This window comes from Aulonocara sp. 'chitande type north' Nkhata Bay, linkage group LG16 (assembly GCF_057382095.1).
Source record: "Aulonocara sp. 'chitande type north' Nkhata Bay isolate Kocher_YH1m ecotype deep benthic linkage group LG16, A_spYH_male_GT1.1, whole genome shotgun sequence".
NCBI classification, from domain to species: domain Eukaryota; kingdom Metazoa; phylum Chordata; class Actinopteri; order Cichliformes; family Cichlidae; genus Aulonocara; species Aulonocara sp. 'chitande type north' Nkhata Bay.
The window spans coordinates 11,841,567-11,985,745 of NC_141359.1; the positions used below are offsets into that span (position 1 = coordinate 11,841,567).

Sequence of the window (144,179 nt, forward strand, 5' to 3'; positions counted from 1 at the left end):
GGTAGCGGGCCACGAGAGTTAAGGCTCGAGTGTGAAATTTATGGTTTTTTCAGGGTTTTTATAATTAAAAAAAAAATCTTTTTTATCGTTAACTCGTTTCCCTGGGTCTTTTCCTGTGTATTATGAATACATTTTCTTTTTTTGATACCGGTACTGGTTTTATTTTGTTGTATTTATCTGCATCTGTGCTGCAAAAAAGGTTGGGGACCGCTGGTTTAGAGAATTTAGAGCAGTTTCAGTGTTCTGGTCCGAGCCACTTAAGTTCAAAGTGGGCTGCTTGTGGACGATGATGTAAAATGACTTTCACGTCTCTGCTCTAGCTCAAACCATGGCAACTAACATACTTTAAAAAAAGAATTCACAAGAAGAGAAACCTGTGTGTTTTGAAATTTAGAAGACAAGTTCTTTTTTTATTTTGTTTTTTGTTAATTTTTTCGTGTGAGCATCTCTCTGAGCTCTTACTCAAATATTTTTATGGTTCTGCCAGACTCAGTGAAAGTGTTTTTGTAGCCTCTGGTATTTTTTTATTAAAACAGTTTACCTTGGCAGGAGTTATATATGTTCAGATTAACCAACAAAAGTCTGTTAAACTGAGGAGGGTATACAGTAGTTTGAACTCCAGATCTGCTGGCTCCAATCCTCTAATGGGATCTCAGTTTCCAAATCTTCTTTCCATGTATTTGGCTTATGATGGGAAATGTCTGGTTGAGTACAAACTGTAAAAATCTGATATGATGCTCCTTTTAAACCAATCCCTTGAGAAGATTATTTTGGTAAGTATTTGTCTGTCCATTCATTCTCTTCCATATATCCTTATCAGGGTCGCAGGGGGAGCCTGTCCCAGCTACCACTGGGTGGGATCCTGGCGGAAACCTGGACAGGTTGTCAATCTGACGCAGGGTGGTGTTTTGACTATAAATATTTTTATTTGAGGTTCTGCCAGCCTTTCAGCACTCTTTCCCATTCTTAATGTTGTATTTAGTGGTGAGTCAGACTAAGTTTCGTCCCAGATCCAAAATTTGGAGACAAAGCGATTACGTACGATTATGTACGATGAACATGACACGTGAAACAAGCACAAATGTAGAACATAATGTCCCATTTGGAGGGAAAAGATGAAATAGACAGGTCTTTTTCAAAAAGATATGGCTGTGAATAAGTGCGGTATGCATGATGCAAAGTTTCGTTCAGACAACTGAGGAAGCTTCGCCCCAGAAAGGCAGCAGGCCCAGACAAGGTGTGTCCGAGGATGCTAAAGGCGTGTGCTGCTGAACTTGGGGAGCCGCTACAACGAGTCTTCAACCTCAGTCTGCGACTGGGGAGAGTGCCCGCCCTATGGAAGACATCCTGCATCGTCCCGGTCCCCAAAAAGAACCGGCCCAATGAGCTGAATGACTTCCGACCGGTGGCACTGACGTCACATCTTATGAAGACTCTAGAGCGGCTCTTCCTCAACCTCCTCCGACCACAGGTACAACATGCCCAGGACCCACTACAGTTTGCATACAAGGCGGGTGTCGGAGTGGAGGATGCCATCCTGTACCTCCTACACAGAGCCCACTCACACCTGGATGGGGGAAAAGGCACGGTCAGGATCCTGTTTCTTGACTTTTCCAGTGCCTTTAATACCATCCGGCCCTGTATGCTTCAGGAAAAACTGAACAGGATGCAGGTGGACCCCTGCCTGGTGGCTTGGATCTCCGACTACCTCACCGACAGACCACAGTACGTCAGGCTGAAGGACATCACGTCTGACACAGTGGTCAGCAGCACAGGAGCACCACAGGGAACTGTGCTGTCCCCTCTTCTCTTCACCCTGTACACCTCTGATTTCTGCTACAACTCTGAATTATGCCATATTCAGAAGTTTGCAGATGACACGGCCATCATGGGGTGTATCTGGGATGATCAGGAAGAGGAGTACAGAAGTCTGGTGAGGAACTTTGTCGCATGGAGTCACACAAACCACCTGCAACTCAACACCTCAAAGACTAAGGAACTGGTTGTGGACTTCGGGAGGTCTAGAGCAGGTCCACTGCCGGTTCAGATAGAGGGGGAGGAGGTGGAGGTGGTCAACAAGTACAAGTACCTCGGGCTGTGGGTGGACAATAAACTGGACTGGTCATGCAACACAGAGCACCTGTATAAAAAAGCCCAAAGCCGACTGTACTTCCTCAGGAGGCTGAGGTCTTTTAACATCTGCAGGAAGCTCCTGAGGATGTTTTACCAGTCGGTGGTTGCTGGAGTACTTTTCTATGCTGTGGTGTGCTGGGGGAGCAGCACAGCAAAGAAGGACTCATCCAGGCTGGAGAAACTAATCAGGAAGGCTAGCTCTGTGGTCGGCATGAAGCTGGACACTCTGGTGACAGTGGCAGAGAAAAGGACACTAAAGAAACTGATGGACATTATGGACAATGCCAGGCATCCTCTGCACACGGCCATAAACAATCAGAAGAGTCTGTTCAGTGACAGGTTGCTTCTCCCAAAGACAAGAACTAACAGACTTAAAAACTCCTTTGTCCCACACGCCATCAAACTGTTTAACTCCTCTCTGGAGGGGAGAGGGAGGGGAAACAGGAGGACAAAGGAGGGGGGAACAACTAAGCTGTAGTGCCTCTTCACCTCACTGTGCAATACCTTTGTGCAATACTTTTGTAAATAGTCAACAGTGCAATAGACTCAATACTTGAAATGTGAAATTCACTTGTATTTTTATTTTTTATTCCTATTTATTCTATTTATCCCCTTCGTATATTTTATTTATTGTCATGGTCTGGGTCTGATGACCCAGAGCTCATGTATTTCTTGTATATGTTTTTCCATATGTTATGGTGGTTTTCTCTCCCTTTTTGTCCTTTCTCCCTGGGTGCTCCCGGATGTTTTGGGGTCGCTGAGGGGACTGCGACCCGGAAGTGTTCCCGCACTGGGGACTGCCGCACCTGCCGCCCATTAGCCCTCACCAGCTGCAGCTGATGGCTTCATGAGGGGCGCCTTATTTAAGAAGGTGGCGGAGCCCCAGTCGGTGCGGGATTATACTAAGTCGAACCTGTTAAGTACCTCTGTAGATTAGTGTGTTGTGATCGGCTTCGCTACTAAAGGCTGCCTGCTGAGCTGTGTGTGTTTTTGTGTCACCAGGAGTCGGGAGTCAGGAACGTCGTCACGAGGGGAAATCACAGAGTGGAATCGGGTTTTTGGAGTTGTCACCTTTTCACTGCTATGGACACGTGCACTGTGTGGGATTCTTGGAGGAATCGCCACAGGAGTCACAGTGCTTGAATTGTATATAGTTGTCGTTTCTGTCCACTCGCCATAAATAAATCCACTGTCCTTCACTTGAGTCTCGCGTTTGGGCCCTACTTTCTCTACAACTCCACGGTCTGCCGTCGCAGCCCGTGACAGAATAATCCCGCCATTATGGGCCCAGCAGACTCAAGGACCGTCTCACAGGAGGGATCGCTCGCCCAGCTCTGGAATTACTGTCGGAGCATTATCCAGGCGGCAGATCCACATAAGAGACACATACAGGTCGTATTTTTTGATACTTTCCTGTCTTCAACCACCTTTTCTGTGAGCTTTTTGGACATTAAGAGATTAATTTCGATTATAACCGTACTGAGGGCAAGTTCCAGCTTTGAGCTTTTTGGTTTGGGCTGTCCGGGTGAGGCGGATGTGGCGACCTCCCTGGGAGCCCTTGCTGCCTGTTTCTTTTTTCATAGGCAAGTAGCTTCCCCACCGTCGCTTGCAGCTCACTTGTTGGACCCTCCATTGCGGGGGAAACGGTTCCCACGCTCTCTGCACCTCACCACATCTCCACTTACCCCCGTGGCATCTGTTGAGTCAGCAGACGAAGGACCGACAGCTCGAAACCACGCAGCTGCTGTCCTGCCCGGTCGGCTGGTGGAACCTCAGTCGGACATGCCGGCCCCGGCATCGTTTGGAAAGCGACGTTCACACCGCCGGCGCGCCTCACCACCGCCAGGTTCCCTGACTTCTCCTCAGCCGATTGGGTCGGAGGTCGATACACCGGCTGGACCCACTCCACCAGCGTCCCATCAGTCTGCTATGAGCGCAGCTCTCTCGGCTTCACTGTCCACATCACCTACTTTACCATCATCTCCACCGCCTGCGGATGCCGTATTACCATCTACGCCACCGGCTCGACCATCCATAGCTGCAATGCAGCCGGAGGGGCTCGGCGAGCGAGAGGAGCCCTCGCCGCCTGCAGAGGAGCCTGCAGAGGAGCTCGGCGAGTGGGAGGAGCTCGCGCTGCCCGAGCCGGAGCTCAGCGAGCGGGAGGAGCTCGCGCTGCCGGAGCTCGGCGAGCCTGCACCGCCGCTGAAGGAGGGACCTGCGCCGCCAGCTGTGGAGCTCAGCGAGCTAATGCTGGAGGAGCTCGGCATGCCGAAGGAGCACAGTGAGCCGGGGGAGCCCAGCGAGCTAATGCCGGAGGAGCACTGTGAGCCGGAGCAGCTCAGCGAGCCACCCACTGAGAAGCCCGCACCGCTGCTGGCGGACCTCAACGAGCCGGAGGGACCGGCGTTGCCAGCAGAGGAGCTCAGCAAGCCTGGTGAGCCCGCGCTGCCACCGGAGGAGCTCGGAGGTCCGGAGGGATCCGCTGAGCCAGAGCTGGAGGTCGGCGTGCCGGAGGGGCCGCCACGTCCTGCAGCCCGGCCGCCACGTCCTGCAGCCCGGCCGGTACATCGGGAATCGTGGGTTGTGCTGAGGCGGGAGCAGCAACGCCGCCGCCACCGGACCCGTGGCCGCCCGCCGGAGCTGCAACGCCGCCGCCACCGGACCCGTGGCCGCCCGCCGGAGCTGCAACGCCGTCGCCACTGGACCCGTGGCCGCCCGCCGGAGCTGCAACACCGCCACTGGACCCATGGCCGCCCGCTGGAGATGCAGCACCACCGGCTCCGTGGCAGGCCACCTGACGTGCTCTGTTGCTGCCACTGGACCCGAGGTAGGCCGCCTGAACTATTTTTCCACCACTGCCTGACCCACAGCGGGCTTCGCCTGTTTTGCTGTCCACTGGGTCAGCCGCCAGAACTGTTGCTGCCACTAGGGAAGTGGTTGGACTATTGAACTTGGTTTTTTCTTTTTTGTTGGCTGGTTTTGACGGAGAGGTTTTGGGGCCCTCCGTCCTGGACCCCCGCCGCCCGCCCTGGGTTGGTTGTGCTGTGGCTTTTGTTTTTGGTTTTTTTTGGGGTTTTTTTGGGTCGTCGGGTGCCGACCCTTAGAGGGGGGGGTACTGTCATGGTCTGGGTCTGATGACCCAGAGCTCATGTATTTCTTGTATATGTTTTTCCATATGTTATGGTGGTTTTCTCTCCCTTTTTGTCCTTTCTCCCTGGGTGCTCCCGGATGTTTTGGGGTCGCTGAGGGGACTGCAACCCGGAAGTGTTCCCGCACTGGGGACTGCCGCACCTGCCGCCCATTAGTCCTCACCAGCTGCAGCTGATGGTTTCATGAGGGGCGCCTTATTTAAGAAGGTGGCGGAGCCCCAGTCGGTGCGGGATTATACTAAGTCGAACCTGTTAAGTACCTCCGTAGATTAGTGTGTTGTGATCGGCTTCGCTACTAAAGGCTGCCTGCTGAGCTGTGTGTGTTTTTGTGTCACCAGGAGTCGGGAGTCAGGAACGTCGTCACGAGGGGAAATCACAGAGTGGAATCGGGTTTTTGGAGTTGTCACCTTTTCACTGCTATGGACACGTGCACTGTGTGGGATTCTTGGAGGAATCGCCACAGGAGTCACAGTGCTTGAATTGTATATAGTTGTCGTTTCTGTCCACTCGCCATAAATAAATCCACTGTCCTTCACTTGAGTCTCGCGTTTGGGCCCTACTTTCTCTACAACTCCACGGTCTGCCGTCGCAGCCCGTGACATTTATATTGTCTCTGTATTTATATATATGTGTGTGTGTGTGTGTGTATATATATATAATATTCTGTAACTCTGTAACTTCTGTCGGTGCTGTGCTTTTTTGGAAATCGAATTTCCCAGAGGAACCCACCCGAGGGATTAATAAAGTTCTATCTTATCTTATCTTATCTTAGATTGCCCCACTCATTACGCAGAAAATAGGGTACATACAGACATCTATACATAAGATAAGAGATAACTCTTTATTGTCATTGCACAGTCATACATGGTACAGTAGTACAATGAAATTGGAAAACTGTCCTACGTCGGCACTACATATAACACAACACGACACGATATGACACATCACAACGCAACACAAACAACACAACACAGTATATTAACTTAGTATAAAAAAAGAAGAATAAGTGTATGTGTATTGCACACTAATTATTATTGCACCTTGTTATAAATATAAATATTATTATTGTTATTGTTTTAAACATTGTTACCTCCCCCCTAAAAAAGTCCAGGTAGGTAGCCAGTCAGGTCAGCTATTTACATTGATCAGGGCTATTGCCCTGTTGTAAAAGCTGTCCTTGAGTCTATTTGTTCGGGACCTCAGCAGCCTGAACCTCCTGCCAGACGGCAGCAGCTTAAACACCCGGTGTCCTGGGTGTGTGCAGTCCCGTAGGATGCTGCGTGCCCTCTTGAGACAGCGAGTGCTGTACAGGTCCTTCAGGGAGGGAAGAGGATGTCCAATGATTTTTTGGGCCATATTGATGACCCTCTGGAGTGCCTTTCTGTGTGCAGCTGGAGAACCACACACCGATGCAATATGTCAGCACACTTTCAATGGAGCAGCGGTAGAAGACGGTCAGCAGCTTCCTCTTCAGGTCCATTTTTCTGAGGATTCTCAGAAAGTGGAGACGCTGTTGGGCCTTCTTTAAGACCGCAGAGGTGTTAGAGCTCCATTGGAGGTCTGTGTCTATGTGCACACCCAGAAACTTGAAACTGGAGACCCTTTCCACGCACTCCCCGTTGATGCTGACAGGCTGCAGCTCGGACTTCCTCCTTCTGAAGTCAACTACCAGTTCTTTTGTCTTGGTGGTATTGAGGTCCAGGTTGTTATCTACACACCAATCTGACAGCCTCTGAACTTCAGCTCTGTATGCAGTCTCATCTCCCCCAGAGATGAGCCCCACCACGGTGGTATCATCTGCAAACTTGATGACTTTGTTGTCTGGGTGGGAACTAACACAGTCATGTGTGTACAGAGTGTACAGTAGGGGACTCAGTACACAGCCTTGTGGAGAGCCGGTGTTGAGGCTGAGGGCTGAGGAAAGATGAGGCCCCACTCTAACTCTCTGTACACGGTCTGAGAGGAAGTCTCTGATCCAGCGGCAGGTGGTAGAAGGAAGTCCGATTTCCAGCAGTTTAACTATTAGTCTGTCCGGGAGTATCGTATTGAAAGCAGAGCTAAAGTCAACAAAGAGCAGCCTGGCGTAACGGCCCTGCACTTCCAGGTGAGAGATGGTGGTGTGGAGCGTTGTAGCGATGGCATCTTCAGTTGATCTCTTAGCTCTGTATGCGAACTGGAGCGGGTCGAGTGTGGGTGGCAAGCAGGACATGATGTGACGTCGGACCAGTTTCTCAAAGCACTTCATTATAACATGTGTTAGAGCAACTGGTCGGTAGTCGTTGAGGCTGCTAATGTTAGTACGCTTTGGCAGTGGGACAATTGTGGCTGACTTTAGGCACGGCGGGATGCAGGACTGGGACAGTGAAGTGTTGAAGATCTTAGTGAAGACCCCAGCCAGCTGGTTTGCACACTCTTTTAGGACCTTTGTGGTTACCCCATCTGGTCCGGCGGCCTTCCTGGGGTTCACTGCCCTCAGTGTGCGCCTCACCTCATATTCCTGCACTATGAGGCTTGGGCTGCTGCTGCTGTCCGATGTTTTTGCTGCTGCTGCCTCTGGTCCCTTCACCTCAAAGCGTGCGAAGAAGTGGTTCAGCTCCTCCGCAAGCTCAGTCAATGTGGTATTGCAAGGTTTGTAGTTGGTTAAGTGCTGAACTCCCTACCATACCTGTCGTGAGTTGTTGGTGCTGAAGTGGTCTTCGATCCTTCTCTTGTACGCTGCCTTGGCCTCTCTGATGCCTCTTTTCAACTCAGATCTGGCTGCACTGTACTGCATACTATCACCGGATCTAAAAGTGGCGTCACGTTGCTTCAGCAGGACCTGGACCTCTTTAGTCATCCAGGGTTTCTGGTTGGAATACACCCGGAGACGTTTGTCCACAGTGACACTGTTGACACAGAAGTTAATATAGGAGAGCACTGATGTTGTGTGCTCTTCAAGGTCCTGATGTTCGAACACGCTCCAGCTGATGTGATGCACCTTCTGGCCAGGTTTTCACAGTTTTTGTGACTGGGGGGGCTCTTCTCCTAATGGGAGTGTATGCAGGGATCAGCAGCATGGACATGTGGTCTGACAAACCTAGATGTGGTAGAGGGGTTGCTCTGTAGCCTTTTTGGATGTTGCTGTAGGCTTTATCCAATGTGTTTTTCCCCCTCGTTGCACATTTAATATGCTGTTCAAATCTGGGGAATACTGACCTTAAATCAGCATGGTTGAAGTCCCCAGCTATAATGTGCACTGCGTTTGGATGGGAGTTCTGCTGGTTGCTTATTGTCTTGTGCAGCTCCTCCATGGCCGAGTTAGCATTAGCATCGGGTGGTACATACACGGCCGTTACCATGACAACAGTAAACTCGCGAGGTATGTAGATGGGTCTGCACTTCACAGTCAAATCCACACAATTCACATCCATACACTGTGATCATTATAATTAGGTGCTGAATTATATTATAATGAAGTCAAGGCAAGTGGATCTATTCAGAAGAAGCGATGTTCCAGCAGTGCAGATGACGGGTATTTGGTAAAATGAAACATCCTTGCTTTGCAGCCTTCATTTTGTTAGGAAGTCATTTAAATATGTGACACGGTTGCATTGTCTGGTCATTGTTATGTTACAGCCTGTTGCTTTATTTTATGATCTGAGATGCCATCAGACACAAATAGTGAAGACCAAAAAGTTTAATCACACAGATGATCAACTTAAATTACTAACAAAACCTGTTAATGCTAAGGAAGGATTATTTGTAGACTTTTGCTCAGGCCTGGTTTGTAAATTGGCAGTGTGCCCTAGCTCTTCTTGTAGGTCCAGGAGTCGCTAGTATCTGCTTGATTATAACTCCTCATCAAGCCTCCTCTGTCATCAATCTTCTTTCTTTTACAAGGGTTTTAGGAATTGAGGCTTAAAGGACACAGGAGACGAGGTGGCACCACAGAGAGAAATAAGGAAAACTATGATGTGAAGATACTGCTTTATTAGCGACCACACAATCCCAAAGACCTACATCGCACAAAAAGTGGCTTCCTACATGCCTTTAATTGTGGGAGTCACACTGAACACACTGCAGCATTGTAAATAGCCGCAGCTGCTTGGTTAACAGAAGAAGGACAGCAAAGAGCAGCGCTCTAAGGCTGCTACCGTACACAAGCAGCAGGACTTTGCTTACACTCAGCAAATATGAAAAGATTTCCTGGACAGATAGCTTAGCCTCAGCGGGAATACTGTTTACTGTTAACTAGAGGGATCAAGTCACTGCTAAAGTTTGAGAATTGTTTTATGTAAAACCAGAGCTTGACTTTTTTGTGGTAAGATTGGGGTAACCACGGTTACAGCTGTTACAGGTCCTTCAATGAGAAATATTTCTGACTTTGTTTTGTTAGATCTCTAACTGATCTAATTTATCTTCTCCAACGAAGCTGAAATTTCTGAAGCTGTTTTCTAATTTTGACTTTTTTCGGTTCAGTCGCCCTCTGAAGATAGATGGGAGACCCATAATTAAGAGAAAATTCAATATTTTGTGCTATTAACTCATGCGGATCCCCCTAGGCTGTCCCTGCTACTAATAAAAACTGACATTGGAAAAAAAACGAAAAAGTTAGTTCTACTTCCTGTGAAATGGTAAAAATGGCCTGCATTTGTATAGTGCTTTACTCAGTCCCTAAGGACCCCAAAGCGCTTTACACTACATTCACACATTGGCAATGGCAAGCTACGTTGTAGCCACAGCTGACCTGGGGCGCACTGACAGAGGCGAGGCTGTCGGACACTGGCGCCACCGGGCCCTCTGACCACCACCAGTAGGCAAACATGGGGTTAGTATCTTGCCCAAGGATATTTGGCATGCAGCCTGGGATCGAACCACCGACCTTCTGATTAGTGGCTGACCTGCTCTGCCACCTGAGCTACAGCCAATGAAATGATTTTTTTGATCAATTACTCAGCTGTTGATTATGAATATGGCTATTCATATATTTCTGTTGCTCGTACAGCCACCAAATAACTGAGTTCCTTCCCCAACAGGAAGCTTTTTTCTGCTGGTCTTGTTCTTGCGGTCACCACCCACAGTTAGACCCACAATAGGCTGGTATGGATGCACATCACTGCAGAAGGCCCTCCCCTCTCACTTGGTCATGTATTGGTAAAGTCAGTTATTTCAAATTTGAACCATAAAAACAAAACCAAAAGTTTTTGTTTTTTTTAATGTTTGAATGACATTAAAGTTTTTCTCTCACCAAGCTGTCGATCCATCCAAGATATATAAAAAACAAACAAGAGAGATGAAAGAAAAATGGCTGATTTATGGCTGATGCATCATACATTATTAATAACCCGCAAATATACTAGTTTTAGTTTAAAAAAAGAAGTGAAGCATGGAGGTTTGCAGAGTATTCCCTTTCCTGGGTTTTTATAGTAATCATGTTCCAGCATCACATGTAAACATGGTTTTTATTTTTTTTTACCTTAGCCCCATTTCTTTCCTGACCCAGTTTATTCTGTGAATGTAAATGTGGAGCGTCTTTGGCTGTTGGTATGTGATGCTGTATCATATCGCAGCGAGCTGTGTCGGGGAGATGTGCTGTGAGGGTTTTTGGATTCAGAGTACAGGCAGCAAATGTTCAGAGGCACCAGGCTGTAGACCAGAACCAGGCCTCAGGACACCTGCTGCTTAAAGAAATAATCTTTATTAACTATTTCTGTGGTATTTATATGAAATACTTTTGTATTACTTCCTGTCAATGGCCACTGAGCCCGGGTGGGTCAAGCATAGGTAACAGATAGATGGATGGACTTGTTCCCACTTTATCTCACCCACTGAAGTCTTAAAGAAAAAAATGACTCTCTGACATTATCTCCAATTATTCTCTTTACTTTGAATTAAAAACAAGAGCAAACAAACAAAATAGATCCATACAGTTGACATATTAAAGAAATGTGATTGTTACCGTCAAACATCGAATTCCAAAACTGACACTAGTTTATAAAACATAAAAACGTCTCAAAATCAGAGTTACATCTGGATCCAGGTTTGTCTGCATAAGTTTGTCGATGGTCTTTACATCACTGCAACAGTAACAGAATTACACAGACAGCAGCTACTTTAGTGACTCCAGATTTGAAAAAAGTCAAAACCAGGAGTGCTACCACAATGTGTAACACAACAGGCAAACAATATGGTCAAACCACAGAGTCCTTTACACACCATGGCTGCACTTACAAAAAATACAAAGACAGTTGATTCTGAAAACTTTGGCATTTTAGGAAAATTCTCTTTATATATATCCTGGCTTTTATTTTTGATACTTTTGTCCAAAATTCCTAAAACTTTATGAGGATTTTTGCAAAGTGAATGATCACAACATAGTCCAACAGCAGCCTGATCAATCTGACCAAATAAGTACGCAGAGAAAACTTTAATAACTATTATCACAAAATTAAATCCATTTTTTTTATTTGGCCTGATAAAATAAATGACTGTTATATTCCACCTAGCCATCAACTCTGTGTATAGAGAGAGATGGACGATACGTGTTGCATGTATAAAACAATGAAATACAACAGAATACAAAATTATTCCTTCACATGAAATTAAAATGGAACAAAGAGAAAAGTTACTTAGTCAGTGGCTCTAGCCTTACTACACCTCTGCTTCGTTTCTTGTGCCTAAATCATCAACCAAACCTGCTAAACATAACCTAGTTAGAGATACTGTAGGAGGGACATAATTTTGTAAAATACTACCAAGTCTTTCCAAATTAAAATTACATTAAATCTTGTTAAAACAGGTTTTCACCAAAACAAAAGAAAAGAAAAGAAAATATTGAAATTATTACCCAACCTTTCTTTTTTAAACCATAATTAACATCTGAGTACCTACAGTTGATTTTGCACTCTAACCTTAGCAAATAAAAAGAAAACATAATTTCACAATGATTGGGATAGAATCCACAAAACAATTTAAATTAAGACCTGGGTTTAAAACAAACTGAATTTAGTCAGGAATTCATTGTTTCTGTATTATTGTTGGCTTAATTAGCCACTTAGCTATTCTCTCCCACGGGGCCCAAAACTGACAGTTCCAGAGCTCATACTTCTCTTATTTCATTACTGTTGTTTACAAGCAGCCTCGCTGCTCTGATCCTAAATCTTTTATCGGTTCTCTTACATCTGCTGTTGGAAAAACAGGTGAGGCAAACAGTAACTAACCCGGCTACATCCTTTAGTAGAAAAATCATTTCCCTCTTTCAAACAGCAGACCTGACAGTCACTCTGTGTGATATGTAGAGCAACAGCTATCACATCTTTAACCTTTTTTTCTTTCTCTGAGCTCCCTTTAACTTTCTTGGTGGATGTGAAGAATTCTACATCAGTATGATATTGCCAGTTCTTCAGAATGGAATGACTTAGAGAAGAAAATTTAAATGAACCAACCAACAAACAAAACGTATTAGCTTGTAAAATTACAAGCCAATACCATTTTGTAACTTTCTATTACAGTCCACTTACAAAAGCCAAGCTAATATTTGGAGGAACTATTAATATTAAACTTTAATAAGTTCAGATACATTCAGCTTTTACTCCCACCTCTGCTTCGGGTTGCCTTTGCTTTCCAGCACTCTTGTTAACCCTGTTCTGCAGCATCTCCTGTTATTTGATTGGTCTCAACAATTTGTCTACAAGGAAAAAAGTTGTTGCTTATGAATGCTGATAACATCAATGTCTCATACAGGTCCCACAACGCTGAGCATGTTTAGCCTAATAACAAATTTATTGTTTCACTGTGGCTTTGTACCACAGAAAAACATCATCCAACACCATATTTCATTTTATTACAACGAAGTGAATTGTACATCTGTGCAGGGGCTTCTAAAAAAATTCAATATCCTCTGTCTTTATAGAGATTTAGTAATCTTTAAAATTAAATTTCAACCACTGAGTATAATGATGCTGTTTTCATATGAGCAGGTATTGATGGTTTTCTAACACTTTAAAAATCACTGGCTGTTTAGTCACAATGCAGAGCAGAACCAGAGAAGCTGTCTGATGCAGAAGATCTGCTCCACAAAGGGGTTAAAATAATGCTTTTCATATGAGGCATAGATAGGTGTCCACAAAACACCTGACATGTTAAACTGCAACTGATTCATTACTTTGATGATGACTTCTCAACTCCAAGGACTTAATTTTTGTTAAACAGCTGTTTTTTCAACATCCTCTCAGTGTATAAAACCACTGAAACAGCAATGTGTTAAAAAAGGTGCATTCTTTTTGCTCTCATTATTCATTGAATCTTTGCCATGACGATGCCATCTGTTTCATCTAGTCTAATTTAAATTGTTGAGTAGGTGTGTGTTTTAACTGCATAACATATGCAACACCATTTATTTAGTCAATGGAGCTTGCAAAGAAAAGCGTCTGGACTTCTTTAAGTTGCTTGAAGACGTTTCACTTCACATCCGAGAAGCTTCTTCAGTTCTAAGGTCAAATGGTGGAGAGTCCCAGATTTAAACCTAGTGGGAGTATCCCCCGCAGAGGGACAAAAGGACCCCCTGATGATCCTCTAATCGCCTGAGCCAAGGTGTGAAACTGGGTGTGGGTCCTAATCAGTCAGGGTTTTGGGTGAGCTCATAGTGAAACCTGGCCCCACCTTATCATGTGAATTCCATTTATTTACTTTCCTTTTGTCCTTTCCTTACACTTGGTTAGTGACTTTTGGTGGGATGTTGGGTGCAGTATTAAAAGACAGTGACTTACTTAAAGGTACCCTGCAAAGATTTTGGCTCATGGTAAAGTAATACATAACTATGTAATACGACACTGATGGTCGTGCTATCAGTGGGAGTTCCCATATTCTAGGTTTTTAACCAGTAGGTGAAATTATTTAGCTCTCACAGTGACTGCTGCTGAGGCTCATTGGGACCTGCACTAACTGAAAAGTTGGGTTCTGCTAATACTGTGTCATTCTGGCCTCTTTGAAACAAGCTCATAAACAGAGTGGGTTTGGTAAGAACTGCTGAACATAACTGGTGTTTGTTTTAAACACAACTCCACAGGGCACCTTAAACTGATTCCTTACTCCTTACATAGTGATGCTTGGTCAGAAACTTCTTCTACTCTAATTCTAATAGTGGGTGCACCATCTTATCTTCATTTTCAGTTGGATTTAAATGGACTAAACACCACAGGATTACTTTTACCTTCAGGCTCATTATTGCCTGATCCATACATTGATGGACTCCGGGTAAACCGTACCAGGTGGCACTTTGCAAAAGCAACATTAAAGGGATATCCAGGGTGTCAAAATCGGAATCCATGTGGTCCAGACCAAACATCACTATGTGATGAGTTAAGGGTGAGACAAGGTTGGTGTGTGCATTCATAGTGCAGACAGTGATTTTTTACAATTTTAGACCAAGCCCATGCAAGTGTCAGGCACTGAGACTGAGTCTGAAACGCCGCTCCAAATATTTCCTGGCAATAAATCCATGGTGCAAGCTCACCTTCATGCACTGTTCCAGCTACTTTCCTCCTTTCACATCCTTCTCCTCATATTAGCAAAAACAGTAAAAAACAAAAAACAAAACACACTAGATAGTATATAAGCATTTTTTTTTTTTTGGAAATGTCATCATAAAAATGCCAGTGTGCACGGATAGTTTGGCTTGAACATAATATAAACTATGACCTTTACAGTGGATACAACTGCACTTAAATACACTTTTTCCTGCCAATCAAATGTCTCCTACTCTGCTGTACTCATCCTGCACCATGTCAGCTTCAGTAATCATCCTCTCATTTGCATATAAAATCTATTTAACCTCAACAGTCATATACATTTATTCACAAATGTGCACAAAATACAAATATAGATTCATTTATGGATTCTCTCTAATTACTGAATGTCTGCCTCAGACATGTTCTTCCTTTTGTTGTTTTCAACATAAAATACAGAAGCAGCAGAAGTTTTTTTTTCGTCCCCTTTTGACAGCTTCATCTGACCTCTGCAAGTGTCTGGAGTTCTGGTGTATTTAGGCTCGTCCTGGTTCTTCCTCCTCCCAACACTATCATCTGATAAGGTGGCAGGAAATCCAGTCTAATCCCCACTGATCCACCCAAAGGTATGATAGAAGGTAGACACCACATGACTGATGCCAGGGAGCTGGCAAAATGAAGGGGCAGCTGAGGTTAGAGCAGCTGAGCATCCATGGAAAATGTAGTTATGTGAACAATGTCTGACTTTTTCACCCTTGTTGTCCAAAGTGTTGTAACAAAATAGAACTGTTTTGTTGGGATGTGCCCAACTGTGTTTCACATCATCCACACGGACGGTACCGTCTTTTCATCTCTCTGATTTGGCTCTCAGACTGGAAGATAACGTTCAAAGATTGTTTGGTGAAAAAAAATTAATTGATATGTTTGTCAAGAGTAATTTTGTCTTTTGCGGCAGTGTACAAAAGATTCTGAAAGAGCAGCGAGCCTGAAGATGGGGATGATGATCTGTGATGCACATGCTTGTTTACAACATTTTTGAGGAGCAATCACAGAACTTGTTCACCTGATCTGTTGATGAAGCTGTGTGAATCTGAGGAAACTGTTGTGGAAATGTTGAGCATTTAAAGGCTTCTTCTGCTTTTTCAGTGACCTCTGTATTTCTGAACCCCTGACTTTGAGGCACATTGTCTTTGGCACTTAAAATCTCAGACCCTACACTGTAACCACAGAGGGGGGAAACTGAAATTGCTTGCACTGGATTGGCCTTTAACCAGGATTTTGTTTCAGTTTCTTACACACAGCTCTCGTCTTTGTCTCCCTGGCTTTTGTTCTGCCTGGATTTTTTCATCTCCTGCCCAGGAGAAGAGAACTCTTTTGCTCCACTGCTACAATGCGCCACTCCATTTCCTAACTTCCCGATGTCTCCCAAAGGTAGCTGGGTGGAGCTGTAAGCCAGTGGGGGGATGGTGTTCACCAGTATAAGCTGAAGAGGTTTCTTCTCTGGCTGGTACTGGCAGCGAACGTATCGCAGAAACGCGGCGCGGTACGTCTTATTGAATAACGTGTAGACCAGTGGGTTGACTGCAGAGGACAAGTAGCCTACCCAGACGAAAACATTCAGCAGACCTCCCATGACTCCCGGGTCACAAACGTCAGGTTCACACACCACCACCAGCACATTGGTGATGAAAAACGGGCACCACATAACCACAAAGAGAAAAAACACCACCCCAAGGACCTTTGAAGCCTTCTGCTCGTTGCTGATCGACTGCATGGTGCGGCGCCCAAAGAGAGAGCCAGATATGCTCCCGCGGGCACCACCCAGCCCGCCGGTGCTCCCTCTGCCTGTGGCGTCACGGCTTATCGATCGCCTGAGGAGTTTCTCGGAGGACAAAGATGTTTGTGGAAAGAAGCTCAAGGTGAAGGTAGTGCTCCATTTGGGCCGTGGGACCAGCTGGTCCAAGCAGAGGGTGGCTTCGTTCTGCAGGGCGTTGATGGTCAGGAAATAGGTGACGACCATGATGGTGAGGGGGATAAAGAAGGCCACGAAGGAGCCGACCAGCACGAAATTGTTATCTGTCAGCAGACAGCTGCCATCTTTGAAGACCTTGGAGTGGTCTCTGAGACCCAGCACAGGAATCGGCATTGAGATCCCTACAGAGAAAGACAACAGCAGAGACATGAGGAGAACATTACAATTAGATAACAACCTCTATGATTCATGTAGATATTAGTGTTTGTGTCTGTACCAGAGGAGATTAGGGTCGGCTGGTGAGAGGAAACCTGGCTTTGTGCAGCAGTGGATGGATTTTCACATGAGTTTAAGTTTTATAGTCATAAATCAAAACTATTATCGGAGCACACTGATTTGCAGGCTTTATCTGTGTAAACAAGCAAAACTTTTTTGGCATAGAGACGCTGAAAAAAGTTCACGTCCCACAGCCCACGGTTTCTATCACTCATTAACAATAAAACAAAGATCCAAGTTACTTAACCTCCTAAGACCCGAACTCTTTCATGGCATGCATTTTAATTTTTTCTTTGCTATTTGGGTTGATTGGGACCTGATGAATGTAAAAACAAAGAATTACCAGATTTTTTGTTTTATTACCTAATTTTTATTTCTGAGACAAATGAGATCCACATATGAGGACATTGGTTTTAAATCTTGATAGAACAGTGGCAGTATAATGTCCTGGTAAGTGGATACAGGCCCTTGTAGAGAAAAATTAAGTATTTTCATCCAGACATCCAAAAATGTGATGTCCACATATGTGGACGCCAGGTCCTAGGAGGTTAAAGCTCAGCTTTTTTTTCCTTAAGAAAATGACATCCAACTTCACGTCATAGAACTACACCTGTGGTGGCTCCTTGTCTCACTCCAGGACCCTGCCCCACAGTTTGAAACCACTGATTTAGCAGAAGTACTGTATACACACAAACAGTGTGTACATATATTTCACATATATTAAATCAAAGGTTTATGTAGTCAAATAATTGTTTGTTAAGTAAAATATAGACTGAATGTATACCAATCAAACACACTTATTTGACCAGATTCCATTAACTTTAACATTTCACGTTGCAATTATGTAACAAAATTACATGGATTACATTTAAATGTAATCAAATTACTTTAAGTCAGATCTTTGAGCTTAAATATTTCTTTTGAGTGGAGCTCACCAGTCTGCTCTATTTCACCGCACGGACACAACAGTTGGACCGTATCTGTTCCCAAATAAAGGCGTCAAATTTTCCATTAAGTTTGCAGCTAAAACAATTTTTTCCATTTTTCTGTCTGTCACAGTGTGGGAGGAAAGTGCAGGTTTGCCTCCACCTTACTCCTGTGGGCTGAATCTGAGGTTTGACAGTGTTTCCTTCTCCCTCTGTGGCTGACAGTAGCAGTTCACCTTGCATACTTGCCCATTTTATTACCCGATATACATCGGCTTTAAAACGTTTAACGGTGAACTTCCTTTATTGTTTTGGGTTATTTGTTCTTTTTAATTGTCTGCAGGGGCTTTGGCAGTCACACGTTGTGATAAATGTAATAAGAAAATGTCTAAAAAAGGTTTTGGATGATACTAGCAGGAACTGGGTAGAAGGAGATATACTGAGCAATCTCCCACACGCCATGTTCTCATTACCGGCTCATAACAAATAGAAGGAAAGTGACAGAAAGAGACAGAGATAGAGCGGGGAGAGGAGGAGGGCGAGATGGTTGGAGATGGACGGGCGCAGCGAAGGTAGACTGAAATTGTTGCTGCACATTAGGAGCAGGAGGGTCAAAGATGGATAATTCTCATTAAGTTTGGCTGGTTTGACAGAAAACTGGTTTCGGTGCTTCACTGTGAAGCTTTGCAGCCCTCATAAAAGAGATATTTACTCCCATCCCAGTCGGCCTTCGTCTTGCTTTATTCTCAAGAGAAAGATGGTGCAGAAATGATCAGCCAGTTAATCAGTTTATTGACAACAGTCATGAATGTATAATTTTGAAACGTGAAACAGAAACACCATGACAACAGTGTTTCTGGAACATAGAGGAACATACAGCTGCCTGCTTCAGGGAGCGTGGGTGGGTGGACTGTCATCCTTCTACTTTAAAAGTATCGATGGTATTGTATTTAAAGCTGCAAATGCTGTAGTACAGTTTCAGAAGGTGCTCTGCATTACAAAACACAACAATGACAACAGCAAAATCAGTAAGATACATCATCTGGGAATTGTATTAAAGCAGTTGTAGTAACTTTGAGCTGTTGCTGGCTCTGTTGGTCCTCTAGAAAGCACAAAGGACTGTAAAAGATTTGGTGACAGTCCAAAGAGCTGTACATATTTCATGAGTGTTTATGTTTTATTTGTGTAAAATCTGAAATGAAAAAAAAAATCTGTTTTTACAGCTGCTTCAGATACTAAAGTTTGTTTGTTTTTTGACTGAACAGCTTTGAAGATCTTTGAAGAGTGTGCAGTCTAATAGGCAGCTTTAGAGGTTGTGATAACCTGAGCGTGATTATGATGATAATACAACAGGACGTTGTGCCTTTTTGCAGCCTTTTTGTCTCTTTCCACCTGGACTTTACTATGATGCTTTTGATTCCTTGTTTTGAACTTTTGAACTTGTTACAATGTAATGTTGAAATTCTTGCAACGTCACTAAAACAACACTAAAACACTAAAAACAAAAGCTGACCAGTTATTTGGAAATATACTGTGGTGTAGTATTATCATCAGTGACAACGATGAGGCCGCCTACAGGGAGGAGGTGGATCGTCTGGCTGAGTGGTGTGACAGAAACAACCTGCTGCTTAACACCGAGAAGACCAAGGAGCTCATCGTGGACTACAGGAGGAATGCTGACCCACATCCACCCATCCACATTAAGGGGACGGCTGTGGAGCGTGTGAGCAGATTCAAGTTCCTGGGAGTCCACATCTCCGAGGATCTCACCTGGACGACCAACTGCTCCAAGCTGGTCAAGAAGGCTCACCAGCGCCTCTTCTTCTTGAGGACTCTGAGGAAGAACCACCTGTCCTCAGACATCCTGGAGAACTTCTATCGTTGCCATAGTGAGAGAGCATCCTGACCAACTGTATAACAGTCTGGTATGGGAACTGCTCTGCCTCGGACCGGAAGGCGTTGCAGAGGGTCGTGAAAACTGCCCAGCGCATCGCCGGAGCACCACTTCCTGCCATAAAAGACATCTACAGGAAGCGGTGTCTGAAAAGGGCTGGGAAAATCATCAGAGACCCCAGTCACCCATCACATGGACTCTTCACCCTCCTGCCCTCTGGGAGGCGCCACAGGAGCCTCCGGACTAAGACCACCAGGTACCGGAACAGCTTCTTCCCCACAGCTGTCAGACTCCTGAACTCTGCCTCCTGACATCTGACCCACGTTAAACTCATGGACTGAACATACACACACCCACAATGGACAACTGTACCCTCAAACACACAATAATAACATGGACTGAACCACCACTCACAACCACTAGAACTTTATATAGCCTCTGTAGAAATTATCCACACCCTCACTTATCTTAACTGCACTACTGTATAGCTCTGTAATAATCATTCTGTACATATGATAATTTTTAACCCTACAACTGTTTACAACTTGCACAGTTCCCATTTCTGTATAACAGTATATCTCAGATTCTGTAAAGTTATTTATTTCATATTCTGTATAGTTTTTCATATTTATATCCTGTTCATAGCCTGTACATACCTATAGTTATAGAATATTCACAACATACTTCATACCGTGTACATTATAACATACCATAATAGACCCATTTCTGTAATATATTTACATATCTATATTATTGCTAATATATATTGTAATATACCTATATCACTAAAGCACTTCTGGATGGATGCAAACTGCATTTCGTTGCCCTGTACCTGTGCATGTGCAATGACAATAAAGTTGAATTCTATTCTATTCTATTCTATATAATCAAATAAAGTTACTCATGTTCAGGTATTAACAAATTAATACCCATTATCCATTGCCTACTCCCATAAAAGTTTGGTTAATGAAAGTAAAGTAAGTAAGTAAATCTTGCTTCCATTATCTCACTTTTACTTCTCTACAAACATCTTAAAGTACGTTTAAAAAGAATGAAGACTATCTATATAAAATATGATATTGTTCTCTTAAAAGGAGTTTTGGACTCTCGTCATGTCTTATTGTGGTTGATTTTGATCTCTTTGCCATTTAATCTCTTCATATAATTTTTATGTAGTTTAGGTTGAGTTTGTCAGAGTCTTTAACTTTTGGTCATTTCTGGCATGTCTTATTGCTTGATTAACCTTCTAATGAGAAACATTAAAGATGGATTTTACCCAGACACTTTGGGCCCAAGACTCTTACGTAGCAGGCCTGTCCCTCCGTGACAAATGCAAACTCAGACGCGCTCACAATGTTTGATTGAGAGCTGAAGAGTGCTTTTAGACTCGAGGCTCACAGACAAGCATGATATGGCATCTGCTGTGCCGTTATTAAACTCCATGGTGATAACATTCGGGCTAAATGTCGATGTGCTATCAAGCTCCTCATTACAAAATTACGTTTTGTAGGTGAGTAGAGGCTGTCTGCTGTGGATATGTGGCTTTGTATGTTTTTAAAAAGCAGGTGATTAGGCACAGACGTATTTTTCATCATTACTGTGGAGCGGTTAGGCAGCTGACGGACTGAAGGTGTCAAAGAAAAAGAAACACTCAAAAACAGAGCTGGATTCAAAGAGAAAGGAAATATCATTAGTAACTTTAAATTGCTGTCTGCTTCATATCCAGCTGATCAAACGTTATTTGTCGAGGTGACGGTGATACAAGTCCCTGGATTAATTTTGTTCTTCAGATAAGTCCCTCAAGCATCCATCACACAGAATCACAGAAATCAAAAGCTAGTTGTTGTTTTTTGTGTTTTTTGGCCTCCTTCTCTTGTCCCTGATGGCAAACTCAACACTGAGGACATGAAACAAATCGGTCAGGAAATAATATATCAGAGGTGGAAAAGAAGATGAAAGACGATCAAGTGGGAGAAAACAGAGGGGAGGGAGACACAAAGGAGATGAAGAAGAAGAGAGAGATGATGGAGAATGCTTCAGTCTGGAAGTATAAATCAAGACATTTAGGAGAATCAGTGCAGCCTGAAATCTGATTGGAAAATGCTTCAAACAGCTGGTTTGTGCTTAGAACTCTGAAAGCAAAAAAACGATGACTATAAGCTTTTTATTGTACTGCATTCATCTGATAAAAGCAGTGATTTCTTTTAGTTCTCTGTACCTGCTTTAACTGCGAGGTGTGGAGGTGGAATGAGCTGTTAGATTAAGGAACAGGGGACTATTTTTCCTGCCAAGAAACAACTTTGCTTAGATGTGCATTAGAATTTATATGGGCCTACATAACTGATAAAAAGATTTTATAAGAAATTTGTCACTGGGGATTAGGAAACTGAGATCTGTAGAAATAGAAAGACACAAAGAAGCTTACAGGAAACTTACTTGGGGCACTTTCTTACGTGTTGTTATATTGTATAATATCTGTTTGGTGCAAATACACACAAAAAAGGAAAAATCATCAATTTACCAACGAAGAAGAGGGATTTAGGAAGCAGCGTGAACAGACTGCAAATACAGAAAAGACAAAATAGCACAAAATTAAAAAAAAAAAAAAATCAGTTTTTTCATTGCTTGAATTATTCCCATTAATAGCTGCTTACATAATATGAACATCATTATATTATATATGAAATTGCAGGGCAGCAGAAAGGAGATGGAGGAAAACTAAAAATAATATCAACCATCAAATATTTTGCGAGCAACTTAAAGTGTACAATAATACATTAAGGAAGTCAAGAAATTCATACTTCGCCAAAATAATCAGTATTAACAAAAATAATCCCAAGGTCCTCTTTTCCACCATAGATCACTTATTTAACCCTGATTTTAACAGCTCCCAAAGAACCCCCACAGACTCGCTCTGTGAGCAGTTTGCAGACCACTTCAGGGGAAAGATCAGCGCCATCAGATCTGATATTTTATCTAATCGTGATATGATTTTAAATACATCTGAGGGCTCGATTGTACCTGAGGAGACACTGGACAGCTTTGTCCTGGTTAATGCTGAGAACTTTCAGAAGGTTTTCTCCACAGTGAGACCCACCACATGTCTTTTAGATCCAATTCCTTCTTCACTCTTTAAAACACTTTATGGATTTTTTGAGGCTGAGCTTTTATGCATGATGAATTGCTCTCTTCAGTTGGGTGTCTTCCCTGCTGCCTTTAAAACGGCGGTGGTGAGGCCCCTTCTGAAGAAGAGCAATTTGGATTGTAATGATTTTAATAACTACAGACCTGTATCCAACTTACCATTTTTAAGTAAAGTCTTAGAAAAACTTGTTTTTACTCAGATTACTGATTTTCTCAATGATAGACAGATCCTGGAGATATTCCAGTCTGGATTTAGGGTGAACCACAGCACAGAGACGGCTCTCCTAAAGGTTTTAAATGATCTTAGATGTAACTGGGACTCCCAAAAGCTCTCAGTCCTGGTGCTACTGGATCTAAGCGCAGCCTTTGATACAGTAGACCACGCTATTCTTTTAAACAGACTGAAACACATGGTGGGCCTCTCTGGTGCTGTACACAGCTGGTTCACTTCCTATCTCTCTGACAGAACTTTTATGGTGAGTATGGATACATGCTCCTCTAAGATCCATAAAATGACATGTGGTGTGCCTCAAGGGTCGGTTCTAGGCCCTGTACTTTTTAATTTGTATATGCTCCCTCTCGGCGGTGTCATCAGGAGGCATGGAGTGAACTTCCACAGTTACGCTGATGACACGCAGCTGTACATCTCCGTGTCTCCTGATGACACCAGACAAATGGATGCCCTCTTTAACTGTATCTTGGATATAAGATCTTGGATGGCAGAAAACTTTTTACAACTTAACCAGGACAAAACTGAAGTTTTAATTGTCGGTCCTGAGGCTCAGAGAGAGAAACTCTTGTCTAAATTAGAGGCATTTTCACTATGTCCTTCGCTACAAGTGAAAAACCTGGGTGTTATTTTTGACTCTGAGCTTGGTTTTATCCCACATATTAAACATGTAACTAAAATTGGATTTTATCATCTAAAAAATATAGCCAGAGTCCGCCCTATTCTCTCTCGGGCCAACACGGAGATGCTGATGCATGCTTTTATTACCAGTCGCATTGATTACTGTAATGCCCTGCTCTCTGGTCTTCCTAAGAAGAATATTTCAACTTTACAACTCTTGCAAAACTCGGCAGCTCGTGTGCTGACCAAGACCAGAGGGCGGGCCCACATTACACCGGTTTTAGAATCGCTGCACTGGCTCCCCATGTGTTTCAGGATCTTTTATTGGTTTTTAAATGTCTTAATGGTCTTGGGCCTTCTTATCTCTCAGATCTGCTTTTACCATACGAACCCTCGCGGACCCTGAGGTCCTCTGGTACTGGCCTTTTGATTGTCCCTAAAGTCAGGACACATACTCACGGAGAGGCAGCGTTTCAGTGGTATGGTCCTCGTCTGTGGAACAGCCTGCCGGAGGAGCTCAGGGCCGCAGAGAACGTACATGTTTTTAAGAACAGGCTCAAGACCCACCTTTTTAATTTAGCTTTTACTTAGCGTTTATTTATTTTATGCTTATTTATTCTATCCTGTTATTCTATTATTAATTTAGGATTTACCTAATATTTGTTTGATTTTATTCTTATTCATTTTTTAATCTTCTTATTCTATTTATATTTATATTGTATCCTGTTCTTATTTATTTTATCATTTTACCCTATATATATTGTATTGCGTCATATCTCCAGTGTTTCCTCGGAGGGCACTCTCTGCACCGGGGCTGTTATTGACCGTGGCTGCTGGGTCTCTGGGGTCCTCTCAGCCTGGCTGGGGGGCTCCTTTGCCTCCCTCCTGCTGTGTGCCCAGCCTGGAGGCTGCGGTCTGTGACCGGCTCCCGGTGCAGACGGCTCCCTGTTATAGTGTTTCCTCACTTGGCTCATGCGAGCCCAGCCCAATTTTTACTCTTTAAGTGTGCGCGTGTGTGTATGTGTGTGTGGGTGGGGGGATATATGTGTATTGAGAGTGTGGGGAGTGAGTTGGAGGGTGGGGTGGGCTGCTTTTAACTATGTAAAGCACTTTGTGCTACATTTTCTCTGTATGAAAAGTGCTTTATAAATAAAGATTGATTGATTGATTGATTGATATGAATTAACAGATGCAGCCGCTTAAAATGGCTCATCCCTGACAGGACAATGATGGATGCCTGATGTAGTCCTGACCGATTACCGACTGATAGATGAGCGTAATATCAATTTAAAAACCACCACTAAATAACAGGAAGGAAAACCTTAATATTTATGGAAGTCACATAGTAGTAGACTGCATTTATTGTAAACAACAATTTAGGCTCAATAAAAAATGAAGTTCTACCAGTCTCAGAAATAAACTCCACATCTGGTTTGGGATCTATGAGGAGGCTTGTGTGCAAGAATATTATTTTTCTGTATTTAATTTACTTTTAAATTGTATCTATGAATGAGGAACTGTTTACTGGAAATAGTTTTGGTGATTTGCAGAGTAAAATGGTAAATGGCCTGTATTTGTATAGCACTTTTCTAATCCCTAAGGACCCCGAAGCGCTTTACACAACCAGTCATCCACCCATTCACACACTGGTGATGGCAAGCTACATTGTAGCCACAGCCACCCTGGGGCGCACTGACAGAGGCGAGTAAATGTCTGAATGGTCAAACTAACTGTAAAGTTTTATCCATTTGATTTAAGGGTTTTTTAAAAAAAATATTTTAATGGGTGTAGAGGTTCACAATGAAAGCTATTGCAGAATGTGAAATTCATTTCAGTTTTATTTATATAGCATCAAATCAAAACTGTGGCCTCAATGCTTTATGTTATTAGGCAAAGACACCGTACAATAATACAGAGAAAATCATCTATAGCTGACAATCCAAGTCAAAGGTTTTTTGAAGAATGCGGCATTTCTTGGTTACACTCTGCAGTTGAGTGAAAGGGGTGTGTTTATAGTGGAAAGCAGATACGCCCCAAGGAATGAAGGGGAGAATCCCTGTTGGCTGACTGTTGGCTAACCTCTGGTTAAAGCCGGCAACTTTGAATGGCAGTATCTATTGTTGATGAGACGTCAAAAGGACCACAGATGAAACTACAGGAATACTACAATCAGAACTGAAAGAGCTGAAGAAATGTAGCAGATTTACAACCATTTAATAACTTGCATGCGTTTTATCTCTATTATTTGATACCAGATGTTCCACAAACTTGTGTTGTAGGATAATATATTTTGAATTATGATAGCATATTTATCTTCACTCAATGCTTGGGTAAATTTACAAGGATAAGCTCTAACTCCAGTCAACATGCAGCTGTTTTTGAAACACCTGCTTGTTCATCTAAGTAGGGAATCATAAGATAAGATAAGACTTTATTGATCCTACGATGTAGAAATTTTTGCATTGAAAAACAAATTAAGTGCAGTGCATACAATCCTGCAGATGCAGGTCAGGAGCTGCAGTCTATGTTCATATCATGAGAATGTAGAGAATGTGATCTGAGTGAACTCGGTGAATTTTCTACTGTTTTTGTGTGTTTACAAAGCAGTCCATAGAGCTGCAGTTCTACAGATGGAAAAAACTTTTGTTAGTTTTCTGTCTGGAGCTGAAAGAAAGGCTACTGTAGCACACATTCAGCCTCGAGGCAAATGGGCTACTAAGGAAGATATTGGGTTTCTCTTCTCTTGTGAAAATGATCAACCTTCAGAGAGCTGAATTCAAAGACACTCACACAACCTTTTTACTGCTGGTTTCTTTGATCTGTGAGTCTTGATTTGTTTGCCATAGAGGTTTGCAGATGTGTCGTCCGTTTGAGCTGTTTGTGTCTGTTTTTGGCTAAAGTGCTGCTATGAGATGATTCAAATGGAGAAAATCCAGTGCTCTGCTCTATCAGAGCCACTGAGGATATAGTGATGAATATGAAATCAGTGATTCATCACTGGTGATAGTCAAAGCCATGAGTAGTATCAGTAGTCATTACCACATGAGTACTCATGGGCCAGACCTCACCCATCTTTATACTTGATATTAATTTTGGTCTGAAATACACAGTTAAAATAGATTTTGATCACACTATCCACAATAGAGTCAAAAGTACTTTAATGTGTAGTTTTACTGTAGGCATCTCATGAACATACACTCACACATTCAAATCAAAAGCACATGACATTTCTTTCCTTTGTTATTTTGGACTTCTTACGAAATTTTCTTCAGTTTGAGAAATTTCAAGAAAGTTGTGATCCTGAAGTTAACCCAGAACCAACTAGTTCAATAAATGCTGTTTCTGGGCAAAAGAAGAAGATCAGGTTCTCAATTATATATAAGAGGAGTAGATAAAGTACAGTGGGGTAAAAAAGTATTTAGCCAGCCACCGATTGTGCAAGTTCCCCCACTTAAAATGATGACAGAGGTCAGTAATTTGCACCAGAGGTACACTTCAACTGTGAGAGACAGAATGTGAAAAAAAAATCCATGAATCCACATGGTAGGATTTGTAAAGAATTTATTCGTAAATCAGGGTGGAAAATAAGTATTTGGTCAATAACAAAAAAACAACTCAGTACTTTGTAACATAACCTTTGTTGGCAATAACAGAGGTCAAACGTTTACTATAGGTCTTTACCAGGTTTGCACACACAGTAGCTGGTATTTTGGCCCATTCCTCCATGCAGATCTTCTCGAGAGCAGTGATGTTTTGGGGCTGTCGCCGAGCAACACGGACTTTCAACTCCCGCCACAGATTTTCTATGGGGTTGAGGTCTGGAGACTGGCTAGGCCACTCCAGGACTTTCAAATGCTTCTTACAGAGCCACTCCTTTGTTGCCCGGGCGGTGTGTTTTGGATCATTGTCATGTTGGAAGACCCAGCCTCGTTTCATCTTCAAAGTTCTCACTGATGGAAGGAGGTTTTGGCTCAAAATCTCACGATACATGGCCCCATTCATTCTGTCCTTAACACGGATCAGTCGTCCTGTCCCCTTGGCAGAAAAACAGCCCCATAGCATGATGTTTCCACCCCCATGCTTCACAGTAGGTATGGTGTTCTTGGGATGCAACTCAGTATTCTTCTTCCTCCAAACACGACGAGTTGAGTTTATACCAAAAAGTTCTACTTTGGTTTCATCTGACCACATGACATTCTCCCAATCCTCTGCTGTATCATCCATGTGCTCTCTGGCAAACTTCAGACGGGCCTGGACATGCACTGGCTTCAGCAGCGGAACACGTCTGGCACTGCGGGATTTGATTCCCTGCCGTTGTAGTGTGTTACTGATGGTGACCTTTGTTACTTTGGTCCCAGCTCTCTGCAGGTCATTCACCAGGTCCCCCCGTGTGGTTCTGGGATCTTTGCTCACCGTTCTCATGATCATTTTGACCCCACGGGATGAGATCTTGCGTGGAGCCCCAGATCGAGGGAGATTATCAGTGGTCTTGTATGTCTTCCATTTTCTGATGATTGCTCCCACAGTTGATTTTTTCACACCAAACTGCTTGCCTATTGTAGATTCACTCTTCCCAGTCTGGTGCAGGTCTACAATACTTTTCCTGGTGTCCTTCGAAAGCTCTTTGGTCTTGGCCATGGCGGAGTTTGGAGTCTGACTGTTTGAGGCTGTGGACAGGTGTCTTTTATACAGATGATGAGTTCAAACAGGTGCCATTCATACAGGTAACGAGTGGGGGACAGAAAAGCTTCTTACAGAAGACGTTACAGGTCTGTGAGAGCCAGAGATTTTCCTTGTTTGAGGTGATCAAATACTTATTTTCCACCCTGATTTACGAATAAATTCTTTACAAATCCTACCAGGTGAATTCATGGATTTTTTTTTTTTCACATTCTGTCTCTCACAGTTGAAGTGTACCTCTGGTGCAAATTACTGACCTCTGTCATCATTTTAAGTGGGGGAACTTGCACAATCGGTGGCTGACTAAATACTTTTTTGCCCCACTGTAGATTGTAAACCTATACAAATATAGATATTATCTTGAGACTGAAAAATAATGCAACCACAACCACATGAGGGTTTTTTTCTTCCTGCCAGCCGTCAGCTCTGTGTTGTAGCCAGCAGACTCTGTTAGTTAGATGAGGGTTTGTTCACATCACAGCAGCAGCTCTAGATGGATTAGAGTCTTATTTCCTGCTGTAAATATGTTGACATTCAGTACTGGAAGACACCAGGATGACAAGTGGCTACAAAATTGGCAAACATGTCGTGGTGACAAAGACTCTGGTCTTTGCTGTTGGCTTTAATTAGTCAATTTTTCACAAAGAGCTGGCAGCATCCAAGTCATGTTATTCTTCTGTTAAATCCATTTTAATTCTGACCTTTGAATGGGCCTGTTTTCTATCTTCATGCACGGGACTGTGCCATTCATGTCTCCAGACGTGAATGTTTATTTTGGATCTTTCTGCAGCGCCCTGGATCATAATCTCTTTTTAATGAAATTAATTTTACTATTGGTACAGTAAGCTGCAATATGACAAAGACAACAGTAAACTGCACTTAAAGGAAAAGTTGAAGGGTATGGAGGAAGTATACTGAGGCTTTTCCCTTTCAAACTGAGAATGAGATAAATGTCACTTATTTGAGCTTAGTGTAAGTCTAAGTTCTTGGGTAATGTTTTCATGAATGTTACAAAAACGAAAATTTGAAAATTCTATTGTTTTCTATTTAACAGATGAAAGGTTTTCAGGTTCTCCACAGTTCAGTGATTGCTTTGTCCCAGTTCTTTTGCAGCAGGTTTTGGAATTTGACAAAATTAACATGAGTAAAGCTCACTGATTAAACAAAGATGCATATGTCCTGTTTTGGTGAAATTATGCAAACTGTAGGCTCAGTTTTTTGTTCTTAGATAAAAAGAGAAGGACCCGGTGTGGTCTTCTGCTGTTGTGCATTGAGAGATGCTCTTCCAAACAACAAGTGGTTATTTGAATTACTTTTGCCTTCCTGTCAGCCCAAATTCTCCTCTGAGCTCTGGTAACAATAGGGCGTTTGTGCCAAGACAACTGCCTCTCACAGGATATTTTCTTTATTAGGCCAGTCTGTGTAAACCCTATGGATAATTGTGCAGGAAACTTTCAGTAGCTCAACAGTTTCTGAAACAATTTATGACATTCTTAAGTAACTCTGAATTCCACAATCAGAGTCACCTAAATCCCCTCCGTTCCCCTATTCTGATGCTCTGCCTGATCTTAACCATCTATATGCAATTAGTTTGTGCCAAGTTGCTGAGCACTTGGACACTAGCAACTGTTTATAAGTGATGTAAATGTTTTGCATTTAACTGTATGTTGTTTACTTGAAATGCAGTCTCTTCCGCTCACTCTGAAGCTTTCTGCCTCGTGATCATTTATTCACATAATATCAGGTAAGAGCCCCAGCAGGAGGTAAAGCAGCAAAAACAAAAGAAGACTTCAGTACTGAGTGACGCAGATGTCTTCTCTCTGACTTCACTGAGCGGAAAAGGGAAAACAAGCCTCTCAGGAAATGGTCTGTAATAAATGTGGTTTGTGTCAAAATATGTTTCCACCCCAGTGAATCAATATTTGTGGTGTTCATGCTTAACAGGCAATGCTAGAAATTCATGAGTCTTTAAAGTTGTTTGTCCCACACAAGCAGATGGAGTCTCACTTTTACGAATGTCTCACACATCAACTGCTGTTACAAGGAGATACATCTGGCCTGTTTCCAACATCCCTGTCTCACTTCTCATTTCTGTTTTGTCACCAAACACTTTTTTCTATACATTTCTCCTCTTTGATATAATCTCCACTTTCATTATAATAGCCATGTTACAGACTGTGGCACCTAAATTGTTTGTTATTGCACAAATCTTTTTGTAATTGCATTTTGTTAACTTTTGACTGTTTTTGTTTTATACCTTGTAAAGCACTTTGTGATCTTTTATCTAGAAATGTGCTATATAAATAAAATTTTACTTTTTACTTACTTACAAACAATGTGCTGATTGTTATGCAGTAGCTCATCTGCATAAGGTAACCTGCTTATACATCATATCAATACTCTTTCTATCCAGTTTTCAGGTGCATTTTGAGTTCAAACCCTGATGCTGAGATTCTGAAAGTATTTTCATTTCAAATTCTAATAATCTTTCAGGCTTGGTTAAATACAGTGTTTTGACAAAGTACAATGAAATCAGACTGAGTGAATATATTATGCTCGTGAACCATGTAAGTGACACATAAAGGGAAGCTTCCCCTTCTCCCTGGCAAGCTTAGCAGCTGACCTACATAGCGCATATTGCTTGGGTAGCCATTCACAGACAGAAAATGAAATGTTAGACAAACATAAATTAGAACACTAGGCACTTTGTTCTAAAAGGTTCTGATTCCACTTCAAGATACTCTCTGGTATAAATAGATAACTATGCACTCATAAAATAGAGCTTGAATAATTTTACCTTATATAAGGAATTTCCCAAGCAAAATATATGTAGCGCTGTACAAATGTTTTAAACCACCCCTGATTTAGGCCATGACTGAGTGTCCCACTGTGTGTTTTTCTAACCAGGTGATGCTTTTATTGGATTGGCAGTGCGTTTAGGATTATTGTCATGGTGAAAAATGAAGCCGATTCCAATCAGACACTTTGCAGACAGTATTGCATGGTGGATCTGGCAGTACTTCTCTGCACTTGTAATTCTATCAATTTTAACAAGATGTCCAACACCACTGGCTGAAAGTCAGTCCCAAATTATGACAGAGCTTCGAGGTGTTTTACAGATGGCTGTAGATGCTCAGTGTTGTACCTCTCTCCTCCCAGTGTTGGGAAGGTTACTTTTAAAATGTATTCCATTACAGATTACAGAATACATGCCCCAAAATGTATTCTGTAACGTATTCCGTTACGTTACTCGATGAGAGTAACGTAACGGAATACTTTGGATTACTTAATATGTTATCATGCTTTTTACAACAACGTGAATGTACTATTGCTGTGATTTATTACTATTACTGAAGGTCCGCGACTCCGAACTGTAGTAAAGGGACCTCTGACTAATACGGCGGGGTCCCTATCGGCTCGTAGCCGAAAACTAGCTTTACTTTGTTGTGTGGGTCAACTTTACTTGCGAGAGACAGAGAGAGGCGTTGAAAGACTGCTCCAACGGAACTTATTGTTTCAGAGGAAAACACGAACACAGCCTACAGTCGAGTCTTAATAGCTTACTTACAACTGGGCTCGTCAGGCACTCTTCTTGGCTGCAGTGGTTATTATTATATTTACATGCTTCCAGCTCCCGTTTTTCCTCGATGACAACTCGTACTTTTCCACTCGCCTTTTTCTCCCTTTTCGCGCTCACAGACACATAACGGGTATGGCAGTCCATTCTCCCTGCAGCACGGACTATACTGCACATGATGCTACATTCTTTAGAGCTATGCTTGTAGCATTCTGCCTGTTAGCTTAGCACAACAACAACAACAAAAAGCCGCTCTCTCACCCAGGAAACACGCAGAGAGAGAGCGTCACCCAGTAACCATGGCAACCGTAACGCTGCCACCTGGAACAACAGAACGTAGCTGTCAAACAAAACCCAAACAGTCCTGACCCGCGACAAAATGAAACAGGAAAGTACCGCAGTGTAATCCATTTATTTCAACAAAGTAACTGTATTCCAAATACCACCTTTTTAAACGGTAACTGTAACGGAATACAGTTACTCATATTTTGTATTTTAAATACGTAACGGCGGTACATGTATTCCGTTACTCCCCAACACTGTCTCCTCCTCTCTCCTCTGTACATAATACTGATGCATTTATTATTAAGGTTTTTTACATCAAGGAGGAACGATTATGTGGTGATTCAGTTTTAACATTAACTGTTCATGCCCAATTCAATGGCTGCTCTCAGGATTAAGTCAGCACAGCGACTTCACCACATGCAGAGGTCTGCGTCAAAATAACACATCTAAAAAATTTAAAAATTCAGGTCCTCATTTTTATAACAATGGCAACATTTATCTACAAGTTCTTATGATGTTTTCAGAGAACACTTGAAGGATGTTTATAATTTTTAGTTTATCATTTGCCGCATTCTAAAATCCTTTTCAGGGTGCTTTTGAGGCCTGTGTGTGTGTGGTTTGTGAGTGCAGCGTAACGCATCTGTAAAGAAATACATGAACATTTCAGTTATGTAACTCTAGAGATGTTCTCACTATCTCACACACTCGCACATCATCAGCATGCATTCATGCATGTCAGTGTGAGCATCTACACCCTCCTATCCTCCTCTGTGCAGGAATCTGTAAGTCCTGATGCTAGGTCCAATCAGATCAGACTATAACCTCAGCTCACTGCAGTAGCTTGAGCAGGTGTGAGTTAACAACAACCACAACACTCTGACAAGGAAGCCACCGGGCTCCGCTCTCCTCCTTTCTCAGACAAACTCAATCCCTAGGAGGCGCCGAGGCGGGGTAGTGTGCCACTGAGGCGTGTTCGGGGTGCTCCAATGTGCCTGAAGGCAGGACTGGCTGCCTGCCCCACTGACATCGCATTATTCAACTCATCGTGATGTTGACTCTGTGGATCCTCCGCTTAGTTGGTAGGTTTTAGCCCTGAGGTTTTTGCATGCATAGTGTATTACACACATAAAAGTTCTAAGCACTAACAGGAGGCTTTCAAATATACTGCAGGGAACAGTTTCTATTTATCAAATAATACTTAAATGCTGTGATCTCTTTCCTCACATTTCCTCACATATGTTGGATTGCTGGCTGCACTTGTGTAATTAAACCGACTTGTTTAAACAATTTATAGAAATATTTTTAGTGCATTTCACATTTTGTCTTGCATACTGCCTGCTAGTCACGTGTCTGTGGCTTTTAGAGCAAACTTAATGCAAAGGCCGATTGTTTCCCTGCATCTCGACATTTTCACATACTGACCGATTCATCAGCAAGCAGCTTCGTTTTAGTTAACAAACTGAAAAGTTCATTGAAGATCAGGGAGTTGAGTTCTTAACCCAGTGTCAGTGCAGTTTAAAATGTTAATTAGAAAAACCATGTTGAAGAAAGAGTCAGTGCAATGTCAATGCAATGTAGTAATGTTTTGAAAGAAAGACGAGAGTAACGAAGGAAGAAAATAAAACGAAAATGTCAGGTAGACTTGGGTCGGTCTCTTAAAAGGAACCAAGAACATCGAAACTGAGCGCTATTAAAGAGCACACTGCTGGTTTTATCCATTATATGCAGCGGTGCACTTTACCAGCACGTCACCACTCAGCAATTTAAAAAAATACCTTTAGCTTTTAGACTGATGTCGAACCTTCCAGTCAGCCAAATTTTTCAATATTTTTCCCCTTTGTTTTACATTTTACAGTGTGGAAGAATAATGAAGACCAAAATAAGAAAAAAAAGAAATAACTCCAACACATCTGGAAAGTTTTTAACAACTTTGAAAGTTTAAAGTGCAGTTGCAAAGACCATCAAACACTGTGATGAAACTCTCACATGAGGATGGCCCCAAGAAAGAGCAAGAGTTCCCTCTGCTGCAGGGGATTAATGCTTCCCAGAGTCCCAGGAGCAGATTATATTAACTATTTAGAGACATTAACCTGTTAACATCCACGTTCTATGGACTTTCCAGGAACGTGTTCTAGCTCCTGTAATGATTCTTGATTAGCATGTGCTGAAAATGCAGCTTTGGCATAATTCCTCTTAGAGTGCTGTAGGTAACCTGATGGGTGTCCATTAATACTCTCAATTGCTTTGTCAACAAGGAGCGAAGGAGAGAGCCCTCCAACCACAGGGCAAACAAAGAGACGTAGAGCCACAAACTCTCCCATCTACACCCTTCAGGCTTGCTTTTGGACTGTTGGACTGTTGAGATAAACTTTGAATATACTATATTTATTGGAGATAATGTATTGGAATTTCAGGAGCAGGACCACGCCTCCAAACACGCTCCTTCGGGTTGTCATCTAAATAGGTTCCCCCACCCTCCCTCCCTCCTTGTTCTCTATTCTTTAACTTCTTCACTTCTATTTAGTACACGGGGATCTGCCAGGCCCAGGAACCATCACCAGTCCCCTTCGATGCCTTCCCCAAACCGCAGCTCAATTCATGTCAAAGCATTCACTTTTACCTACTAAAACGCTGTCAAACCTAAAATGAGGACGTGGGCCCAGCTAGTGAAATTACACTCTGGTGCTACCAACACAATGGGTAGTTATTCCTGTTATACTTTGAGGTCTGCTGCCTGGGGTGCATGGCATATTGTAAGTCTTGTTTTGAGTCTGTGCATTCACAAAAAACAGGAAGGCACTCAAACGTTGGCGTGGACTCTTGCGCTCATGGTCTGATGATGAACTTTATGTTAGTTGGACCGAAGCAGACCTTAGCATGTGGACAAAAGTATAATTAAAGCTTTAGCCAGTGCACCTGGGGGGCACCAACACGGGAAAAGGAGAAAAGTCCACACAAAAAGACCCCGGGTGACCAGTAAATTTAACCCATGCAACAGTGCTAACCACCATCATGCTCACTGGTGGATGTTAAGATATTAAGTAAGAGGTAAACTGTTTTAGCCAGGAAATACAACTAATGGAAATAACCAGCGGCCTGAAGAGATGTGAGGTGATAGTTTAAATGAGGATGTTTGGAAAGACAAGTTTGTTCTCCAGCTAAAACTAATCACGGGCAGAACTGTTCCTGCATGCGTGAAATAACCGAGAGTAATGAAGAAAAGTTCTCAGCCGAACGTTAACCAGTGCAGGTTGCATCACCAAAACAAACTTTAATGTCTGTGAGTCATGTAGCCCCTCAAGGCTGGAGGACAGAAAACATGTCTCCTGTCAGAAACCAAGCACAAGAGACGCTTTCGGGAAACAGTGTGGAAATGAAACTGAGCAGGACAGGTGAAATGATCAAAATCAGAAAAAAGCTCCTGGGCACAGATGTGAAAAAGCCCTCCCACTCTCCCCTCATAGACACGAGACACTGAGATGTGTTGTGAATCTCTTTGTGGCTGATTTGTCACTCATTCTTTCATTTTGATTGATCTCTCTGGTCATTTTGCACATATTTGTTTTCATTCTTTTCCCCTTTTCCTGGTCGTGTCGAGTCTCTCAGTCATATCTTTTTGTGGTTACTTTACATCTGTGTGTATTATCCTTTTAGCTTTCAGTTTAACCTCTTTCTCGTTAGTAGTGGCTCTTTCTTTGAACCCCTTTCTGATTTTTCAGGGTGATTTTAAAGTCATTCTCTATGCGTTTCTGTTGAGTTCACACCTCAGTTTTTTGGTTACATTTGTTTTTAGTTGTTTGTGTGTCTGTGGTCTTTTTTGCATCTTGTGTTCACACTGTATCTGTTTTGTAAATTGTATCTGTTTTGTAAATATATCTGTCCATTTTAAGTAGATTTAGTCCTTTATTTAGGTTTTTTCTGCTGTAATGTTTCACTTAAATTGTCATTTTATGGTATTTTTCTGCATGCATGTTCATACAGTGATGTCGCACACACACAGTCACACAACAAAGAATGTGAATATGTGGACAAAGTCTTCATTAGTGGACAATCAGGTGTGCCTCCTTAGCAACATTTGTACACTGCTTCTTTGTTTTACTTTTTTTTTTTTTAAATAGCAGAATTTCTTTTTAGCAATTAGGCTTTTTTTCTTCTTCTTTGGTTGGTTTTGTGTTTTTGCATTATTTGGCATTTGTTATTACTGAGTTACATTGTGCTACTAAATTACACTGACAATGTGTAGGCTTAAGAAAAATGAATAATATACACAAAATAACTACTGGAGAGATGCAGCACAGGAAGAAGAGTGGGCCATCCACTAATTAACCGGTCAACATCTACTTAGCTTTTCCTTTTCAAACCGAGCTACTGAGCTTCAGTCAGCTGATTTTAATTAATGTGCAGCGAGGTGAAAACTGGTGGTGCATCTACAATTTCTGAGTAGTGGAGATATGAACATTTATTTTATTTTTATTGCAATAAAACACACACATGCGCTCAGTCAATCAGCTCACACTAATGGCTGATTGTAAGCAGAGTCATGTGTGGTATCAGATTAGAAAAGGACATCAGTGGTATTGCACATCACTACCATTAAATGTATAACAGCACACTTATAGCAGTCAAACTTAACTCCACCTGAAACTGGATCTTATGGAAATTACGTACCTGCGTCAGTTTATTTGGACTATACAGTAAATGATGAGTGAATCTTAGCTTTCGTGCTGTGGAGCTGGGCTAGGATGGAAGGCTAAATTATTAGTCAGCTACTGTGGCATGAGTCAGTCATTAGCAGCCACGGTGCAGAAGGACAGAGTTAATGAAGTGGAGCCAACAGGATGCAAACACGGAACTCAGGGTCATTCGGGAGTTCGGAGGCATTAGGGGAGGCTGACAGCTCTAAATAAATCAGTGTCTTTGCTTTTGGTCAATAAAGTTTGGAGACAATATAATGACTGGACAAAATGTTATTTGGTTTAATGGACAAAGCATTTGGAGGGAAGTTATCTCTTGTTTCAGTTTTCCAATAAATAAATGTTTTTTTATGGTTGTTTTTGCTTCTTTAATTCTTTTCTCCACCCCACCTCCTTCATCAAATGTGAAGGCTGCTATTGAATTCATTCATTCACAATCATTTCTTTGAACTGTTTAATTTGACTCATTATGATGGTCCTGTCATAGCAACAGACTTTGTCAATTTATTATAATTTCAGCGCTGAATTGTGTATTTCTCAACAACACACTGTAACAATATTAAATTGTTGTAATCCACCTTTTCCCGTCTTACAGCTCTTATTGCCTCCTCAGCCATCAAAGGAAGGACGTTCACTCCTTTGAACTCCTTTCTCATTTTTTCTTTATCTGTAAATGTTGTGAGGCCTTTAAGACCTTTAGATTTGCTATTATACAAACAACTGTGGCTAGTTTCTTCCACCGAAATAAATCACTTCTTGAATTTGATTGCAACTACTTGACCAACAATGAATCAAACTGCAAGGAAGGTTCTTTTATAGATGAGCATAAAGGTGTACAGATTCCCTTTAGATCGCTTCGCTAGCCTTGAAACAAATATCTGGACACCTAAGCCTTATTTGAAAATGTACAAATGTCAAATCAAATGTATTTGAATAAAAGGCAGCAAAAAGTTACAAAAAGGAAGTTTGTCAGATTTTAAATCACACTCAACAGTAGCTTTTAGGATCACAGTTACAGTTTTGTTTTATCCTTTAGCTAGCAGGAGTGCTTTTATCACCTGGGCCTGGAAGCATCAGTACCCTTCAGTTCATCCACACTACAGCATCAAGAAACTGACGTCTTTCATCATAGAATCCCATAGGATGCTTTTATGATGCTTTGGCTTGCATGCACTTTTCTTTTAACGTCTCTCCACTGATTTGTCTTCGTGTTTAGGTTTAGGTCATGACACAATCATCGGCTTGTGCCTGTTGAGTTAGTGCTTATCATTTACTTTGTATATCTTCACCTTTTTTTCCCCGAAGTTCCAGAGTCCAAATTTGTGGCCTCTCCAAGCTGCATGTTTAACCATCCAGAGCAGCATCTTTGAAATCATCTGAAAGACCTGATTAATTCATATTAAGGCTGTTAAGGAGTTAACTATTAAGGAGTTAACTACAGAAAATGTCTTTATGTCTTTTAATGCCAAATGTCTTTTAGACACCATGCCAGTTAAAGTGTTCAAGGATACCGAAGCACTAATTAACACACCTACATTAGATCTGACCTTTATTGAATGGCTATGCACCAGTCTTTTTAAGCTGCTGATTGAAGTTGATTAGAAACCCTTCTACTGATCCAGGCGATGTAACAAACTGCAGACCTGGGACCAAACTAGCGTTCATAATCCTTCAAACTATGTAACTATGTTTTTATTTGAAAGATTCACAGAAACAGCACTGGGGAAAGTCGTCATAAGAGAGGCTGGATAAATGCTGCTGGCATTAAAGCAATGGTTAAAACATATTATACAGAATGCAGTTTTTTCACTGACTCTTCCTGACACTTGGAGCTGGAATTCCACAGAGTTACAGCATGTGCTAAAAACAACACTTTTTACACTGTTAATTAGGTGGGACCTTAATAACACATCTGTATCTCCCGGCTACGACTGCAATATATGTAATATATTTCAAGTTCTTGTTGTGATGAAAAGTTTTTTCTTTATATACAGACTGTGGTATAGATGCAACTAGACCCTGAGATCACTGAAATAAATTAGACGAAGATAAAAATGGTCTTTTTGTCATTCTTTAAAAGCAGTACACCATGCTTTTTGTATAAAAAGCGGGATAATAACCAAAACCATTAATGCATTCGTAGTGCGGTTTCCTCCAGTGCCCTTTATGTGGCTGTAGCTCAGGTGGCAGAGCAGGTCAGCCACTAATCAGAAGGTCGGTGGTTCGATCCCAGGCTGCATCCTGGCTGCATGCCAAATATCCTTGGGCAAGATACTAACCCCATGTTTGCCTACTGGTGGTGGTCAGAGGGCCCGGTGGCGCCTGTGTCCGGCAGCCTCGCCTCTGTCAGTGCGCCCCAGGGCAGCTGTGGCTACAATGTAGCTTGCTATCGCCAGTGTGTGAATGTGTGCGTGAATGACTGAATGTAGTGTGAAGCACTTTGGGGTCCTATGGACTAGAAAAGCGCTATACAAATGCAGGCCATTTACCTTTACCTCTACCATTAGAAAGTCTAATGTCTTTCACGCTGATGCTTGTATTGTGCTTATTTGAGGCTGAGATGCTTCATTGAAGCTCATCGAGATCTTTCCTCTTACCTTTTTTTGTTTAACTGTGTGTTGAAGATTGGACTGATGTGTTTGTATGTCACATTTCTTTGTGGATGTTGTGTTTACTGACAGTAGTATTTTGAGGAAAAAAGATCTTATCAGTGATTTTTGCTGCATCTGTCACAGCTACAAGGTCAGAAAATGGTCAGAGCTAACCTGACAGTTTCTCCAGTTGATGAAATATTAATATTATATTGTCTAAATCGTCCCTGTATTTAAAGAACATAATGTGTGAGTAATTTCCATTTTCATAACTAACATAGAAGCACAAGAGGGTAACACAGGTCGGACATTATTTTCTTTTAACTAAGCACCATGCTGATTTCTAATCTTGATTTTTAGACTTAATCATTATTACATTCACAATCAGAATTTCTTTCAGGGAAAACTTTTTTCACTGGTTTGTTTCGGTGTTGCAGTTCTTACCCTCCCTAAAGGTCCAAACTCACTCACGGATTAATTTGGCTGCAGCCAACATAATGAATTTATTATAATTGAATTCATTTAGTAAACAAGGTCAATGAGATGCAAACGTTGCAAAAGGTTTCTGTAAGTAACTCTGTGAAAACGTCACTAACTCTTTGGGATCTTCTGGTTCTTCTTGTTCTGATCACCCCAAAGTATTGGCAATCAGTAGGACTGGCACTGAGCAGTGCTGATTTTCTAACCCTGGAATATTTCTAACATTTTGAGTTATTTTCCAGTGTTAGAAAATCAGCACTGCTCAGTGTTAGCCATTGTTAATCTTCAAAACTGACTAGGTTACTTTTAAACATATAACACTGTCAAAAGTGTTAATTTAACACTCAACAGTGTTGTATTTAACACTCAGAGGTGTGGACCCATATAGACACTCTCCAGTGTTAAATTAACACTGGAGATTTTGCTGTGAGGGACAGAAAAACTGAAGCAGAAAAAGTGCAAACTTCACCAACATCTGATGATATTTTTGCACACTGCCAGTTACATGCAATCACGTGAAGCTGAGATCTTTGATTTCATCTTTATGTTTCTTGTTTTTCTTAGTAAATAATTAAAGCTAATATGCACTCCCATCCAACCACCACTATGGTTGCAGGTCTTTGACTACGGTCCCATCATTACATTTCCTGCTCATCTATGTCCATTGAACTGAACAGCTGGAGACCAGCCAGACTAGCAGAAACCAATTATCAAGACTTGATTGTTCCCCGTCCTTTCCAAAAAATTATATGAAGCCATAAACGTCTTGTGGAAAATTGCATCTTATGAGGAGCTGGCTGCAATGCTTTTGATGAATAGGATTGTACTCTTTTTATTCCTCTTCACTATATTCTCTCTTAGGTAACTTCGGTTTAACTGTTTATGAACTCAGAGAACTTTAATTTCTGCTGTTTTATCCAAGTAAATCATAGCAAAAGAATCCTGGCCTTTATTAGAGATCCGATATTTACAAAGAGCACATGTCAAATAAAATACAGCACTGATGTACTGCCTCAACCCTTGTGTCAAATCAAACACCAAATTGTCCTCTAAGTTTAGTTTACATGATGAGTTCAACAGTAAATTATTGAAAAATTAGCAAATATTTGAGTGAATATTTAATTTTTTATGTAAATCTGGTGAAGACAGTGTTGTTAATATATAGTATAGTCACATGATAAAGAAATCACATATTTTCTAGACTTATGGGCAGCAACAGTTGCTTCTCTAAGGTTGGTGATGTATTTCCTCTTTGACATTGTTTTAACAGCGAAAACTATATTTTTATAGATGTGCTCATATTTGCTGATGATCAGTTAATCCAGTAATTTGATTAGCAGGACATGGCTGCTACTTACCTTGTTATTTCCTGTGGAAGTAGTAAGGATGGAATTCGTTTTTCAAACATTGCTTCTGCATTTTGACTTCATTTTTGGTCAATAAAAAAAGACCTTCTTGCTTTGCTGTTCATTTTTATGTAAGTAGTTTTAAGACCTGCTAAATATACGGTCATTTTTATGATGCTCTTGCACATAACATCTTAGAATTAAGAGAGGCAACATTTTACATGTACATGGCTACATTTTTACAGAGACTTCTTTTAATTTCAGCAGCATAAACAATAAAGTAAAAGAATCCTGAACTGAAATAAAGATGTAAAATATGTAGACCAAGGCTTCTGCGAGTGATTTAGGTTTGGTGTAGTTCCACTGTTTTAAAACCTCAGTGTACTGACTTATTCCCATTACTGTTTCGACAGTGTGGCTGGGAAACTTTGGGGGAAATGGCTCTTAGCCTCAAGAAGCACATTATCCTCATTTCACCTTTTCTATACTTTAATGAAGTCAATAAAAGTGACTCCTTGTATGAATGCTGCTTTAGGCAAGCCACACAAGACTGCTAGCCCACAGTCTATGAAAACAGAATAAGATACAAAGTGAACTTAAATGTTCAATTAATTGCCTTTGAAATCAAGCACAAAGCAGAGGTTTCAAAAACCCTCTCTCGCTCTGACAGGAGCCGGGCCTGAATCCTCTGTAGATACTGGTAAGGACCACACCTTGATGACCTAGTAGATGGCTATATACATGGTTAGACCCCAGTCATATAAAGAGGCCAACTACCAGTTGGAAAGGAAAAGTGTAAATTCTACAATGCAAGTAGTTGCTGTCAGTCCCTAATGAGAAACTGGTTACAAAGAAATACACAGTGTTGCATTGACAACCTCTTTGCAATCAATTTGGTCTGTAGCAGGTTGCCGTGGTTGCCAGTAGTTTTTGTGTTTCCCTGCAAACACTAACAAACTACCCAAGAGCTGTACTGAAACTGTGAAATGTGTGATGTAAATCAGAAACCATATGCCTTCAAAGTAAAAGATGTTCCTTTGCAAATGAGTTAATTGCAGACAAAATGTTTACTTGTAAACAGTCTCTCTTTCTTTATTGCATCACAGATTTTTTTTTAAGTTTCACTACAGCTCAAAGAATGATTGGCAAGTGCATCTTTCATGCAAACTGAGAGTGAAAACTGCAATGTGCCAGCAACCAAAGCAACCATAAAGGGATGTTGGGTGCTTTCTGCTTTTCTTTAAACTTAGCAAGAGCCAGGAGCACCCAGCAGCTCCTCTTCAGGGAATACACATTTTTCTCTAGCAACTGGAGGCTGTCAGGGGGTCACATAGGCCTGTGTGACTGAGGCCTTATTGTACCTGGCAAGCTAGCATTACCCAGGATGATGTTTGGCAGCTTAAATTTACAAATTGGCAATCTTTAAATAATCTGTGTTTCACTAATTGTTGTGTCCCACAAGGTTTGCTCTTTGAGTTACTTATGGATTGTTAACTGGTGTCTTAACTCTATCACATACTTAGGACCATGAGTAAGAAGGGTCGCCTCTCTGTAAATGAGAAAATTTGAGCATCACGACCTTAAAGATCCGCTTAACATCTTTTCAGGTCTTAAGTACACATAAACAAACGTGATCCAAGATCTTTTCACATGACATGTCTTTTGTTTTGAATTTTATGCCGTGCTGCCATTTTTTACAGATTTTGCATTTCTCTGTCTGATGCTTAATACCTACAGTACAAGACAAGTTTTTCTATAAGAAACCTAAAAAAATAAACTATGGACACCTCCAGGTTTTGTTGACTTGCTTGAAAATGAGAGCCATAAAATCATAATGTAAGCATTATGACATGAAGGCTTTTTATTCACCGGGGAATAATCAATACTGGAGGAAATTAAAGGCTTTTCAAGCAGTGTTTCAGAAGAATGTGCTTTGATTTTTTGTGGTATTATTTGATTCATAACACTTTTCTGAACCATTTTATTTTTTGGTTAGATTTCAAAGTTGTATTCTCCCTGTTTTAAATCAATGTGAAGTGCAATATCCATTCTTGATCCACCTGCACTTCCAACATTTCTTGTCCATTCTCATTGCTTGTCGTAGCTTCTTCTGCCAAGACTCAAAATGTCCCACACTGTCATCCCATCATATCCTTGTTGCTCTGTTCACTGACATACTGCATGCTGCTACCAGTTGGTGTTTTCTCTCTGTTAGTGTTGAAGGCATCTCAAATTCAATCTAATGCAGCATTTTTGGCCTGTGAAGACTTCAGTATCCCACAATTTACTGACAGATATATAGACCGTAGATAGTTGGTGTTTAGGTCTGCATGTGTGTACTTACCCACTGAAATGGTCCACACTGCCATGATCTTGATGCGGGCCTTGGTGTGAGAATTGAAGCGGCTGTGGTGGATTGGGTTGCGTATGGCAATGTATCTATCCAGAGAAATGGCACAAAGGTGCATGATGGATGCTGTGGAGAACAGGACGTCCAGATAGATCCAGATGGGGCAAAGATCAGAGGGCAGGGGCCAACCGTAATCTGCAGAAGGGCAGAGAGTACATATTTGTTGAATCTGTGAAAATAGCTTTACCTGGATGAACAATGGTGCTTTAGTCTCAGTGTTCCGGATGATATCTTCCAAAAGGCAATTTCACTGCATTGTATCAACAGTGATGCATTTTAGTGCTGTGTGGTGTCAACATTACATCTTCTGCTACTTGACTGATAAATATCTTTCTTCAATTATTTAAAACTGCATTTTTCAGGTTTTCCCCGAAGTTAAGCTTTATTTACACCTGACTGATATTCACAGACTTAAAATTAAAATTCAGTAGAGACCATTTATTGAGAACATGCCACTTAAAAACGTGTTTCAAAATCACTCAGAAATGGTACTTTTTCAAATACTGATGTTTTTAAGCAACTTTCATTTAAAATCACTCTTGATCTTAACTGTCAGCGCTTGACCAATGAGGTGAATCCATGAATGAGTTTGGGTGCACAAAATTTGGAATTAACAAAATCACAGAGGAGAAAAACACTGCGAGCTGCTGAAAATGTTGAAAAATCTCTGCATAGCATTGTTTCTGGCAGGCCGTAGCCTGAAGCTTAGCCAGTAATCTTGGCAGATCAGTTGTTTTCAAAATCATCAGCTGATTGCTCTGCGGATACTCAGATGAACATCCTATTGGCAAATCTCACAAATCTCACAACCTGCTTCAGCCTGCATACAGTGGGAGCTGTCACTGTATGCAGGCTCATGCTCCTTCACAAAGCCACCTCCACCCTCATTTCTTCCATATCATGCTATTCATGTTCTTTCTCACTTAATTAAAGTCATGTCATTGTTACTGATAAGACAAATCTGCAGCTGCTCTCGCTGCCTTTTGACTTTGCACATTTGTGAGTGGCAGGCCAGGAAGGTCTCAGAACAGAGTCCCACTTCCAAACATAAATTATTGTCACTGAATAATAATCTTATTTTATTTACTCTGAAAGGTCCTCAGAGAACTGACATTAGAAGAGATCATGATATGAAATTAAACTATTTTTCTTGGATTATTATCAAACAAGAATCCAGGTTTAATTTTGTTATAAAATGTGTCTGAGCAGCAGTACAAAGTAACACTCAATAGAATGCTTATCCTTTTTCACAAAGACCATTGAAATTCCCACAAGAGCTTGCATTTAAGCTAGTGGAACAAAGCCTAACCTGGTCATGACCTCACTGTTTTACTTCTTCATGGCTCAATCCAGTTTAGAAATGTAGGTAGTTTAAACCTCAACTGCTGCATTGGAATCTTAAGAATAATATAGTATTGTAATATGTGTAAAATGACCTCATGCTTGGGTATTTTTTTAGCAAGAAATATGCCCACAAGATACCTTAAAAGGTGGTATTTGTGCTTCTTGTTGATATATTTAATTTGCTGTCCCAAGTGAAGTAATGTTAATGCTTTACCAGTATGCTGCTTTGAAGAATTAGCTGAGCCTCAAAGTGAACGGTATGTTTGCATTCTCGTCTTTGCAAGCTTTATGTACTGTTTGAAAGAATCAGACCGAGGATAAAGGAGGCATTAAAATTTGTTTCCTACTGTATCATACAGGACTCAGAGACATGGGTGAGGAAATGGATTTTCTGCTTTTTAACACAGATTGGAGCCTGCTGATGTGGCTCGGGCATCTACACGGAAAGTATGGAACCATGGTGCATAACTGCAAGAACAAGAAAAAGCAGGAGGCATGACACCACAGAAGATGAAACATGAGGACTAACTGGAAAAATACTGTTACGGGGGTGATGAGTAAGAGAACCCAGACGCGGATCGCTCGTTAAGATTGAACAGTGTCTTTATTTACAGTGAAGCAAATCCAAAGTAATCCATAGTGCTAAGTCCCTTCCGTGCTCCCCTCGTGTGTCCATACGACTTTCGTGAACAGTGACGTCTCTCCTCTCGTATCTCCGTCTCACTCGTAGCCTGGAAAAAAGGCAAACAGATGCGGTTAGCCTCCCTCCGCTATCAAACGTTTGTCTAACACTCGCTGAATTCGAGTCACTACCCGGCTTGGTGGAATACTCCAGCGCTGTCTGTCACTCAGCCACACCATTAAATAGTTCTGTCACAATGGTGGATGATTGGCAGCAGCTGGCGAGGAATCAGTTGCAGGTGGGACCACTCAGAGTGGCGGAACTTCCGGGTCGGACATCTCCCGTTGCTACGCAACCGCGTAACAACTACAACGGAGACAAAAACAGAGCGGGAGAACAAACACACACACACAGGTCGCCGGTCGGGGCACCGTCGAACCTGACAGTACCCCCCCTCTAATGGGAGCCTCCCGGCGACCCAGCAAACTTATCAGGGTGCCTGCGGCGGAAGTCTCTCACCATGGCAGCATCGAGAACCGCGGACCGCGGCACCCAAGAACGCTCTTCCGGACCGTACCCCTCCCAGTCCACCAAAAACTGAAAGCCCCTACCGCGGCGCCGGGCATCCAATATCCGTGATACGGAATACGCCGGCGAGCCGTCGATAATCCGGGCGGGTGGCGGGGGCCCGGAGGGCGGGCACAAAGGGTTGGTCCGGACAGGCCTCACCTGGGACACATGAAAGACATTGTGAATTCTCATGGAACGGGGAAGAGACAAACGTACAGTCACAGGATTCAACACGGCCAGGATGGGGAAGGGCCCGATAAAGCGTGGAGCCAGTTTCCTAGACTCGACCCTCAGAGGAACATATTTCGCAGACAGCCATACCTGTTGCCCGACCTGGTATGCAGGGGCCGGAGCACGGCGGCGATCCGCAAGTCTCTTGTTCTGCTCAGCGGTCCTCAAGAGGGCGGTCCGGGTGGCGCGCCATGCCCGCTGGCAGCGCCGCAGGTGGTGCTGGACTGAAGGAACCGACAATTCCCCCTCCGACACAGAGAGAAGCGGGGGCTGATACCCCAGGGAGGCCTCAAACGGGGAAACCCCAGTAGCCACCGACGTGCTAGCATTATGGGCATATTCGACCCACGCCAGTTGATCGCTCCATGATGACTGGTTCGAAGAGACCACACAACGCAGCATCGCTTCGAGCTCTTGATTAGCCCGTTCCGCTTGCCCGTTGGTTTGAGGGTGGAAGCCGGACGACAAGCTGGCCTGGGCCCCCAGTTCCTTACAAAACTCCTTCCACACTCGCGACGTGAATTGGGGACCCCGATCGGACACGATATCTTGGGGAACCCCATGGAGACGGAACACCTGCTGCGTGAGAATCTTGGCAGTATCCAGGGCCGAAGGGAGTTTCGGCAGAGCAACGAAATGAACAGCCTTTGAGAAGCGATCGATCACGGTCAAGATGACTGTGTGACCCGAGGAGGGGGGAAGACCGGTAACAAAGTCCAGTGCAATATGAGACCACGGGCGGCTGGGCACAGGCAACGGACGAAGGAGGCCAGCAGGGGGTGAACAGGAGACCTTGTTTCGGGCACAAACGGGGCAAGCGGCCACATACTCCCGAGCGTCCTTCCCTAGAGTCGGCCACCAAAACAAACGTTGCAGAAAGGCGATAGTGCGGTTTTTACCCGGGTGGCAGGCAAACTTGGCCGTATGGACCCAGTGAAGGACCTTACTTCGGACCGCCGCGGGAACAAACATCCTCCCATCGGGCCCAGTGCCCGGATCAGGTTCCGACCGCTGGGCAGCCTTAATAACCCGCTCTATGTCCCAGGTCAGAGCCCCCACGAAGCACGAGGATGGCAGAATGGGTCTCTCCTTCTCGTCTGGGTCGAGATCCGGGGAAAATTGGCGCGATAAAGCATCTGCTTTAAGATTGCGGGAGCCAGGTCTGTAAGAGATGGTCAAGTTAAACTGAGTGAAAAACAGAGCCCACCTGGCCTGCCGGGCATTCAGTCTTTTGGCCGCTTGGAGGTAGGTCAAGTTCTTGTGGTCTGTCCAGATAACCACCGGATGCTCGCTGCCTTCGAGCCAATGTCACCACTCTTCAAGCGCCAACTTAATGGCGAGGAGCTCCCGGTCTCCAACGTCGTAATTGCACTCTGCAGGAGATAAGCGACGTGAGAAAAAGGCACATGGGTGTAATTTTGCATTCACTCGTTGGGATAGTATTGCCCCCACACCTGCGTCTGAAGCATCCACCTCCACAAAAAAAGGTTGACTGATGTCTGCCTGTACCAACACCGGAGCTGAGGAAAAGAGGTGCTTGAGTCTCACAAAAGCCCGTTCAGCGCCGGGAGACCACTGGAATGGCTGCTTAGGAGAGGTTAGGTTGGTGAGAGGCAGGGCGACCTGACTGAAATTGCGGATAAACCGTCGATAGAAGTTGGCAAATCCCAGAAACTTCTGCAGCTGCTTACGGTTCTTGGGTTCAGGCCATTCCACCACTGCCCTCACTTTGGCCGGATCTGCCCGCAGCCGTCCCTCCTCGATGATGAACCCCAAAAAGGAGACTGTCTGCACGTGAAACTCACACTTCTCTGCCTTTACAAACAGCCGGTTCTCCAACACGCGCTGCAACACCATTCTCACGTGCTTGACATGGTCAGCTGGGTTCCGAGAAAACACAAGGATGTCGTCTAGATAAACGAAAACACAATGATTAATGAAGTCCCGTAAAACATCATTTATCATGGCTTGGAAGACCGCCGGAGCATTCGTGAGCCCGAAAGGCATCACCAAATATTCAAAGTGCCCACGATGCGTGTTGAACGCCGTCTTCCACTCATCCCCCTGGCGGATTCTCACCAGATGATAAGCACTGCGGAGGTCCAGTTTAGAAAAGATGGCAGCCCCCTGAAGGAGTTCAAAAGCAGAGGTGAGTAAAGGAAGCGGGTATTTGTTCTTAATGGTTATCTTGTTAAGACCTCAAAAGTCAATGCAGGGGCGGAGCGTTTTGTCTTTCTTCTCAACGAAGAAGAAACCTGCCGCGAGAGGAGAGGTGGACTGCCGGATTATCCCGGCCGCCAGCGAGTCGGTGATGTAGCCCTCCATTACCTCTCGCTCTGATTTCGAAATACTGTATAGACGGCTTGTGGGCAAGGGAGCGCCGGGTAGCAAGTCTATCCCACAATCGTACGGACGATGGGGGGGAAGAGACTGGGCCTTTTCTTTACTGAACACCTGGGCTAGGTCGTGATATTCAGCTGGAACTGCAGTCAAATCGGGAGGAGCGTCAGGTGAAGATGGGCTAGTGGACGTCTGGCTAACTGTAGCAGAACGTAAACACTGTTCATGACACTTAGGACTCCACCCAGTTATCCTGCTGTTCTCCCAATCGATCTGCGGGTTATGGCGTTCGAGCCAGGGGTAGCCCAAAACTAGCGGAGTGTGAGGAGCCTTGAACAGAAACAGGCTGATTTGTTCAACATGGTTTCCGGAAAGAGAAAGAGTCAAATCAGTAGTGCGATGGGTTATACTGGCCAAGGGGGCACCATTCAGCGCCGCCACCTGGAGGACCTCAGGTAAGGGTTCAACAGGTATGCCCAACGTCTGGGCCAGGGCTTCGTCAATAAAACTTTGTTCGGCCCCCGAATCGATTAAAGCACTACATGGGTGAATACAGGACTGGAAAATCAATTTGGCAGGACAGCTGAGGTGGGGCAAGATGTTTGCGGTAACGCCCGTCAGTATGCCCACGGCTACTGACGAGCAGCGTCTTTTCCCGACTCTGGGCATTTATCAGAAAAGTGTCCTCTCTTTCCGCAAGTGAAACACTCACCCCCCTGAGGTCTTCTCCGTCGGGCCACAGACCTAAAGCTGGCTCGACCGATCTGCATGGGCTGCTCCTCCTCCAACGGCTGTTCCTCCCACTCCCGTCTCCACTCGAGAGAGGGCCCTGCCGAGGTTTTGCTGCCGCCCGCTGGTCGCCGTCCAAACTCACGCCTATGCTCATCCAACTGAATGCACACATTCACCAAAGCACTGAGCGACTTAGGCAGTTCTCTTGAGGCCAACTCACGTTTTAGATTTTCGTTCAGGCCGTTTATGAAAGCCCCTCGTAGTGCATTTTCTTGCCAGCCGGTCTCCTCGGCCAAAATCCAGAAGTCAATCGAGAAGTCCGCTACACTCCTCCATCCTTGTTTCAGGGAAAACATGCGATGTGCTGCGCTGTCGGCGCTGGAGCCTTTGTCAAAAACACAACGAAATTTGCACAAAAAATCTTCATAAGAGATAGCAGGTTGCATGCTTACCACGGCCTGGGCCCATTGTAAAGCGCGTCCAGTCATTGATTCCACCATTAACCCCACCTTGGCTCCATCTGAGAAATAAGACCGAGGCTGTTCTCTAAAAATGAACGAACATTGTGTTAAGAACCCGCGGCTCTTATCCAGATCCCCACTAAACTTCTCAGGGGCCGGCAGCGGGTGCTCGCGCTGCAGTGTGGGAGGGGAAGGAGGCAGAGGAGAAGCCGCGGCTGTGCTGAGAGACGGCCCGGGCGACGGAGCATCAGCTGCAGCCCCAGGGGGAGTTAGCAAAATCCCTTTTAATTCAGCAACCAGCTGCCGTAACACAGTTTGTTCTTCAACAACATGTTTCATCATTTTTTCATGGCGTTCCAACATCTCACCTTGAATCGAGAGTTCTCGCAGAACCGGAGCGGCGTCCGCTGGGTCCATGTAAGTGGCTGGAGTATTCTGTTACGGGGGTGATGAGTAAGAGAACCCAGACGCGGATCGCTCGTTAAGATTGAACAGTGTCTTTATTTACAGTGAAGCAAATCCAAAGTAATCCATAGTGCTAAGTCCCTTCCGTGCTCCCCTCGTGTGTCCATACGACTTTCGTGAACAGTGACGTCTCTCCTCTCGTATCTCCGTCTCACTCGTAGCCTGGAAAAAAGGCAAACAGATGCGGTTAGCCTCCCTCCGCTATCAAACGTTTGTCTAACACTCGCTGAATTCGAGTCACTACCCGGCTTGGTGGAATACTCCAGCGCTGTCTGTCACTCAGCCACACCATTAAATAGTTCTGTCACAATGGTGGATGATTGGCAGCAGCTGGCGAGGAATCAGTTGCAGGTGGGACCACTCAGAGTGGCGGAACTTCCGGGTCGGACATCTCCCGTTGCTACGCAACCGCGTAACAACTACAACGGAGACAAAAACAGAGCGGGAGAACAAACACACACACACAGGTCGCCGGTCGGGGCACCGTCGAACCTGACAAATACAGTCACTATACCTCATGTACTGAAAGTATGTCTATGTCCCTCAAAACTTAGCAATGTATTTCATAGTTCACATAAAAGCAGAGAAGTCTCTCTTCTCCTTTTATATCTCCAGGAAATTTTCCCATGAAGGGAGGTGGCTTCATGATAACCAGTGGCTAATTTCGTAGGTTTTTGCAGCTGGTCTTTCTAATATGAATAGTAATGATACACAGGGACAATATTTGTTTTTGTTCTAGACTGCATATTTGATTTAATTTAACTTGTGTCTGTGATAAAGAACATTAGCTGTGCTGTAGTGGTGGTTTTCATGGACTTGTGTGTTGTTAGCCTCTAAAAAGCTGATCACACAGTCACTGCAGAGTGATAAATGGAATGAGTCATACAGATGGAACAAGGCCGAAGGCTTTTAGACCCGCCTCAAACTGAGAATGTGCTCCAGATACATCCACCACTGACTAAACTGCAGGTGCACAGGCTGGAAATATATGTTTCTACACACATGCACGTATCTTCAAATTACACACACACAACCACAGCATGTCTCCCTCATGGCTGTCGTGCTGCTCCTGCAGCAGTCATTTCTAAATATAGCCCTCTAAATTGGTCCTGAAACTACTCAGCTGCTGATGTAAATTATATTATATTATGAATATTATCACGAATGGAAGCAGATATGCTTTTTATGTTCTATAGATCAAGGTTAGTTTATTTATAGAGGTTGTTTCTGCACAGGGCAGTTCAAACTGCATAACACAGAAACAGAGCAGTGAAAATCAAAACTATAAAATCAAAATGGAATGAAATGAGAAATAGTGAAAAACTAAAAACAAATAAAAGCCTCACATTTTGACTGCAGAAAATTTTTTATTTACAAAGCAAATTCAGCAGTACCTATTTTTTTTAATTTTTTTATTAATCCTTTATTTATCCAGGTAAAAAATCTCATTGAGATTAAAAATCTCATTTCCAAGAGAGAAATTCTATTACATGGCAGACACGGAAAGTAAAAAAAAAAAAAAACAGCGAAGATTACTATTGAGTCTTTGTCACTGAAAGGGTTAAAAAACTGAAATTGCAAACGTTATCATAATTCTTTATCACTGGCCACTTTGGGGGTGTCACCCCAAGCAGCTCGCTAGTTCCATTGCACCAATCCCAATACATCAGGAGATGTCTATAAATCGATAAATGGCATCTGTAGATGAAAATGTGGTAATGTCCCATTCAATAAACACTTTTCGAAGAGATCTCAACAATTTTTGAATGGTACTCACTCTTGTGTCTTTAGTGATTAGCTAGGTTAGCTTCTGCTAGCTTAGATCAATACTCTTGCACCATTAGCAGCAGCACTTTCCTGCTCAGTTTGTCAAATGTTTATTCACTCTTTGCCCTCTTTTAGCATTAATGGCACTTAAAATAAATGTTATTGGGTTGCTTTGGAGATCAGACTAATTTATTTGGATAACTTAATCCACACCATAAACCCCCCTTAAACAACCCTGTAGATAGCCAGGCCCAAGTAGCCTGCGGGAACAAAGGTAGCTAGTCCTGGTATATTACCCCAGAAGCTGGGAAATCTGGCCAGCTGTGTGGCTATGATGAGCAAGCACCCAGTACTCCACCAAGCCCCTTTCCCCACAGAGCAACATACCTCTCAAATGGTCAAAGGAGCTTGCAAAGAAAAGCGTCTGGACTTCTTTAAGTTGCTTGAAGACGTCTCACCTCTCATCCGAGAAGCTTCTTCAGTTCTAAGGTCAAATGGGACTCTCCACCATTTGACCTTAGAACTGAAGAAGCTTCTTGGAAGAGAGGTGAAACGTCTTCAAGCAACTTAAAGAAGTCCAGACGCTTTTCTTTGCAAGCTCCTTTGACTACAACGACCTGGATGACTGAGAACCTTCAAAGACACATCTCTCAAATAAAAAAAACAAACAAACTCTGGTTATTGGCAAGACCAATCTTAGATTTACGAAGCTAAAGATTCCAGTGACTTTAGCTGATAGCATTCCAGGCACCAAAGCAAGTGACACTGAAAGGAATTTGACACGCTGGCTATGGATAAACGTGGTTTCTTGCGTACAACATAGTGTATAACCAGATGTTTACTCTAGATGGCATAAACTTGCTCTCCAGTAACACTGTGACAAATCTTGGGCTCATTCTTGACCAAAATATATCCTAATATGATATTGTGCAATATCTCTAAAATTAGAAAAAATATTTTCAGAGTTACACTGAAAAACTAAAACTACTGCATTTTTTTACTCCTAGCCTGGATTATTTCATTATCATCAGGTTGTAAAAGTTGTTTAAAAAGATTTTGTCGATCCAGAGCACTCCAGTAAGAATGCTGACAGAGAATAGAACAAGCAACCATATTTCTCCCATAATGCCTGTTAAATGAAGAACTGAATTCAATATCCTTCTCCTCAACTTCTCCTTCTCATGTTAAAGACATCATAGAACCATATTATCACAATAGGAGTTTTAATAAACTGAATGTGGGTGAAAGGGCCCTCTTCTGTGGAACTACAACGACACCGTCTCTAGTTTTAAGATTAGGCTTGAAACTTTCCGTTTTGACGAAGCTTATAAGGCTGAATCTAATTACTCTGAATCCTCCCTTAGTTAAGTTGCCATAGCCCTAGGATCCTGGGGGCCTCCCATGATAAGTGTTTCCTCTTAATTCACTTCTTTTTCACTCTGTGTTTACACCCCAGTATTGCATTTAACCATTGCTGATTCTTCTCATGTGTGCCTTTTGTCCTGTCTTGCTCTGCCTAAACCTCAACCACTCACGGCAGATGGCTGCCCCTCTGTGAACCATGAGATTTCTTCCTGTTAAATGTGAGTTTTTCTTTCCCACTGTTGCCAAGTGCTTGCTTAAAACTGATTTTCACAGCTAAATTGCTGACATTATGGTGAGTTTCAGTCCTCACAAAATGTAATCCTCCATGCATCTGCAGCCAGGCCCCCTCCTACTCTTTGTAAAGACCATAAGAAAAGCAAGAATAAATGCATCTACCATGTCTGCTTTTTTAAGAGATGTCAACAATGGCACTGAGGATTTGATGCAGATCTTTAAGGACAATTGGGACCTTAATTTTGCATAATCATGAAAAACGGAATGAATGTACGCATACAGAAACCAGCCCTTGATTGAATAAATCAGCTCATCCATGTGAATTTAACATCAGCCCATATAGAATATGTAGACAAAAAGTCCCTGTCAGTATCTGGGAGATTTTTTGTGGCCAAGTTGTCACCACCTCCCCCAGGATCTCATCCCAAGGGTGTTGACAAAAATAGATCCATAGCTGAGGGGATTAGAGCCAGATCATCGTGAGCACCATCATATTCCAGATCATGGTGGAGTGTTTACGCACCCTCCTCCTCATCACCTCCATTCTCTGTTGTTCCCACCATGCGACAGGTGAGAGACAACCTGATCCAGGCTTTTATTATTTGGAAGGAGATGACTCATCCACGTTGCTCGATATCGCCATGGTCACCGCCAGACTCTCTTCTACCGCCTTCTCCTCACCGTCATCATCACTTCATCACTTCACTACTTTCCTCTTTTCCCGTAGATTTTTTATTTTAATCGCGCTGCTTATGTCATCGTCTCTGTCTGATGGTCACGTTGAACAGTTATTTCTGTCCTCTGTCTGCCTATATGTCCTTTTCTGTCTCTCTGACCTTGTTTTACATTTGTGAATCTCTTTTGCGCTCTCCTTCTCTCTCTCTCAATCAGGCCCATTATACTCCAGCACTGATCACAAACCGTTTTCTTTTCTCTCTTTTATGGCCTGCACTTGTGCTGTCCTGTGTTTCAGGTGGGCAGATTCTGCATTTTATCAGATGAGATTTTAAATAAATGAAAACAATTTCCAAATTAGATTTAAAGAGCAAGCTAATGAGGCAACACGACAACATGAGAAGTTAGCAGCTTCCCAAAAGCTTTCAACTTTGTCCTCTGAATACCATAAATGCTTGAAGTTACTGATATTATCAGTACTAATATTGAATGTGTATAATTCATGCTGTATTAGATTTGAGGAGAACTCTCAGGGGTTTTACAGCCTTGTGTCTTATTCAGTTTTAGTGTCTATTTATTTTCCTACTCGTGGCAACTGTATGAAAATGATTTTGCATGAATTTTGATCAATGAAATTCTAATAACCACTGGATAATAGTTGTCCTATTGTCCCAGTGTTAGGTTACTGATGGCCAATAACATTGCATTTCTCACTTTAAGCCTAAACAAATCTTCTGTCTAACTGACTAATTAACCAACATACACTAAGTGGATATCAATTGAATGGTTAGAAGTTGTGAAATATTTCTTAATAGCACTTGCTGGTTAGTTGCTTATTTACCTTAGACCTACAGTTCAATTATATGTTCTAGTTTTAAAAAATATATCTTATCTGTCTCTCCTGTACTTTTTATACAATTTTTCCCATACACAGTTAAGGAAATGATATAAACAAATGTCTCTGCAAATGCACAGGCGCAACAGTTCAGACTGGCCCACCTTTTAAGGAGGTGACGGGGCACCTACAGACCTACACTGTGTTGCCAAAAGTATTTCCTCAAACACCCAAATTATTTAATTCATACAAAAGAATGGGTCACTCTCAGGGGCTCAGTCAATTCCTGTGTGGTGTCGTAATAGGATGCCACCTGTGTAAATAGTCCAGTCATGAAATTTCCTCGCCTTTCTACAGTCAGCTGTTGGTGGTATTCTAACAAAGTGGAAGTGATAAGCAACTCAGCCATTAAGTGGTAGACCACGTACAATAACAGAGCCATACCAGTAGATACTTGGGGCCATAATGCACAGAGATTGTCAATTTTCTGCATAGCCAGTCGTTATAGACCTCCAAACTTCACGTGGCCTTCAGATTAGCTCAAGAACAGTGCATAGTGTGCGTCATAGAATGAGTTTCCATGCCTGAGCAGCAGCATCCAAATGTTATATCAAAGACATGGATGAGTGAGTTTGATGTGGAAGAACTTCAACCCAACAGAACAACTTTGTGATGTATTAGAATGAAGACTGCGAGCCAGGCATCTCGTCCAACATCAGTACCTGACCTCACAAATACACTTCTGGAAGAATTTTAAAAAGTTTACATAAACACATCGGTAAACCTCATAGGAAGCTTATTGAAACCTGTGTATTAAGAATGTGATCTCACTCAAGTCCATATGTGTGTGAAGCCAGACGAGCAAATGCTTTTGGCAATATAGTATATATACATATGTATGCTGCGATTGTTATGATATATTTAATTTACTATAGTAATAACAGATAATAATTCCTAAACCAAATTCCTTTTGGTTATTATATACAGTTTTCCAAATCAGGATTAGTCAAAAAATAAAAATAAAAATAAATGAATGGCATGTAAAGAAAACAAGATACTAAATGAAAAGCTGTAAGCTTTTAATGTAAACATATATTTCAATAGACCTACCGTCTTCATGTTATCATTCATTAAAAACTTCAGTTTCTGCTGAATGTATTCCCTTTGTGTCTAATGTCCTGGTCCTGGAGAATTTGGATTTTTTTCTCATCTCCAGGCCGAAGGATCAGGTGATCAAATTATTTTCAACACCCTGTTATTTCAGCCTGTCGCTTTTTTTCAGCCCATTAGAATAGCACATCTTCCCAAATTGTACGTCAGTTATTGATCCAGTGTCATTTGTTTTGTATTTAGCAGGTCTGCATTTTTCACATTGCTTTGCTTTGCCAATTCAAAACATTAACCATGCACACTGAAAAATTAAATTTGGCTTAAGGGTGTGTTTCAGTGTGATTCCAAGCTTTTACATGGGAAGAGTTGGAAACCAGTTACGTCACCCCAGGACACCTTGTGTTCCTATCAGATGCTGGAGGCTCTGACAAAACGTCCCTAAAAGGCCCTTACTTGGCCCTTGGCACCCAAGTAATGAACATCAGCTTGAAATAAGTCAGTGTGGAGACCTGCTGTCATTCTACACAGCTGGTATACACAGCTTTCATTTTGATGAGACAGAGCTCTGTTTTTTTAAACACATTACCTATACAGAGATATGAAAAAGGCCTCTATCATGTCTTGTTTTCACAAGGTGAATCTTTCCCGTATTGCAGAGCATTTGTGTGGCTGAATAAGCAAACAGTGTTTCCTAATAACTTAATTTGATGATTCATTGAACATTTAGTGAACTGTTTTTTAATTTCTGAATGAGATAATGAAACTTTAAATGGCAGCTGTGCTGAAATACACTCAGTGGGTAATAAGGGCAAGTTTCATTCAAATTAATAGTTTTTCTGATGACCAAGCGGTTTTTCTTGTCAGGTGCACATATATGTCCATAAGATGAGCTGAATTAAAGGGTTGCATACACTGAAGAAAAACCTGCATTAACACTGGATCTTATGTTTAAACAAGGATGTTGTGCTGTGGCTTATCCTCCATTCTCACTTTCCCACAGAGCAACACAAAGACAATCCCCCTCAGGGATCTACAAAGTATCACATTATTACTGGCTCCATAACTTCTGATAGCAATGACCTGGAACCACATTGAATTATCCCTCTCTGAGAGACTTCCCCACATGTACCTAAAAAAAAGAGGATAAGTTAAAAAAAAAATCTCTTAGGACCCACCAAGATGCAGCTGTTTGCTCCCCCTCCTGCTGATGCACAGAGAGCTGTCCTCATGAAACTGCTGCTGTCGCGTTATACCCAACATGTTCCGGCATTGTCACCTCACCCTTCTTTTTCTCAAAGAGCCACCAGTAGTTTGATGTTGCTGTTTCCCCAGCTTGTAAAGCCTCAACAGCTTCAGAGGTGTCAGACCGCAGGAGACTGTGACATTATTTCTCAGTGCCTGACACCAATTAGACCCAGTCAGCTCTGTACCATGGTTCAATCAGTGGGAAAACAATGGATTTTCTGCCTGTTCAGGTGACACAGCACAGTTCAAAGACCAAAGAACCGTTGTGTTCTTCGGGCTTTGTCATCCCCAGTTTCCTATAGAATAAAACATGTTGTTCATCTTGTAAATTACGATCCCCTGTTGGAGTCACAAAGTGGGATAAAACAGGGTGTGTTTTGGGGAAAGCCTACTTGGCTCTCTAAAAACCATAGTACCATATCAATGTGCAGCGTCCACTGCTCAGATTCACTGTTTGTTTGTAACTTCAGGCTTGCAGCACAATAACTTTGTGACAATCCTGAAAAAGAGGGGGGAGGGCTGTAGGGATCATGGGAAATTGGAAAATCATCGCAATTTTTAAGGACACACAAGACTAGGCTGAGATATGTCAAGTTTTCAGCTAAGAGTTCTTTGAGAATGGCTTGTTGGTGCAAAAATACAGTGTTATCAATGTCAAACATTCATTATCGTTGGCAATCTTTTGTTGATTAGACTACAGAAATTGGAACAAGTGATGTCTTTTTTGACATGCTGCTTGTAACAAAGTGCCTAAAGATGTAATTTAAACATGGTTCCTTGTTCACCTGTCTGTTACGTGCAGACAAAAAAAGGTCAGGTAGAAGGACTGAATGGAAAATAAGTGAAAAAGCAGCCAATGTCCAAAGACAAAGGTTCAGAAACCCTGGATATCTATCACTTAAGAGCACGTAAAAAAAAAAATAGAAGAAAGTCTGTCTGCTTGGAAATATAAAGAGATGGTGTTGGCCTGAAACTTTTGCATGTACAGAACTGCATCTTTCAAAAAAGATCCTCCAGCTCAGAGTTAGGGCACATACCACATGGGTTCAAACGCATCCGGCAGTGAGTCTCCAGTTTAATTGTGGGACCTTGCCCCTTATCTTTCCTCATATTTCCTGCCTTTCTCTGCTGTGACCACCAAAAAACCCACAGTGTAATGAGATTTATGACAGAAATATCAGCAAGTCTTTGTTTTACTTTGATGAAAGCTTTTGTGACACATTTACTGTGGTTACAGGGTGAGACCGTGGAGCTGGAGAGCCAGCAGGTATAGTGGGATGAGTTGGGGTGTTTTCATTGTGAAACCATTAGGGTGAACAGTGGGTCAGGCTTTTAAATCTTCTTTGGGGTTTTGATGTGGTTTGTCTGGAGAGCTGAACAGCAGGAGAACCGAGCGCAAAGTATTGATTTGCCGATGGACACAGACGTAAATAGATTGGATCACTTCAGTCGTCTCTCAGGGAGGTTAAATCTGGGTGACTGCGCTGCGTGAATCCTTCAGACTGTTAAGCACAGCGCACGGTTTAATGTGACATAACCTACAGTTAAGCTGTCAAGCTGGAGGTCTTCAGCAGGTCGGAGCCCTGAGGAAGAACAACAAACATAAGTGAAAGATTTTATTTTTCATTTTTTTTTAGCTCTGTGTTAACTGCAGGTCTCAGATGTTTCTGGAGGGTTTATTTGTGTGTTTCGTTATGAGGTTTTTGTTTAAGTGCACTGCTCGAGTTACAGGAAGTTTTACGAGTAACATCTGCCAACTGCTGGTTAACAGATGCCTTTTTCATACACACACAAAAGCTGAACTAAATTTTAGACTTGAATGACAAAACAAAAATGATGGAGTCTGACTCATAGCTCGCAGCAGTGTAATCTTCATGGGAATAAATCCACCAGGAAAGAATATTAAAAGTGAAAATGGGAAACCAGAAGATAAATTATTAAACATTTGATCCTTCACTGTCCTAAATGAAATAATCAAGCCGATATTTAATAATTTATTGCTTCCTCTGCCACTTAAACATGCCCTTCTGTGTCTGCTAGTGTGATTCTGACGTTATGTGGAAACTCGCCCCATAGCACGCACTAATCCCACTGTTGGCAGACATGCTTTTATTTTAGAAAAAGTTTAAAGATGCACTGATGTGTGTCTCTGTAACTGTAACTGTGAGATATGAAGCTTGCAGGTTGATGTGCACCAGGATGTGGGACATTTGCTTGCTTCTCCCCAGACATTTCTATTTATTTCAGTTTAGTTTTATTTATATAGCGCCAGCTCACAGCAGTGACCCCATGGTGTGTTATATTGTAAGGCAATTTGAGTTTTAAGATTGTAGTCAGGGTACAAAAGTCTGCACAATACAGCACCACAAATGGATGGGGCTCAGCAGGTAGAGCAGGTCATCTACTAATCAGAAGGTTGATGGTTGATTCCCTGGTTGCTCCAGATGTGTTCGATGAAGCGAGAATGTTAGATAGAAAGCACTTACATGTAGGAGGAAAAAAGTGCTTGTAAGAAAGTGACATGCTGTATAAAGTGCCTCGAGTTCTCACGTCGGTTTGAAAAGCGTTATTTAAGAACCATTACATTTACTATCACAGGTCCTGGCTACTTGAGGAGATTACAATCATATTTGTTTGGGTCAAGTATGATCTAGTATGGACTCGAGCCTCTGGGGTATCAAAAAAAGATAAATATGGAAATAGTTTTTTGCGTGTGAAATTTAGAATCGCTATTTTCTTTCTTCCATGTTCTGATTCACGGTTCAGTTCAGCATTAGGGTAGAAAAGATCATTTCTGGCAGTGATGTTTTATAGACCTTAATAGAATTAACAGTAATAATATAACAGAAAATAGGGCAAAAACATGGTAAGTCCACTTTAGGTCAACATTTTCCCCCAGACTTTTTTTTACTGCTTTAGAGGACGCACCGCCTTAAAAGTCACCAGCAAAGGCCTCAGTTCACAGTTAAGCACTGCAGATGAAGTCTTCAGAAGTTCTAGTACTTGAGAAAGTACTGGTTGTACTAGTTGTGTCCTTGGGTCAAATGGTCTCAAATGGGCCTGATTTTGAGCACTATTATCTCACTAGACAGGGACATTATTTTATTACCATTATGTTACATGCACATTTATTATTTACATGTTATTATTCCACCCCTCTTCTTTACCTCTTCAGTTTCCTATTAAATGATCAAATGGGTATACAGAATGGACAGATAATGGATAGTCCATCCTGACACTGTTGCTGTTAGAGTTTTGTGTCTGTAAGGGTCTTTTTGAGTTGACTCCATTATAGATGGGGTTAAATTGTATTCAGAAGTCTTCGTGACAGATCTGGCTGTCCTCACATCATTCTCCTTTGAAAGGTATCATTCTGTTCAGGCAGATCAGATTTTTGGAATTCAAATGCAAATTACATGAAAAAAACTGCAGCACTTTTATCTAACCTTGCAATATGTGGCTACTTATACAGTATATATGCATTTCTAACTCAGTTACTAAGTTTTGAATCTAAACCCTGGCTAGAAAATGAATGAATCCGAAGCACTCAGAACGCAATGGAGCCAGATACTGAAGCTTAGAGATTTGTGATGTAACTCATAAAACTGGATCAGTGCAGATGAAGAAAAGAGACAAACACGCTTTCAGACTTTCTCTATGCAGAGCCAACATTTGCAAACAGATGCAGATTTTTAAAGTAAAGACAAAGAAGAGGCTTGGAGTGGCAGGGTGCAAGGTTGTCTGGGTTTTGATTCGAAAAGGATCGCAGATGAGAAGAAACAGAACATTGTCATCATTAAGAGGGTGGGATTTCATCTCAACAACGAGAGCAAACAGCGAAGAACAGTGCAAAGGCTCAGTCAAGACCTTGTTCTTGGCCAGGTTTGTGTGCTTTCAAAAGCGAAGCAATATGAAAATAATTGATAGAAGAAGAGCGACAGGAAATGGAGAGCGGGAAAATGAGCTCCCACAAGGGCAGAGTTGCAAACAGAAAGGTTGATTTGATGAAAGAAGAGCAGAGAGAAAAGACAGATACAGAAATCTGCTGAAAAGAAAGAGGAGGAGAGGAAGGAGGAGAGTTTGTGCAGGAAAGATGAAGACAGATGATCACGTACAAACACACTCAGCATGAATTCTTCACACTGACTCATGTTCTCTCTCTCTCTCTCTCTCACACACACACACACACACACACAGTCTTTGATTTTAGAAAACTTCACACTGATCTACATTAATTTCCTGAAGACTTAAACCTAATGATGTTAGTAAAGAGTTAAAGATACAGTCAGTAAAGTTTTGAGGCTATTGTAAATGCGCAAATGATTAAATTCTCATGAATGTATGACTAATCTTTTAAAAATATATAGGACAGGGCACCAGTTTGTGAAAACTGCCATGTTCCCCCACCATATTTCAGTATAGTGGAACATCTCCCTTTTGACTAATAGAGTTTTCCATAAGTGGCCAGAAACTGGCTGTAGCATCAATATCGCATCTAATTAACGTTACTTAACAAAATACAGTGGGGCAAAAAAGTATTTAGTCAGCCACCGATTGTGCAAGTTCCCCCACTTAAAATGATGACAGAGGTCAGTAATTTGCACCAGAGGTACACTTCAACTGTGAGAGACAGAATGTGAAAAAAAAAATCCATGAATTCACATGGTAGGATTTGTAAAGAATTTATTCGTAAATCAGGGTGGAAAATAAGTATTTGGTCAATAACAAAAATACAACTCAATACTTTGTAACATAACCTTTGTTGGCAATAACAGAGGTCAAACGTTTATTATAGGTCTTTACCAGGTTTGCACACACAGTAGCTGGTATTTTGGCCCATTCCTCCATGCAGATCTTCTCGAGAGCATTGATGTTTTGGGGCTGTCGCCGAGCAACACGGACTTTCAACTCCCGCCACAGATTTTCTATGGGGTTGAGGTCTGGAGACTGGCTAGGCCACTCCAGGACTTTCAAATGCTTCTTACGGAGCCACTCCTTTGTTGCCCGGGCGGGGTGTTTTGGATCATTGTCATGTTGGAAGACCCAGCCTCGTTTCATCTTCAAAGTTCTCACTGATGGAAGGAGGTTTTGGCTCAAAATCTCACGATACATGGCCCCATTCATTCTGTCCTTAACACGGATCAGTCGTCCTGTCCCCTTGGCAGAAAAACAGCCCCATAGCATGATGTTTCCACCCCCATGCTTCACAGTAGGTATGGTGTTCTTGGGATGCAACTCAGTATTCTTCTTCCTCCAAACACGACGAGTTGAGTTTATACCAAAAAGTTCTACTTTGGTTTCATCTGACCACATGACATTCTCCCAATCCTCTGCTGTATCATCCATGTGCTCTCTGGCAAACTTCAGACGGGCCTGGACATGCACTGGCTTCAGCAGCGGAACACGTCTGGCACTGCGGGATTTGATTCCCTGCCGTTGTAGTGTGTTACTGATGGTGACCTTTGTTACTTTGGTCCCAGCTCTCTGCAGGTCATTCACCAGGTCCCCCCGTGTGGTTCTGGGATCTTTGCTCACCGTTCTCATGATCATTTTGACCCCACGGGATGAGATCTTGCGTGGAGCCCCAGATCGAGGGAGATTATCAGTGGTCTTGTATGTCTTCCATTTTCTGATGATTGCTCCCACAGTTGATTTTTTCACACCAAGCTGCTTGCCTATTGTAGATTCACTCTTCCCAGTCTGGTGCAGGTCTACAATACTTTTCCTGGTGTCCTTCGAAAGCTCTTTGGTCTTGGCCATGGCGGAGTTTGGAGTCTGACTGTTTGAGGCTGTGGACAGGTGTCTTTTATACAGATGATGAGTTCAAACAGGTGCCATTCATACAGGTAACGAGTGGGGGACAGAAAAGATTCTTACAGAAGACATTACAGGTCTGTGAGAGCCAGAGATTTTCCTTGTTTGAGGTGACCAAATACTTATTTTCCACCCTGATTTACGAATAAATTCTTTACAAATCCTACCATGTGAATTCATGGATTTTTTTTTCACATTCTGTCTCTCACAGTTGAAGTGTACCTCTGGTGCAAATTACTGACCTCTGTCATCATTTTAAGTGGGGGAACTTGCACAATCGGTGGCTGACTAAATACTTTTTTGCCCCACTGTAACATGTAAGACAAGGTAGCAAAACAGACAGCTTCACTTTTCTGTGACTGCTGCAACTCAAGTTAGACTGAGTCACTCACACACATGCTAGAAAAGCTAATGGGGACTTCATTTTTAATCTAATAGCTGCTTTTAATGCTGCTGCTCCTCTTTTATCTGCTTTCAGAGTGTTTCATCTGCTTAGTGTGCCTGTGCCCTGTACATCGACTAACAGTTTGGTTCTCTGTTTTAGGCCTAACAGGTTGGTGACCCCCTGGCAATCTCCCATCATTAGGGTAAAAAAGTGCATTCCTTAAGCAATTGGTCAGTGGTTGCTGAAGTTGGCTGGTTGTTTTGTTGAAACTGGTCACAAAAGACGGTACTGCCCTGTCCATTTTGTGATTGCTTTGGTTGCTAGCTGACTGCTACAGTCTGCTGTAGTTTAGAAGATGCTGACTTGACTGCAAACAGTTGTCATTAACTCTCTGAGCAGCAGTGAAACCTGAAAAAGTGCAACACAAACTGAAAGCAGGGAGTGGAAGTTGTATCTTACTTCTGCAAACATTTCAAAAGGAAAAACTTTTACTTTGAAGGTGAACAGTCTGTTTCCAGTTTCTCTGCAGCCTGCATGTGTTTGCAGACAAGTCATCGTCTTCCATACAGGGAACCTGTGACCAGTGTTGGGGAGTAACGGAATACATGTACCGCCGTTACGTATTTAAAATACAAAATATGAGTAACTGTATTCCGTTACAGTTACCGTTTAAAAAGGTGGTATTCAGAATACAGTTACTTTGTTGAAATAAATGGATTACACTGCGGTACTTTCCTGTTTCATTTTGTCGCGGGTCAGGACTGTTTGGGTTTTGTTTGACAGCTACGTTCTTTTGTTCCAGGCGGCAGCGTTACGGTTGCCATGGTTACAGGGCGACGCTCTCTCTCTCTCTCTCTGCGACTGTGTGTTTCCTGGGTGAGAGAGCGCCTTTTCGTTGTTGTTGTTGTTGTGCTAAGCTAACAGGCAGAATGCTACAAGCATAGCTCTAAAGAATGTAGCATCATGAGCAGTGTAGTCCGTGCTGCAGGGAGAATGGACTGCCATACACGTTATGTGTCTGTGAGCGCGAGGAGGGAGAAAAAGGGGAGTGGAAAGGTACGAGTTGTCGTCGAGGAAAAACGGGAGCTGGAAGCATGTAAATATAATAATAACCACTGCAGCCAAGAAGAGTGCCTGATGAGCCCAGATGTAAGTAAGCTATTAAGACTCGACTGTACACCGTGTTCGTGTTTTCCTCCGAAACAATAAGTTCCGGTGGAGCAGCCTTTCAACGCCTCTCTCTGTCTCTCGCAAGAAAAGTTGACCCACACAACAAAGTAAAGCTATTTTTCGGCTACGAGCCGACAGGGACCCCGCCGTATTAGTCAGAGGTCCCTTTACTACAGTTCGGAGTCGCGGACCTTCAGTAATAGTAATAAATCACACAGCAATAGTACATTCACGTTGTTGTAAAAAGCATGATAATATATTAAGTAATCCAAAGTATTCAGAATACGTTACTGTCATTGAGTAACGTAACGGAATACGTTACAGAATACATTTTGGGGCATGTATTCTGTAATGGAATACATTTTAAAAGTAACCTTCCCAACACTGCCTGTGACCAACCAAAGTAATCACAGAGCACTACATACTACTTTGTGAACAATTTCCTGTTAGCAGCTGCCACCACCCTTCAACTTATCACAGACAACCTTTTCTGGCTGCCGATTGGCAGGTGGTAACTGACCGGTCAATAGGCCTGTTTTAATGATGCTTTGGCAAAGAACTTCAAAGCAGCTAGCGACATCCAAACCTGTTGCAAATGGTCTTGGAATACCCATTTTTCATGACCAGTGGTTGACATATTCAGTTTATTTCAATTGTATTTTTATAGCTCTATATCACAACAACAGTCACTTCAGGGCTTTTTATACTGTAAGGTAAAGACCCTACAGTAATACAAAGAAACCCAAACACTCAAACCTCTACGAGGAAGTTCATATGGCTGCCATTGGTGTCTAGGCTTGTGACCTGGACCTTCTGCAGTGAACTGCCCCGCTGTCAGAACTCTTGATCCATGCAACAGTTGATTATCACAATTAGAACATATATAAAAATCTATTAATGTGACAGGCTTTGAGTTCATGTCCTGACAGGTTACATTTTCACAGGCAAATTCAGACACAGGTCTTGCAACATTGAAGAATTTGCAACTCGCCATCCATGCCAAGTAAAGTGACCATGTCCTTCCACTAGAACAGCTTTTAATGTCTAAAAACCAACAATATATTCTTTCTCAAACTAGAAAAGAACTCTCACGTGTTGTTTATTAGTGACAAACATGCTGTCAACACTGAAATGTTTAATGCCAAACCTAGGGAAGCATCAACACAATGGTTAAAGGTTAAGTATCATTTCCTTCGGCACTGGAGGGGTTTAACATCAACAGTTGAAATGTATACTCTCCTGGAAAATGTGAAGAGAATTATAATGGTAATCATGTTAAATTCCCAAATTGGGACTATAAACCACTCAGCCCTCCCGCTGCCTTGAGGTCTAAAGAGCTGTATATTCAGATGCTGCTTTTTATTCCAGAAATCAGGGTGGAAAATGCTCAGCTGCAAATGAAATTGTTCCCCCAGAGAACCACAGCACCCAGCGGAGCTGAGAGAAAGCCTCAGCCAGTAATTATTCCAGTGCTCCATCTAAAGCATGTTTGTGGTGATAAAATAAGTTGATTGTGCTAGTTTTGAAGAGCAGAATGACAGCACGGGAGATGAAACGTGAGGAAAGCCAGCAGCTGAACAACAGAGAGCAGAGACACTAGTGAAGCATGCGGAGAAAGAGGCAGGAGGTTTGCATGGAGGCACAGAAAAGGAGTCAAAACTCAAATAACATAATGATGACAAGAGCCACGAAAAGGAAGAGACAATGTTGAACAAAAATGAAGTGAGTGAGGCATGAGACCGAAAGGATCAGAAGCAGAGAGATGGAAATGCTCACAACTGTATAAATAGAAATAAAGCACAAAATTAGCTACACTTGTAGTAAAAGACGGTGAACCACCTGAGATTTCTATTTTTTTCCACTGAGGTCTTAAATTTTATTTTCATTACTGACTTATTACTGGTTTTACTCCTGTATCAGATTGTCACTCACAGAGGTGGGACCAAGTCATTGTTTTGCAAGTCTCAAGTAAGTCTCAAGTCTTTATCCTCAAGTCTCAAGTCAAGTCTCAAGTAATGTCAGGCAAGTCAGAGTCGAGTCTCAAGTCACTGGTGTAAAAGTCCGAGTCAAGTCACAAGTCTGAAACTTTGAATTTCAAGTCCTTTCGAGTCTTTAAAAAAAAAAACAACGAAAAAATAATGTTGCAGTTATATGCTAAATGTAAATATTAGACCATGTAGTTTTTAAATCTGTGTTTTTCTCAACACATGACAAAATAGTGAACTTAGAAAATATACACAAATTGTGAAATTGCACCTCTTTAAAATGCAGCTCAATTAAACCTAGCTCCAAGAATAATTTTCACCGACAGTTCTGAGATAAGCTGCATGTTATTCTTGGATGCGGTTGTAGGACCCGCTTTAAAATCGCATGACAAAAATATCATACACATTAAAAAGAACTGCATCACCAACGTAGCCTGGACAACATTTGCTAGTTAGATGAAGTCAGCTATCTCATCGTAGCATATTTATATGCATATTTATAATCATACGGTTCTTGGAGTGAGTGCACACACTCATGAAGTTTAGTAACTTCAGGTCACTGCAACAAGCCCAGGTACAGTTTACCGACGGATGGGTGCAGGACCTTGAAATGCACCGTGTAGAACGAAAGACCATCGTACATATCATAAGTTTACCAGTCTCACAAATTGTCGTCATAAATACACATTCCTTAACCGTTTATTAATAGGACCTTTGAGCTCAACGGTAATTAATTAGTAGTGGAAATAATTTCTGGTAGCATCACAGAAATGTAGCAGTGACAATAATACTGTATGCTGTAATCGTACTGGGCAATTAGTGATACAAAAAACCTGTTTTATCCTGTGAATAAAAGTACATGTTTCTGTCAATGTACCATAATAACAGAAGCGAAACGCAATATTGTGTCAGGACAATTCACTATTTATGCACAATAAATAAAGGAGCATAGCGCGACAATTTCTGTTCAGCGCCAGACTTGCTTGTAACCTATATCACTAATTATGTTATGAAAATGACGTATTAACTACTAAAAAACACTGACCTTCGTGTAAATGCTTGGAGCAGACTAACCTGTGAGCTGGAGTGTTCTGGGACGTTATATTTGATCTTTGAATGGCTGCAATCCAGGCCATCCGTCGCGTCTTTGTTACTTCGGAAACATGGCTTGAACAATTTCTCTTCAACGACGTAATCCGATAACAACCGATCTCTTTACCCGTCGGCTTCCCGTGGCTGTCATGCGACCGGCTATTGCAGTTAATAATACAACAGCTTCTTGACATTTTTGTGTTTCTTTTTATCGCTGTGTAACTGATTTTAATTGAAAGCCTGCGTGCGCTAGTACCGCTTGCCACGAGTTCCCAGAATCCTTTGCGGTTCTACCCCTGAATGATGTCACATTTTCAATCTCTATATAATATGCATGTTAAATTTTATATTTGGGGTAAAATATCAAGTCTTTTCAAGTAAACCGGTTCAAGTCCAATTCAAGTCCCAAGTCATTGGTGTAAAAGTCCAAGTCAAGTCACAAGTCTTAGAACATTTTTTCAAGTCAAGTCTAAAGTCATAAAGTTAATGACTCGAGTCTGACTCGAGTCCAAGTCATGTGACTCGAGTCCACACCTCTGGTCACTCAAGTCCTAAAAGTAGAAGAAGAGCCCCCAGGTAAATACTACATAACAAAAAGGGGCAAATATGTACAAATATCAAGAACAACACTTGTTACGTTCCCCTGAGGGGTCTAGGCGGTGAGGGGGAAGTAACAGTATCCCAGATATATATAAATCTTATAAAGTTTGTATCTGTCTTGTGTGAAACTTGTATGAAAAGCATACAAGAGTGAAAACAGATATAAGAGCCCTTGAAACTTGTATGTTTTGGATACTTACTAAAACAATATATGAAAGTGGCCACTTTCATGAGTAAATCATATAAGCCTTCTATGATTCACTGTATGAAGTAAGTAGCCATATCTTATGCAAGTCTTTTATAAATTTTTACTATTTATTATCCATATGGGATTTTTCAATTCAACAGGGATCTATGTCACAAAGACATGAAGAGGAGCTGAAGGTCCCTACACGGAGCAACCAGAAGAAGAAGAAGAAGAGGAGGAGGAGGAGGAGGAGGGCTCTACATCTGAACTTTCATAGTATGTTCCAAGAAGCGAGTCATGGAAAGAAAATTGAAAAAATAATATTCAGAAAAAACATAAAGAGTGCAAGAGAGATTCCAGAGGACCTAAAAACTGGTTGTTAATGTGTATGTGTTAGTCCCCATAGGGAAATAGTTCCTCTGCATTTAACCCATTCACCCAGTGAAGCAGTGGGCAGCCACCAATGGAGCGCCCGGGGAGCAGTGTGTAGGGACGGTACCTTGCTCAGGGGTACCTCAGGGTAGCCGTTCAGTGGAGTTGAACCCCCGACCTTCCGATCATGGGGCCACCACTCTACCTACTGAGCTATCCCTGCCCACTGATAATGCATGTGAGATTAAAAAATATTAACTAGACTTAGAAAATATTAACTTGACATATGAAGGAAACTGAACACCAGTAGTGATCAGCCAACAAAGATCAGCTGCCTGGGCTCAAAACAACTCAGGATCAGAGGTATTGTGATAAATAAAAGCGTTACGAAAGAATGTCATCAAATTCACGATGTTTCTTTTTTTTCCTTTCCTTTTTAACGTACGTACATACACACCAGATGTACTACAAAAAAGAAAATGGAGTTGACATCGAGCAATGATGAGTCAGTGCTGATGTTTAAGAAGAAGTTAAAGAAATGGAGATTCTGAGTTCATCCAATTCTCAACAGAAGGCAGCAGCAGGGAGAGTTTCATGGTTTGATCCAGTAGTTGAAGTTGTGTCATGACTGCTTTCATGCAGATTTCAGGATGTCGGTGATGATTACGACAGTTAGGACATCTGAGGAAGCAGAGAAATTATTTCAGAGAGGTGAGTGACCAAGGGGCATCGCCTAGAATCAGTATTGTGTCTAGAATGAATGAATGTTTACAATGTTTTGATAGTATCGTCACTAAATGACCCTGTGATTGGTCAGATCTGTTTATCTGCATAATTTTTTTTTTAAAACAAGATTAAATCTGAAAAATAAATGTTGCAAAGTCATCCTGTGAAATTACGCAGTGTGAACGGCTGCATTAAGAACAGGTGAGTCGAGAAATATTTTTAATGCACAAAATGCATTCACACCAATTTTACGCGTCTGGGCCCTGTTTCAGAAAGCCGGTTTAGTGCAAACTCTGAGTAACTATACCCTGAGTTAACGAAAACTCTGGGTTTTCGGTTTCACAAAGCGAGTTTAGATTAATTCTGAGTGAGTTACTATGACGACACACTCCGTGAAGCTAACCTGCCCCCTAGCAGGTTTACTTCAACTAACCCTGACGTTCTCCGCCTCTTTGTCGGAAACCTGACTGTAGGAAGTGTCAGACATGGCGTGTCCCTTCCTTGAAGAGCCAGTAGATGTTGAAGCCCAAATTCTCCGCAGAGCTCTCCGGAGAGTGATTAGAGCGCGTTTGGACATTTTATCATTTCCTGATGATTTCCTGTGTGAACGTTACCGTTTTTCAGCACAATCTACAATTTATTTGAATAACATCCTCAGGCCTAATATTGCTCATGTGACACATCGCGGACATTCTCTCAGTTCATTACATATTATTTGTATTGCACTTCGGTTTTTTGCAAACGGGAGCTTTCTGTATAATATTGGTGACGCTGAGCACGTTTCCAAGGCTACCGTCTGTCGGGCAGTCAGGAATGTTACAGTTGCACTGAAACGTCTCCTGTACTCGTTTGTGGTGTTCCCCGGTCATAGACCCACAAGATTCATCAAAGAGGGATGCCACAAAATTGCAGGTATCAGGATGAACGAAACTTAATTCATGATGTGGTGATACTTGAACTACTACTTAAATTTTACATTTATTCTCACGGTTCCCAGGCGTGATTGGCTGTACAGATGGCACTCACATTCCAATCATTGCTCCTTCAGTAAATGAAGGAGACTATGTGAACAGGAAGTCTTTCCACAGCATTAATGTAGAGGTACATAGTTCCCTGTAGCATTTCAAACTAACAAATTATTTCATCATAGTAATGGATGCTAATTTGTGTTCTCTGCACTGTGAAGATCATATGTGATGCTGCCAACATTATCACAAATGTGGAAGCCAAGTGGCCAGGCTCTGTGAGTGGTGGTGGTGGAGGACCCCCACCTGTTTTTCGGGCCTCCGCTTTTTTTCTGTTGGCTATAACGGGTCACATTTGAGCATACAGAGTAAGCAAATATGTACTTGTAATGTGCTCAGATAATTTCAATAAGTGCTTACAGAAAGAAAATTAATGTAGCCTCTAACTGCAATTGATTTACATCGGACAAACAGACCAAGCACTATGGCTCATAATACAATTGCACCTTACCTGTTTGGACTATATTTTTATATTTCATTTTTACTTGCTGCCAGGAACATTTGGGGCCTGTTGGGTTGCACCTGCGCTCACATCACATCACAAAATAAAATGTATAAAATAAAAAATAAAATAAAATATAATAAAATAACGTGTTAAATGGGTGGAAATCCCTAGATCAATGTTTAAATTAACACTCACGCATTGACTCTGTCGGCTATGTTTTGCCATGCATGCTCCCTTTCTTTTGCAGCTGAGGCTGTGTTACTTTTTTTCTGCAAAATTTGCATGTTATCGGCATATACTGCCATCAGAATTTCGGCCTCAAGCGCTGTAAAATACATTGACCGCGCCTTCTTTCCCTCCGTCTCCATGGTGATTCGCTTAATCTGTGCTCCACTAATCAGGGCTTTATGTATCCTCGTGCGCGCGCTTAATTTGGGGTTAAAGCAACTCCGCGTTGATTGAACTAATTGTTATCAGCCTTTCTGAAACCGAATATTCCGAGTTGGACAGTTCGGGGTTACTCAACCCTGAGTATCGTTTTTCATTCTGAGTTTTCTAAACCGGCTTCCTGAAATAGGGCCCTGGTATGTAAAGGCCTTAACTTCACACTGAACCGTGTTCACAAGTCCTCTAAGTTGTGTTTGCATGGTAGGGATACAAATGTGAAAATGCTGCTGTATAAAAAAAGCAAAATAAAGGCAATTTATTGGAACAGTCTAGTTAAAACCTCAAAAAAGAAAATCAAGACAATGTTTGTACATATTCTTGTTGTTTGTATATATAGCTTGTATTCGTTTATGTCCTTTAGCTTTTTAAGTTTTTTGGTTAATAGAGTCACCAGATGAAATTGTGTTGTATCTTTCTACAATGACAAATGAAGCATCTTAAATATAAACCTTAAATGTGAGGAAACCACCAGTTCTGGATGGAGGGATTGCCTGAAGCCTCCCCAAGCTAATACCTACAACTGGCTGTCAGTTACTGAGAGCCCCTGCTTGCATTTGCTGCTCCGTAAGGCGATAACAACAAAGTGATCAGATATATAAGATCATGTATAAAAATTTCCCTCATTAAAATGATGATCAGGTTCAATATTTTCATTTCGTTTGGATTACTGGGTTCCTTTTTCTACTTTGAAAAGCTCTGTGATAATAACATGTACTGTACTTCCTGAGAATTCTCAGGAGGAATAACATCACACAGAGACTGCTGGTGTCCTTCTACAGAGCCACCATTGAGAGTGTTCTAACTTACTGCATATGCATCTGGTACACTAGCTGCACAGGGGCTCAGAGGAAAGCACTCCAAGGGATCATTAACACCGCCCAAAAGATCACTGGCTGCCCTCTCCCCACACTGGAAGTTCTACACAACGCCCACTGTTTTAAAAAGGCCCAAAACATCATAAAAGACACCTCACATCCTGGCCACTCCCTGTTCGAACTGTTGCCCCCAGGCAGACGGTACAGGGCAATCAGAGCAAGGACTAATAGACTCAAACACAGCTGTTATCCAACTGCAATAACACATCTGAATACTACAAAAAAATGTCCATCACGCCACTCTTGTGTTAATCTATGCACGGTCTGAAGCATGTGTGTGGGAATGTATGTGAATGTTTTACTGTTATATCTTATTAGTATTTTAAGTATTCTATCTATTTTATTTATTGAATTTTATTGTTTTATTTATATTTTGATATTGCTAGGGATGATGCAATGATCGGGGACCATTCTTAATTTCGTTGTTCTCATGACAATGACAATAAAGTTTCTGATTCTGATTCTGATGATGTTATGCAAGTAGGTCATATTTATGCAAAAATATAGAAAACTCCAGCTGGCTGACTTTTTTCTGCAGCTATACCATAAGCTGCTAGAATCAGCAACATATTCATCTGCAGGTGACTCTGAGAGGATTGTTAATCATGGAAGCAGCAGGAGTCATGGAGACAACTACCTGTATTATCAAACTCTAAATCGTCAAACAAGGAGACAAAAAACAAGAAAAAGTGGGAAAAATCATTAATAAACAAACCTGAGATGGTGCAGCAGGTGAGAATCAAGGATTATGGGTTCCAGCAGCTCAAACTTTGTGTGACTCAGTGTATGATAAAAAAAAGGGAAGCTGAGAACAAAGCAAGGCAAACATCATGATATCATGCAAAATGTGGTGGTGGTATTCTTTTTTTGTGTGTTCATCACTGGCTGAAAAATATTCATCACGCTCTGTTAAATCCATAGACAGCATCATTATTCCCACTAGTATAAACAAAACTCCAAGATGTGAAAGCTCTCAAAATGAAAGTGCTGATTGCACTGGAAGTTACTAATTTAAACCTTTTCACATTACGTCTTTCACACGCTCTCCTTTCACTAAGGTTCAAGAGTATAATAGAATACAAGGAGAGTGTATGTATTATAGAAAATATACAGTAGCTTGGCTTTTACCATTTTATGTCTCAGTTAGAAAATGAAGGACTTCTTGAATTAATAGTACCTCTGCAGAACTTTCAGAGAGAGGTTCATAGTGTTTCCTCACCGTGAAAAACAGATATTGGAAAATGGGTCAAATGGTATTTAGGACCATCCCATACTTGGGTCACTACAGCATTAGAATCAGACTGAGTGTGGAAATAGACCATAACATTGAAGAAAAAGCCAGAACAAACAAAATTGTGCCTTGAGTCATCGTTGAAAGTGAAAGGTTGCCACTGGCAATCAAAAACAGCCAGAGCTGGTCAGGCTAATCACTGCTGTGCTGCTCCTTTACAATATGAATCCCACAGTACATCCAGATGAGGCTGTCAGGCTTTTGTCACTTCTTCATTGTGTTTTCCTTTCATTTTCCTCAGTGATGGGTGTTGATGGTGTTTTCATTTCTGTGACCCGGCGTTTTCACTTGTCAGCTCAACTTTTTATCTATTTTCTTTTCTTTCGCGTGAAGCTGCTGGAAAATCTCTTTGTGCCCAAAGCACAATATGTATTTCCTTGCTCTCGACCTCAGCAGCTGTGACAGTGCACCATCGATTGACACTCGTGGGATGTGTTGTAGCTGAATGCTAATGAATTCCAGTATGCAAATTTCTTTAAAGCAAAGCAGTGCTGCTGCAATAAAACACCCTTGATTTTGGGAAAGTGCTGGCTGAACATCTCGCACAGCTTTTTCAAAGTTGACTTTAACAAACTGCAGTGGTGCAAATCTCAGTTAATTCTGTAATACTGAACTCTTTCCACGGTAGCTGTTTGACTGTAGATAAGTTGTCTTAAACCAAGGATCAAATCCCCATACATTTGTTCAGACTAATCAGCTGTTAGAAGTTAAAATATTTTTATATAGGGATATTTACATTATTTATATCAAGCATAAATCAAAGAAGGATAGTGTGAACTGCTGTATTCACTTTACCCTGCAGCAGACTGGCAAACTGTCTAAAGTGTGCAGTGTTTCTTGCCCTGTGACTGCTGGGAAAGGCTCCAGCCCTGCTGCAACCCTCATTGTGAGCAGAAGATGGATGGTGGGTGGATTCTGATGACAGCTAGGTGTTTTATTGGGTGTATCAAAACCTACATTCTGCCTGGTTCTGGATAGTATTTGATGTGCTCCTTCTGCTCCCTCAGGGGCTGAAGAGCTGTACATTCAGCAAATATAGAGACACAAAATACAGAAAAAAGCAAGTTATCAAAGTCCTTCATGTCTTGTAACTTGTTAGCTATCTTGGTAACAGCTCTGGGCAGTTATGGTTGCAGTTCATAAATAAATAAATGTTGATAGACACCATAAATTTCATTTCCGGAACATAAAAAAAGTTTTAAAAGTGAAAAATATGTGTTCATCACAGCAAATCAGATAAAATTTTGTGACTATTTCATAACTTTCATTAGACCGATGCACAAGGGGATCTTGATATTTTTATCAGGTTTCATACTTGTGGTATCAGTGTCATGTCAGTAAAGCAAAAGGTGGTCAAACCACCTATAATGATATTTTGAAATGTATACGTATTTTTTCAGTCATGTTATTAAACTGATATTCTTCCTCCACACCCCCAACTGATCATGGCAGAGTGCTGCCCCTCCTGAGCCTGGATCTGTCAAAGGTTTCTTCCTGCTCAAACGAAGGTTTTCCTTCCCACTGTTGCCAAGTCCTTACTCATAGGGGGTTTTCTAATTGTAGGCTTTTCTCTGTATTATTGTAGGGTTATAATATAAAGCTCCCTGAGGCACCTGTTGTTTTTATTTGGTGCTACATAAATAAAATTGAATGGAACATTATCATTTGTAATTAATTAATTAAATATTTTAAGTTTTTAATTTGAAATGAATGTAAAAGAGAAGTCTGTTCATAAGTGGTCTCAGGCTTTTGTACTCCACTGTATGTTAAAGAGATTTATCCTTCACACATATTGAACACTGTCCTTCGTAAAATGGTTGAACTACTTCCCTCGTTTTTACTGCCTTTTGATATCTGAGGAACTGAATTGTGTTGCAGGAGCTGACATTAATGCATCACACCAGCTGTCTGTGTTTCAGCATGCAGACAGGAGGTCAGTGTGAATATGAAGTCAGGAGAGACTGAAGAGGTCAGCGGGAGGGTTCTCTCTGACTTACAGCTTGAGATAAAACCAGTTCCTGAATACTAAACACAAGGTCTCATGAGAAAGTGGCATGATTTAATAGATGAAGGACAAACTGAGAACAATTGTGTTTGAGGTGACTGAACAAATCTAGAAAGGCAGCAAGACACACCCATACTTTCCTGGTAATTGAAGAAAATCACAAGAAACTGAGGCAGCACTACATCTCCATCACATATTAAGCTTTCAAACTTTCTGCTTCACTTTATCAAATAAGAGCACCTACACACTGATCACCAAAGCTGTGACAGAACTTAGTAGGCATAAGCTTAAGAAATGAATCAGGACTGAATGGATTCATGATCTCTAAGTCATTGAGAGAAAAGTTTTCCTTTTTAGCATGCACTATATTTCCTCAACTCCTGTCCCAAAACTATTTTGGAAGTTCTCATTCCCCGTTCTCAGATTTGACTCCATTGGTGATAAGGTACAGATTTTAGGAGTTCAAATATTTTATTTTTTTTAACTTACTTTTGAAGAGTGAAATGGTTAATCATGGCTGCACAGGAACAAGCTCTGAGCACAAGATGCATAGAGTTCGGGGTCTACCACACCAGGTGTAAAGATGCCCCTGAGACAGTCCAGCACATAACAGCAGTGGCAGTGCAGGGCATACATGGAACGCCATAAATAAGTGGTCGCCATTCTATACAGAAACATCTGTGCCGAGTATGGCCTTGAAATCCTGAGGTCAAAATGGGACCCTAGGATGGTCAAGAATGACTGAGCTAAGATCCTGTGGGACTTCCAGATACAGAAAGACAAAATGGTGAAGGCTAACCAGCCAAACATAGTGGTGGTAGACAAGCAGAGCCGGGCACCCGTAATGATAGACGTAGCAATACAGAATGACACAACATGAGGAGGAAAGAACATGAGAAGCTAGAGAAGTACCAATGGAGGGTGGAGGCAACAGTAACGCATTTCTTGAGCAGTCAGCTGAATGAGAAGAACAAAACCTGGGTAATGACCACCTTGCTGTTTTATTTGCACTGTATATGTTGCCACCGGGGTCGATTTTCTCGCGGTACAACCTTTCATTTCACTGTTTTGCAGATGACTTGCAGATCTTTAATAGCAGGGACCGACTCACTTCAGCTGTTATTACGCTACCTTGTTGACGTTAAATAGTGGATGTCTTTATATATTTTTTAAATTAAATGAAAACAAAACAGAAGTTGTCATTTTTGGGAACTTCGTTAATAAACACACTGACACCTCCGGGCCCCTTATCTCCCGATTGTAAGTCAAATGTTAAATCCTCAGTGTGTACCTTGATGGTTCCTTCAAACTGTGTAGGCAGGTGAACGTATTAGTCAAATCCAGCTTTTTTCATTTAAGATAGCTTGCCAAGGTTAAGCCATACCATCCAGCTAATGTCTTTGAACGTGTTATTCATCTGTTCATTACTCGCAGACTCGACTACTGCAATTCTCTGTACTTTGGTTTGGACCAGGCCTCTCTTCATCATCTCCAGTTGGTCCAAAATGCAGCTGCTCGTTTACTAACCGGCACTAAACGGAAGTCAGAGCTATGTCAAAACTATCCTTAACTATTCCACGGACTAAACTTAAGTCTCGTGGTGACAAAGCCTTCTCTATGGCAGGTCCAGACTCTGGAACAGTCTTCCTCTTAATATTAGATCTGCACAAACAATTGAACATTTTAAATTGTTACTGAAGACACATTTTTGCGGTTTGGCTTTTAACACACTTTGACCCAAACATTTTGGTTTTAACTGCTTTAGTTGTTGTTGACTCATTTTATTGACTTATTTGTTTTTCTATATTTCGGAAGGTCTGGATGGGCCTGGGCCCCCTTTCCCTGGCGGGTCGCGGAGTATGGGGGTGCCTACTGGGGTCAGCGGGGGAGCTGGCCCCAGGGAGGGGTCACTTGCCCCTCCCTTCCTTCCCTCCCCATCTCCAGCTGCCTCCCTCTTCCCGCTCCACCACAACCACCCACACATGCAGGGCCTTGGAGTAAAGGTGTGTCACCAGGGTGCAGGGGAGGCTACCCCCCCCCCCCCCCCCGTCCCCTTCTGGCTGCCTGTGTCTCAATTTTATCTCACAACTTAGACATTCACATTACTCACACTCTCATTACACATTCATATAGGATCTTGGGGGTGGGCACGCTACACGGAATCCAAAAGACCATCAGGGTGTACAACCTCACCCCTGGCGTCGTTGCCCACCTCTCAATTTTAAATACACGTAGACATTGAGGGCTAGCAGGAGGGGCTATGCGCTTACCTGCTGCTCTCTGGCAGGTAGCTCCATGCCCTCCTGGGTTTTAAATGCACCTTAGAACACACATGCATCAACACTACAATGAGCGGGTGGAGGGAGGTTTGGAGTCTTCTCTCATCCCCGTTCACTGCGGCCTGCTGGAGTGGGGGGCTAGGGCTAGGAGGAGGAGTTGGCCGTCCGACTGGGGTCTGGAATGTGGGGCCTCCCTGCTGCTGCGTACAGCGTCTCTTTATGTCTGTCTCCACGTTGGTTGAGTGTGGAGTAAGTGCATATGAGAGCATGAGGGTGGGAATGGATGTTTGTATCTGTGCGTGCCTGTATTTCTGTGTCTATATGTCAGGTTGGGTGTCAGACGCCACCTCTCTGGGGACATCTTAGGCCCTCCAAGGTTTGGAGGCCTATCTCCCCCCACCAACACTTCCCCTGCCGGTGGCGGACTCCCTCAGACATCGGTGCGTTGGTGGTTCTTTGTGTCCGGGGATGGGCGTCCAGGTACACACCGGCTCACTCCTTGGTGGCAGCTTATCGGGGCCTGGAGCCTGGGGCTCGCTCGGGCCACTTCGGAGGTGGGGTGCCCTCGGCCTCTCGGCCTGGGGCTCGGTCACTCAGGCACAGCTGGCTGCCGGCGGAGCTCACGGGCGCGTCACTGCAACTCCCCCTGGCTTCTGCTCCGCGGCTGCTGAGTGAGCCCTCATCTGGGACTCTCCTCAGCTCTTTCTGGGACAGTGGCGCGGCTGCCCCTCTGTTGGTCTTCCTTGGTTTCTTGTGTTCTGGGGGCCTCTGGATGTCTGGAGTTTTGATCTCCTCCATACCTGCTTCATGCCCTGGAGGACGGGGCTGTGGCCCCCCCACACCCTCTAGCAGATCATTACATGAAGGAACCTTTTAAAAACAAACGCGTCCATGCTCACAGGTGTACACACGGGTGCTCACACCCACAAACTACACCCTTTTTGGCTCCTACCTCAAAGCACACTGTGTGCTGTCGATCTTACGTGCTGCACAATAATGTTTAATATTTAGTATTTACTGTTACATTCCCATAGATCATCGTGATGTTGTTTATTCTATTACTCTCGTTTTTTTCTGCTTGTTTTCTTTTTTCTTTCTCAGCAGGTGATCCAGGTGATTGATATATGCATTTTTTTCCTCTGCTTATTCTGTTGGTTTTTGTTTTTTGCCCTTCTCCCCCGTCCCTCTTCTCAGCTGTTTCTCTTTCCCTCTTTCTTTCTCCCCTTCTTTCCCCCAGTCAAGTCTGTCCCGTATTCAGTAAGTGAAAATAAAATAAACAATAAAAGGTGAATCAAATGGACCATTATGGCAAGGCTGGGATGGTCAATTTGGTAAAGTAAATCCGTTGGGCATCTTTCTTTGCCTTTAGACAATAATTCTGATGGCAAAAGAGCCAAACGGGACAGGCAAAAAAATTGTTTGTAGCTGGATTAAAACTGTCATTTATTAAAATGTGTTGAAATAGTAAAAACGTTGAAATTCATATTAAAATGTAAAATAATAATGGCTAAAGCATTTGGAAAAAAAATGGAATTTGCATTATATATGGTTCATTTTTACAAGTGACCTTTTTTACTGAGAGCTGATTGTAAGAGGAAGTGAATGTGGTTGTGTTGTAGCAGGATTGAGAGAAGTTGCGACAGAAAATACAAGAAGTTTGTGCGAGTGTGCATGTATGAACTGGACTATCTGCCTGAGAGAGGCTGGGGACATTTCTGCTCCAAATCCACGGTGCAGCTGCTCCTTTTTGTTTTAGCATCAACAGTCTGCTCCGTCATGCAGATGTTTTGCATTCCTTCACACTTAACTGTTTCTGTATAGAAAACATGCCCTCCACCCTCTGAAAACACGGGACTACAGAGCCTATAGAAGCAGTATAACAACAACATTTAAATGAGTCTTGTTTTTGACATTGAAAAGACATCCACAACGACCACATTTGGATTATAAATAGCTCGTACATGGAGGTCCTACAGACATCAACACTGGACATTCAGTAGAAGTAGAAAAAAAGAAGCACCATGGCGTTACAAAACAACCCTTTCAGTGGACCAAAACTGTCCCGAAATTACTAAATTGATTAAAATGTCACTCATACTGAGGCATTTCCAAGCCAGACAAGTAGGGCTGCTCGATTATGGCAAAAATGATAATCACCATTATTTTCACTGAAATTGAGATCTCGATTATTTGACGATATTTATTTAACCCTTTAAGACCTACCATAGAACCAAGTCCGCCAGAGCTTATATTATTTTTTTTTTACATATTGTAGTGCCATTTTTGGGAGCATTTCAAGTTGCTATACATCAATACAACTGTTATAGCCCATATTTTAATAATATGTATGCATTAAGTCCATAGTAATTACATTAATTGCAAAAAAGTGCAATAAACTACAAAAAAATTGAAAATCGTTTTTGCTTTTTTTTACATATATTTCTACTTGGGGAAATTTAAGAGGCTTATCCCTCAAAACTTTAAATACAAAAAAGTTGCAAAAAATAGTTTACAACAACAGGAAATTTATTTTGAGTGTCTTCACAGTTTTATTTTGGAGATACAGCAATTTTTATATACTGCAGGAAAAACAAATCCTATGATGCAAATTTGCAAAGAAAACAGCATGTGCATCAAAATAAACTATTTCCAGCAGTGCAATTTGAGTTCTAAGCATCCCAGAAACTATTCAGAAAAGTCAAACATGACTTATAAAAACACCAGTATAGGCTTTTAAGGCCTACAAGTAAAAAACTACATTTTCCGTGAAAATGATGTCACTTCCGGTTTCGGACAGGAAATGGCGGACATGCGATAGTTCGAGTTGACATCTTTTTCAATGTGGGAAGTGTTATGAACAGATGATCGGATCGGCAAAGCGTGTTTCTGGAATATTATGTTTTTGTTGCTGTAAGCGCTTTTTATGCAATTTTTGCAAAGCTTTATGTGGAAGGAAACCGTGACCGAGGACAAGCTGATAGCATAAGATGTAAGTACAACTCCTCCGGTTTCATATGCAAAACAAATTATTGCGCTAGCTTACACGGTTCCGGTTCTACAGGGATTTAAAGGGTTAACAATAAAAATTTATTGAATAATGACTTTAAAAAATAATATAAAATAGTGTGCAAATACTGATAACAGTGCAAATGTTTTCAATATAAAAAATAAATAAAAAATGTAAACATCTATGTTTAGTGAACTTTGCAGTGTTGCTCTGTGGTGCAGCTATGACACCATAGCAAAGTTTACGCACTATGTCTACTTGATCCACGTCTGACTCCGCAAACCCATAATGTTTCCACACCACTGAAGTTTTTTTTACCTCTCTTTTCAGCCAACGGCAGTCACTCTCCTCTCCAAATAACTTCTGCTTAGCTTTCCGAGCTTCCCTCGGGTCCTCTTAATTGTTGTGAGGTGTGTTCAAATGCAGAGAGGTGCGCTCGATTTGTCACACGGAGCAGCGTGAGAGTAAAGCACGAGGGAGGGGCTAATAATCGGCTCAGTCATTTTTAATAATCGTTGAAAGCCCAGATCGTAATCGTGATTAAAATTCGATTAATTGAGCAGCCCTACAGACAAGAGATTTAAACTCCTGTGTGCGCTTCCACTTGGTTAAATATATCACACACACAAAAACCCCTCCTAGGATGCATGCAGGACATAGCTTCGACAGATGCTTAACCTACCTCAAGAGACTCCTTACAATGTGTATGACTGTGTGTCTACACTGAAGCCCTTCTGAAAGACTGAACTCATCTTATCTTTAAAGCTGACCACAGGAAGCTCATTTTTGTTCTTCAAGACTTATTTTATCAATCACTACCCGCATCAACTTACTTACTGCTCAGCTCTCTCTTTACCATAACATCACTGTAGAGCAGGGGTGTCAAACTCATTTTACATTCCAGACCAGTGAAACTCCTGTCAGTGTAAAGAAGTTACATATTTAACTGTTTTTGTACAGCATAATGAAAAACTGTTGTGACAAAGAAATCCGTCAGTACAACTCTTTGGACTAAATTATAAGTATAATATATATATATATATATACACATTTATAATAATTATATTAGGACTGCAGTAGAAAAAAAATGAAATTTCTATAGTAGAAAGTAAAAATCAGAAACTTTTCTGTCATTTGCTTAGTTATTTTGTGTAGTATGAACGACCATAAAGGAGGTTTTTATTAGTATGTAAAGCTGTAAAACGAATGAAATTTTTTTCCAAATTTTGTACTTGCGCTTGTTTGTGGTGAGCAGCAGATCAAACAAGTTAATAATAATAATAATTGTTATTATTATATCAGTGTTATTTCAGTATTTAGTGTTTTCATAAAAGCCTTATTTTTGTGCACTTACTAGGGAGAACATACATCAGGTTTAAGGCCTGGACAAGTTAGAAACCTTTTGTCCTCCACAATGGAAAATGGCTGAAAATAAAAACAGATATCACTTTAGCCAGCTCCTAATTTTATAATTTGGTATCCAGTCTGTTTTTGCATGTGATTGGCCGCATAGTGTGCCCATCAAAATAAAGTCCCACCCCTGCCTGCATGGATTCTCGGAAGGACTGAAGATTTGACTCCAACATACCAATGGGCCATTAATTATTGATGTATGAAATTATCTCATAGTCTGGATATAATTGTATCATGGGCAGTGGGCCATAAGTTTGACACCCCTGCCGTAGAGATTGTAAAAATTCATCCGTCAATCTCCTGCTCCAGTCTGCCCCAAGTACAGTTCAAAAGATTTCTGTCAAAACACCATAAAGTATCCAGCAGCCTCACCTGGAGCATGATTCCTAGGCCGTTGCACTGCATAGTTTCACAAAATAAATTTAAAAAGAAAATCTGATTTAGTTTTTTCTCTTTCCTTCTGTTAATCATGAGTATTCAGGAAACACAGCTTTATGATAAAGACAGCATGTTTACAGTTTTCAAAACAAGAGCAGTGACAAATGATCTGTCCCTATACTGATGAACTAGCTCCTTGAATATGTGTTTTTTCAACATAATTTCCAGTGGATGTGTTTGGAAGCTACATACAGCAGACATACAGTGATTAGTCCTGTGTCAAACACTTGCAATTTAGTATTTTGTCCCTTCTTTTGCTCTGTATTTGAAGTTCAAGCTTCTCGTGTTCAAAGTTCACTGTGCACTCTCTCGGTGTTAATGTAATTGCACAAATAACAGCTCTGATCACTGTAATCAGTAAACAGTGATCTGTCAGTGCAGCCACAACAAAGACGTGGTAGCAACTCTACAATGAGAGCTGCGAGCTTCTGTGATTAACGTTTTCCACCCACAATGACCTTAATGTACACGTTCAACAGCAGAGTGGAACTTTATGGTAGCACGCACTGAAACCTGAGGCAAAAACAATAAATCTGTGAAATTAAGTGAAAATATTTCAAATTAGGATCAGGAGAGTAACTCAATGAATGGCCTTGCAGTCTATATAGACCAGAGCCGACATGCATGTGTGGTTTCATCTTGTCGCACTAAAGAGTTCCCCTCTAAGACAACATGCACAAAATTTTAAATGATCCTAAACTCAGCAATACTCTGTGACTGTTAATCAGGTGTGTGAGAGAAAGGAAGTTGATTCACCGGCTAATTCACACACTAATCATCGGATGAACTGGACTTCTTTTCCCTTTTGCTTCCACACCTTTGTTCTAGTCTCTGAGACGTTCTGACAGCACATAATCTGCTCCTTTGATTACATTATACTGCCTTGATAAAAGGCCGAGTCATTTGTCTGTCAAGGAGCTGTCTCATCTAATCACATCAGTTTCCTCTGGCTTTGTTGAGTGTAGACAAACGAGCCAAAAGACAATTTCAAAGTCGCTTAAGTCTAAAGATGCTCAAAAACATATCTTTATTACTCTGGTGTTCAAAAGAACCGGGGACTCGATGACTCAGAAGTGACCACAGCAATGCTCGTTATTCTGAGTGCAACCAAAGCATACGTGGGCTACTAAATGCCCATTATCAAACCAATCTTTCAATAAGCCTGAACATAGAAAATGTTGCCTTTTTACCTCCCCCCTCCCTCCAGCACTACAAAAAAAAATTGTCTAAACACAGCCAAAGTCCTACCTTTGTTAAAAAAAATCTTCAAATTTGCCATTAAAATTCTGTGACTTTTATTTGAGGTTGACAGAAACAGTACTCGCTCTCTTTCTAGCAACAATACCTGCAGCATGCAGGGACATGTCTACATTCATTTAAAGCCTTCAGTTATTAATTAATGTATATGCTTAGATTATCATTACAGAGTTTAAATATATTGATGCATTTTATTCTCTTGTCAAAGATAAGCTCTAGGTCCATATAATAGCTTAAAGCTGACTTTTTCTTTTTGGGCTGGTCAAAATATGCAAAGTGCCCCACAACCACCATTTCCATTGTTTGATTGTTGGAGTTTTTTCTGTATTATTTTAACATCGTCGACTTACAATATAAAGTGCCGTGAGGTAACTCGTGTAGTGATTTGGCGGCATATGAATTTTATTGAAGTTTCCAACTACAGTAAAATTTTAAGTTCATATTCTATCCATGCAACTTCTTGTGCTTATCCAGTCCAGTCCAAAAAGTATGATACCGACTGGAGAGATGCCAGTCTATCACAGAAAAACACACAACCATTCATGCTCACATTCACACCTACTGCCAATTTAGAATCGGCGATTTACCCTATGCACGTTTTTGGACTGAGGAATCTGAGTTCATGTCCATGCTGACACAAGAAGAAGCAAACTCCACACAGCTGGACCGTGGACTTGAATCCAGGAGCGTCTTGCAGTGAAACAGTCCAAACTACTGCAGTACTGTAAGGCCCCATGTTTAGATATTGTTTAAAATCAGTCAGTAAGTGAAGCACACTGAAAAATTCTAGCAGTTTTAAGAAAACAAAAACAGGTTTACTAAAAATTTGTCATGTTCTTGTTACTTAAAGAAATATAACGTTAAACATACATCTGAAATGTATCTATCACGGTATACACATGATTATGTCATTTTTGATGTGCTGCTCAAAAACCTGCAGTTATATATGGACAGGTCTTTTGTGTGGGCTATAATCAAGGATTTTTTTAAAATATATTTTTGTTCTTTCTATGTGTGTCTGACGACTAACAACTGCATTTCCACTTAGCAACACGATGGGCTTTACAATCACCCATGGTAACGGCATCGACATGAGATGTGTGCGCACAGCCCTCATCCCTGCGTCCATGAGTCACACAGCTGCAGTGGCCATGTAACTTCTGTTCTCTTTCTAAAAAAACGGATTCACATACATTTACAGTATATAGACTTGTGTAATATGTGTAAGTTGGAGAGTGAGAAAAGAAAGAGCGTGAGATTAACATTTGTACCTGTAAACCAAAAATGTCGATAGTGATTGATATCAGGTAACCTGAAAGAAAAAGTCAGACAGTTATCGCAAGCTGACGATGGCCTCTGACAAAGGCCTGTGGTCCTTCTTGTTTGTTTGCATGTGTGCCTTTTTTGTTTCGTTGTTGACATCTGTGGCAACCTCATAGCACAGAAACTGTCCTTCTAAGAGTCTTTAATGGCTTGCTTTTAAGTTTTGTTGCCAGTAATTCTGCTGTCCTCGTGGTCTTGGACCTGACTGCAACATTTGACAATATAGATCAGAGCTTGTCTCTGTCACAGCTTGAATTGAATGTAGATATTAAAGGTACAGCTTTTAAATAGTTCCAGTTGTATTTGTCAGATGGGAATTTCTCTGTCCATTTAGGGTAGTATTTGTCATCTGTTTCTTGTGGGGTACCTCATGGTTCTCTTTTGGGTCCTGTTCCTTGTTCTTTTTGTAGAGTTCCATTAGGGTCCATTTCTTATTTTTGTTGTTTTTTTGGATGACCTACAGATATATTTGCCCTGACAAAGCAGCATCCATGTTTCTATTCAGGTACTGGTGACTTGTCTTAGAGACATACTTAGAGATGTCATGATTGTAGATATAAACGACTTCAGTCTGAACAAAAGTAAGACAGAAATTATTGGGCAACCCAGCCTGTTAGCAGTGTTGGGGAGTAACGGAATACATGTACCTCCGTTACGTATTTAAAATATAAAATATGAGTAACTGTATTCCGTTACAGTTACCGTTTAAAAAGGTGGTATTCAGAATACAGTTACTTTGTTGAAATAAATGGATTACACGGCGGTACTTTCCTCTTTCATTTTGTCGCGGGTCAGGACTGTTTGGGTTTTGTTTGACAGCTACGTTCTGTTGTTCCAGGCGGCAGCGTTACGGTTGCCATGGTTACAGGGCGACGCTCTCTCTCTCTCTCTCTGCGACTGTGTGTTTCCTGGGCGAGAGAGCGCCTTTTCGTTGTTGTTGTTGTTGTGCTAAGCTAACAGGCAGAATGCTACAAGCATAGCTCTAAAGAATGTAGCATCATGGGCAGTGTAGTCCGTGTTGCAGGGAGAATGGACTGCCATACACGTTATAGGTCTGTGAGCGCAAGGAGGGAGAAAAAGGGGAGTGGAAAGGTACGAGTTGTCATCGAGGAAAAACGGGAGCTGGAAGCATGTAAATATAATAATAACCACTGCAGTCAAGAAGAGTGCCTGACGAGCCCAGTTGTAAGTAAGCTGTTAAGACTCGACTGTACACCGTGTTCGTGTTTTCCTCCGAAAACAATAAGTTCCGTTGGAGCAGTCTTTCAACGCCTCTCTCTGTCTCTCGCAAGAAAAGTTGACATAGACAACAAAGTAAAGCTAGTTTTCGGCTACGAGCCCAACACGGAACCTGACGTATTAGCCAGAGGTCCCTTTACTACAGTTCGGAGTCGCGGACCTTCAGTAATAGTAATAAATCACACAGCAATAGTACATTCACGTTGTTGTAAAAAGCATGATAATATATTAAGTAATCCAAAGTATTCAGAATACGTTACTGTCATTGAGTAACGTAACGGAATACGTTACAGAATACATTTTGGGGCATGTATTCTGTAATCTGTAATGGAATACATTTTAAAAGTAACCTTCCCAACACTGCCTGTTAGATTGGCATGACAGAGTCATTGGTCTCTTACTATCATCCAGTTACAAGGAACCTTGGTGTGACTCTTGAAAAACAGATTAGCTCTGTATATGTTGGCTCTGATCAGTCATTACTTTTTTGACTGCAAACTGTTCAAAGTGCAGCAGCTCGCCTTTTGACAGGAAAGAAACAGCATGGTCTCATTGCACCCATATTGACCTCCTTATACTGGCTTCCAGTCCACTTCAGGATCCAGTTTAAAATTGTGTTACTTGTTCTTAAATGTCTCAGTGGTGTGCTTGCTCTCAGGTTAAATTGAGCAGACTTCTCTGTCTTTAACATGCAGTCTTATTTATTTTATTTGCATTGTATGTAATATTATTTGGTGTCTGTTATGTACAACCTGAACAGCACTTTGGTCAGCACCTGACATTGTTTAGAATTGTGCTGTAGAAATAAAAATTTGACTTGACTTAACCTCTGCTTTACGTCAACGATTAGTTAAGATTCCACTAGAAGGGATGAAATATTAGCAGATTTCAAATAGCAGGGCTACTGCCGCATATTTTTGTGAAGAGTTTAAATTGAAACATTCTTGATGATTTCTTTTCCTTTTTTTTGCATCATTTTATGCAAACATTAAATATGACTTCTTTGAAGAGCTTCTTTTGTGAAACTGGTTTGAAGACATTTTGCTCTAAACGTTTAGGCCCCTTGGGGAGTTGCTAGGTAGGCCCATTCAATACTTCCCTCGTGTTGGAAATTATCTCCGTTTATGAATGGGCTCTGACAACACACCTTGCCATGCTTTATTACTGTCAACACACAGTTAATTAGCTAGTGACTAGCTTGCGAGCAAACAAGATAAAGCATGTAAATAAACCAACGGGACCCCCACCGCGATTTATTTAATCCTCATCGACCACCTTCCTGTGTGTGTCTGAGTTTATCTGCATTTGTGTGTTTCTGTTGCTGCAGGGAACTTTGTCAGCATCTTAATTGTCTTTTCTGTCGAACTGTTCAGAGCAAAAGAGTAAAGAATTAAACAGACATTTAATTAGCTGGGACAGACTCTGTTTTGCACATGAAAAGCTTTTGCAATGAGCACATGGTGAGATCAGACAGAGTGGACATGTACACAGTTAAACACTACCACATGAAAACAGAGGTAAATCAAAAAAGGGATAATTACCATTCAAACATCCTGTTTCATTAAACTGATAATAACAGAAAATAAATTTCAAACTCTCAATGGTTAACTCATGGTACATGGCTACATTGAAAAGCAGTGTTTCATGAGGCTGAACTTGATTAAATCTTTCAGAAGTGATCTCATTTCCACACACGTGGATGGCGGCTTGTGAAACCTCAGGACACAGATCCCTGAGTGTCCAGGTTTCATTCTTTTCATTTTCTTACTCTAACAAAGAATGGCATTTAAAGTCCATCCATCCAACTAGGCCAAACTCAGGGTGACATCAGGATAAGCCCCCTGCCCCCACTGCGCAGGACACTGAAGCCAGATGGGATATAATCCCTCTAGTATGTTCTGGTTATGCCTCAGGGTCTCTGCCCACATTGATGTGACCAGCAAACAGGCCCCAACATGCTGATAATAGCATTATAATAGCATTACTCCAAGTTTCATCTAACATCACACTTAGATTAGTAAAACACATCCACATCTATAGAAAAGCCTCTGTCTAGTTTGCTTAGCATTTGGCAATTTTGCTACAAAATTATGCAACCAAATTATGACCAAATGCACTGCTGCCATTAAGAAATGTGTTTGTATGCTGGATATATTTAATGCTTGCAGATATTAGCTAAATACTTGTAAATTGCTTCAGTGTGGTCAGATGTTCTGAAGTTGGATGCAGACATTAATCTGTGTCAATGGAGTACAAATTTTTCAAACCTTGTGAAGCTAATTATTAAGTTACCAAATCCAGACTATGGTCTTCCTTCTAATCATGTTCTTCCTGTTAATCATCTGCCTTTTTGGTTTGTTCCCTACTTTACTTTGATAGTTGTTTTCCTTATGTGATTTGTTTTCTTGTTTTTAATTCCTGTCTCCCTTCATTTTTCTCTGATTGTCCTCACCCATGTATGATTACTTTCACGTTTCCATTTCTTATCCCCAATCAGCCACCCGTATATATACTATGAACACTTGTGTTGTGCTGCTCTGTTGTCCAGAAGATACCGTAGCTCCTCATGTTTGTGTTTAATTGTGAACATAAGCCACAATGAAAGTTTTCTTTATGTCAAGATCACCCACATTCCACATATTTACCTCAACAGACTAAACAGTAGAGTTTTGTGTTGGACACACTCTTAGGAGACCATTCCTGATGTTGTTGTGGTGCTGGTTATTTTAAACGGTTTCAGTGTTTGAATTGTGAGGCTTTGTGCTCTAAAGCAAAGCTGATCCCAGTCAATATAGCAGTAATTTTCTCAAGGCCTATATTCAGGTGTTACAAAAATGTGGGGGGTTTTCAATAGGCAGTGAATCTTAGAAAATAAGAATCAATACTACTGTTATCTGAATGGATTTTTCCATCCACAGTTTAGACCAGCTAACACATCCATAAGCTCCAAGATGCAACATTGTCTAATGCAACATCATGAAAGCAGTAACAGTTTCCAGTGGATGTGAGCATGAATACTTCTAAAGAAATTATATGAGCAGTGAATGCTTTTATTTAATACACATTACATCAGCTGAAGACTCAGCCCTCATGCACCATATGACATAATACTTAACTTCTTAATGACAAACTGTTAACAATGAACAGTGAGGCTTTAGCTTCAGTACCAATAACAGCGGAAAAGATGTTTTTAAGTCAATGAAGGAAATTATGTCTGTGTTGGAGACTGAGCTTTTTCACAATACAATGTAAAGCAGTAAGTGAGTGCAAAAATACATATAGAATTGGTAAAAGTATATTTGTATAAAAATATAGTTTCAATATATACGTTCAAAATACAATTTGAAGTTATTTAAAGGAAGAGTAAGGTGAAGGGATAAAGAGGGCAGCTTTGGCAGATGCAACACTGTTGTTTTCATATTTCAGTAGAATCTGTCATGGTCCTGGGTCAAGCGACCCAGCATTTGAGTTTCATGTATCTTTTGTATTCATTTGCACCTAGCTTAGTTCACCTAGTTAATTTCTAGATTGCAGTTTAGTTTTGTTCCTTAGTTGTTTATGTCATCTCCCCCTGTACTAAGTCTCCCTGGTTCATGTGTTATGTCTGCGTGGTTATGTTTAGTTCTTGTCATGTCTAATCTCCATGTTTCCCGTTTTACTTTGAAAGTCTGTATTCATTGTCAGCGTATTCAGTTTCACTTCTCCTGTCCTGTCGTTAGGTTCATGTGTGTCAGCTGTGCTCCCATGTGTGGCCACTTCCCCTGATCATCCCTCATGTGTATTTAGTCTCTGTGTTTCATGCAGTCTGTGTCGCGTCGTCTGTGTTCCCACCCTCCATGTTGTCACAGCCAGTCTTAGTATTCATAGTTATGGTTTCCTGTGTCTTCATAGTTTTTCCTAGTTTTACTTTCCCAGTTTAGTCATAGTTTAGTTTGTCACTGCGTTTCTGCCTTGTCTGCACTCCTTGTCACCAGCCACAATAAAGGCTCGCTTTCAGTTAAGTTTACTCCAGTCTACTCTCGTGTGTTCACACCTGGGTCCACCACACACACCACCGCACGGTCTGCCTCCGCAGATCGTGACAGAATCAACAACAAGACAGAAATTTAGGTCAACATATGCATATATGTGTCTGAGTTATAGATTGTGTCACTTACCTGTTATAGAGCACATGTACGCTATAACAGGTATGTGACATAACAGCACTGAGATGGCTACACGTGTGAGAAGGCAGCTGATGAGTTTCATCTTCAGTGGACTTGGAAAGAAACGTGAGTTTTCCTCCCCTGAGAAACGAACGTGCTCAGTCCAAATTACAACATTCTGCCTCAGTGTGTCATCATAAGCCCTAATTACTCAACATTAATTATATGCTGCTCTCAGGACTCAGGAGAAAAGTGTTTAGAAGTGAACGTCCACAACTATCGACTAGCTTAAATAAGAGTGTTTGATTCTCTCTTGATTATTTTGCAATAAGTTGCAATAATGTAAGGTTTGGTTCACGACTTTAAAAGACGTGCCTTTTTTTGAATATCTGTTGTTATAGAGATTATCATTGAAATTAAAAGGTAGTATAGACACTGGAATCAGTTCACAAGACACTTTCACTTATGTTGCAATATTGACAAAATTAGCATTTTTTTGAGGTAATTAATGTTGTCACCTCACAGGAAGAATGTGACATTGCTAATCACTGTGGCTGGCCAGTGAATCCACCGGCCAGTCGGGACCTTTCTTTGCGGAGTTTGCGTGTTCTCTCTGTGCCTGCATCGCCTCTACCTGGGTACTCAGAGTTTCTCCCAAAGACCTGTTTCTTAGGCCCGATTGATTCCAAATTGGCTCTCGTGTGATTGGGAATAGTTGTCTGTCTCTCTGTGTCAGTCCTGCAGTGCAACCCCAATTTGCACATCTCATAAACTCATAATTTATTCACAATAGAACTAGATATGGACCGATCCGATATTACATATCGGTATCGGTCCGATACTGACCTAAATTACTGGATCGCATATCGGAGAAAAATAAAAAATGTAATCCGATCCATTAAATATCACAAAAGCACCTCACAAAACTTGCAACACGCCGTAACTCACCTCAGAACGTTAGCACGTCGGAGCAGTATGCATCACGTGATAGAGCGGCTGTGGCATGCGGGACCTGTCGGTGGTCTGGATAGCATTTGGAGCTTCGCTAGCAACCCGGCATTTCATCTCCGACAAAGTTATCCCCGAGAGAAGTAAAGCAAGTGTGTAAGTCCATCTCTGAATGTTTGTAAAGCATTCCTGCGTTAAGCTTAACAAGCGATATATGGAGTGACTGCCTCTTCTTGCTGCTACTTCAATCATGAAACTGATCAATGATCAGCTGATCGGCTTTTCTGTCACGACTCCATCTCTCTTGTTTGTTTTTGGCCCACTTTGCACCAGAAAGAGGAAACCAGTGGATCAACAACAGCAGCACGTTTAAGCTTGATAAGCTGTTGTTAGAATTTATTTAATATTACTTTCTACTCCAGGATCTTTTTCTACGTAGCTGACGCTGGTAACTGTGCAGGGGCGCATCTAGCAAAGTTTAGCCAGGGGGGCCGATAGGGCATTAACAGGGAGAAGGGGGCACAAAGACATACTTTTCTTTCTTATTCTCATTTAAAATGTCTAGCTTTTAATAAATAATTATCTGACACCCAAAGTTTTAATTTGATGTAAAATGAATAGAAGTCAATTACTGTATACAGTGACTATTAAGTCTAATATATATACCCTAGTAAGCTATAGTACTTTTTCCTTTGGGAAGGTACCATCTGTGCAGTCTGCAGTTCTGTTGAAGAAAGATGTTGAATCTATTTAATATTTCTTGAAAAATAATTGAGTTCAGTGCATTTTTTTTCACACTGCATCAAATTAAGGTTGATTACGTCGATTAAGCATCATGAGGTGGAGCGTGAGGGGTGGTTCCCTATTTTTTATTTATTTATTTTTATTGTTGCTGGGAGTTGGAACCCTATTAGTTAGGTTGCTTAATATTTACGCTAAGTACTCTTTAAAATACCAGAATAGGGAGGATGGTGTAGGTCTAAGTTTATTAGATTGATCAGTATTGCTGAACTATGAAATTTTTTTTTTTTTTGCATACAGGTATAACAGAATAGCTTTAGTGTAGTTGTTGTTTTAAACTTGAGTATGAACTTATATAAAATGCAGCAAGATATTTAAAAAAACTGTTTTGTTGATTAAAAAACACTATATCGGATTCATATCGGCAAATATCCAAATTTATGATATCGGTATCGGTATCGGACATAAAAAAGTGGTATCGTGCCATCTCTAAATAGAACATAGCTAATGTATGAAATGTTTAGGATGTGAAAATTTGTCATTTTAACAATACTGCTCAGTAGTCCTGGTTTTTCTTTGGCATTTATTTCATTTTATAATGTCAATTGTTTTCAGTTGGTAAAAAGTCTGCACTGCAATCAGGGCTGGCTCTTCTATTATGAAGCCACACTGTTGTAATAGATGCAGTATGCAGTTTAGCATTGTCTTGCTGAAATATGCAAGGGCTTCCCTGACAAAGGTGTCATCTAGATTTGAGCACATGTTGCTCTAAAACCTGTATATACAGTACCTTTCAGCACTGATGGTGACTTTTCAGAAGCGCAAGCTGCCAATTCCATAGTCACTGGTGTACCCACATACAATAAGAGATGCAGGTTTTGAACTGAGCGTTGACAACAAGCTTGATGGCCTTTTTCGTTTAGAGAATGCGGTGTCCATTTTTTCCCTAAAAACATTTTAAAATTTAAATTCATCTGACCACAGAACAGTTTTCCACTTTGCCTCAGTTCACTTTAAATGAGCTGTGGCAATTAAAAGATGACAGCTTATTCTGTATCATGTTTACATGTGGTGTTTTCTTCATTTGATAGAGGTTTAACCTGCATTTGTGGCTAGCATAGCACTATGCTCATAGTGATTTCTGGTATTCCTGAGCCCATGCATTGATTTCAATGACAGAATTATGTCTATTTTTAATGTAGTGCCACCTGAGAGCCTAAAAATCAAATGTATTCAACAGTGATTCCCAGTCTTATCCCCACGCACAAAGATTTCTCCAGATTTTGACAATGTACTAAATCTGAGATATTCAAAGTCTTCACAAAATGTTATATTGAGTAACATTATTCTAACGTTATTCCACTAATTTTTTTTTCTTTTGCATTTTTGTGTTGGGGTTTTTTTGCAGAAAAACCTCTGTCTTTCTAAGATGCTTTTTGTAAATCAGTAAAACTAACTATCCATCCATCCATCTTCTTCCTCTTTATCCGGGGCCGGGTCGCGGGGGCAGCAGCCTAAGCAGAGAAGCCCAGACCTTCCTTTCCCCAGCCACCTCCTCTAGCTTATCCGGGGGAACACCAAGGTGTTCCCAGTCCAGCCGAGAGATATAATCTCTCCAGCGTGTCCTGGGTCTGCCCCGGGGCCTCCTCCCGGTGGGACATGCCCGGAACACCTTACCCAGGAGGCATCCTTGTCAGATGCGCGAACCACCTCAGCTGGCTCCTTTCGCTGTGGAAGAGCCCATCCTGGATGGCTGAACTTCTCACCCTATCTCTTAAGGAGAGGCCAGCCACCCTTCGGAGGAAGCTCATTTCCGCTGCTTGTATCCGCAATCTCGTTCTTTCATCACTATCCACAGCTCGTGGCCATGGGTGAGGGTAGGGATGTAGATCGACCATTACATTGAGAGCTTCGCTTTTATACTCGGCTCTCTCTTCACCACGACGGACTGGTGCAGCACCAATCCGTCTGTCGATCTCCGGCTCCCTTCTCCCATCACTCGCGAACAAGACCCCGAGATACTTGAACTCCTCGACTTGGGGCAGGAACTCATCCCCGACCCGGAGTGGGCACTCCACCCTTTTCCGGCTGAGAACCATGGCCTCAGATTTGGAGGTGCTGGTCCTCATTCCCGCTGCTTCACACTCGGCTGCGAACCATTCCAGTGCGAGCTGGAGGCCATCACCTGATGAAGCCAACAGAACCACATCATCCACAAAAAGCAGAGACGAGATTCTGAGGCCACCGAAGTGAAAGCCACTTGGCTGCGCCTGGAAATCCTGTCCATAAAAATTATGAACAGAATCGGTGACAAAGGGCAGCCCTGGCGGAGCCCATCACCCACCAGGAACAAGTCCGACTTATTAATGCGAACCAAGCACTTGCAACGGTTGTATAGGGATCAAATGGCCCGTAGTGATGGGCCAGACACCCCATACTCCTGTAGCACCTCCCACAGGACACCACGAGGGACACGGTCCAATGCCTTCTCCAAGTCCACAAAACACATGTAGACTGGTTGGGCAAACTCCCATGCACCCTCAAGTATCCTCGAGAGGATAAAGAGCTGGTCTAATGTTCCGCGACCAGGACGAAAACCACATTAATAATAATAGTAATAATACATTTTATTTATAGGTGCCTTTCAGACCCTCAAGGTCACCTTACAGTAACACGTAAACAATATCATAAAAAACATAAGAAAAATGCATATATAGCAAACATGGTAGATAAAATTTAGACATAAACAGTCATAAAAGTATAAAAGCAAATATAAAAACTGAGCAAGGTAAAAATGCAATTATAAATAGATGAGTTTTGAGTAGTGATTTAAAAGTGGTGAGACAGTGTGTGGTCCATAGAGCAAGTGGAAGTGCATTCCAAAGTCTTGGGGCAGAACAACTAAAGGCTCTGAGTCCCATGGTAGTCAGGCGAGCAGGTGGAACTGACATAAGGGAAGCTGAGGAAGAGTGGAGTGTACGAAGGGGTGAGTATGTATGGAGAAGATCGGATAGATATGGAGGAGCAAGGTTATGAAGCGCTTTGAAAGTGAGAAGCAGGATCTTGAAATTGACACGGAGGTGAATTGGGAGCCAGTGGAGCTTTTTAAGAACAGGTGTTATATGTTCAGTGGCTCTAGTTCTGGAAATAATATGAGCAGCTGTATTTTTAACCAATTGCAATTCATGGAGGGATTTATGAGGTAGACCATAGAGAAGAGAATTACAGTAATCCAGACGAGATGTGACAAGAGCATTGACAAGTATGGCGGTACTATGTGGTGTGAGGGAGGGACGAAGACGGTTAATATTACGGAGATGAAAGTAGGGAATTGTTCTTCCTGTATTCGAGGTTCGGCTAGCGGACGAACTCTCCTTTCCAGCGCCCTGGCATAGACTTTCCCAGGGAGACTGAGTGTGATCCCCCTGTAGTTGGAACAAACCCTCCGGTCCCCCTTTTTAAAAATGGGGACCTCCACCCCAGTCTGCCAGTCCAGGGGTACTGCCCCTGATCTCCATGCAAAATTGTAGAGGCGTGTCAACCAGCACAGCCCTACAACGTCCAGAGCCTTCAGGAACTCGGGGCGGACCTCATCCACACCAGGGGCTCTGCCACCAAGGAGTTATTTAACAGCCTCAGTGACCTCGCCCCCGGAAATTGGCGAGTCATCCTCCTCATCCTCAGACTCTGCTTCCTTCTCGGTAGACATGTCAGTGGGATTAAGGAAGTCCTCGAAGTATTCCTTCCACTACTCGACCATTTTCTCAGTTGAAGTCAGCAGCGCTCCGCCAGCACTGTACACAGTGCAGGTAGAGCACCGCTTTGCCCTCCTGAGACGCCTGACGGTTTGCGGCAAACCGTAACATTTAACTAGCTAGTTTTACTAACTAGTAATTTTTACTAGTTAAATGTTACATTTAACTAGTTAGTTTTATTAACTAGTTAAATGTTACTTTAGCTTTCTCTTTTTAGCATCACTCACTTTTCCAACCTGTGCTGCTTCTGTCCCAACATTTTTAGAGATGGATGGACATTTTATTCTTGCATTTGAACATTTTATACAAGTTTAGAGTGTTTTTGTTTGTTTTTCCTGAAACCTTTTTTGACATTTTTAATTAATAATAAAATCATTTTTGTTTGTTAGCCTATATATTTGAATGCATCTCAGAAATTTGGCTTGGTGGAGAGATTATTTTTCATGTAGAATAAAATTTGAAATTGAGCTAATTTTGCTAAACATACTCTGTCTCTCTTTCTTCGTGACTTTGTTTATGGCACTTGCAGACTGCTCTGCTCACTCGGCTTATGTTCTTATACAGTATTTTTAGAGCTTCTTTTATGTTCTACCATCATTATTCTGGTGACTGTTGGAACATATGATCCACGGCAGATTCTCGTGTTAACAGACAATGAAGCGTTATCTCATCTTTTTTGGCAGAATTTTGCCTCCGGGTTTTCTATGTAAATAAAGTGTGTTATATAAGATATCAGCCATTGTATTTGCCCTAAATGACTTCAGAGGCTGCATTCATCTCATGCACCCTCTCCTCTCATCTCGCTATACAGTATCTCTGTTTATCTGTTAACCTATTCACTACCCTCCACCCATGATCATATTTTTGTTTTTGTTTTTCACATCTTTACCTTTTGCCCTGTGGTTTCACATCTGGGAAGCAGAACCTTATAATGGGTCTGCCCTTTTGTTTGCATCTGTTTCACTTTGTTCCATCTGGTCATGCGAGCGAGCAGGAGAAGGAGGATGTTGGATGATTTGAACGCTTGCCTGCTGCTCTGTTTTTGTTCAGGCTGCTTTGTGCTTCGCTCTACGGCTCAGAGACACAAAAAGAAAAATCTCCTCCATCTCGAGCAGTTGAGCACAAATGGATGAGCGCAACAGAGGATATTTTCCACATGGGACGTTGTATCTCAGCTGACTTTCAGTCACATTCTGCTTACATCCCTTCCTTATCCCCACTTCTATCAAGAGAGGAATTAGAGAGTATTTTTGCGTAGCCTCATCAATCAATGCTACCACAAAACCAGCGTCTGAAGACTTTTTAGCTGTTGTATAAGACTTGTTACACCCGCCCTACTTTGCAGTGTAAAATGTGAGCTCAGGATATTAAAGCTCAAACTGTGTCCACAGCCTGTCAGAAGTCCTTATCTCTAAAAGGAAAGAACCCCAGAGCACCATAAAACAGAATTTCCTAAGCCATGTTTGATCTGCTTAATCTTTTCCGCCTTTTGTTCTTAGGTGGTTTTTATTTGGTCTCGGCACTTAAGAAGTTGACATAAAGGGATGCTGGAAGATGCTGTAGTGCTATACATTCATATCTTTTGAGAAATTCCTTTAAAAAGGCATTTGAATTAGTTTTCTATATGAAGGCTTTATGTTGAAGGTTCACTTCTGCACCGCCACCTACAAGACTGCAATTTGTAAAAGAAGGTTACCCATATGGAAAAGATATACCGTATTTCCCGGACTACAAAGCGCACCTGAATATTAGCCGCACAAGCTAAAATCAGGGGAAAATCCTGTTTTGTACATACATTAGCCGCACCTGACCAAAAGCCGCAGGTGTTTCAATGTTGACTTATCATATGTAAGAGAATATGCACAAAGGGAATTGTCAGGAAAGAGATGGCTGTTTGGAGACATCACTTTTATTAATATTTTGAAAAACAAGTTATGGGTACATATTTGCATAACTTTTTAGGTATATGTACAAGTAGCGGTAATTACAATTACGAAACATGTACTGTGCTTCATAAATGAGTAACAAATGTAGTACATAACAATAACCTACAGCACACCAGAAAATAGATTCGGACTACCTTTTAGGCTCAGGTGCAGTGACACGGCTTTAACAAGAAGAAAAGTCAGTCATTCAACACCATCTTCCTGCGCACTAAAACCACCAAAGTCCTCTCCTCCAGTGTCGGATACGAACAGGCTCAGGATGGCTTCGTCATCCACTCTCAGCTTCTTTCATTCGTTGTCACTTACAAAACCAAAGAAATCCTCGTTGTCAGTGTCGAACACCCTCAGAAGGGCCGTGGCGGTGTCCTCCTCTCCATAATGCAGCAGTCCAGCCCTTCGAAATCCGTTGGTGATCATGGATGTTTTCACACTTTTCCACGCTGTCAGAATCCAATGGTGGAGTTGAGCATAACTTGCTTTTCGCAAGTTTATTGCTGCTCGTCATCCACGACTCCCACTGAACGCATAGCGTTAATTTGAAGTTTGTTTTTCGCGCTACTTGTACAGCACTATGTTGCCTGGCGGATGGACACGTGACCAACATACCACTCTTGAACCCCGATACTGTGTGTCTGATCACATGCCCTTCCGCCAGGCAACGTAGTGCCGTACAACAGCGGAACAAACAAAAAAATCGTCTTACGATATGACAAAAATCATGGACAATCCATAGAAAAGCCGCACCTGACTAAAAGCCACAGGGTTCAATGCTTGTGCAAAAAGTAGCGGCTTATAGCCCGACAATTACGGTATATAAATCTTATAAAGTTTGTATCTGTCTTGTGTGAAACTTGTATGAAAAGCATATAAGAATGAAAACAGATATAAGATCCCTTGAAGAATTATATAATGAAACTTGTATGTTTTGGATACTTACTAAAACAATGTATGAAAGTAATGAGAAAGTGGCCACTTTCATGAGTAAATCACATATAAGTTTTTACTATTTCTTTTCCATATGGGTACATACATCTAAGTCCGCTTGTCTGCAGATATCTGACCAAAAGAGAAAAGTTTACTTGACAAGAGAAATTCACAAATGCTGTGTTTACTTGTTGTTATCAGTACTGTAGTTGTGTGATGATTTGCAGCTGAATTATTACGGCTTTTCAGAGATATCTGTCCATATATTCCTGCCTGCTCTGCTTTTGACCTACCACCTCTTCTCACAAAGACTGGCGCATGTCTACTACTATTTTTCAAATGCCTCTTCTGAAATTTTTGGCTAATGTTTGTGCATGGTCTTAAAGTGTAGCAATATGAATACAAGGGCTACAAGTGGTGTGTTAAAGCAGTTATTTAGCATTTATTAAGAAATATATGTTTTGTATCTTGTGTATGCAGCTTCAGCAGGCACAAGGTCCAACAAGTAACTGCGCAAGCAGCAGAAATAACATATAGCAAATTAGCATTAAGTTGTTAATTGTGCAGCTAGAATAATTTCCTCTTACCTGCCTCACTAAAGACTCAACTCTTTCCAGACTTGGCAGCAGATTGTCATTGGAACTGCTCCTTTTTACAGACTGGTAAGTGCACACACATAACTGGGTATTGGGATAACAACCACTGGTAATCTTTAATCCATGTTCTTGATTTGCTTTATGAAATGTTTTCATTGTGTTCTTTCTCATGATTAGTGGATAGTTAGCCACACAGTAAAACTGAGACATGTTCCTGCACGCTAATAAACCATTCTTTTTGCTACCTTGTCTTACATGTTACAGTGGGGCAAAAAAGTATTTAGTCAGCCACCGATTGTGCAAGCTCCCCCACTTAAAATGATGACAGAGGTCAGTAATTTGCACCAGAGGTACACTTCAACTGTGAGAGACAGAATGTGAAAAAAAAATCCATGAATTCACATGGTAGGATTTGTAAAGAATTTATTCATAAATCAGGGTGGAAAATAAGTATTTGGTCACCTCAAACAAGGAAAATCTCTGGCTCTCACAGACCTGTAACGTCTTCTGTAAGAAGCTTTTCTGTCCCCCACTCGTTACCTGTATGAATGGCACCTGTTTGAACTCATCATCTGTATAAAAGACACCTGTCCACAGCCTCAAACAGTCAGACTCCAAACTCCGCCATGGCCAAGACCAAAGAGCTTTCGAAGGACACCAGGAAAAGTATTGTAGACCTGCACCAGACTGGGAAGAGTGAATCTACAATAGGCAAGCAGCTTGGTGTGAAAAAATCAACTGTGGGAGCAATCATCAGAAAATGGAAGACATACAAGACCACTGATAATCTCCCTCGATCTGGGGCTCCACGCAAGATCTCATCCCGTGGGGTCAAAATGATCATGAGAACGGTGAGCAAAGATCCCAGAACCACACGGGGGGACCTGGTGAATGACCTGCAGAGAGCTGGGACCAAAGTAACAAAGGTCACCATCAGTAACACACTACAACGGCAGGGAATCAAATCCCGCAGTGCCAGACGTGTTCCGCTGCTGAAGCCAGTGCACGTCCAGGCCCGTCTGAAGTTTGCCAGAGAGCACATGGATGATACAGCAGAGGATTGGGAGAATGTCATGTGGTCAGATGAAACCAAAGTAGAACTTTTTGGTATAAACTCAACTCGTCGTGTTTGGAGGAAGAAGAATACTGAGTTGCATCCCAAGAACACCATACCTACTGTGAAGCATGGGGGTGGAAACATCATGCTATGGGGCTGTTTTTCTGCCAAGGGGACAGGACGACTGATCCGTGTTAAGGACAGAATGAATGGGGCCATGTATCGTGAGATTTTGAGCCAAAACCTCCTTCCATCAGTGAGAACTTTGAAGATGAAACGAGGCTGGGTCTTCCAACATGACAATGATCCAAAACACACCGCCCGGGCAACAAAGGAGTGGCTCCGTAAGAAGCATTTGAAAGTCCTGGAGTGGCCTAGCCAGTCTCCAGACCTCAACCCCATAGAAAATCTGTGGCGGGAGTTGAAAGTCCGTGTTGCTCGGCGACAGCCCCAAAACATCACTGCTCTCGAGAAGATCTGCATGGAGGAATGGGCCAAAATACCAGCTACTGTGTGTGCAAACCTGGTAAAGACCTATAGTAAACGTTTGACCTCTGTTATTGCCAACAAAGGTTATGTTACAAAGTATTGAGTTGTATTTTTGTTATTGACCAAATACTTATTTTCCAACCTGATTTACGAATAAATTCTTTGCAAATCCTACCATGTGGATTCATGGATTTTTTTTTTTCACATTCTGTCTCTCACAGTTGAAGTGTACCTCTGGTGCAAATTACTGACCTCTGTCATCATTTTAGGTGGGGGAACTTGCACAATCGGTGGCTGACTAAATACTATTTTGCCCCACTGTACTTTATCTATCGCTTGCTCATTGTTCTTGTACACCTGTATTCCATTCTGTTCTTTTGTCCAGTACATGTTTAGATTATCACTAGACAACATCTTTATGAGATATTTAGGGCGGAGAGCAATAACCTCAGTTTTGTCTGAATTTAGAAGCAGGAAATTAGAGGAAGTCCAGGACTTTATGTCTTTAAAACATTCTTGCAGTTTAACTAATTGATTTGCATCATCTAGCGTCATGGATAAATAAAGCTGGGTATCGTCTGCATAGCAGATTTCTTTTTATATAGCAAGGGTATTTTATAATTGTATGTATAATGGATAATGTGTTGATGTGATCATGTTGGTTGTAGCTGTTAACTTTATTTGTATTTGGACTTTCAGTGTAGTGTAGTGATTTACACATGTGCCAGGTTTGAGCCCATGAGGAGACACAAATCTCTTCAGGGTTGTGTGAGCTGGTTGCACCGAAAGAAAATATTTATAATGAGAGGCTGGGATAAGCATATTTTTAGGGCATTTGTGCCTAAAAAGTGAGTAAAACAAAGATGGTGAATTAACTAAGCAATTAATCAAGTAATCTTTGGTTGGCATAAAATGATGGATTATGAGGGCAACACAACACTTCCCTTAGAGATTAATCTGGACCAATGTGATTTTTATTTTATTTTAAGTGTCATAGTTACAATGTTGTTCTTTATGTCACTTGAACATTACATAAACGTAATAAACAATGCATCCTTTAGAGGCCTCTATTATGATTTAGAATTTTTAGAATATAACAGTGCTCAATTTTTACACTTGGGGACCATTTGATTCTGAATGTGTGGGGGCCGGGATGGTGTAGAACCCAGCTGCTCTTGCAGTGTTATTTCAGTAGATGGTACAAAACCTGATGAGGTGAAAGAACAAACAGCCCGGCCTGTAATGACTTCAGCTGTATTCTCATCTGTTGCTTGATAAGGCTGTTTACTGCATGAATCATGAACTCACTCTGCTGAAGTATAAAACAATGAACCGAACAAAAATATGGAGGCTGCTGAAATAATATCACACAGTCAAGACCGAAAACATAGGCAAGAAAGACAATAGCCATAAGTGTTCCCTGAATGGGAATCATTACAAATCACAATATTATCACTATGCTGCTGTAAAGACATGCACTATTCTAGTTTCACCCTTTCCGGTAGCTAATAAATGTAACATCCAATTGGGTCTGGCTCACAGTCTGTGTTTTAGTACATCCCAGAGGAGCTGGACAGGGTTAAGTTCAAGGTTCTGGGAAAACTATGAATTTTTATAAGGTTTGTGTTCTTTAAACACAGGAACAAAGGATAATGTGGGGAGCTACAATTTATTGCAGAAGAGTGAATGCCCAGTCAAATGGTTCAAATCTGCATGGACTAAAAAGTCTGTAAACTGGTTTATAGCCAAGAAAAAAAACCTGCATTATGTTCATTAATGTGCTTGTCCAAACATCTAATCTTCTGTTATTAACCACAGTAGCAGAGAAAAAAAGGAAATTTTCCTTTTTTTCTCTGCTACTAACCCTATGTTCTATGTCATTTTTTTCAAAAATATTATGCATCAAAGGCTCATTCTTTACTTAGGCCTGTTTTTAAGCTAGCTGTTTTCTAGCTGTATTCCTACGGATTTCTACGAATCTGAAGTACTTTAAACCTGCATTCTTTCTAATGGCACACAGGGGGCGCCATTAGACCATAAGAGTCATTGTGAAAATGGACACCAGCTTCATTTCACTGGGATTGCAGACAACACTTTGCTCATGAGTTTATTATTTGAGTCACACGTTTCAAGTCTTATTTTACATTTTGGAATTCATTTGAGTCAGAAAGAAAGAAAAGAACCACAACAGTACCATTGGTATCAGAATCAGAATCAGAATCAGAATACTTTATTGATCCCTGGGGGAAATTATTTTTTGTTACAGTGCTCCATTTTAAACCAACATTAAGACAAGACAGACAATACGCTAACTAAGAATAGTACAATATATACATATATATATATACATACATACATACATAAGTCACTTATAAATAAATAGTTGGAAAAGAAACATGTGTAGCTGTAGCAGCAAACAGTGTGTTAAGTGGATGCGTTGTACAGGGAGATGGCCACAGGCAGGAATGATTTCCTGTGTCGTTCAGTGGTGCTTTTCGGTAATCTCAGTCTCTCACTGAACGAGCTCCTGTGACTGACCAGCATGTCATGGAGTGGGTGGGAGGTGTTATCCAACATTGTCTTTATCTTGGACAGCATCCGCCTCTCCGACACCACCTTGAGGGAGTCCAGCTCCATCCCCACAACATTGCTGGCCTTACGGATTAGTTTATTAAGTCTGTTGGCATCTGCGACCCTCAGCCTGCTCCCCCAGCATGCAACAGCATAGAGGATCGCACTGGCCATAACAGACTCATAGAAAATCCTCAGCATTTTCTGGCAGATGTTGAAGGACCTCAGTCGCCTCAAAAAATAGAGACGACTCTGGCCCTTCCTGTAAAGTGCTGTGGTGTTTTTAGCCCAGTCCAGTTTATTGTCAATGTGTACTCCAAGGTATTTATAGTCCTCCACAATGTCAACACTGACCCCCTGGATTGAAACAGGGGTCAAGTGTTTCCTGGTCTTCCTGAAGTCCACGATCAGTTCCTTGGTCTTTGCCACGTTGAGCTGCAGATGATTCTGCTCACACCACGTGACAAAGGAGTCGACCACAGCCCGGTACTCTGTCTCATCATCCCTGCTGATGCATCCAACCACCGCAGAGTCATCAGAAAACTTCTGAAGATGGCAGGTCTCTGTGCAGTGGCTGAAGTCTGTGGTGTAGAGGGTGAAGAGGAAGGGGGAGAGGACAGTCCCCTGTGGTGCCCCTGTGTTGCTAATCACCTTGTCAGACACACACTGTGGGAGACGTACATATTGTGGTCTTCCTGTCAGGTAATCAACAATCCAGGACACCAGAGAAGCATCCACCTGCATCGCTGCTAACTTATCACCCAGGAGGGTCGGCCTGATGGTGTTGAAAGCACTGGAAAAGTCAAAAAACATGACCCTCACAGTGCTCGCCGGCTGGTCCAGATGGGTGTAGACACGATTGAGCAGGTAGATGATGGCGTCCTCTGTTCCGAGACGAGGCTGATAAGCGAACTGAAGGGGATCCAGATGTGGTCTTACTATGGGTCGCAGCTGGTCCAGGATGAGCCTTTCCAGGGTCTTCATGATGTGGGAGGTCAGTGCCACGGGCCTGTAATCCTGGGGGCCACTGGGACGAGGCGTCTTTGGTACAGGGACGAGGCATGATGTCTTCCACATCACCGGGACCCTCTGCAGACTCAGACTCAGCATAAACAGTTTATGAAAGACTCCACACAGCTGGGGGGCACAGGTCTTAAGGACAAGGGGACTCACTCCGTCTGGTCCAGCAGACTTGCCTGAGTGAAGTCTCCTCATTTGCATCTCAACCTGGTATTGAGTGAAGGTGATGGGTGGGGGAGGGGTGTCAGGAATCTCACAGGAGGCAACATGTGAAGAGAGAGGCTGGCACAGTGGTGTGGCTCTGGATTCCAGGCTGACTGCAGGTGAGGTTGTGGGGGTGGGAGCAGACACTGTGGTGTCGAATCTATTGAAAAACAGATTCAACTCGTCGGCTCTATTCTCACCTCCCTCAGCTCCCCTGCTGTTGGTTGGCCTGAATCCAGTGATGGTCTTCATGCCCCTCCACACCTCTCTCATGCTGTTCTGCTGGAGTTTCCACTCCAGTTTCCTCCTGTAATTGTCCTTAGCCTCTCTGATCTTGTCCTTTAGTAACACCTGGATCTTCCTCACCTCCTCTTTGTTGCCCCCTCTGAAAGCCCTCTTCTTGTTGTTGAGGAGGGCTTTGATGTCCTTAGTCACCCACGGCTTGTTATTTGGGTAACAATGAACAGTCTGAGCTGGAACAATGGAGTCGGTGCAGAAAGTTATGTAGTCTGTGATACACTCAGTAAGCCCATTGATGTCCTCGGCGTGAGGCTCACAGAGTGTTTCCCAGTCGGTCACCTCGAAACAGCCCTGTAGTTCTGCTAAGGCCTCCTCTGACCACCTCCTGACAGTCCTGGTGGTCACAGGTTCCCTCCTCACAATTGGCACATAGCGGGGGGTGAGGTGGATCAGGTTATGATCTGACCTACCAAGTGGGGGGAGGGAGGAGGAGCTGTATGCATCCTTGACGTTAGCATACAGTAAGTCTAAAGTTTTCTCTCCCCTGGTGGGACAGTCCACATATTGTTTGAATGTTGGTAGTGTATTGTCCAGTGATACATGGTTGAAGTCACCCGAGATCACAATAAAGGCACTCGGGTGCTGAGTCTGTAGCCGAGCTATGGCAGAGTGGATAGTGTCACATGCAGCTGTGGGGTTAGCAGAGGGGGGTACATAAACAGCCACCAAGATGACGTGAGAGAATTCCCTGGGTAAATAATACGGCCTGAGTCCAACAGCACACAGTTCAGTGTCCGGGCAACAAATCCTTTCTTTGATTGTTATGTTGGCAGGGTTACACCACCGGTTGTTAACTAAAACAGCAAGCCCACCTCCTTTCCGCTTACCGCTAGCGATGCTGTCCCTGTCCGCCCGAACAGTGTGGAAGCCTTCCACGGAAGCATTCTCATCGGGAATGACCTGGTGCAGCCATGATTCGGTGAAACACATCAGGCTACACTCTCGGTATTCCCTCTGACTCCGTACCAGTGCTGAGAGCTCGTCGATTTTAATTGCCAACGATCGCACATTACCCACCACGATAGACGGCAGACACGGTTTAAACCTCCTCCTCGCTTCGAGCCTCCGCTGTCTCACCGTCACCTTTTTTCTTCTCTTCTGTCCTTGACCTCTGCATCCCCGATGTGTTTTCCTCCAAATTTCAGCTGGTACTTCTGCGGGCCTGGCCAGCGAGCCGGCCGGCATCAGGGCGATCAGCTGATCTCTGGAGTAAACAGTCCGTGCGTGTAGGAGATGTGCCGCGGTCCCGTTCCTTGATAAAAGTAACAGTTCCACGGCCACCAGAAGAACAAAAACTCTCTCAATCCACATGATTGAGTAAGAGATAGAAAACGGAGGAAAATACAAGTCAGAAAAAAAAAGAATACGTAAGAAAAAAGAGCTAAACTAAGAGAAAAGCAGGAGCGACTGTAACAGGCTGCACGCTGGTTGGCGCATGCGCACTAAAAGTACTGTTTCAATGTGAAGTACCCCATGATTTCTCTGTCAATGCTCAGCTCGAGGCTTCAAAGCAGGACTTAATTAAGACCTAAAGATTGGGTCGCTATCAGAAAAGAAAGCTAGTCCAGGTTCCAGATCTTGCAGCTCCTCCTTGGGGATCCTGGGAAATGCCAGGCTGGATGAATTATATTATCTCTTTATCCCACTCGGGATCTACTCCTGGGTCTCCAACCGCATCCTTCCAATCTAAAGAAGCATGAGCTTGACTCTAAACTTAATGTATGAGCTTTTCACCTTGTCTTGAAGGGTGAATCGAGACATCCTAAAGAAGAAACTCATTTCTTGTATTCACACTCTCATTCCTTTAGTTTGCTCCTCAAAGTTCATGAACACAGGGGAGCATTGGAAAGAAGATCAAAGATTTGCCTTTGCCTCTGCTTCCTGTTCAACATTCTGCTAGCTTTCCCACATTACCATGAAAGCAAATCTACCTGGAGAATTTCACGCTCCATTCTCACTTGCATTGCACATGCTTTGTAGCTAACCTTTTATTTATTTATTTATTTATTTATTTATTTATTTATATGTTTACTTGCAATTCTTAAGCGTGGTTTTATTTTTGTATTGTTACCTCCCTGTCCTTCATAATCAGCATATTTAGCTGTATCAGAATCAGTATATAATAACACCCCTAATAGTTAGCATGAGTGGGAATGGTTAATACATATTAACAAAAAAATAAATAAATAAAAATATTAGTGACATTTGATATTACATCAGACTTCTATTACCAAAACTAGACAGTAAATAAAAAAAGAATTCCCTTTTTTAGCTTTATAGTTTTTCCGTCATTGAATTATGTAACATGCACAAGATCTGGAGTCAGTGCTTGGTTTGGCAGAGAATCACAGGGGAATCCACAAGAGAAACACAGCCTAATCTTTTAAGTAAATCTCATTCTACACAGCTGCCCATCCAAGACAAGCGGGCAAAATCCAGTGGCTTTGATACAGAAGTGCTTGTTTTTCTTTCTACCAGAGACCTTCTAAGAGGTAAACTTTTTAAATCAGAAACACAGGAAACAAACACTGCAAGTGATGAATGAATAGCGGCGTTAAAGTCTGCAAAGCAAGAGGAAAGACATCAACAAGCCCAAAAGCCCAGTGGGAGGGAGGGATGAGAGGGAGAAAATGAGCATTTGAAGCTAAAATGTAAAAAAAATTTTTAAAAAATCTATATGATATTAAATTATCCAGACAGCAGAGGTTGGACTGAGACAGGAGCAGGAGCAGAAGTTGGCAAACTGGAGTACCTGGCAAGCATTCATTGACTTGAAGCTGGAAAATTCTGTTCCCACAGAGCCTGTTTTTCACTATTGTCTCTATTTACCAAATGACCAGTGACTAGTGTTTTAGCACCAACAAGCACTGATTACCAACCAACTGAATTGGAAAGAAGGCTGGCCTTTTATGCTAAGAAGAGACACTGCTTCCATTTGAGAAGTTGTTTGAGTGTGTGGACAGCTTTGTTAGTCCACACTGAACAGAAACACACCTAAATCATTTAAACACACATGCTTCTACAGACAACATCTTTTGATATCAGTCAGCACAGGCTGATTGACGAATGATATGTACTTGCCCTGGGGTGATCAGTTTGTTCCATAAATTCTGATTTATTATGAGGTAGGAAACAGTATATGGGAAATGTGATTTAAAAATGAAGACAGAGAATACAGAGAAAGCAATCATTTGAAAATCTCATAAACCCAGATTTTATTCACAATAGAACCTAGAAAGCATATCGGATGTCTAAAATGAGACATTTCACTATTTCATAAAAAAATATTACCAACATGCAGTAACAAAAGGCTGGAAAATAAGAATTGTTAAAATGTAACATTTTGCAAATAATACATTCACTGGCGACATGTGAGTAACATGATTGGATATAAAAAAAAAAGAGCATCTTAGAGAGGTAGCGTTTCAGAATAATGTTGCTCAACATAAAATCCTAAAACTTCGAATATCATATACATAATATCATCTAATACTGACAAAGCCAAGAAACAGTATTGGATGCCTGTGATCTTTAGGCACTCAGAAGGCAGTTGATTAAAAACAGGTATGATTCTGTCATTGAAATCCCTGCGTGGGCTCAGTTCACTGTGCTGTCCACAAATGCAGGTTACAGTTCTGAAGAAGAAGCCATACCGGAACATAATCCAGAAATGCTGCTTTCCTGTCTGGGCCAAAGCTCATTTAAAATGGACTGAAGCAAAATGGAAAACTGTTCTGTGGACGGACGATTGAACGTGGAAAACTTCACTGAGTGCATCTTCCAGACTAAAGAAGAGAAGGGATATCCAACTTATTATCAGCCTGCATCTCTGATGGCATGGCAGTGCATCATCAGTGCCTATAGAACTGGCAGCTTATACATCTGATAAAAGGTTTATTCAGGTTTTAGAGCAACAAGTGCTCCCATATAGATCCTACCTCAGGAAAAAGCCTTGCCCATTTCAGCAAGACAGCAGCAAACTGCAGATTGTATTCACAGATAAATAAGACCCAGGACTGCTGAGCAGCTAGAATCCTGTCGGATAAGAACAGGACAATATTTCTCTCCCAGAAGTTTGGCAGCTGCTCTCCTCAATCCCCAGATGTTACCTCTTTCTTTATTGTTTATAAATTTTCTTTGTTCTATAGTAAATAAAACTAGCATCAATGGGATTTGCAAATCATTGCATTCTGTTTTTATTTATTACACTGAATCTCTTCTTTTTGGAATTTGGGTCAAAGGCAAGAGTGAATGCCAGATGGTATGGCTAATTCCTCCTTTGCAGGATTTAGAACCAGGAGAAGTTAAACTAAGTTTTCTAAAAGTCCATCAGGAATGGATTTAAGTTCAGCAAGAGAGGTTGATCCAGGGCTGCAGCCCAATTTAACTCTTAGCAAGCTCATAATTATTTTGATTTTAGCTTAGTATACAATACAACTAATAATTTCACAAATCAAGCCTATCCTTACCTCTGGCAGTCCATATAGTGACACTCAGCCACAATCCCAGGAGATCAGCTGATCTCAATGCCAACCTGAATCAGCTGATACTCAATGAATGCACTATTTGTGGTGCCTACTCTTCTGCACATCTGCAAACCACTTTGGAACCTACCTTCACCACAGCTCCTCTGTTCATGCTGTATTTGACTTAGTGAATGTCATATCTGTGGTCTTGCTGCTTGCTCAGGTGCCAGAACAGAGCCATACCACCAAAAACACATGACTTCAGATGTAAACCATAATCTTTACTTTCAATAAACTGTTCACGAATCAAATCTTAATGATATCAGACTGATGGTATGCTTCATGTTGTCTCCATGTGCAACTGCCTTGCACAGTTATATCTCTATCCTAATCCTCTGAATGATGTTGTATAACTTGTGTTTTGACCACAACAGCAGGACCACAGTATGTAATCCATTTACTGCAGTCCAAATACATGTTTCATAATAATGCTTTACATGTGAGGCAATGTTACAGATAATGACAAAGCTTTGGTTTTACTCAGCCAAAAGTAATTATTTAATTTCCCTACTAACCATTCACCTTCTGTATTAGAAACTTTTTCCCTATCTTCTTCCTGATGCCGTCTGTCCTTTTTCCTTTATTTACGAATGTCACAGCAGATGATGTCGGTGGCACTTAATAATGATTATGGAAATGCATGAAGACACCCTTATTGAATGTCAATGGAAAACCAACATTTAGGTATTTGTGTAATGACAGCGGCCATTGAATGCTGTTTAATGAATGAATTCGTGAGTCCTCTGAGAACTTTCCCATAAAGCCTAGTTTCTTCAGGAAAGCCTTGTTTCCCTTCTCTACAGGGTAGTTACTAAGTAGTCTTTCATTATTTGAATATGGCAAACAGCCACTGAGTTCTTTCTGGGGAAGTCACAACAAGTAATTTAACTGTTAGTTAATGAATGAGGGATTGTGGTTTGTGCCACACAAAACTGACTTTTTTGTCTTTGTTTTAAATGGTAAATGGCCTGTATTTATATAGCGCTTTAGTAGTCCCTAAGGACCCCAAAGCGCTTTACATATCCAGTCATCCACCCATTCACACACACATTCACACACTGGTGATGGCAAGCTACATTGTAGCCACAGCCACCCTGGGGCGCACTGACAGAGGCGAGGCTGCCGGACACTGGCGCCACCGGGCCCTCTGACCACCACCAGTAGGCAACGGGTGAAGTGTCTTGCCCAAGGACACAACGACCGAGACTGTCCGAGCCGGGGCTCGAACCGGCAACCTTCCGATTACAAGGCGAACTCCCAACTCTTGAGCCACAATCGCCCCCCTTTTACAGAAGTAAGGCTACCTCATGATGCATTGTTAAAGTATTTCAAAATTTGGGCCATGGTAACTCATCATTATCTGTAGTTCCCTGCAATTTTGTGTTGCTCAGGAACCACTTAATATGAATTCATTAATTATCAGGTTGTTTCGTATTCATTCGTCATGTGTTTCTTAGTAACTGCTCATTTTTTCCGTATCATGTTTTCAAATTCCTGGCACACACAGTCTCAAAACATAATGAAATATGGATATAAGCTCTGAAGATTCAAGTATATGGCAGCATGCTGGAGAAATTAATGCAGTTTGTAGAATAACAGCTAGAAACTGACGCTGATTAGTATTTAGATCTTTATAATCTATCCAGTAGCTGTCAAGAGATCTCAGTCTGGACATAACGACAGACTGCAATCATGTCCCTACTTAAAGTATACGTGGTCAAACAACTCTAGTTATGCTCTTTTTGCAACTCCAAGTGATGTCAAAATGAGAAAGTAATGTGACTTCTAACGAACCCACATTAGGTCTCGGAGGAATTGCACTTTACTGCTGCTAACTGAGCACACTGGCCTTCGAACACAATGGCCAAAGAATAACATGACAACTACTTCTATTTATATAAGTTCCTTGTCTAGTGTTCAGGCTTGCCAATTAGTCAAGTTTCTCTCTCGAGGATGCTGCCAGTTCTGTGCTTCCTAAACTTTTAACACTTGGTCACTTTGAAATATTGACATTTTCCAATGGCAAGTTTTCCAATGCTTCTTTTTGTAGTGAAGAACAGCAAAAGAGTTCCAATGTAGTCTAACAAACCACACTTTCACCTTCACTTTGAAATAAAGTTATATTACAAAACACAGTCAATCTCTGAAGGGAGAGTAAACATAGTCCCTGAATGTCTCCAAAGAAATCTCTAAAACTTGGTGGAGACATCTGTTAAAAGGAAACAACAGTTATTTTTCTGTTTTAGGTGATGTATGACTGTACATCTTCAACTATCATGGGTGCAAATTCTAGTCAAGTGAAACCCAAGTTATTCAAGCTCTTTAAAGCATTAAAGAGGAGTGTCAGGAGGGTTTTATAAGGTGTGAGAGCACTTCAGTCTGTCAAGTATATTTTGACATCTCATCTCCAGGGACCGTGTGACAAAAACAAGGCATGGAAGAGGGGAGAAGCAAACCAGCACTGCACAGTAAGAACTGTATTTGCCCCCTGTGGTTTTATGTAAAATGGATGAGAAACAAGCTCTGTGTCCACAGTTTTCACACAGCCACAATGTTATGTTAATCCTCAATTTCCCAAGACACTTGGGGTGTTTGTTTTAGCCAAATAGATTTGTAGAGCAAAACTGGATCTCTAAATCATCACCTGGCCACTTGCCAACATGACCAGACAAGACAGGCACACCAGCCAAAGCCACAAAGTATTAGCATTTGGCTGGTAAGCTGATATGCACGTGGCATGTTTAACATACTCCCTAATAAGATATATGGCCATGCTTCCTGTCTGAGTAATATAACCGTATATTTGAAGAGAAACCTGACTGCTTCAGCAAGGCTCATTCAAGGAATGCAATTTCAAAACAGTGTAAAAAGTGAAGAAACGTATTTTTGCTCCACAAAGCTTCCGGAGGCCTTTTTTAAAGACAAAGCATTTTCATGTTGGGTACATCCGATTCTCCCAAAATCAAGGCAAATAACAGCTATGCTGGCATCTCTGTGAGACACCATGCTATGAGTGTCAACACATATACAGTGACAGTGTGAGCACCTCTGTAATCACTTTTGTTTATGTGTCTTTTGACGTATCTCTCTGTAGTCATGTTGACTTTTTATTGCTATTATGCATCGTTCTGAAGTATTTAAGTGTCTAATTGTTGTCATTTTCTGTCTCATAGTAGCTGACTTGGCCAGTATACTATTTACCATGCTTACCATCTTAGGCCACTGTCACACAGGCCTAGGGACCAATTGGTGAACCCTGGTAACTTTATTCCCCAGTTGGCTACAAATCGTTGGTGGAAGTCAATATGAAGTGATTGCTAAAGCCACATTTGCACAGCCCTAGACACTGGTCAGTGATATCTTGGTAACTACCAGCCACTAGAGCAAAGTACAATGTCCTCAACCACTACGCTAGGGGTTGTGAATGGTTGCTGGCAGTTGCAAGCAAGAAATTGGTTGTAACGAGGTATACAGTGCTGTATCAAAAACTTCCTTCCCTTTGTGTCTGGTTGTCACAGTAACCTATAGTTTGCATGGAAGATCCTGAATACCTGCCAAAAGGTAGTAAGCTGTAACTTGCTGCAACTTTATCGGTGAATGTTCGCCATCTCCATTTGTATTCCACTTACTCAAGTTTTAGCACATCTCGGAGAATAAATGTAGAGTATTCAAGGAGAAATTCATGTCTTTCCCAGTGTATGTATAGAAAACCTCCGCACCTTCTCAGATTGTAGAGTGAAATTCAGGTGGAGCAGGTGCTAGCTAGATGAGTTTTCTGCAACACATCTAATTGATGAAAGGTCTAACTTGCCAAAAGTAATTAAGTAGCCCACATTTTTAACTTGAGCTGGCTTCTTTCACTTCTACACTTTCTCTAATTAATTGCACCGTTTTAGCTGTTAGAAGTTTATGACTCAGCACAGGAGGTTTGGCTGGAATGGTAATTTGGCACTTGCGCAATAAACTTTTGCCCAAGGGCCTCTCAACTGGTTCAGCTTTATCAGTGATCTCACTTATTATTATGCATAAAATGTGGGCTCTCCTAGCTTCATTACTGACCCCATTACAAATATAATCTTGACAAGTTCAGCAGCACAAACTCATCCGTGACCTCGTTAATAACCATCCATAACCTCGCCACTTGATTTCGCCTATAATCTTCTTTTTGACATCAATAATAACCTCTTAAAATCTCACTCATGGTCACTATCACATTTCATAAGATCACTTGTAATATCATCATTATGCCTTCTCACCCTGAAACAAAGCTGCGTTTGCTCAGTGAATCGGTAAACAAATCACAATCACTGCAACGGTGTAACAACATGAGAAAATAATTGCTTTGTGTGTGTTTGTTTTGCATCAGTGTGGCTAATGAGTTCCTTTGTCTTCTCATTAAAGACCAGGGAAGGCGAGTAATAGGCACTGGAGGTCGTTCTTTTGGAAGCACTCTTCCTTTTGACTAATTTGCTGCACTTCTTCTCACGCAAATGAATTTGCTACTTAGGGCTTAAAGCTTCTTATGTGAGCAGCAGCTCGTGACATTTACAGAGACACGGGGAAGCTCAAGGAAGATGAGAATGGATCAGCAGGAAATGGGCAACAGTGAAGGACGGTGGAAGGTGGGTGTATGTGTGTATGTCTTGGAGAGGTTATCTGGGTATGGTGGGACAGTGAGAGGCAAATCAACAAAGAAAATGAAGGAGGGTAGAGGAAACTCTCAGCTTCCTGCGGCATTAATCAGCAGCACATGAAACACCAGAAATGACAGCAGAGCTTACATACAATGGAGAGAGAGGCCATCTCTACTTACCCCAAATATGAAAGCTTGATTGGGCCATTGGACTTCTTTTTTTGTGATAATCATCCCTCCCTCATCCTTTATGTGGTCTCCATTTTTCTTTAAAGGCACTTCTAGAGACACCCAGAGGCTGTGCTAAATGGCAGTCTCTGAATTCTGAATAACCTCATTTTGGGTTATGAGACAATAGGAGCTGGGAGTACACAACAGGCATGCAGCCACTGTGAGTTTCACTGTGGTCATTTCACATCTCGACATCTTTATTTGGCTGTGCCACAGTGATTTGGTGCTATATTAATAAAGCTGAACTGAATTAAATTGAACTGAATCTGACCTAACAGTACTATGGCTTTATGTGATTGCTGGTAGTATATACATTGTTCAGGCACAAAATTATAACCACCTGCCTAATATTGTGTTGGTCCCCATGTTGCTTGTTCCATTGAAAACGTGAGTTGGGGCCTCCAAGGATCGGAATTATTTGTCAAGCACACCCCACAGATGCTTAAATTAGATTTGAGATCTCAAATGGATGGTGGTGGATGTCAAATAACATCCACACGGATGGAAGAACCCAAGGTTTCCCAGTAGAGCATTGCCCAAAGCCCCACACTGCCTCCACCTGCTTTCTTTCGTCCCATAGTACATAATGGTGCCAGGTGTCCTCCAAATAAGTGATGTGCATGCACCCAGCCTTCCATATGATATAAAGGAAAACGAAGATGCTCTGACCCAGTCATCTAACTGTCACAATGTGGCCTATTTCTCCTGCTTCTAACACATCACCCCTCACCATCAATGTTCACTTATCTCAGCCACTAACAGGTGCCATGGTGAAGAGATAATAAGTGTTATCTACTGCACCTGTCAGTGATTAACATGTTATACCTGATTTAAAGAAAACAACTTTCTGTTTCCAGAACAGTTTTAAAGTAACAAATAAGTAAAGGAGTCTGAAGAAAAGCGTTGGGAACTTAGAAGCTCACTCTTCAGTAATCATTGCAGCTTTGTAGCAGCTAAGATTTGTTCAGTTCTTGTTTGGGAGGATTTTTGCCTTTTCTTCCTTCCTGCAAAAGATTTGTAGTTCTTTTAAATTTCTTGGTGGCTTTGCATGTGCAGCTGTCTTGAAATAAAGCCCCAGATTTCTAAAATTTTGATCAGGGTGACTATGAGGGCCATAGTAAAACCTTCAGCTTCCACCTATGGATTATAGAAAATATTTTAATTTAATCTTTAGTTTTATTTATTATTTATTTTACTGTTCACTGATATTTAATGAAATTCATTCTTGCTCACTCATAGTGTTACTGGTTGGAACAGATATATAAGTGTGACTGATCAGCCCTATATTTAACAATTCTGCATTGTTTTTCCCCCACATTTTTCTCATGGCTTTCAGTAAGTTCTCTTTTAACTATATTAGTCTACAATACTTGTTTCCAAAATGCATCTTCAAGCAACTTAAAGAAGTCCAGACACAGGATTTTCTTTCCAAGCTCAGACCAGCTACATCTTTGTTTTGTTCTTATAGCATTCTCTTGGAAAATGGGGATCTGTTAGATTTGAAAACTGCAGTACTTTCCTGATGACTACTGTGTGACCAAGCACAACAAGTAAATCTGACACAACTTGGTAATAGTTGGTCATTTCTATTAAAGAGTCCCCCAAACTTCTGAATCACATTCTTCGTATTTACTGTCACTCTCCCTTTTTTTTTCTAAAAAAAAAAGAAAGTTTTTAATCTATAACTTTATGCCTTTTAAAGATCACTTCATGCTATGTTCATCACAGTAACAGAAATCTGAAGACGTCCAAACTTTTGCATGCTACCGTATTTTTGTGAAACAGTGATTTGAAGGACTGCAGTAACTTGGTCTCTGCACCACCTCTGTGTGCCCCTTTCTTGTCGTGCTGAAGTAGCACTTGGAGTAAACACTTCACTCACAACAACAGCACCAAACACCTCCATCACTGCTGCTCTCCATCTGTCCTCAAGCCACAGCCATGCATGAATTCTAACATGCACAGACTGGGATTGCCTCATAAGACATATTTTCAAGAGCAGTTCTCTAAAAACCAAATATACGTTTTTCAAAATGCAAAGAAAAACGTCAGATTTAATGTGATTTCTTCACTTCCTGCTCTCACCAATGTCTCAGAAATGATTTGCAGTTGAACAAAGCTTTACACATGCAGGCAGGTGGAGTTTGTTTAGTCATTAGTCATGTAACCATTCATTCTTTGAGGAGAAAAAAAGCCCACATCAACAACAACAAAGCACTGTGCCTGCTGGACTCGAGTCAGCAACACACCAAATGTCAACTTAATGAAGCCCATTATGAGTGTCACTCAATGCTTACCATAGAGAATGGTCACCATGGAAACCGGCATGACCAAGATGCCGAGAAGCATGTCAGCTACTGCCAGTGACATCAAGAAATAGTTTGTGGCGTTCTGCAGCTTCTTCTCCAGGGAGACGGCCAAGATCACCAGGATGTTGCCCATGACCGTGACAGCGATGACCACTAAAATCAGCAGGGCTGCCCAGTTTTTCTGCATCAGCTGCTCCAAGGGAGGACACTGAGACCCGTAGACTCCCACCACGTTATGGTGAGACCAGTTCCCCAGCTGTGCGTCATTGCCATTATGAACCACGTTGTTCCTCTGGCAGCCCAGGTTTGTGGCATTGCTGCTTTGGAGGCCACCTTCCTCGCGTGGAGGCCAGGGGTTAGACCCCAGAGTGGTAACGGCTGTGACAGTGTTAGAGATCAACTCTGACACATTGCCACCATGCAGGTTCATGGTGTCAGCTCGATAAATGCTCAGGACCGCTGCCTGGAAAGTGGGTCAGAGTGGCGGAGAAAAGAGGAAAGTCTGTTCATCACTCACTTGTTTTCCATTCCCGTTGCTCTGAATATTATAAATACAACACCGTTCATCACTCGAGCAATTAACCTGTAATTCAATATGGTTTACCACTTCTTTGCTCCATCATGTCAAATAAAAAAAAAGAAGAAAAGTCCCCGGATTGACTGTCAGAGGATCAAAAAATCATCTCCACAACGGGGAAACAAAAATAGCATTCTGCTGAATTCAGCGCAACCAGAAGAGCAGCTGTTTGATCTCACAGGACAATGTCAAACGCTTAAAAATGATATCTCGCTTGGTTAATAACCTCACTGTGCCAACAGTCCGTCATCTGGCTCTGTGAAAACAAAGAAACAAAAGTATTCCGTTGCCCAAAATATCCCAAACAGAACAGAGTTGTTTTAGGTCCCATGTCTTCAGTGATTTAGGAAAGAAAAAATCTCTTCTGATTATAGAATCCACTCAAAGCTGGCGCGATGGCAGTTGCAGGTTTCTCCTCCTTGGAGTTTGAAGTCAAGGCTGTGTTCATGTTAAAAATATCAGGTCCATGTGAAGTCGGGAATGTTACAAATCAGAATTTCATGGCCTGGTTGAAGCAGTTATTCAGTAACTTTGTTTCTTTTCAGTCAGTCTTTAATGTATGATCTTTAAGGAGTATGAGAACACAAACAAATAAAAAAAATCCTCTAGCCTTGAAATGGTCATTCTTAAACAGTATAATGACACACTGGTGTTATCAGTTTTACACAAACCCTGACTTACGTGTGAATGTTCAGAATTTGTTTATCCTAGCTGACACTCCTGCACAGATGTCATTATGCTGTACGTGCGTGTTTCCTAATGTGTGTGGAAATCTTCATGCGTCCTCGCTCTCTCGTCTCAACTCATCCCTGCACCTGTGAGAGTGCGTCGGCAGCCGACAGACATGGATGATGAACATGATGATATCTGACATGTGTGAGTATGTGTCACTAACTTTCCAGTCTCCTTCCTTCACTCGCATTTCTTGACTCATAGTAAGAAAGTATTCCTTGTTCACTGTAACTAAGAACAATGTCAGACCTCCAGAGAATTAAATATTCCTTACATTTTTCCTCCTTGTACTTGCATAAGCCCTCAGTGGAAAATGTCAGTCACTCTTCAAATCCTTCATGAATAAACACAGATCTCCTTCCTTCACAGACCTTGATCATTCATTCTGCACATTTCCATATCTTGTCACTTTCCAAAAAGGAAAAAAAACTAAAAAAGAAGCAGAAGGAAGAGAAGGATGAGGAGGAAAGCAAACTTCTTCTCTCTCTCCCATCAGCAGACTGAAGAGGCTCCGTGTGTTTTCAGCTTTCCAGGAGAGTGCCATTAAGTTGTTGAGTCGTCTTCTGTGGTGAACAGGAGCTGAATGCTATTCTGCTTCTACTCGCTCACGCTGCTTCTCACATGCAGCCTGTCTCTCCCTCCCTCTCTCTCTGCAGCTCTCTCACTTGGATCTCCTGCTCTCGCTCTCTCCCTTTCTCTCCCTTTTTACCCAGGGTCTCTCCCCCGCATACCATTTTGGTATGCTCCCTCTCTCGGTCTCTCTCTCTCTTTCTCAAGCGTTCTCTTCTATTTATTGTGCCGCTTTCTCTTTCCTCTTCTTATTCCTGAATCTGGAAGTCCTGTTGTCCCTCCTTCAGTCGCTCTCTCACACTCTCTCTGTGTTTCTCTCACTCAAGTTAAACCTGCATCTCTCTCAATTCACTTTACTAGCATTACCATATTCAGCAATATGCCAAAGCCCTCTCTCTCATATATATATATATATATATATATATATATATATATATATATATATATAGATATATATATAGATAGATAGATAGATAGATACTCATCATGGGTGATTTCTTTGGTGGAATGATTGTATTGCATACATGTTTAATGACTTAAAAAAACAAGAATTGGGTGCACAAGTTTGAATTTATTTTGGATCTTTTCTAATCCACACAGGGGTCAAAAGTATACATACATTTGTGCTAATATTTTGTAAAATGTCCTGGCACAGAGCGGGCTTTTAAGTGTAGAACACACATTCTCAATAGGGTTGAGGTCAGAGCTTTTTGGGTCATTTCTAAACAACTGCAGATTCCAGGATCATCAGATTAAACAGTTCAAATTATTTAGATATGTCGCCACCACACTGCCAAGGTCGGGGAGAAGACCTCAGTTGTCACCCTCAGATGAGAGATTTATTCAGGATCAACCCAGGAACCACCAGGACTCAAGCCTGAAAACCACTGGAACACCAGCATCATTGTCCACAGTGAGGTGTTTTACATTTTTATGAAATGAGAAGGTGCCAACCAACAAAGAAGGACCTGCTCCAACTGTTTACATGGACAAGCTAAATGCCTTCTGGAGAAAAATTTTGGTCACATGAGTCAAAGATTGAGCTTTATGGCCATTTTGCCAGCTGTCAATCATCATGGGATCAAACCTCTGGGGCTGTTTTGCTGCTAGTAGTACTGCACAAAGTGGATTGAATAATGAGGACTACCTACAAATGATTCAACTTACCCTCAAATCTACAGCTAGACGGTTGAAACTTGACACAGCTCAGTTTTCGAACGGGACGGTTATCCCAAACACACATCAAAACTATGTTTAATGGATAAAGCAGGCTATCATTTGGCTTCTGGAAAGGTCTAAGGACCTTGGAAAGAAAAGCATCTGAACTTCTTTAAGTTTCCTTGAAGACATTTTTGAAGTGGACTTCATAAACGCATGGCACAACACAGAAGAGCCACCTCGATGTGACAAGACTCAGCAGTCCATCTGTACCTAAAGAACAAAGGTCAATCTTTCAAGGATGCCAATGTTCACATTTTGGACAGAGAAGACAGATGGTTTGTAAGAGGAGTGAAAGAAGCAATGTATGTCCGCTGTGAGCGACCATCTTTGAACAGAGGCGGTGGTTTATGACACAAACTGTCTGCCACCTATAATCCAGTTTTGAAATCCATCCACAGACACCTTAACTCTCACTCACATCCTGGGCCATCTGACCTCAAGAAATCACATGATAGGGTGGGGCTAGGCTTCACAATGGGTTCACCCGAAACCTTGGCTGATTGTGACCCACACCCCTTTTCACACCTTGGCTTGTGTGATTAGGTAGAAGATCAATAGGGGGTCCATGACCCTCTTGGGGACACTTCCATAGGACTTAAAATCTGGGACTCTCCACAAATTGCTCTTACCACTAAAGAAGCTTCTCAGATGAGAGGTGAAATGTTAGACTTGGACTATGATGACCTGGATGACTGAGAACCTTAGGCTTCTTGAAAGGCTTTCCCAAAGCCCTGATTTTAACCATGTTGAAAATATGTGGACTACACTGAAAAGCTGGGTAAATGACAGGAAACAAAGCAATTTAAAGGAACTCTGACAAGAAAAATGGTCAAACATCCAGCCAGAATTATACCAGAAGATTTTTGATGGCTGCCAATCACGACATGATTTGGTTGGCTGGCGGAATGTGCAGATACATTTGAACAGATGCATTTTAGTTTGCTGCCATCTGTGCTGGTGTTTGGACACTCAGCTCGTAATCACAAGTAAAGCAAAGCATTCACAATTTCAACTGGTCAATGGATGACATCAACTCATCAAAAAATGAATGCTGAGCCAAGAGTGCTAAAGCCTGAAATGCATGTGTATGAAAGGTTACACTTTATTTAATCTGTAGTCAATTACAGATTTACTGCAGGTTTCCATCCTCTAGTCTACTCTAAATGAAGACACAAAGCTTCATATTAAGCAGGAGAACTGTGGAGACTGTTTGGACAAAATTATTGACCGCCTTACATATCACCGCCTTTACCCAGGGGATGCCATACCCTGCATCTATGGACTTCCCAAGATCCACAAGGAAGCTGTCCCACTCAGACCCATAGTCAGTAGCATAAACTCCGCCACTTATAACATTGCTAAACACCTAGCTACCATCCTTGCGCCTCTCGTGGGGAACACCCCACACCACATCAAGAACTCCACCGACTTCACCGACAAGGTCCAGAAACTTACCCTGGATCTAGATGAAACCATGGTGTCCTTTGATGTAGTCTCCCTTTTCACTTGCATACCCACCACGGAGGCGGTGGAGACTGTCAGAAAACGACTACAAGAAGACAGCTCCTTGGAGGACAGGACCAACTTCACACCCGATCAGATCTGCACACTGTTAGACCTCTGCCTCACCACTACATATTTCAAGTACAACGAAGGCTTTTACAGACAAAAACATGGCTGTGCCATGGGCTCCCCCGTGTCACCTATTGTAGCCAACCTTTACATGGAGGAAGTGGAAAGGAAGGCTCTTGGCTCTTTCAAAGGAAGAGTACCCAGCCACTGGTACAGATATGTGGACGACACCTGGGTCAAAATCAAGACACAAGAAGTGGAATCCTTCACTGCGCACATTAACGCTGTGGATAAAAACATCAAGTTCACCAGGGAAGACACAAAGGACAACTGTCTGCCTTTCCTGGACTGCGCCGTGCACATTGAAGAGAACGGCAAACTCAACATTGAAGTTTACCGGAAGCCCACACACAGTACCTCCTCTTTGACTCCCATCACCCTCTGGAACACAAACTTGGAGTAATTAGGACCCTACACCACCGGGCAGAACATGTTCCCTCTAAGCCTGAAGGAAAAAAGAAGGAACACACACATGTAAAGGAAGCACTCAAAACGTGCGGCTATCCTAAATGGGCGTTCTTAAAGTCAGCAAAGAGGCACAAAAAAGAAGACCAGACACCAGCGAGGGAGGATAAGAAGGACAGACGCTACAACATTGTCATCCCCTATGTAGCCGGTGTATCAGAGAAACTCAGGAGAGTTTTCTCCAAGCATGACATCCCAGTGTATTTCAGACCCAGCAACACGCTCAGACAGAAACTGGTTCACCCGAAAGACAAAACACCAAAACACAAACTTAACAATGTGGTGTATGCTGTACAGTGCAGCGAGGAATGCCCAGACCTCTACATTGGAGAGACCAAACAGCCACTTCACAAGCGCATGGCACAACACAGAAGAGCCACCTCCACAGGACAAGACTCAGCAGTCCATCTGCATCTTAAGGATAAAGGACACTCTTTCGAGGATGCCAATGTTCACATTTTGGACAGAGAGGACAGATGGTTCGAAGGAGGAGTGAAAGAAGCCATCTATGTCCACTGTGAGCGACCATCTTTGAACAGAGGCGGGGGTTTACGACACCAACTCTCTGCCATCTACAATCCAGTTTTGAGATCCCTTCCCAGACGCCTTAACGCCCACTCACATCCTGGGCCATCTGACCTCAGGAATTCGCATGATAAGGTGGGGCCAGGTTTCACAATGAACTCACCCGAAACTCTGGCTGATTGGGACCCACGCCCAGTTTCACACCTTGGCTCAGGCGATTAGAGGATCATCAGGGGGTCCTTTTGTCCCTCTGTGGGGGGTTACTCCCACTAGGTTTATATCTGGGACTCTCCACCATTTGACCTTAGAACTGAAGAAGCTTCTCGGATGAGAGGTGAAACATCTTCAAGTAACTTAAAGAAGTCCAGACGCTTTTCTTTCCAAGCTCCTTTGACTGAGGAGACTGTAGTGTAACTCATATAAACACATTACAAGCAATCTCACATTTCCAAACACATTAGGCATTCATCTAAAAAGTAAATTCATATCTGGAAGCAGCTCATAGTGCTTTGTACTATACAGAAAGTCTGTGTTAAAACTGTCCACATTTTTTTCAGTCATGTACATATTACAGAGGCCACAAGCACACTGCTATTGGGATGCTATTTTTTTTAAATCCATAAATGTATGAATGCAAGCCATCCACCATAAGCAGTGCAAATTAGGTGATCAAAAATAAGCACACCTCTTGAGGGAGTGGGTAACATACTAACCAACATAATCCAATATAAAAATGCAGGTATTATTCAAGTGTTTGTTTCTGAGAGCAACATGGCAGTTCAGATCAAAGAGAGAGAGCTTAAGGAAAATCGATGTTGTGACATCAGGGCAAACTCTTCTGTTAGAAATTGATGGGCACTGTGAGGTCTTGGAGGAAAGGCAACTGTTCTCTGGATACATCTGACAGCCTAGGTGGAGCGCAGAGAAGGAATTCTTCATTACAACAAAAGTCTTCCATACAGACCCACTTATGTGTACAATTGGACCTGTTAGATTGTACAAGAACACATTAGTTATTCAAAAGTGGACATGACTCAGACAATTCAGATATTTTTAAAACTCATTTCAGATACATGAGTGACATCAATGATTACATATCGACCTAGATTTTAATACCTTGTGTTAAATATCTAATACTAGTAGGAAGTCTAACCAAAAAAGAAGTCATGAGCATGATTTGTGATGTTGCAGTATTGCTTTTCTGGACTGATCTCTGTGTAGAAGTCTGACTAAAACCCAGGAATACTAGGAACCATTCAGCTCACTTTAAAAGGTACCTTTTACAATGCCTTATGTACAACCATGACTTGTAATGGACAAGTTTCATTCCCTCCAACATTGCTTTTGTGCTCTGTTGCATGAAAGTACCTGTGTTCAGGACCTGAAGGTAGCCTCTGAACCTCTGGGTTCTGCATGATTCACACTCTCCTCACCTGATTGTGCTCTGAAAAGGGAGTAGATATCCATTAGAGCCAGGCTGTCAATCAGTGCCTGTCAGCTCCTAGATTTCCCCCTTTTATCCTCCTCTAACAGGACTATCCTTCTCCTTTCTTCTTTATTTTCTTCCTCTTTCTCATCTTGTCTTTCTCTCCCCCTTTTACCCATTTTTTGTGAGCATGTGAATACAGACAGGTCTTTCCAGCTGTGTGATGTCCTCCAGGAGGGAGTGCTCTCTATCCAGTCTGGCCTCTCGCTGGTACACCTGCAACATCCATTGATCACTGCCTGAATAAAAGGACTCATTCATTGATTGCCAGATTATTACATTGTAGTGATGTGGTAACCAGTTTAGTTTAAGTCTGTGAAGGTTCCCAGTCATCCAGGTCATCGTAGTCAAAGGAGCTTGCAAAGAAAAGCGTCTGGACTTCTTTAAGTTACTTGAAGACGTTTCACCTCTCATCCGAGAAGCTTCTTCAGTTCTGAGGTCAAATGGTGGAGAGTCCCAGATATAAACCTAGTGGGAGTAACCCCCCACAGAGGGACAAAAGGACCCCCTGATGATCCTCTAATCGCCTGAGCCAAGGTGTGAAACTGGGTGTGGGTCCCAATCAGCCAGGGTTTCGGGTGAGCTCATTGTGAAACCTGGCCCCACCTTATCATGCGAATTCCTGAGATCAGATGGCCCAGGATGTGAGTGGGCGTTAAGGCGTCTGGGAAGGGATCTCAAAACTGGATTGTAGATGGCAGAGAATTGGTGTCGTAAACCACCGCCTCTGTTCAAAGATGGTCGCTCACAGTGGACATAGATGGCTTCTTTCACTCCTCTTTCAAACCATCTGTCCTCTCTGTCCAAAATGTGAACATTGGCATCCTTGAAAGAGTGTCCTTTATCCTTAAGATGCAGATGGACTGCTGAGTCTTGTCCTGTGGAGGTGGCTCTTCTGTGTTGTGCCATGCGCTTGTGAAGTAGCTGTTTGGTCTCTCCAATGTAGAGGTCTGGGCATTCCTCGCTGCACTGTACAGCATACACCACATTGTTAAGTCTGTGTTTTGGCGTTTTGTCTTTCGGGTGAACCAGTTTTTGTCTGAGTGTGTTGCTTGGTCTGAAATGCACCGGGATGTCATGCTTGGAGAAAACTCTCCTGAGTTTTTTTTTCCGATACACCAGCTACATAGGGGATGACAATGTTGTTGCGTCTGTCTTTCTTATCCTCCCTCGCTGGTGTCTGGTCTTCTTTTCTGTGCCTCTTTGCTGACTTTAAGAACGCCCATTTAGGATAGCCGCACGTTTTGAGTGCTTCCTTTACACGTGTGTGTTCCTTCTTTTTTCCTTCAGGCTTAGAGGGAACATGTTCTGCCTGGTGGTGTAGGGTCCTAATTACTCCAAGTTTGTGTTCCAGAGGGTGATGGGAGTCAAAGAGGAGGTACTGGTCCGTGTGTGTGGGCTTCCGGTAAACTTCAATGTTGAGGTTGCCATTCTCTTCAATGTGCACAGTGCAGTCCAGGAAAGGCAAACAGTCGTCCTTTGTGTCTTCCCTGGTGAACTTGATGTTTTTATCCACAGCGTTAATGTGCGCAGTGAAGGATTCCACTTCTTGTGTCTTGATTTTGACCCAGGTGTCGTCCACATATCTGTACCAGTGGCTGGGTACTCTTCCTTTGAGGTGTCACCTATTGTAGCCAACCTTTACATGGAGGAAGTGGAAAGGTATAAAAACATTTTGCAAGGGGCCCATTGAGAAAAAATCAGACAAAAACTGGTTCACCCGAAAGACAAAACGCCAAAACACAGACTTAACAATGTGGTGTATGCTGTACAGTGCAGCGAGGAATGCCCAGACCTCTACATTGGAGAGACCAACCAGCCACTTCACAAGCGCATGGCACAACACAGAAGAGCCACCTCCACAGGACAAGACTCAGCAGTCCATCTGCATCTTAAGGATAAAGGACACTCTTTCGAGGATGCCAATGTTCACATTTTGGACAGAGAGGACAGATGGTTTGAAAGAGGAGTGAAAGAAGCCATCTATGTCCACTGTGAGCGACCATCTTTGAACAGAGGCGGTGGTTTACGACACCAACTCTCTGCCATCTACAATCCAGTTTTGAGATCCCTTCCCAGACGCCTTAACGCCCACTCACATCCTGGGCAATCTGATCTCAGGAATTCGCATGATAAGGTGGGGCCAGGTTTCACAATGAACGCACCCGATACTCTGGCTGATTGGGACCCACACCCAGTTTCACACCTTGGCTCAGGCGATTAGAGGATCATCAGGGGGTCCTTTTGTCCCTCTGTGGGGGGTTACTCCCACTAGGTTTATATCTGGGACTCTCCACCATTTGACCTCAGAACTGAAGAAGCTTCTCGGATGGGAGGTGAAACGTCTTCAAGTAACTTAAAGAAGTCCAGACGCTTTTCTTTGCAAGCGCCTTTGACAGTTTAGTTTAAGTTGTCTTTAGCATTCTGGTGATTTCAACCTTGTACTGGTTCCTCTGGTATGTGTCTCAGGCTTCTGTTTATTTGAGAACACCCTCTTGATTCCTCTTCCCCTTTCGGCCGATTTCCGTCTGTCCACTCTTCAGCTCACTACCTGCCCAGTCCCTATGCTATTAACTAGGAATGGCACGATACCACTTTTTTATGATAAAACGTTAGCTGCCCAAACTCGAATGAAAAAAAAAAGCTCATTCTTTTAATAACCCTTTTGTAACGTGTCCACTTTAACATTAGAGGGAGGTTTTTCTTTAGAAAGATCTGCATTTCAGCCTTCTCAGCTGTCAGGCTGCTTCTCCTTTCATCAATAACAATAGAGGCTGTACTGAAGAGTCTCTCACTCTCCACACTTGTTGTAGGTGCACAGAGAAATTTAGCTGCTGTAGAAACCAGAGTGGGCAATCGAGGTTGGTTGACTTTCCAGTACAGCAGTGGATTGTCTGAACGCTGAATGGTTGGCTCACTGAGGCACAGGATTTACAGTGTTTTCCTTCGGGATTTTATCCAAAACACTTTCAAGTCTCTTGGGCTTGTAGATTCTACCCGAGGAGTCTTCTTTGCTGACTCCAAGAATGCCAAACATTATGTCACTCTGATGAATCTAATGTACAGGGTGGGCCATTTATATGGATACACCGTAATAAAATGGGAATGGTTGGTGATATTAAAGTCCTGTTTGTGGCACATTAGTATATGTGAGGGGGCAAACTCCTCAAGATGGGTGGTGACCATGGTGGCCATTTAGAAGTCGGCCATCTTGGATACAACTTTTGTTTTTTCAATAGAAAGAGGGCCATGTGACACATCAAACTTATTGGTAATGTCACAAGAAAAACAATGGTGTGCTTGGTTTCAACGTAACTTTATTCTTTCATGAGTAGTTCTCCTCAAAACCTCGTCCATGTTCCATACCTCTACCATTAAAGTAGCTTTTGATTGTTTTGAGGTTTCTGCACTTGTGAAGTCCCTGAAATTATAAGAATAGCCAAATGATAATATTAAATGTATCATCAGGTAGGGTGATTAAACTTGGGCCCTCATTCTTGCTCTTTATTCCATGTCCATTTTATGGATCTCAACATACTTTGCTGTACTATTTTGAGCCAGGCTGTCATGGTCCGCGGCCCGGCGTACGGGGTGCTGTTGGGATGCCCACGCCCATGGGCGTGGCTGCTAACCCCACACCTGCATCCCATCCCAGGCGATCACCAGGTGGACTATTTAATCCTGCCCTACCTGCTGCTCCACGCCAGTCCGTAGTCGCCTCTCAGCGGTAACGTACACCTGCGGGAAAAAACCCCTTATGACAAATTGTCCATTGGAACTGACTCTGTTTTACCCTGTGTACTCAGATCACAACTCGGCGTTTTTGCGAGCCACCTGCCTGTCCACCTGTCCGCCTGAGATTCGGAAGCACTATCAGCCTCGCCGTCTCGACCCTTTTGGAGCCCTCCCCCCTCTGGTTCACTCAGCCCGGCTACCTCCCTTCTCACAGCCCCGCTCTCGGCGTTCCCTGCGCAGTTCACCTCCCCAGTCCCTCGGTTTCTTCTGGTTCCATACGTTGTTTTTTTGGCTACCCTCACGGGACACCTTTAGTTATAATAAATTTGCTTTCTTTATTACCTCCTACCCTGGTGTGTGTGTTCTGCTTCTGGGTCCAGCTTGCGCACGGAACTTCGGTTCATGACACAGGCAGCATATTTTCTAATATGCACTGGTGGTGTATCTACTGAACGACAAGTCTATCTAATCTAGAATGACGTCACCGTTTCTGACACACACACTCTCCTCTTGGTGGCATATTCAGCTCCATTCAAATGTCCTCTAAACGTGAATATGCTTGTGTTGAGGGTGACCCACTATTTTTCTTCCAACTACCACAGCGTCACATCCACTACATTGGTGCTAGCAGTCCCTCATTCACCACGACTTGCAACGTGTGCTCAAAGCATCCCAAACTTGTAACTCCTTGCTGATCCATTACCTTTGCTGGCATTGTCTTGCAAAATAACGTAGATTTAATTCTTCGAATTTTTTCTTTCCAACATTTCCTCCATAGCTGTAGAGATGGACTCTCCTGAGTGCTAACCATGAAACTGTTTAGTCTGCAACACTGCTTTTTTATAGTGTAAAAGTAAAACTTGAGTCTGTCAATTGTGTGGTCAGACTTAGAAATGACGATGGACAGACGTCCAAGATCCCAATATCAGTTGTTAAGTTTAACGTGGGAATACTTTCCAAACATTCAGAGAGGAAATTAGACAACTGCTTGTACATCTCTGGGATAGCTTGCTTGGAGATGAAATGGCAGTTTGGCAACACCAAATGCTCCATTAAGCCTTGAAAACCAGCATTTTCCACAGCAGAAAGGGTATGGTCATCAAGCACTATAAAATCAACAATTTTCTCTGTTATCAGCTTTGCTTTGTTGCTTTCTGGAGGGAGTTTCTCACGCTTCTGAATGGTTTCCAAAAGTGCTTGTTGATACAGTACCTTTTTTGTTCTCAGCATTGGAGGCCTGGATAAATTCCATGTATTCCTTTCCTTAGTGTTTCTGCAAGTGTTTAATTATGTTAGTGGTGTTGAAGTTCCCAACACTGCTGCCATCATGAAACATTTGCATTGCATAAGTCAGACTCTGCGGTCTTGCTCTTTTTTTTCTGAAGTAACTCCACACCGCTGACATGCCAACAGGTCTCAAACACAACAACATGTGTGAGACCATGCGATGTTGCAAGTTTTGTGAAGCGCTTTTTTGACATTTAATGGGTCAGGTTACATTTCTTATTTCATCCCAATATCCGATCCAGTAATTTGGGCCAGGATCGGACTGTATATCAGATTGGTACATCCCTTCTATTAACACCTCCAATCAGGAGCTCAGCCTGTAACCACTATCAGTGAGTGTTTTGTGTCTGTGTTGGGTCCACCACTTTGACTAGTCATCAGACAAATACATAAATGACTGAAATAAAAGTCTGGACATAAATACTGTACAACAGCACACAGCTAATAATTTGGGGCTCTATACCACTGCCACATAATCATTTATCCCATCATTCAGATCATGGCTGCCATCTTTGAGCCTTGTTCAGCTAGTGGTTTCTTCCTGTTTTTCTTTCCCACTGTTTCCAAGTGTTTGCTCAAATGGGTCTTTGTTTAACTTACAATATAAAGCGCCTTGGAGTGACTGTTGTGATTTGGTGCTATGTAGATAAAACTGAATTTGTTGTATCTCAGTCATCACAACAACATTTGATTGTTGTGTTGGCTCGGACACGGCAGATTTGAAATGTGAATTACACGTAAATACAAAGAGAGGTAAAAACTAACGACAATGAAAAAATGGAGTTCCTGGTGTTATCCATCATAGTGTGAACTTTCAAATTAACAAAGACACAGTTGGGGCGTATACTAGGCTGGATTCAAGAGGGAAATGTCAAGCCACAAACTCACACACCATTCTTCAAGTTTTCTGCTGTGTGATATAAAAGGAAAACTTGCACAATTCCCATTTTTGATGACTATTCTACAGAAAAAGTCTGCCTGATAGTAACATAATGATTATGGTTGACTAATGACCCTTGGATACAGATTTTTTTTCAGTAACAAAACATTGAGTTTGCTGCAAGTGAGTGACAAGTATGCCCAACAAAATGAAAATAACAGAAAAGGGTGACTGAATTATAGGGAAAAAATGCATATGGACTGTGGAGGGTTTATGCTTGAGCTTCCACAATCCCACAATTCAACACTGCAGGAGAAGGAAATAGTCTCACTCCTGGGCAGGGGAACAATTAAGATTATCCCTCAGCTGGAGACTCAGAGAGGCTTTTTCTCTAGTGTTTTTTTTTTGCTGTGTTGGAGGAAGAAATCAGAAACTCACCTTCATAATCACCAAATCATTCTTAGAAATTTTCATTCACTAAAAACAAAAGAAACAACAAAAACACTCTCACTATTTTTCATATCTCAATTGAAGAACTTCTGATGAAGGATAAGGAAATCGAAAAAAACAAAAGCAAGTCACTCTTAACGCTCACTGTAACAGATCAGGCATACATACAGTGCATACTGTCAGTAAGGAAAATAATCATGCACAAATGCAGTATTCTTCTCTTGTAAGATGATAAAATCAAATAAAATTTCCATCAAGACTTAAGTGCTACAAATTCACAAGTAAATAAGCTGCTAGAGATAGCAGTGCAATTAGTGCCTTTTTTGTGAACACTGGGGACAGAGTCACTGCTTAAATACACTTTCTAAAACCCATGTTTTCAATGATGCTATAAAAACATTTTGCAAGGGGCCCATTGAGATGCTTCACATCTGTACTTGAACATGACAACCCACTAACTTTCTGTCATCACTCATTTTAAATGTCAGCATGGCGGATCCCACAGCACGGCTGCTCTTATTAACCTGTGTTTTTCTTCCTTTGTCAGACGATGTTTTGATCATGAGATAATGATTTCATTTGGAGCGTCAGTGCCTTGGAAATGACAGCTGGTTAACACACACGTGTATTTACATCTCAAGGTGTATCTTTGTGGATATTTCCATGCAGTTTTTCTTCTTTTGTTTCTGCTGGAAAGCTGTGCTGCAGGTTATATTTTATTAATGCTTACAAGGCCTGCTGTAGGTGAAGTGTGTAACGTACATAGGACTTCTGCACAGAGCAGCAGGCAACTATATGAGGAAGTAAAAGGTTTATTGTCATTTGCTTAAACTTAAAGTGACCAAGATAACAGAACAGCCTGTGTCTCGATTAAAGTCTGGAAAGTGCATTAACCAGGTGGGAATATGAATGTTTATACTGTAAACTTTCATTTTAAAATTGTTCATGTCAGTTTAACTTTAAATTCCAGCTTTCACTTGAGATTTTATGGTACATGCAACTGCTTGTAATATAGGTGTCGGGCGACAGCAGGTGTGTTTTTCAGCGATACCACTTATGCGATGTTTGAATCTGACTCTGTGTAATTTCTCTGTGCTGCTGACACTCTCCTTTCACTTCCCTTTAGGTGAGGTAAAAAGGTGTTTTTACGCTCCAAAACAGCTGGTGAAACAAAAGGCCGTCACCACACAGACGCTCTTCAATGAAGCAGAAGCTGTTAACAGAAAATCATAATGAAGAGCATAAACCATTTGCTTTCTTTCTCCGACGATTTGCCTCATTTTCTCCTGCACTGCCTCTTTCTGTCTCCGACTCATGCGCGTAATGACTGTCAGATCTAACAACCATCTCTTTTTCATCAATATGCTTTGTTTAGCCTTTGTAGGCAAAGAAAAGCCCGTTGACAACAGCAGTGAACGCAGCTTTCGATTTGTGTTAATTGTGTTTTTGTGCTACATGCTTCTCACTAATTGTAACAAATAGTGTGTATTCTTCATTTTGTATTGGTCCATTTTGCACTCTATACAGCGGCACATCCGTAAAATGAATTAAGGGCGAGGACTTGATTTCTTTTCTCTTCCTCCTCACCACACCGAGCACGCCACAAAGCCAGGCTCAGACTCATTATTACTGCTCTTTGTGTGAGAGAACAGATCCATTATGAAGAATGATTTACTGTCCACATTAACTGTTTACGTTTCACAGCAGAGGGACTGCACCTTTGTTATTCTTTGGAAAATAGGCGAGCTGTTTATCAGTTTATTTACTTTATCAGTGCCACAAAAATCTTAAAGAAATAGCCCACATGTATGTGAAACAAGTTTATTAGAAAGAAATATGTTACACTTTTTAGGTGACATTTGGAATTATCATATTGCATTAGTTGTTTTTACACTGCTTGCAGTAAGTCCAAGTTTTCGCTGACAGGAAATGACAGAAAAGAGAACATGGGACATTAGGGGGAAAAGGCACAAGATCATTTTATGTAAAATGGTAACATGGGGTTAATGATAAAGAGGAAAGTTGTACAATGTAACAAAAGTTGCCTCAAGGTGATTTATGGTTTAAGGCGAAGAACCCACAAAAAACTGAGAAAACCCCAACATCATATAACCTCTGATGAGCAAGTCAGGGTTCATACGCCTTTTTCAGGGTCAAATTCAAGCACTTTTTAAACACTTTCAGTGTCCCTTTTCAAGCTTTTCCAGCACATGCTGCCACTGCCGACCCCCAAAAAGAATGCATGTTTCTATTCACATCACCTCAGTAAGACCATGTGAAAATTAAAACAAATCATCCTAGGTGAACTTAAATACCTTTGTTCACCTTTTGTTAAGAAATAGAAAAACAAACCACACAAAAATACTGCAAAAGGAAACTGTCACCTTATATACATAGTGTACAAACTCAAAATGCACATTTCACTTAAAAATTAAGATGTGAAAATGTGAACAAATCAACTTGTTAGAGATATTCATCTCCTGTTGACCCCCCCCCCCCCCCCCCCCTCAAAAAAAATAAAGAAATACATGTCTTCTCATCAGAAATTGATGCTTCTTTCCTGTGTGACAAAAAATAGGAGACAGGCATTTGTTTGTTGTTTGTTTGTTTTTTAAGTTAATTCCCAATAAAACGGTTTTATTGCTAACTACATTGCTGTCTGTATTATTGCTGAAGTCCTAAATGATCACCTTTAAAGTGTTTGTGCTAATAACATCATGTACAGTCAGACAGGCATGGAGAACAGCACTGACTGGGAGGCTTTGAACAGATCACATAGTTCAATTCAACATATAAGACTTTAAGAATGCACAAGCATCTACTTAAAATCTATTTAATTTATCATCTGTGATATTATTATGTACAAATCCAATGTATTTTGTTCATCTCCCTTAAATAAACAGGCAGCCTTAAAGTATGAAATATTCATATACAAAAACACATAAATGTGTGGCTGATAGTGCCCCACAGGCCTCAGTGTGAGCTTGAAGACATTTATAATGTTTAAGTAGTTTAATGTGCAGATGACGATAAACATTTTGAATGAAAGCCGGGGAACTTTGGTAGCACAGAAACAAGTGGCTATTCTTTGTGACCATATGGATCACTCATATTACCATTATTTCAAATACTCAAAAAATCTGGGGTCCAGGGTATAATTGGCCGTTTTTGACTTGTTTTAATCAATTTTAAATCATGCTTTTTATTTGTTTTTGTTTCTAATGTCTCTGTAAAGCACTTTGAATCACCTTGTTGTTGAATTGTGCTATACAAATAAATTTGCCTTGCCTTACTTTTGATTTGGCCTCTATATTTCACCTTTATCTTGCCAATCTGTTAATTTCTCATTTTGACAAACTGTATCAGCACAATTTATCTAAATTCAGACAAAATTTAAAATACGAGTAGAAAGTGATATTTTTGACTGTAAAACCACAAGCATGTTTAACAAATCATTTTCATAACTTGAAATGCAAATAGAAATTGTACATTTTTAAAAATATGCACAAGTTCTGTAAACAACAAAGTTATATGGTACTATTTACCTAAAAATGCAGCCAAGGCTCAGACTTTTTTTATATAACCATTTAAATCTATTTGCAGAACAATCAGGTGTTCTGCATCAAATAAGAAGGCACACAAATTATTTATGCAACGCCAAAAAATAGTTTGTGTCCACTCTAACACAGATGAGAACAGCACAGGGATAAATCAGCAGGTGTGTCACTCAGCGTTTACACTGTAATCTGTCTTTGATGGCTTTTTCCAAACACGGTAAACGTCACAAATCTCTCATATATCAAAACTGTCTTTCTCTCTCTTTCGCTCACTCCTAAAACTTCCCCCTCTTCCCAAACAACCAAATGCCACATGTTGCCATATCATTTTTTGATTGGTTGACATGGTACATTTTTCCACCAATAGGGAAGGAGTGTTTTTTCTTTTTTCACCAATAACTGTTGTTTTTCACTCACAAGCAAAGCGTGTCTGCCAGCGCTTTCCTTAGAAAACGCCATTTTTACCGTTTCTTCCCGGAGGAAACGCCACTGTTTTATTAAACACAAAAAACACCAGTTTTACGTGGCCTATCAACACAATTTAAAAACTGGTATATAGTTTGAAGTCCACACGTTCGACCCAAGTTGAAATGGAGATTCTGGGTCCGTTGACCCCAGAGGGCTAACCAGAAAGCCTTAAGTTAGCTAGTTATGTATCAGGCTAATGTTTAAAGCTTTCACTTGAGTAAATTAACTCATATTACTGCTAAGTAATGTTAGCTAAGTTCACAGCATATTCCATAATAGCGCTGCCATACTGCATCACACTCAGTACATTTCAATCATTTCTCCAGCAAGTTTGACAGATAGCAAAATAATAATCATAATTTTTTAAAAATAGCATGTGTAACGTACACGTACTGGAAAATTATTTACTAGGACTCACCTATCATGCGACTGGAGAGCGCAAACTCCGCCATTGTTGTTTTCCATCAAACACTCATTAAAACGGCGACCTACAGGTATGTTAGCGCACTCATCCCCAACTGTCCGAGGAAGGGGCGGGGTCACATGTTGAAACGCAAGGCAGCCCAGGCGGGGAAATTTGCCTCTACATTTTGCGACTCGTTTTATTTCTCTATCTGATAAGAAAACTATTCAATTAGATAGTTATTTATGGTGAATGAAATACAGTTACACTTTCAAGCACTTTTAAGCACCACATCTGAAATTCAAGCACTTTTCAGAAAATGGTCCTCATTAACTGGAAAAATAAAAATAATCTTAATTCTAACCTATATAAAAACCATCTAATAGATCACATTAGTCTTGATACAGCCTCTGCCATCACATTCAGGGCTCTAGACTAACTTTTTGCCATGGGCGTACCGGTACGCCTAACTTTAAAAAGTTAGACATACCGGCACAAAAGTTAGGCGCACACAAATTTTATAATAATTTCACTGCAAAAACCCATCACCATAGAGACTGTGTCAGCTTCCAAAAAGACAAAAAACAAACTAAAAACCAGCAACAAACAACTTAAACATAAACAATTACAAAGAAAGAACAATACAGTATCCACATCTGAACCAAAGAGTAAAACAGTGAAATGTGGATTATTAAATATTAGGTCTCTCTCCTCCAAGTCTCTGTTAGTACATGACTTAATAATTGATCAACAAATCGATTTACTCTGCCTTACAGAAACCTGGTTGCAGCAGAATGATTATGTTAGTTTAAATGAATCAACACCCCCGAGTCATTCTAACTACCAGAAATCTGGAAGCACAATGGCAGCAATTTTTCACACCAGCCTATTAATTAATGAAAGACCAAGACAGACTTTTAATTCATTTGAAAGCCTGATGCTTAGCCTTGTCCACCCCAGCTGTAAAACTCAGAAACCAGTCTTACTTGTTATCATATATCGTCCACCTGGGCCTTACACAGAGTTTCTGTCTGATTTCTCAGACTTTATATCTAATTTAGTTCTGAGCTCAGATAAAATAATTATTGTGGGTGATTTTAATATCCATGTAGATGCTAAAATTGCTCAACTGGCTTCTCTCAAAATGTAAAAGAACCCACCCACCACTTTAATCACACTCTAGATCTTGTGTTAACATATGGCATAGAAACTGAACATTTAACAGTGTTTCCTGAAAACCCTCTCCTGTCTGATCATTTCCTGATAACATTTACATTTACAATAATTGATTACACAGCAGTGGAGAGTAGACTTTATCACAGTAGATGTCTTTCTGAAAGTGCCTTAACTATGTTTAAGAATGTAATCCACCCTAATGATGGTAAATTTGATTCTTTTTACTGAATCGAGTTTTAATGAGTCACTCACCAAAGTGAATCGGGTTTTTTGAGTCATTTGATTCACTGAGTCAGTTGACCAGAGAGTGCAGAAAATGTACATTTTCACTCAAACTTAATTTGTTTCTCTTTTCATGTAAATCCTACTGCTTAGATGAATGATTCTAAAAGAAAACAACTATTTTATAGAGCAAAAACATTTCTAAAATTAAGCAATTTCCTATCAAAATTGCTTAATAAACATTTATTTTGTTTATTTTTATTTTATTAGTATTTTCCTTAAATGTGTTAAATATATATTTTCTCATCTAAATGTCCACTGAGCTGTGAGCCAGGGGGCGGTAATGCGCCTTAACATTGTTTGCCAACCAAGAAGAAGAAGCTGTGAGACAGGAGGGAGGGGGTGAGCGAGTCCTGAGTGATTCGTTCGCTTTATGATTCAGCACAGGAGGGAGGGAGAAGGGTCTGGCTGCAGCCACTGTGGAGCTCCACACTAACCGGAAACACGTGACCTCCACACTAACCGGAAACACGTGACCTCCACAGTAGCCGGAAGCACGTGACCTCCACAGTAGCCGTAAACACGCATGGATACCGTGGAAGTCTTGCAAGTTGATCGCAAAGGTTGGTTAAGTCTTTCTTAAATAAATTTGCCGTTAGTGATTTCATAATTCTAGGAATCGTCTAGTTTTCTTACAATGATCATGTTGCCACTTTTTTTGCGTTACAACAACATTCCTCCTTATTTTAATGTTTTTTCATCGTGCTCCATGGCAGAGAAACACACAGATATGCTTTTTCCTGGGCCTGGTTTCAGTAAGAGAGCTGGATTAACGGCTTCTGTGGGCGAGAAGAAGCAAAAAACACATTTTGCATTAGAGTATGATTTATTGTTGGCGTCAGAGATGCGAAATAACGAATACTTCAATACTGTACTTAAGTAGAATTTTCTGGTATCTTTACTTTACTCCTGTACTTTTTTGTGCCTACTGTATACTTCTTTATACTTCTACTTCTCACATTTTAGCACGCGTATCTGTACTTTGTAATCCGTACATTTGTAAATCAGCCCCCCGCACGCGTGCTTTGGACGCAAGATTACTTCAAAATTTTGTACATAAATTATATTTTAGACCCTGTACTTCTTACTTCGACTTGACTAAAAAGTCGAGTCGGTGCTTTTTAAACAGAGGTATCTAAACTGTAGTAAGGAACGTGTGTACTTGTTGTGACACCTTTGGTTAGCGTCAACACTGTAAATTTCGTCACAAACAGATTTATATATTTATCAATACTTCTATTCGTCATTCTATTCTGTACAGCTTTTTTATTGCCCAGATTTTAGTTAGCCTCTGTTCAATTGACTGTTATATGTCAATAGAAACATGTCTCACAAATTAAAGTGTCTTGTAAAATATTTGTGGGTTTTTTTTCAAGGATTTTCTTCCCAAATCTATTACATACCAACTGTAAATTGTTATTTCTGCTAAAACCTTAACTTAAATGTATATATGGTGTTTATCTGTTTCTCTCTCTGTTTTAGATGCACTTATCAATCTGGAATTCGGGCTTAAAGCCAGAATTGCAGGAATGCAACACGTGTTGCAGAGGACTCTTTCACTGCCCTCTGTGCCCCACTTTCAGCCCTACTGTCAGGGCAAAGATTGAGGAGCATCTAAGTGTGCATATAAAAAATGCTTTGCCTTTCAAAGGTATGTTTGTATTAAATATACTTTATAGTTATAAATATGCACTTTTTTAAGCACTTCTGCAGTATCTTTGTTGACTTAAAAGTTGCTGTTGATATTGTACAGTTCAGTTCATTCATCTGCAACAAAAATAGTGTTTTTATAAAATATATTTTTATTTACTTTTCACCACTTTCCTAGACATAACTTTTGTGATCCATACCATTTAACTTTCATTATTGAGGTTGGCTTGGATGTTTTTGTTAACATGTACAATCTGATTGTTAGACAAATTGATTGCATTCTATACAACTACATTTAAATTACATCTGTTTGTTTATTTGTTTGTTTTTTTCTCTTACAGATAAAATGATATGCCGGTGCAGGCTGCCTTGTAGGACAATAGGACACTTTCACTGCCCTGTCTGTAAGATTACAATCATACGGCGTGGGGATATGGCAAGGCAGATGCCTTTTTGTCTGCCCTCTGCCTTTGTTAGATTAGTTTAGAATTATCTTTTTAGACTTTCCCAGAAAACACATCTTGTTTCTGGGACATATTGTTTTAGATTGTTTTATCTTCCCTAGCTCTCTGCTGACGAGACTAGCACCATATATGGAGTTGTTTTATTTTATCTGTTTATTATTTGTTATCCTGTTCTCACTGTCTCTGTGCTCTGTGCCTATAAAAATTACCAAGCCACTGTGCATGGCGTGAGTTGTTCTTAGCAGCTCACCCGTGTACACGTTTGATAAAGAAAGTAACTTTGTCTCATTGTGTCTTTATTTCTCCTGGGTCTTTTACAGAGTTTTCCCCCAACATTTCTTGGTCCTTCGGAGCCGGAGCGCCTCCATCGTGTCCCATCTCCGTGACCAGTCCACGTTGTTCGTCTGTCGACAGCCCACACACTAGGTGTGTGGTCAAAGACCAAGGGCGTTAAATTCGAGTCTTGGCCAACGTTCTTAGAAAGCGACCCACGGTGGTGGGGCCCGATCGAGGTGGACCAGACCCGGCGACACTGACCAGGTAGATACAGACACACTGACACAATCTTGCGTAAAAGCGTATTTTAAATTCAGGGAATTTAAAATAGCGAAAGTAGCTCGTCGCGACTGGAAGCTCCCCACCTCTGTGGGTTTAAAGTAGCTCGTCGGCTGGTAGCTTGGAGCTCGTCGACTGGAAGCTCCCCACTTCTGTGGGTTAGGTTTGGAGCTCTGGGTAGCTCCCCCAGCTGGGTCTAGACAGGGTCTAGGGAATAAGTAGCTCGTCTACAGAAAGACTGGCAGCTCCCCTTATGATAAGGGTTCCGATCGCGCGAATAGGTGTGAATGTGAATGTGTGTGTATTGTTTTAATTAACGGAGCAAGCTGAATTTTCACGGTCCAATAAGAGACTGAGCTGCTCCTACTGTGTTTTTCTTTTACTGCTATTCACTGACGTGCTGGTGCGTTGAGAGAACGGTCGAGTTCCGTCTCGTAAAGTTCACACCGCTTTTGGAAATAGTCCGAAAGTAGAAGGGCGTGTGAGCAACCACTCTCGTCTCTAATACCAGCGAAGGTGATAGCAGCTGTATCGTGTATATATTACTTAATAAACAAAAATAAGTAAATACATAAATAAGATGGGTAATCCAGCAAGTGCAATTAAAACTCATTCCTGCTGACGAGCAGTGGTGAGAAAAGAAAAGTCCAGACGCCGGACAAAAACAGAGAGAGATTTAAGAAAACAAAATATAAACAGTCAGAAGAACAGAATCCAACTGCCAGTTTAGTAAAACCAGAAGACAAGACACTGTGCAGTGTCCACAATCCTTTTAGTAAACCATCACTCATTCCTGCAGCCGCATGTGCAGCAACACCCATATCAGGAAGAACATAATAATCCCTTATTAAGTGAAAACTAGAGATCAAAGTAGTTTGAGGTAGTTTAAAAGGGTTGAAAACAGATCCCACTGACTAGATATAAATATAAAAAGTACGAAATAAAGATGAACAAAGGGAAAATTACAGTAGAAATTATCTTTAGAGTATTTGAAATTAATAATAGCAAGGATAACAACCTGTAAAGTGATATTATCAATGAAACACAGTTGGCATGATGACCATGCCCACAATGTATAAAATGAATATAAAGCAAATAATTCACACGAAAATATTTTAATAACATAAAAAAATTATATTAAGGCTGTGTCACTGTTCAGCCAAGGACAGTGTGTGAAAAGGTAACTGTCTCCACCTTGGGAAAAGGATGATTCTGCAGGTCATCTGAAGCCCTTGATGGATACAAAATAAAATATAAATAATATATTATAATAGAACTGCCTGGTCCGCCATGCAACAGAGAAAACAAATGTGACCGCAGATTGGATGAATTCTAAATTATCTGTTTGCTGAATAAGATGATCCTAACTATCAAATTGGCTCAGGAGTAGTATAGTGGTACACACTGATAAAATATTATAATATGCTATTGCTGTCATATAAGACAAAGAGGATAATATTAACAATGACATAATATTAATATGAAGAGGCACCTTAATCGGTTATGATGTGAGGTGGATAATTTGTTAAGCAGTAGTCTGCATCAAGCTTAAGGTTTGCTGAAACTCAGTGTAATGACATGTGAGATGAAGACAATACAGAGAATAACTAAACTAATGAAGTGCATAGAGGCACTTGACCAGCTTGAAACCTATCATCCTAGAATGACACATTGCTGAGATATAGAGCACACCTATAATAACAACCAAAAAGCAAAACCCTGTAGACAACAGCTAAAACTACAGGATTGAGAAGCTGAATTAAATATGTAGACACTGCTAAGCTGATGAGCATGTTCCACATTTTCTTTTCTTTTTCTTTTTTGTTTCTTTTAGAGCAGAAGCTGCTGTAACACACCCAAAGAAAGACTATAGGTCTGACCAACCGTCTCAGTCGTGGGCAAAAAGATGACAGTCAATAAAATTCTAGAAGATAATTTATTGACGAAAAATATATCAAGAGATAAAAGATAAAACACTCCAGTGTCCCACTTATGAACTGTATAAAAACACACAGTCCCAAGGCCAGAGCCAGCTATGCCACACGGCCAAGTTGCACCCCACATGTTGCCTTTAACAGGGTTAGAAGTTGTCCTTGGAGACCCACCACCCTGCAAGCATATAGTCAGTGGTCACTCAAGCCTCTGGAACTCTGCTGCCTTTAGGCTGTGGCATATAATAGGCCCTGGGCCCTGTTTCAGGAAGCCGGTTTAGAAAACTCAGAGTGAAAAACGATACGCAGGGTTGAGTAACCCCGAACTGTCCAACTCGGAATATTCGGTTACAGAAAGGCTGATAACAAGTAGTTCAGTCAACGCGGAGTTGCTTTAACCCCAAGTGAAGCGCGCGGACGAGGATACATAAAGCCCTGATCAGTGGAGCACAGATTAAGCGAGTCACCATGGAGACGGAGGGAAAGAAGGCGCGGTCAATGTATTTTACAGCGCTTGAGGCCGAAATTCTGATGGCAGCATATGCCGATAACATGCAAATTCCGCGGAAAAAAGTAACACAGCGACAGCTGCAAAAGAAAGGGAGCATGCATGGCAAAACATAGCCGACAGAGTCAATGCGTGAGTGTTAATATAAACATTGATCGAGGGATTTCCACCCATTTAACACGTTATTTTATCATATGTTATTTTATTTGTTATTTTATACATTTTATTTTGTGATGTGATGTGAGCGCAGGTGCAACCCAACAGGCCCCAAACGTGCCTGGCAGCAAGTAAAAATGAAATATAAAAATATAGTCCAAACAGGTAAGGTGTAATTGTATTATGAGCCATAGTGCTTGGTCTGTTTGTCCCATGTAAATCAATTGCAGTTAGAGGCTACATTAATTTTCTTTCTGTAAGCACTTATTGAAATTATCTGAGCACATTACAAGTACATATTTGCTTACTCTGTATGCTCAAATGTGACCCGTTATAGCCAACAGAAAAAAAGCGGAGGCCCGAAAAACAGGTGGGGGTCCTCCACCACCACCACCACTCACAGAGGCTGAGCAGTTGGCCCTCAGCCAAAACAGTGGGCGCCCTGTGGCCGAAGGCATCTCTGCGGGGACATCCTCTGAGTCAATAACCCCGCAAGACACAAGTGCCTACATAGGGGGTAAATTCAAAATAATACATGATGTGCATACATCCTTTCTTCACAGTCACCTTCGCAGTGCTGCTCATTCATTTGATAAACTCTTTACCATAATGAATTATTTTGTAGTGAAGTTATTTTCCGACTGATTTTGCCTTCCCTCAGCCTTGGTTGTCTTTGAGAGCATAATGACAATGAAGTGTAAGGTGATTGGTATGTTTGTTAATTGCCATTTGGTCCCTTGTAAGTTATAAGTGACCTGTATAAACCTCATATTCTATCAGTTGATGGTGATGGTGTACTGCATCTGGTGCAGCCTCCTGTTGAGCCAGACCAACATGCAGTTGTGAGTAATACTCCACAGATTATATGAGTTTACAGTAGAACAGCAATGTTGTTTATTTCTTTACTACAGGAAAATAATGAAGAAACATTGACAGCTGTTACAGAGGAGGAAGCAACAGAGACACTTTATGAGGTTTACATCTTTTAATACTTTGTGTACAGGAAACACAGGCGACCAATAAAGCCAGTTGAACAAAAAATCTGTTTATTCTTCTTTCAACATGTTGAGGTGATGGGTCAAAAGAAATGATTGTGACATATGGTGTCTCTGACTGCTCTTCCATCTTGTATGTCCGTGGGAGGGTCAGGATGTTCATGGTTTGGATCACTGCTGTTTGGTTCAGAAGGACAGTGTTCTCCTCTAATTGTGGCAATGTTGTGAAGAATCACACATGCCACAATAATGTCACATGCCCTTTCTGGGGTGACCCTGAGTCTTTGCAGGCACTGGAACCGGGCCTTAAGCATTCCGATAGTCATTTCAATTCTGGCTCTTGTCCTGCAATTAGCCAGATTATATCGCTGCTGTGGGCCCGGTTCAGGGTCAGAGTAAGGGGTAAGCAAATAGGGTAAACATGGATACCCCCTATCACCAAGCAAGTAGCCAGTGAACTCTCCTAAGACAGAAGGATACACTTCAGTTCAAATGTCCCTGAAGCAATTGGTCTTTATATATTTTAAAGTATTTTCAACTCACCATGTCCAAATTTTGTGCTCAGTGTACATTCACGGAATATTTGTGAGTCATGGACAGAGCCTGGCCACTTGGCTTCCACATTTGTGATAATGTTGGCAGCATCACATATGATCTTCACAGTGCAGAGAACACAAATTAGCATCCATTACTATAATGAAATAATTTGTTAGTTTGAAATGCTACAGGGAACTATGTACCTGTACATTAATGCTGTGGAAAGACTTCCTGTTCACATAGTCTCCTTCATTTACTGAAGGAGCAATGATTGGAATG

General features: G+C 41.7%; 2 protein-coding genes and 2 long non-coding RNA genes across 4 annotated transcripts in view; 2 read left to right on the forward strand and 2 right to left on the reverse strand.

Moving 5' to 3' along the window:
• Window positions 1–2,730: 2,730 nt before the first annotated feature.
• LOC147311090 (uncharacterized) lies at window positions 2,731–3,337 on the forward strand. Its single transcript, XR_015125515.1, has 2 exons — window positions 2,731–3,048; window positions 3,136–3,337. It is a non-coding gene; the product is annotated as an uncharacterized LOC147311090 (long non-coding RNA).
• A 77-nt stretch (window positions 3,338–3,414) lies between these two features.
• Window positions 3,415–5,082, forward strand: LOC147311091 (uncharacterized). The gene has a single exon (XM_086265625.1). It carries the CDS (start codon window positions 3,415–3,417, stop codon window positions 5,080–5,082), a length of 1,668 nt encoding a protein of 555 aa, XP_086121751.1.
• A 6,051-nt stretch (window positions 5,083–11,133) lies between these two features.
• Window positions 11,134–119,582, reverse strand: htr2aa (5-hydroxytryptamine (serotonin) receptor 2A, genome duplicate a). The gene is made up of 3 exons (XM_086265717.1): window positions 117,647–119,582; window positions 43,827–44,027; window positions 11,134–16,921 (listed from the first exon to the last, which is right to left on the reverse strand). The coding sequence occupies exons 1-3, from the start codon at window positions 118,086–118,088 to the stop codon at window positions 16,059–16,061; spliced, it is 1,506 nt and encodes a 501-aa protein (XP_086121843.1). The 5' UTR covers window positions 118,089–119,582; the 3' UTR covers window positions 11,134–16,058.
• A 23,417-nt stretch (window positions 119,583–142,999) lies between these two features.
• Window positions 143,000–144,179, reverse strand: part of LOC147311093 (uncharacterized) — a 1,711-nt gene continuing 531 nt past the window's right edge. Inside the window, exons 1-3 of the long non-coding RNA XR_015125501.1 lie at window positions 144,104–144,179; window positions 143,907–144,018; window positions 143,000–143,826 (exon numbers count right to left, since the gene is read on the reverse strand). The exon at window positions 144,104–144,179 is cut by the window's right edge and continues 531 nt beyond it. This is a non-coding gene — a long non-coding RNA (uncharacterized LOC147311093). The remainder of the gene's footprint in view (window positions 143,827–143,906; window positions 144,019–144,103) is intronic.

Excerpts from the sequence above, each read along its gene's own strand:
- LOC147311091 (XM_086265625.1), top strand. The coding sequence starts at position 3,415 with ATGGGCCCAGCAGACTCAAGGACCGTCTCACAGGAGGGATCGCTCGCC.
- htr2aa (XM_086265717.1), bottom strand. The coding sequence starts at position 118,088 with ATGAACCTGCATGGTGGCAATGTGTCAGAGTTGATCTCTAACACTGTC. Across the intron at positions 44,028-117,646 it reads CATGGTGACCATTCTCTATG|ATTACGGTTGGCCCCTGCCC; the intron begins GTAAGCATTGAG and ends GCCCTTCTGCAG. Across the intron at positions 16,922-43,826 it reads AGTGTGGACCATTTCAGTGG|GGATCTCAATGCCGATTCCT; the intron begins GTAAGTACACAC and ends CTTTCTCTGTAG.